The sequence below is a fragment of the Pan paniscus genome, chromosome 1 (assembly GCF_029289425.2).
Source record: "Pan paniscus chromosome 1, NHGRI_mPanPan1-v2.0_pri, whole genome shotgun sequence".
Lineage (NCBI taxonomy): Eukaryota > Metazoa > Chordata > Mammalia > Primates > Hominidae > Pan > Pan paniscus.
The window spans coordinates 36,725,961-36,870,139 of record NC_073249.2 but is presented as its reverse complement, the minus strand read 5'-3'; the positions used below and the strand labels follow the sequence as shown (position 1 = coordinate 36,870,139).

The 144,179-nt window shown below is 44.1% G+C and overlaps 2 protein-coding genes, 1 long non-coding RNA gene and 1 pseudogene across 4 annotated transcripts; 3 read left to right on the top strand and 1 right to left on the bottom strand.

Annotated features, from left to right (window-relative positions):
• Positions 1-75,815: 75,815 nt before the first annotated feature.
• Positions 75,816-87,986, top strand: ATF3 (activating transcription factor 3). Of its 2 annotated transcripts, none has more exons than XM_003814177.6 (4): positions 75,816-76,165; positions 82,233-82,476; positions 85,335-85,442; positions 86,566-87,986. In XM_003814177.6, the coding sequence occupies exons 2-4, from the start codon at positions 82,237-82,239 to the stop codon at positions 86,761-86,763; spliced, it is 546 nt and encodes a 181-aa protein (XP_003814225.1). In that variant the 5' UTR covers positions 75,816-76,165; positions 82,233-82,236; the 3' UTR covers positions 86,764-87,986. The 2 variants fall into 2 exon arrangements, with proteins under 2 accessions (XP_003814225.1, XP_008965047.1); XM_008966799.6 differs by having other exon boundaries at positions 75,887-76,506.
• Positions 87,987-90,802: 2,816 nt separating this feature from the next.
• GARIN4 (golgi associated RAB2 interactor family member 4) lies at positions 90,803-95,708 on the top strand. Its single transcript, XM_003814176.5, has one exon. The coding sequence runs from the start codon at positions 92,118-92,120 to the stop codon at positions 93,900-93,902; it is 1,785 nt and encodes a 594-aa protein (XP_003814224.4). The 5' UTR covers positions 90,803-92,117; the 3' UTR covers positions 93,903-95,708.
• Positions 95,709-99,660: 3,952 nt separating this feature from the next.
• On the bottom strand, positions 99,661-136,383 carry LOC129397215 (uncharacterized). Its single transcript, XR_008624457.3, has 3 exons — positions 135,002-136,383; positions 133,385-133,485; positions 99,661-99,846 (listed from the first exon to the last, which is right to left on the bottom strand). It is a non-coding gene; the product is annotated as an uncharacterized LOC129397215 (long non-coding RNA).
• Positions 115,607-116,664, top strand: LOC134728993 (riboflavin kinase-like; annotated as a pseudogene).
• Positions 136,384-144,179: the final 7,796 nt, after the last annotated feature.

Sequence of the window (144,179 nt, the reverse complement as noted above, 5' to 3'; positions counted from 1 at the left end):
AATCTTGTCCCACCAACCACCTCCTCCTCCTAACTTCCCTATTAATATTTGTAAAAGAACATAAGCCACTAACATTGAAATAAGATTTAAAACGGAACCATCTTTCACTCCTCCATCTCTCTTAAGCCCATATCTAATGAGTTGACTAATTACAGAGTCAACATGCATTCACTGATTGCCTACCATATGCCTGACTCAGGGGATGTAGTGTGGAAAAATTAAAGCAGAGAGAGAAAAAGAGCAAGAGTGAGAGTGAGAGAAAGAGAGGAGAGAGAGAGAGAGATAAGGTCTTACCCCTGGTAAGCTTATGGTCTAACGGGAGAAAAAGACATTCAGCAAACAATCTCACAAAAAAGTTGATGATCACATGTAAATAGTGCTTGAAAGAAAGCTAGACGCTGCTCTGAGAACTTATTTTAAAGGGACGACAGGAAAATTATTCATTCACTTGATGAATATTTATTGACTATCTACTAAAGGCCAAGCACTGTCTGGGTGCCAAAGTGTCAAGCCCACCTCTGCAGTGCCTCTCAAGGCTTCTCCAGCACAGGGCAGGTCCCTATTCCCTGTTCTTCAAGCTTCCTAACAGCCCCTCCTAACGGTCTCTCCACGTTTCAACTCAGCCCAAATGCCACTATCAGACGAATATTCCTGTAAGGCTGCTTTCTTATATTAGTTGCAGTAAAGAATTCAAGGCCAGGCGCGGTGGCTCATGCCTGTAATCCCAGCACTTTGGGAGGCCGGGATGGGCGGATCACGAGGTCAAGAGATTGAGACCATCCTGGCCAACATGGTGAAACCCCGTCTCTACTAAAAATACAAAAACTAGCTGGGCATGGTGTTGCACCTGTAGTCCCAGCTACAGTCCCAGCTACTTGGGAGGCTGAGGCAGGAGAATTGCTTGAATCCGGGAGGTGGTTGCAGTAAGTCAAGATCACGCCACTGCATTCTAGCCTGGCAAGTGGCAACAGAGGGAGACTCCGTCTCAAAAAAAAAAAAAAAAATTCAAGACCCCATCTGAGGCCTGACCTCCCATCTTTCTTTCTGGTCTTACCTCCTAATCCCCTTTCATGTTTACCTGTCTTCCAGCCAAACAGAATTACTCTGTGTTCACAAACACGTCCCATGCTTTTTTACCCAAAGTTATGCTTTCCACTTGGAATCCCATGTGGTCTGTTCATTGAAAGCCTTCTTTCCTCTTTCAAAGTTCAGCTTAATGGCTTTATAACTTAAAGATTTGTGCCTTATTTCCCCTAATATCTTGCACCAATGGCAAGGACTGGGTTCTATTTATATTTATAGTAAGTCCACTCACCAATCTGCATACAACTTGCAAAGGAACCTTCTCATTACAGATGCTTAATAGGTATTTTCTTATTTTTGTCAGTAATAAGTAAATGCTTATTGCTGACAAATAATTGTTGTCAGAAATGTTTTTCTAGTCATTTGCATGTATACATTACAATATCTCTTTCCAACACGATTATACTTTTTTTTTTTTTTTTGAGGTTGAGTCTCGCTCTGTTGACCAGGATGGAGTGCAGTGGTGCGATCTTGGCTGACTGCAACCTCCACTTCCTGGGCTTAAGCAATTCTCCTGCCTCAGCCTGCCAAGTAACTGGGATTACAGGTGTCTGCCACCAGGCCTGGTTAATTTTTGTATTTTTAGTAGAGATGGGATTTAGCCATGTTGCCCAAGCTGGTCTCAAACTCATGAGCTCAAGCGATCTGCCCGCCTCGACCTCCCAGAGTGTTGGGTTTACAGGCATGAGCCACCATGCCTGGCCTGGATTATAAAATCTTTAAAAGCAGAGGAAATGTTTTCTTCTTTTCACTTTGTTTTCTCCATAGTTCTTAGCATAGAACTATAAATAGAGGAGGAATATAAATATTAGCCAAATGAACAAGTGATAAGATATGCTTTTTCACAGGAAAATATATATTAAATCAAAATCCGTGGCTATATTCCTCAGTTTAAGATAATGCCATGTTTGGATCTTAGGAAAAGAAAAACCTATAGCTGGTATATAGCTGGTATATTAACATCCATAAATTTCTTTTCTTTTTTTTTAATGGAGTCTTGCTGTGCTGCCCAGGCTGGAGTGCAGTGGTACAATTTCGGCTCACTGTAATCTCTGCCTCCCAGGTTCAGGAGGTTCTCCTGCCTCAGCCTCCCGAGTAGCTGGGATTACAGGCACATGCCACCACACTCGGCTAATTTTTGTATTTTTAGTAGAGACAGGGTTTCACCATATTGACCAGACTGGTCTCGAACTCCTGACCTCAAGTGATCCACCTGCCTCAGCCTCCCAAAGTGTTGGGATTACAGGCATGAGCCACTGCGCCCAGGCTTCATAAAATTCTTTAGCTGTGTTTTGGCCTTTGTAGTTTCCTAAGCAACCATTGCTGCTCTACAAGCTATCACTTTTTAACTCTACCTTGTTAAATTCCATTCTTGGTCCATTAAAAAAGTTATCTTGAGTTTTCCTGATAGATTATCATTATCTATAAAGATAATTTTGTCTGTACTTTAAAATAATTATATCCTTTCTTTTTCTTATCTTATTGCATTGGTTAGAACTTCCAGATCAATATTTTAAAAATGGGAAGAATAAGCTTTTTGCCTTAGTGGTTTTTTTTTTTAATTTTCCTACTAGCAATTATTATGTTAGCTGTTGGTTTGAAATACATACTTTTGAAAAACATTTGTCTATTCTAAATCATGAAATTGCACCTAATCATTTCTTTTTATAATAAACATTATTTGTACACTTATTAAATTGCTCTGTCAAACTGAGCTACATAACTTAAGTGAAGGGGAGATTTGGCTACTATTTGGTGATAGGATCAGTTATAGAGTGCCAAGCCAGATAACATAAATCATGAGTCATTTGACCTATCTTTACTGATAAAATCATCAAGAGAATTGGTGAACCTACATTAGCCTTTGTGCCATTTAGACATAAAATCTCTGGGAAAAGGTGACAAAATATGAAAATGCTCATGAATTCGTCTATCCTTTCATTCATCATCTATTCATTCATTTGACAAATATTTATTTAGTATTGCTATGTGCCAAACACTGTTCCAGCTTTGAGCTGTAAGAATAAACAAGACGGCCGGGTGCAGCGGCTCACACCTGTAATCCCAGCACTTTGGGAGGCGGAGGAGGGCAGATCACGAGGTCAGGAGATTGAGACCACCCTGGCTAACACAGTGAAACCCCATCTCTACTAAAAATACAAAAAATTAGCCAGGTGTGGTGGCAGGCACCTGTAGTCCCAGCTACTCGGGAAGCTGAGTTAGGAGAATCGCGTGAACTCGGGAGGTGGAGGTTGCAGAGACTCTGTCTCAAAAAAAAAAAAAAAAAAAAAAAAGAATAAGATGCCAGCCATGGTGGCTCATGCCTGTAATCCCAGCACTTTGGGAGGCTGAGGTGGGTGGATCATGAGGTCAGGAGTTCAGGACCAGCCTGCCCAACATGATGAAACCCCGTCTCTACTAAAAATACAAAAATTAGCTGGGGATGGTGGCATGTGCCTGTAATCCCAGCTACTCTGGAGGCTGAGGCAGGAAAATTACTTGAACTGTGACCTGGGAGGCGGAGGTTACAGTGAGCCGAGATTGCGCCACTGCACTCCAGCCTGGGCTACAGAGCAAGACTTCATCTCAAAAAAAAAAAAAAAAAAAAAAAAAAGAGAATACACAAGACAGAGTCCCTATTCTTGCGGAGCTTTCTGTCTAGAGAGGGCAAACAAATAACAAGCTGACAAATAAGTGAACAAGATTTTTAAAAATAGATATTCATGGCCGGGCGTGGTGGCTCACACCTGTAATCCTAGCACTTTGGGAAGCCGAGGCAGGAGGATCACCTGAGGTCAGGAGTTCGAGACCAGACTGGCCAACATGGTGAAACCCCATCTCAAAAATTAGTCTGGCGTGGTGGCAGGCCCCTGTAATCCCAGCTACTCGGGAGGCTGAGTCAGGAGAATGGCTTGAACCCAGGAGGCGGAGGTTGCAGGGAGCCAAGATTGTGCCACTGCACTCCAGCCTGGGCAACAAGAACGCAATTCCATCTCAAAAAAAAGAAAAAAGATATTCATAAATGCTACAAAGATAACAAAATGAAATGATATGTTAGAGAGTGACTTATGGAGATGGGATATTTCAGTGAAAGTGGTCAGAGAAGGCTTCTCCAAGGAATGATATTTGAACAGAGACCTAAGTGACAAGAAGAAACCAGCTATGTAAAGATCACAGAGGCATTGCAGGCAGAGGAAATAGCAAATGCAAAGACACTAAGGTGAAAATGATCTTGGCATTTTACAAGAGCAAAGAGAATGATGAGGAGCAGTGAATGGAAGGAGAACAATAAAATATAAGGTTGGAGTGGTAGGAGGACCAGATGATGGTGAATAATTTGGATTACATGTATGCATGAAAATCATTTTTAAGGATGATAGTAACACATTTGATAAGATGAAATACATTTAGAAGATTTGCAGTGCAAATTATAAACACATAAAATTAACTGAATATCTTAAATAGAAAGGAAAAATGCCCAAATAAGGCAAATAAGCTCTTTATTCCATTCTATTCCAGACCCACCTCTCATATACTTGTGTTTTGTCACTTTGAATGGCAACAAAGACCTTGAAATGATAACATGCATGCATTCCTGGGGGCAAAATTGCTTGTGCAACAGATTGTGAGCCAAGATCTTTTTGGCAGTTTAGTATGTTAGAGAGACATACCATCCCAAACAATTAGCGTGGGCTTTCCAAAGCTGAGGAATCACATTATCCATACTAGTTGCAGCCTTCATGGTAAGTCAAACAGAACCACATGACTTAGTTCCTTTCTTTGTACTTTTATTGGAGAGAACCAGCAAATGAAACACTTTTGGTGCCCACTAAAGCTATCCAAAAATAAAATGTGTAACAATTGAACTTGGGTGACTCAGGGTGGTCATTCTCCGCCTGTCTTGATTTAGAAGTTGGGGCTATTTTTGGTTTGTCCTCACTGGTTGGTTGTTGCGGTCTCAGACCAGGCCCAGCACAATGGTCAAAGGAGTGCTTTGTCACATGGCACAGAAGCTTGTGCCCAAAAACCTGGTAACTTTCTGTCCCTTTGTGAAAGAAGAACATCGAATCCCAGTGTGGTTAGATTCTGCTGCGGCAGCCTCCAAAAGGCTGCTCATGGCTTTGTTATATTGGAGTTTTAAAATTTCACATAGTGGTCATGTTTTTGAAAAAAGCAAGTCACCAGTGAGCTTTCCTGGGTTGTGGTGGTTGTCGTGGTGATCAGCATCAGACAAAGGCAGGAGTAGGCTCCTCTACTCGCACACGACGGGGAGCTCATCCCTCCTCAGGCAAGCAAAGCACTGGGCACAGGGCCTGGAATTAGAGTCACCCCTCAATGAAGGTCATCTGCTTGATTTTGGATTTCACATTTACCTAGCCCCCAAATGGATTAGTTAGCAGTCTGTAGAGCAGCTCCCAAACAGCAGTCCACAGAACTAGGCCAGTCCATTTTTAGTGGTCTCCAGCAAAATGAGAAGAAACTATTTTTTGAAATAATTGAGTAAACACCCATGCATACATGTGAGATGGTTTAAAGTGATCACTGGCCACTTCTTGCGAACTGCCTTGACTCTGATATTTTTGTCTTGCCTACCAGGTTTTTCTTAAAGTTGACACACTCTGTCTTTTAATAAAGAATGTTGTCAGTATATGGCAGCAATTGTTGGTTTAAATATCCTTACGTGGCAAAAGTAAGAGCAAAACATGGAAGGAAGTTTTTCTAATTATCTCTATGCCAATCCCACCCCACCCAATTTTTTGAAATTTTACTGAGCCCAGCACTCTGAATCTGGAAACCCCTAATCTGGATGGCTTCAGTCTCTAGTTTTCTGGCCTTTCTGGTCCCTACTGAAGTATATGGGATGGTTAAATGCTTACTCTGTAGTCTCTTTACCAATTTACACCCTTTTTTGATGTAGTATCTTACAACTGAAAGCTGGAGACCTGAAAGAGAGAGAAGGGGCATGATAAGGAAGCAGGAATAAATAATGGCTATTATTTATTTTATTTATTTTATTTTATTAATTTTTTTTTTTGAGATGGAGTCTCGCTTTGTCGCCAGGCTGGAGTGCAGTGGTGCAAGCTCTGCTCACTGCAACCTCCCCTTCCTGGGTTCAAGAGATTCTCCTGCCTAAGCCTCCCAAGTAGCTGGGATTACAGGCATGTGCCACCATGCCCGGCTAATTTTTGTATTTTTAGTAGAAACGGGGTTTCGCCATGTTGGCCAGGCTGGTCTCAAACTCCTGACCTCAGATGATCTGCCCACCTCAGCCTCCCAAAATGCTGGGATTACAGGTGTGAGCCACCTGTGCCCTGCTGGCTATTTATATTAATATCACTGGTATTTATATTGGTATTGCAGAGGGGCAGAAAATAAGGCCAAATAAAACATACAGTTTTTTAGAATGATAAATATAGAACAAGTTTTTCTAATGAGTATATCACTTGTGAGTGATTTGTTTTGTGATAATATGAAAAAATTTTTAAAATTGCATGCTTCTGTCCCTTCAACTTTTGCTGCCATTAGTTTGCAAACATAAGTGGTGCTTTAGACATTTCTTTTAAAAAATATTTAATGCCATAGGGCAAATGTAGATTTTCTATAATTAAATCAGTCTAAATTACTGCTTACATGGTAGAGATGGTAAGTAAGAATGTAAAATAACAAAATGGCTATTTTTGTCTTAGCAGGACTTCCTGGCCACAGTACAGGACTCTGAGATGCAGGTCTTGTATTCAGCTAAGCCACTGCTTTGCTGTATCTCATTGAGAAATGGCTTAAGCCACCTCTGTTCCCTGTTTATGAATTTGAGATAGTAAAATTTGTCACTAATGGTCCATCATCAGGGTGTTGATTAAAACAGATTATTAGAAACGATGGCCTTATATACTGGGAAGGCAGTTACCTGTGTCTTTATACCATACTATGTCTATAATAAATAATAGCATAAGGAAGGCTGGGCCCAGTGGCTTACACCTGTGAGGCTGAGGCGGGAGGACTGCTTGAGCTCATAAGTTCGAGACCAGCATAAGCAACATAGTGAAACCCTGTCTTTACAAAAAATATAAAAATTACCCTGGTATGGTGGCACGCATCTGTAGTCCCAGCTACCTGGAAGGCTGGATCACTTGAGCCGGGGAATTGGAGGTTGCAGCGAGCCATGATCGTGCTACTGCACTCCAGCCTGTGCGACACAGAGAGGCCCTGTCTCAAAAAAAAAAAAAAAAAAGTAAAAATAAAAATAAATAAATAAAAACATAAAGGAAAACTAAAAATGTGGATTAACAAGTTTATAATGCTATTAATAACAGTTTTTATTTACCCTGCATTTATTATGTGCCAGGCATCACGCTAAGTGCTTTATAAACAACATATGATTGACCCTTTAGAATAATCTTGCAGGAAGGCACCATTACTACCTTCAACTTAAAGTTCAGGAAACTGGGGCTTTTTGAAATAATTCCCCAAGAGTAACAAATGGCAGGCTGGAAGCCCTCTTGGGAGACAGGCAGCCCACCTGTTCCCGTAGAGCAGTGTGACTGCCTCTGAATCTGTGTTGACCAGGCTGGTGAGTATGTACGTCCTCCTCCAACACCTAATAAGGCAATATTTTCCTTTTTCTTCCTCTAGTTCCTTATGTAAAGAATGTTTAATTTCCCTTTGTCTTTTGTCATTTGACTTTCATTTCCCATTTTGGGTTTTCTGCTTCTCTGACACGGAGCCTTCTGTTCTGCCCTGCTTCATTTCTCTTCTTGGTGGATTTGACCTAAGTTCCAGTTTTTGTGCCTTTTCCTTTGTGTTTCGGTTCCTTATATAGTCTGCACGAAGCCAAGTGAAGTTACCTTCTATGGTTGACATCCCTTTTTTGTTCACTGGAAGTTTTCTAGTTTTCCTGTGTTCTTTTGATACATACATACTTATCTGAAAGGGGTTTCCGTTGGAGTCCTCTAGGTTAGACTTCACAAAGAATTTTCTGATTTAAGTGCTGTAGTGCATTAGAATATTTTACTGAGAAGGATTATAAAGTGCTTACAGGTTTTTTGTTTTTATAAAGAAAGAATAAACGATGACAGAAGGAAGAGGGATGGAGGGGTTAGAATATTATCTTGCTGAGATGCAGAGGAAGGGAGAGAGAGAAAAATTGGTGGCTTCCACTGATGGCGTTCTAGTTAAATTCTGGACTATTTGTACTATTTCAGTACATAGAATAATAGAACTCATAAACAGAAATTATCATCATCACCACAACATTGGATATTTTGTTAGGTTTTGTTTTGTTTGGAAGTAAGGATGTTCCTCTACCCAGTGTCGTTTTGGTCCTGATCAGGAATTCAGGTTCTAAATGGTTCAATAAAGTGGCCATGGCAGCAGAGCACCTGGAAACAAATACTGGATTCAGGGCCAGAGACCTAGACCAAGTCCTGGTTTTCCTAGTAACTAGCTGTGTGATCTCTAGCAAGTTATCTATCTTCTCTGAGTCTGTTTTCTTACTAGTATAATGAGTGGAAAGGATTAGATAACCTACTGCTAAACTTTTCATACATTATAGTTCTCAGTGTAAACACATTTTCCCTCTTTCTTGTAAAAACTTGGAAAATCTCATTACTAAAAGAAAGTTATCTGTGGTGAGGAAGACCATCAGTAACTCCAGCCTTGCCCTAGTTAGATCTTGGCAACTAATACTTCCAAGTTCCCTGTATACGTGCATATCAGCTATTTTCTAGAGAATAGTAAAATTCTGTTGTAATGTCCCCTCACAATTGTGATTATATCTGAATCAGATACCTTGTTTAGAGGTTATCTAAACTCCTTTTCAGAAGAAATACAGTAACATGCCATGCAGGTTTGTAGACTAGAAGCAATAAGCTATACCACATAGCCTAGGTGTGTAGTAAGCTATACCATCTAGGTTTGTGTAAACACACTCTAGGATACTTCATGACAAAGTTGTCTAATAATGCATTTCTCAGAACATAACCCTGTCATTAAGCGAAGTATGATTGTAATTGCATCACATTGCACACACAAGTCTTTATTTCACCCACTTTCATTTATGTTTGAGCTACATTAACCAAAAAATTGAAAGTTACATTCCAAAGGCAGAGCAAAGACAACTTAGTATCTCCCCACTTATTCCTGTAAAAGAAAACGTTATGAGTTTATCTATAGTTAGGCAAATGTCTTTTCTTATACTTTAATATCATTCTCATCACAGATGAAGAAAACAATACAATAAGTTACACTACAAATACAGATTTTCTTAGATCTTCAAAGCCTCCTCGTTTCTTTTCTCCTAAAGCAGATATAAGAACAAGGTTAGTGCCTGCTCTGGGTTTTTCTAAATAGTGCAAAAGAATATAAAATGAAAAAGTAAAAATCTTCTCTTTATTCCTAACCTCCAATAATATTTATCAGAGTTAACTACTATTAATAGTTTCTTGTGTAGTTTTCCAGAATTTTCTAGGCATATGCAAGACCTACTTTTTTTTTCATTAATGAGATTATGCCATGGATGCTCACATGTATCTTACCACTTGTAAAAACAATTCATCTTGAAGATATTTCTATGACATCACGCAGGAAACAGGCTTATCTGCTAAAGTTCTTAAAAAACTAATGAGGCCGGGTGCAGTGGCTCACACCTGTAATCCCAGCACTTTGGGAGACCAAGGAGAGCAGATCACTTGAGGTGAGGAGTTCAAGACCAGCCTGATCAACACGGCGAAACCCCACCTCCATTAAAAATACAAAAATTAGCCGGGCGTGGTGGCATGTACCTGTAATTCCAGCTACATGGGAGGCTGAGGCAGGAGAATCGCTTGAATCCAGGAGGCAGGGGTTGCAGTGAGCCAAGATCGTGCCACTGCACTGCAGCCTGTGGGACATCACAAAAAACAAGACAAAACAAACACATAAATGAGATAATTCTGTATCACGATCAACACCAGATATGGGGTGCATTCTGCTCTCAAAAATATTAGTTTCCTTCCTCCCTTTCTTTAACAGAAGAGTCACCTGGATTTGTATTGTGATTCTGGAGGATTCTATCATCCATGGGTAGACACAGATGTAGTAAGTCACAGAATCACAGACTTTCTGAGGGGATGGCTTTTAGAGATTGCTTGGTTCAAGTGGCAGAGTCTGTACCAAGACCAAATCTTTGCTTTCAATTTGGTACTCCTTTAATCCTTTTTGTTTCTAATATAATTCTGACTTATATTTATTGTTTATCTTAAAAATTAAAGTTTGCTATGTAATGGTGTTAGATGATAGTTATAAATCAGGTAGTATATACTGCTCAAAGAAGACAAGTTTTTAATTTTCCTTTAGAGAAGAAAGTTTTAAAAGTATCTATGTCATTTTGCAATGTTTGATGTCCTTGTGTTTTATCTAGGGGGTCTGTATCTCAAAGCCTTTAAAATGCTGATGGAAGGAGTGGAGATCCAGCGTTCAGGGTAGAAAAGAGGTGGGTAAACATCAAGAATCCAGGAGAATGCTCTAAGATTGGAAAGGGGACAAAAGTTGGGAGCTACCTGGGGAGGGTAAAAGGAATTATGGAAGGAGTTTGGAATACTAGGAAGCGTGAACAGTGATTTTTACATTGCATTTATTCCAAAAAATATTGGTTTGTTTGCGTATAAGACAGGCAGGAGGAAAATCTGAAGAGTGAAATTACTCAATTTGATCTAAAAATATTAGTGAATAACAGATTGAGCCAGCATCGCAGTGATGTAGAATAAGCTCTTTTGTCCTGAGGAGTCTAGCTTGTTTTCCTCCTCCAAAGGAGCTAGCTGCCTAAGATGAGGTTAGGCAATCTATCACATGACTCAAAGTCAGGCGGCTCAGACTCCCATCTGAAAAATGGAAATTCTGAAAAACTCACGTTTGCATCATAATGATTTAGTGAAGGCACAATAGAGCAAAGAAAAAAAAGGCTTAAGGCCTAAATTTTGGCAATTCAAGTATTCTGTTATTTAGAAGTTATTCAAAGCATAGAATTAGAAAGAATCTTAAAGGTCATGAAGCATCTTCATTTTACAGATGAAGAAAAAAACAGGCACCCAGAAGCTAGTCTAGCTCTCACAGCAAGTCAGAGGAGCGTGGGACTAGAATCCAGATCTCCCCAGTCAGTGCCTGGGTTGTACTACTGAACCTCCCCCCAATAGAGCATTTATTTCCAGTCATCTGATGTTTACTCCATCCCATGGCAACACTCTCTTTAAAAAAATGACAATATGTTCATCTTTTCTCTCTTCTAATTGTATGAAATTGCACATCTAACACAAAGGAATCGGAATCATGTATCGTTACCAGGGAAAGTGTTTAATGGACATCTAAATTATGTGAAAACACTTCTTTTGGAAGTGGGAAAATCATGGCTGTCCCTTAAATCTTTCTGATCCAAGACTATAAGGGTGGCATTGAAACATTCACATCACACACACACACACACACACACACACACACACACACACACACCATATAGACAAAAACAGACCATGCCTATTGGTTATATGATAGAGATTGTAGGAGAAAGGATAAGAGTAGAGAGCCTTATTTGATTCATTTCAAAATACTGCTGATTATAATTCACCCTTTGTAGTGATTTGCTAGTCAAATTCACTCAACAAGAATTTACTGAGTGCTTTCTGCTTCTTAAGCACTAAGTATTTAAATATGAAAAGACATAATTTCCCACTCAGGGAGCTCACAGTCTAGAGGAAGATATAAGTAAGTCGGGCAACAAGAAGATTTGGTGTCATATGCTAAAAGCATAGCTAACCGGACAGTTGATTTTTAGAAAGCAAAACCTTTTTAAACATTGTACTTAGCAATTCTTCGAATTTCCAGTTTCTAAAAAGTTTAAGAATATTTTGTTTCTATTCCATCCATAAAATGAATTTAACACTGAGAAACTAAGTCAGTCAAACAAGGAGTAATATTGGTTCTCCCCATAATTGGATGACATAAATATATACAAGAGTCTTTAGCCAGTTAAATTGAAGCGTTAGTATATACTTTTGAATATTGATGGAATTGTGGAAGGCAATAGTCCGTTTTTCACTATTAATATCCTATGGCTATAGATTTACATACAAGTTAACTAGTTTCTCTATTAAGTGGTATTTTTTACATAGCACAGAATTTGAGAGCTTCTGGATGCAGAAAATACAAGTTTCAAACAAATGAAAATTATATTCTTATTGTATAGATTTTTCCAAAGTCAAAATAGTCTGTTAAATTTGGAAAAAAAAACTTCATGAAGAAAAAGCTTCAACATTTGTGATATATTCTCACTTATAAAAATTATTTCTAAATTTATGATGGTTCTATTTACAGGAACACATCAGTTAGTACTTCATGGATCATTGTTTATAAATCTTATCAAGTTTGAGAAAAATATTTTTCTGTTTTTAAAGAGAGCTAAAAATTAATAGTAGTTATGATAAATAAAAGAACTGATCACATTTATTTTTATAACAATGCTAAATGTAGATTTAACTGTGAAGAAATATTTTTCCTGAGTCTTCGTTTCATTTAATACCTGGTAATTTATTTCAGGTCAGAATAAAAATGTTACCATGAACGCTATTGGACTACCATAGCATTTTCTAGTCTTTGATATCAAGCATTTATTAAAGACAATATAAATTCTAACACAGTAATATAAGTGGACTGTTATTGGCAGGCAGGTAGTTTGTTACGCTGAAAGATAATAAGCTTCCTGGCAAAGAGAAATCTGTACAAAAATCTGTTTGTACAGCATACTGTACAAACAGAAATCTTTTAAGGTTTTTAATTTTAGGATGTGAGAGAGACTTAGCTATCTTTCTGTGACTAAACATAACATACTAAGCATAAAAGCGCTAATGGTACACAATTTTATCTTCCTAGAGATTAGTTCTGAAGCTATTTTAAAAGTATTAAGTTGATGCAAAGGTAATTGCAGTTTTTGCCATTACTTTCAATGGCAAAGAAATAATATAATCATATTTTCTTTTTTTTTTTTTTTTTGAGATGGAGTTTCGCTCTTGTTGCCCAGGCTGGAGTGCAATGGCTCGATCTCGGCTCAAAGCAACCTCCACCTCCCAGGTTCAAGCGATTCTCCTGCCTCAGCCTCTTCAGTAGCTGGTATTACAGGCATGAACCACCACACCTGGCTAATTTTGTATTTTTAGTAGAGACGGGGTTTCTCCATGTTGGTCAGGCTGGTCTCGAACTCCTGAGCTCAGGTGATCCACCCACCTTGGCCTCCCAAAGTGCAGGGATTACAGGAGTGAGCCACCGCACCTGGCCAATAATATTTTCAATGGCAAAGAAAGAATATATTTATTTCCAACGCTTATTTAATAACTAGTGAACTATAGGTTAAACAATGTCCAACACTGAATGGATCAGAAAAATTATACTTGGTTTTTCAAAAACTATTAATGGAAAGTATATCAAATGAAAAGATAAGGGGTTGACTTTTTCAAAGCTGTACAGTGAATGCTCATCATTTTTTAGGGAGATGATATGCGATCAGTAACTGAAAATTCTGATTAGTTGTCCAAACTTTATTGCGTTTAACTAAATGCAATGTCACTTATTAATAGAAGCCTGGTTGCAGGAAATAAATGCTATGGCAGATTGCTTGAGGGCATGATAGGCTGAGTGTTACCTGTGGAAGAAGGATAATCAGAAAGCGTTCCCTTTAGATTGTGTTCAGAATTGGATTAATGGGAGGGCCAGGTAATCTAGTCTAAAAGTAGTAAAACATTATTGGAACTGTAACACATTAGTAAATTTTATTTACCAAAATTTCTCTTAGAAAGTAAAGTAGGCTGTGTGGTAGATAGAGCTCCCTCTCCCCTCTCCCCTCTCCCCTCCCCCCTCTCCCCTCTCCCCTCTCCCCTCTTTCCACGGTCTCCCTCTGATGCCGAGCCGAAGCTGGACGGTACTGCTGCCATCTCAGCTCACTGCAACCTCCCTGCGCGATTCTCCTGCCTCAGCCTGCCGAGTGCCTGCGATTGCAGGCGTGCGCCGCCACGCCTGACTGGTTTTCGTATTTTTTTGGTGGAGACGGGGTTTCGATGCGTCGGCCGGGCTGGTCTCCAGCTCCTAACCGCGAGTGATCTGCCAGCCTCGGCCTCCCGAGGTGCCGGGATTGCAGACGGAGTCTCGTTAACTCAGTGCTCAATGGCGCCCAGGCTGGAGTGCAGTGGCGTGATCTTGGCTCGCTACAACCACCTCCCAGCCGCCTGCCTTGGCCTCCCTAAGTGCCGAGATTGCAGCCTCTGCCTGGCAGCCACCCCGTCTGGGAAGTGAGGAGCGTCTCCGCCTGACCGCCCATCGTCTGGGATGTGAGGAGCCCCTCTGCCTGGCTGCCCAGTCTGGAAAGTGAGGAGCGTCTCTGCCCGGCCGCCATCCCATCTAGGAAGTGAGGAGCGCCTCTTCCCGGCCGCCATCACATCTGGGAAGTGAGGAGCGTCTCTGCCCGGCCGCCCATCGTCTGAGATGTGGGGAGCACCTCTGCCCTGCCGCCCCGTCCGGGATGTGAGGAGTGTCTCTGCCCGGCCGCCCTGTCTGAGAAGTGAGGAGACCCTCTGCCTGGCAACCGCCCCGTCTGAGAAGTGAGGAGCCCCTCCGCCCGGCAGCCACCCCGTCTGAGAAGTGAGGAGCGTCCTCCCTCCTCGTCCGGGAGGGAGGTGGGGGGGTCAGCCCCCCGCCCGGCCAGCCGCCCCGTCCGGGAGGTGAGGGGCGCCTCTGCCCGGCCGCCCCTACCGGGAAGTGAGGAGCCCCTCTGCCTGGCCAGCCGCCTCGTCCGGGAGGGAGGTGGGGGGGTCAGCCCCCCACCTGGCCAGCCGCCCCGTCCGGGAGGCGAGGGGTGCCTCTGCCCGGCCGCCCCTTCTGGGAAGTGAGGAGCCCCTCTGCCCAGCCAGCCGCTCTGTCCGGGAGGGAGGTGGGGGGGTCAGCCCCCCGCCCGGCCAGCCGCCCCGTCCGGGAGGGAGGTGGGGGGGTCAGCCCCCCGCCCGGCCAGCCGCCCCGTCCGGGAGGGAGGTGGGGGGGATCAGCCCCCCGCCCGGCCAGCCGCCCTGTCCAGGAGGTGGGGGGGCGCCTCTGCCCGGCCGCCCCTACTGGGAAGTGAGGAGCCCCTCTGCCTGGCCAGCCGCTCTGTCTGGGAGGGAGGTGGGGGGGTCAGCCCCCGGCCCGGCCAGCCGCCCCGTCCGGGAGGGAGGTGGGGGTGTCAGCCCCCCACCCGGCCAGCCGCCCCGTCCGGGAGGGAGGTGGGGGGGTCAGCCCCCTGCCCGGCCAGCCGCCCTGTCCGGGAGGTGAGGGGCGCCTCTGCCCGGCCGCCCCTACCGGGAAGTGAGGAGCCCCTCTGCCCGGCCAGCCGCCCCGTCCGGGAGGGAGGTGGGGGGGTTAGCCCCCCGCCTGGCCAGCCGCCCCGTCCGGGAAGTGAGGGGCGCCTCTGCCCGGCCGCCCCTACTGGGAAGTGAGGAGCCCCTCTGCCCGGCCAGCCGCCCTGTCCGGGAGGGAGGTGGGGGGTCAGCCCCCCGCCCGGCCAGCCGCCCCATCCGGGAGGTGAGGGGCGCTTCTGCCCGGCCGCCCCTACTGGGAAGTGAGGAGCTCCTCTGCCCAGCCACCACCCCATCTGGGAGGTGTACTCAACAGCTCATTGAGAACGGGCCATGAAGACAACGGCGGTTTTGTGGAATAGAAAGGGGGGAAGATGGGGAAAAGATTGAGAAATCGGATGGTTGCCGTGTCTGTGTAGAAAGAGGTAGACATGGGAGACTTTTCATTTTGTTCTGTACTAAGAAAAATTCTTCTGCCTTGGGATCCTGTTGATCTGTGACCTTACCCCCAACCCTGTGCTCTCTGAAACATGTGCTGTATCCACTCAGGGTTGAATGGATTAAGGGCGGTGCAAGATGTGCTTTGTTAAACAGATGCTTGAAGGCAGCATGTTCGTTAAGAGTCATCACCACTCCCTAATCTCAAGTACCCAGGGACACAAACACTGCGGAAGGCCGCAGGGTCCTCTGCCTAGGAAAACCAGAGAACTTTGTTCACTTGTTTATCTGCTGACCTTCCCTCCACTATTGTCCTGTGACCCTGCCAAATCCCCCTCTGCGAGAAACACCCAAGAATGATCAATAAAAAAGAAAAAAAAAAAAAAAAAAAGAAAGTAAAGTAGGAAGGTGGCTGGGAGTGGTGGTTCACACCTGTAATCACAGCACTTTGGGAGGCCGAGGTGGGAGGATCACTTGAGGTCAGGAGCTCGAGACCGGCCTGGCCTACATGGTGAAATCCCATCTCTACTAAAAATACAAAAATTAGCCAGGTGTGATGGTGCACACCTATAATCCCAGCTGCTTGGGAGGCTGAGGCAGGAGAGTCTCTTGAACCCGGGAGGCAGAGGTGGCAGTGAGCCACAATCACGCCACTGCACTCCAGCCTGGGTGACAGAGTGATACTCCATCAGAAAGAAAGAAAGTGAGACAGAGAGAGAGAGAGAGAGAGGGAGAGAGGGAGGGAGGGAGGAAGGGAGGGAGGGAGGGAGGGAGGAAGGGAGGGAGGGAGGGAGGGAGGGAGGGAAGGAGGAAGGAAGGAAGGAAGGAAGGAAGCAGAAAAGAAAGTAGGAAGGTATACTCTGGTGAGCCATTTGGGGTGGGATAGGGTGGGGCGGGGTGAGGCATGAGAACCCATACGAACATGCTCCAGTAACCAGACAGCTGCTAAACTGTGCCCTGAGGATAAGTGCAGTTAAGAGCGCTTTGTTTTGCTTAGAGGGTGCTAGTTTGGGGCAAGAGTGAAATTGTTCAGGATACTAGAGAGCCTAACCTGCCACAGCCATCCTCCTCCTAGCCTCCCGTGAACTCTATGGGATGCCAATTCAAAATACCTGACCAGCTATTCACGTGCCCTTGGTCCACCTCTGAGGCTCTGAGATCCCTATTGAGTCCTTATAGAATTGCCTTTACTTAACAATGCTTTGGGGGCCATAAGGTATGCTACAAGAAACAGTAAAATGAAACACAATAGTTGACTGTAGGGATGAGGTTAAGAGCAAAGGATCTTTTTCATAAGATCCAGAGGAGGTCTTTTGGGAATCAACTGTAAAGGATATTATGCAACTTGCAACTGGGCGTATTTTCTCCTTGGCTTTCGATGTTAGGAAACCTGAGAGACAGATTTGCCATCCAGTTTTTGAAACTGTATAGGCTCAGAGTATGCATTTCTTTTCCTCTTATCTCTAGCTTCCATTCTCTTACCTACTTTTTTTCTTTCCCCTATCTCCAAATTTTTATTTCAATCTTCCATGTGATGAGTATTTTTGATTATTCTCTGTTCTTTGGTAGCACTAGTTGAAGCCCCTGGTTCCAGCATCCCTTGCCTTCCTCTTTCTTAATTTATTCCTTCATTTGATAGAATACCCCCTCCATAGCTTCCTGAGAAAGGGCAAAAAAGAAGCGATTTTTTTGACACCTGGCTTATTTAATATTTTATTTATTCTACCCTCACTCTTGACAGTTTGGCTGGGCATACATAGAAAATTCTCTTTTCTGTGTGCATTGGGCAAGAAAAAGTGGCACTCTTTGTTTCATTATGTTCATAATTTAGGGGCTCTAATACCATAGTACTGGTCAAATTACTCAGCAACTTTAGAAAATCAGAGCAGGTATATGACTTTGAGCCACTGTTTACTGAGATTTATTACTATGTAATATATCCAATTAACACTCTATAAAAGTAAACGTTTGCATTCTCACTTACTTTTTTCAAACATTTAGACATGGATTTTCTCTGTGTTGTTTGTATAACTTCCTTAATCTTTTCCTTTTTTTATTTTTACTTTTTATTTTTGCAGAGAGGGTCTCACTCTGTTGCCCAGGCTGGAGTGCAATTTTGCCACCATAGCTCACTGTAGCTTGAATTGGGCTCAAATGATCCTCCTGCCTCAGCCTTCCAAGTGGCTAGTACTATAGTCGCATGCCCACCATACAAGCTAATTTTTTTTTTGAGATGAAATCTCTCTCCCTTGCCCAGGCTGGATTGTAGTGGCACCATCTTGGCTCACTGCAACCTCTGCCTCCCAGGTTCAAGGGATCCTCCCACCTTGGCCTCCCAAGTAGCTGGGATTACAAGCATACATCACCATGCCTAGCTAATTTTTGTATTTTTAGTAGAGACAGGGCTTTGCCATGTTGCCCAGGCTGGTTTTGAACTCTTGACCTCAAGTGATCTGCCTGCCTCAGCCTCCCAAAGTGCTGGGATTACAGGCATGAGCCATCTCGCCCGGACTTTTTTTTTTTTTTTGTAGAGCCAGGGTCTCCCTATTTTGCCCAGGCTGGCCTTGAACTCCTAGCCTTAAGAGAGTCTCCCACCTCAGCCTCCCAAAATGCTGGGATTACAGGTGTGAGCCACCACACCCGTTCCTTTTCTCTTTTTATTATGAGTGACATATGACAAAACAGCATATATTGTAGGTTGTAGGATGATGTTACTATTTTTTGGTGTTTTGCCCTCACAATTTACTCATTCATTCATCATTGGTTCAATAAACAATTATCGTCCTCAATTTCTCCATCTTGTTTCATTTTTCTTCATTCCATTGTCACTCTTTCTTTTCTCACTCTGAGAAAATCCAATATATGAAAACCTGTATTTACCCAAAAGAAAAATCAGAGAGTAATTATTCCCCTTGAGCCCACAGGCCAGTTCCAGCCGCCTGCATCTGCATTCTAAAAGGCAATTCTTCTCTACCAGCGACAGGTGTGGTATCCTATTTAAGGTAATTTCTGAAGATTTTGAGGGTAAAAAGCAGATAAAGAACTGGCATTTCAAAGAGTGATGAGAGCAGAGTACAGTTAAATCATTTAATTAACACTCCAAAGCCTCAGTGCTTCTGTCTCTGGGTTGTTGTTGTCCCCTTTCCTCTCTCTTTACCTTTATGGACGTGTCACTTTCCCCTTCATATTTGCTTTGCCTCCTTTCTCTCTTCCCCACTTACATGGCCACAGTAAAGACTTGAAGTATTCTCTATTTTCACATTTGCTACATTTTATACTTTTTACTTTTAGTTTTCTCGAATTTGCCTGTCATCCTTCTCTGTATCGTTCCAATTTTACTATATGTGCTGCCAAAGCAAGCACTACTCCAATTTTACTATATGTGCTGCCAAAGCAAGCACTACTTTTAGCTTCCCAACTAGTGAATTGAGACATTTATTATTAGGTTGGTGCAAAAGTAATTGCGGTTTTTGCCATTACTCTCAATGGCAAAATTACTTTGGCAATTACTTTTGCACCAACCTAATCGTTTCAAAATCAAACCAAACCAAACATGAAAGTGCTTTTTATTGCTCCATGGTCCCTAATGAAACTTTTTCTGTGGAATGATAGACATGGACGGGAAAGGATTGCTTTAGGCCCTGCTTACAAGAGTAAGCACACTCCTCAAGTGTGATTTAAATGATTCAATTAAGTGACTGTTTACAAAAGTGAGGCTAGGGTTAAGGAAAACTGACTATAAATGGTGGAACAGCCAGGGAATCCTTAGAGCAAGAAGCCTTTCTGCCCCCAGGTCTGAAAAGGCCAGGGGAAAGAGCTCTTCTTAGAAGCCAGAGAGAGCTATAGTTGTGTGGGTAGGGTGGCCTTAGGTAGAGGAGGACAGCCACTCCCAAACCAAGGTTGGCAGAGAGGGAGCCCCAAACTCAGTCTGCTCTGTTTGCCACAGTGTAGAGAAATTTTATTATAAAAGCGAAAAGACGGAGATTACAATGAGCAGCCTAGCTAATAATCATATAGGGCAATAATCAGGCAGGCCAATCAAGAAAAGGGCCAATCGAGGACCAGGCCCCAGTGGCTCATGCCTATAATCCCAGCACTCTGGGAGGCGGAGATAGGTGGATGACTTGAGTTCAGGAGTTCGAGACCAGCCTGGCCAAATGGTGAAACCCTGTCTATACTAAAAATACAAAAGTTAGCCAGGCATGGTGGCAGGTGCCTGTAATCCCAGCTGTTTGGAAGGCTGAGGCAGGTGCCTGTAATCCCAGCTGTTTGGAAGGCTGAGGCAGGAGAATCCCTTGAACCTGGGAGGCGGAGGTTGCAGTGAGCCGAGATCATGCCATTGCACTCCAGCCTGGGTGACAAGAGCAAAACAGTTTCAAAAGAAAGAAAGAAAGAAAAGGGCAAGGGTCCCTTGACTCAAGTCCACTACCGGAATGGGTAAAATGACCAGCGGGTAAAGAAAAGAAAGATCTTCAGAGTCAATGGTTTTGGGGAAAGATGAATGAGTCCTTAGATGAATAGATGATGGTTTGTGACAAGGTCTGGGTGTGGTGGACTTCTGGCCTCCTCTCCTGTGATAAGAGTTAATCATCAGAGGTTTGGTAACAATTGACTTCATCTTGCAGGATGTGTCTTTAGGCATATGGAGGGAAACTCAGAGAACCTCTCCATTTTGAAATTTTTCAAGTGCCTTTAGCTCAAAGTAATCAATACACAAAAAATATATATACCAATATACATATTTTGGGGTGGCATTTCCTGAACTCCTTCAATGGTGCTGGGGTTCAGAAACCAACACCCTAAAGTATGGCACTTTAACATGCTGAACTTCAGATGAAGCCTCTCAAGGTCTCTCTGGCATGCCCCACCCCTCTCCGCACTCTCTCCCAGAGCACAAGGCGAATCTGTTCTCTGAAGTTCCCTGATCGGCCTAAAGTTTGGATCCACCAAAGAAGAAAACAATTACCTGTGGTCCCTTCCCTGAGTTTTCAGTAACTGAACTCATATCACAGGAAGAAAAACTGAAGTTTGTCAACAAATTTGGACAGACTTTTGTCACAAACCATTGTCTGCTCTGCGGGCCCAACAGACTTTGTCTCAGGCCATTGTATGTTCCTCACGCCTACTGAATTCCCCAAAATTCATTTACTACTACCCTAAAATCATCCACACTTCCCCATCTCCCTTTCTCCTAAGAAGAAGGGTATATACAAGCATCTGTGTCCCATTGCATGGTGGTGTAATCACTCTGTGATAGTTCCCCTATGCATGCTAATAAGTTTGTATGCTTTTTCTCCCATTAATCTGCCTTTTGTAAGTTGATTTTCTCCTTATGAAAAGAGAAATATTAAGCTAGTTGGGCTTACTTGGTATATTAAATTATACGGGAAGCATTGCCAAATAAGAAGTAAGGCTAAACCTTCTTTGGATTATATTTGTATGAACATGTTACTAACATGTTTCAGAAATTGTGTGAAATTCATAGAAATTTGATAGTTCTGGAATAACATTATCAGTCATAATTCTGGTTACTATCTTAAAATGTTGCATGCAACAGAAATAACCAAATTTCCTTCTCAATTGTGTTATCATCGTAATGAACTCTCATCAGATCTTTAACTACGAACATTTGAAGTCTTGTTATTCTCAGCTGGCAATTGTTTACTGTGGTCTATCTTTTTTCTTTCTCCCCTGTTTCCTTATGTCCTAATTACTTCCTTTTCCTTGCAGGAAAATCCATGGAACCATAATCTATGGATGGCTTTAGGTAAGGCTCATGCTCTAGCAAAAAACCAGAGCAACTGTTAGGCTTATGAAGATAAGCTAGTTTCCACTGAGGAATGATTCCAATAGGGTTCTTGAGGGCTCACTCTTGGCAGTAGTAGTGTATCAGTCATATGGAATTTGAAACCAATCCATAAATTGGGGAAAAATCCTGGACTTTGTGGCTAACCAGAACTCCCAGAGGTTCAAACGGGCAGAAGTCATCCTTTGAAAGGTGGATGATGGCATATATACTTTTTTTTTTTTCTGAGATGGAGTCACCCAGGCTGGAGTACAGTGGGGCAATCTCGGCTCACTGCAACCTCTGCCTCCTGGGTTTAAGCAATTCTCTGCCTCAGCCTCCCGACTAGCTGGAATTACGGGCGCGTGCCATCACGCCCGGCTAATTTTTGTATTTTTAGTAGAGATGGGGTTTCATCATCTCGGCCAGGCTGGTCTTGAAGTCCTGACCTCGTGATCCACCTGCCTTGGCCTCCCAAAGTGCTGGGATTACAGGCATGAGCCACTGTGCCCAGACAGCATATGTTTTAAGAAAAAACATTTACTGGAACATCATGTGGACTTAGAGCTTCTTTTCGCCCAAATTGGAGGCTTGTATATAGTATTGACAAAACTGAATATTGTGCCTGTCTGTCCCCTAATTTTGTTACTAGAGGAAGCTTAACTAAAAACAAAGGTGAAACTGCTGTTTCTTTAGACACTGCCATCAAATACATGACGGAAATTTCTTAAGGGAAAGGAACACATGCTGTGTCCATGGCAGCAGCTAACAGTTGGTTTGCAGGAATCCTGAGTGGTGGATGGCAAGCTTGGCTTTTCCAGGGTTTTCTAATCTATGTTCTTCTAGTGGGTCTCCAGGTTACTAAGGCTTGTGTTATCAAGTTAATGACAAAATTGGATACTTATTTAAATCAGATCATTCTATAGCAAGCTGTGGTCCTTAATTTCCATCACACTTTGAATAAGGATTATGGCCAAATGGACTCAAATACTGTTAAGCTGCCTATATTACTTACCTAAGCTTTGACTTGTTTGATTTGGATCAATTTGGTCCCTCAGGGCTCCTGTTAAGGAATACGCTTCAGTTTTTTGGTATTATCCTAAATACCAAATCCTATCTAACAGTCATCATGATAGTCCCCTGCTGTGCTGTATCCTCTCAAGTCTTAAATGTTAGTATGCAGCCATCCATTGAGCACTGAATGATCTCACTTTGACTAAATCAGCAAGAACATAATTATTCGACTGATGTGATAACTTGTGAATTCCATATTGAGACCAAGTAAGTCCATTTATGATGGTGACAGACAGTGGCATGAATCAGACATGTTTTTAGAAAGTTTTATTAATTTTATTTAAAATTTTATTTTCAGGAATGGGATTGACTGCAAAGGAGCACAAGGGAACTTCCTAGGGTGATGGAAATGTTTTGTCTTGATTGTGGTAATGATTACATGACTATGTTTGTCAAAATTCCAGAACTTTATACCTAAAAGGGTGAATTTTACTGCATGTAAATTATACCTGACTAAACACATGACTTTTTAAAAAGGCCTGAAATCTTAACTACTCAGCTAAAAATAAAATAAAATAAAATAAACAATTTAGGTGCAAAATAAGTTTTGTTTTTGGGATTGACAGAGGTCCAGTGATTGTATTTATTTATAAAGCTAATAATCCAATCCAATATATCAATATCAATAGTTTTAAATAGGATATAAAAAGTTATGAGATTTTTTAAAATAAGGATTTAGACTGCAAAATATTATGACTACAATGTTGCTGAAGCAACTCTATCTTAAAAAATACCTCAAACAGAAAATAACACTCTAATGCTCTCAATCATTGCAATAATTGAAACTTCCAGAATATTACCATAATGCTGCTTATATTACATACCCAGAGCCCTGTATTTAATAGTTAAAAACAAAGAATTATTTAATACCAGCTAGCTTCATTACTTGATAGATTAACTTGCTTGACAGATCAACATTACTTGATAGATTACTGGATAGATCAACTAGCTTCCTAAAACATAACTGTAGCTCAGCTTCTAAAAAAGGTGAAAGAAATTATTATATTCAACCGAACTAGATTTTAAAAATAAAGACTATCAAGAACATAGGAAGAGGTAATTAAATGACGGGTCCTCTCTACTAAGGTTTCAATAGAAGCAAATACATCCGAGAAACCATTTACAAAGAACTCACCCTCATAATTGCCTTAGAGACCAAAGTCACAATTTTAAGGCCAAGATCTTTAGAAATCAGATAGGTCAGTGTGACGGTTAATTCTGTGTCAAACTTGACTGGATTATGGGGTGCCCAGATATTTTGGCCAAACATTATTCTGGGGTTATCTTTGTAAGGGTGTTTTGGGATGAGACTAACATTTAAATTGACAGACGAAAGCAGAGTGCCTTCTATAATGTAGGTGGGCTTTATCCAATCATTTAAAGGCCTGAATAGAATGAAAAGTTTGACCCTCCCCAAAGTGAGTGAATTCTTCCTACTTTTGAACTGTGACACGGGCTTTTTCCTGCCTTTGGACTTGGACTAGAACTACACCATCAGCTCTCCTAGGTCTCAAGCTTGCTTACTCACCTTGCAGATCTTGGGACTTGCCAGCCTCCATCACTGCATAAGTCAATTCCTTATAATAAATCATATATGTGCACACACAGGCATGCCTCAGAGATATTGCAGGTTTGGTTCAAGACCACTGCAGTAAAGTAAATATCACAGTAAAGGGACCCACACAAATTTGTTGGTTTCTCAGTGCATATATGTTATGTTTACACTACACTGTAGTCTTAAGTGTGCAACAGCATTATGACTTTAAAAAAAGTACACACCTTCATTTAAACATATTTTCTTGCTAAAAAAATGCTGACAGACAGAAAGTGAGCACATGCTGTTGGAAAAAACGGTACCAACGGTACCAATCTGTAAATAACACATTATCTGCAAAGTGCAATAAAGTGAGACACAATAAAATGAGGTATGCCTGTATATCCTATTGGTACTGTTTCTCTGGAGAATCCTAATACAACCTGCTTTCAAATCAATTTAAGACCCTCCCCCCATAAGCATTACATTGAGGAAAATGTGATTGCAACTTTGTCCTACAAATTTGGACAAAGAGACCTTTGTTGCTATATAACAATATTAAAAAACCAGTATGCCTACCTCTGGATGTATTTGCTACAAATACCAGTATTAGATTGTAATTGCCAATCCTTTAAAACCAGTTTTAAGATGGATACAAAGCCCTAAAAATCTTGCAGCTTCCACATTCACATCTGAAAAACTTCCAATTTACAAAGGACATTGTGGTATTTTTGGAAAACAAAGGAAAATGACACATACTAATTTCTGTCATTTATTCACGTCATAATCCCCAAAGCTACCTTTATTCCACGACTCTTTCCACCATTTTCCTACAGTCAGCTTTTTTTAAGGCTATAGCCTTTAAAAACTTGAAATAGAAAATTTAAAGGATGCAACCATTAGAAAATGTTCCCATACTACCACTTAACATTCCCCATTTATCATTATGTTTACCATCGTGTAATTTCCAACATAATATTATGAGGTCAAAGGCTCTACGAACGCCGTTTTACAGTCCACCTAGGGAGGCAATGGCTGTGAAACACACCACACCAATGACAGGAATGCGGGTCACTGTGACACAGCGGATCCCTCTGCAAAGTCAAAACTAGAGTTCACTTTACGCTGACGGAGCTTCTTTCCAGGACCCCCACCCCCACCCGAGGACAGGACAGTGTCGATTTCCCAAGGTGTCTGGCACTGCTTCTTGAAAACGCAGCTCTCATCTGGTTCCTGGAAGGTCATACTGGTTCGCGCAGGGCTCGGGACGGGGCGCTTGGCTTCTGAGGCACCCGCGCTGGCTCCTCACCCGGTGACCTTCAGGCCTCTGCGCTTGGCCTGACCCTAGAAGGGCCACCGCCCTTCACAGCGGGCGGGCACCGTCCCTCCCACGGCCCCGCCGACTGCTGACGCGGTGGCCCCAAGGGTCCAGGCCCGCACTTGCCCCACTCCCGCGGCGCCGTCCCCCACAGTCGGTCCCCGAGGGCCGCGCCCAGCTCCTGCTCGGATTTCAGCCCGCACCGCACCCCAGCCGCCAGGGAACCTTCCAGAACCCTGCCCCTCTGGCTTTCTCCCGAAAGCCCAGGGTCGCCGTCCAGGAAGAAACTTCGATTCATTTATTGAGCGCCGACTGTGTCCAGGGCCGAGGGAGGGGCGGGGTTTCCACGCGGGGAGACCCCCTAGGTTCTCGCCTCGGTAAGCGCCCGTGTTCCAGCACCTCGAGTCGCCCGCGGGCCCCCACCCCTCGGGCCGGGCCCGGTCCTCGAGGAAAACCCACGGCGGGGCAGGAAGGAACGAGGAGAGCCGCGCTCCTTGCCCGCCTCGTCCCCTCCACTCGCCTTCACCTCACGGGACCCCAGGGAAGCCGCCGGAGCTAAAATTAGCAACCCGCGCAGCGCGCGCTCACGTGCGCGCGGCCCGGCGGGGGCGGGGAGCAAGGGGCGCGGTCCGGGTGAGTCACCGGCCCCGCCCCACTCGCCAAGAACGCGCTGACGTCAGCCGCTTCCCCGAAGGGTGACGTAAGCGCGCCACGGGGAGGCCGAGGCAGCTGATAGAATGTTCTGAGTTTCGATGCCTTAAAGGGACCAGGCCTGGGATCGTGAAACATCTGGGGAAACGACTCCACTCACTCACCTGCAGACTGAGAGCCCATCTTGTACCGTGTTATACTTTAAGAGAGTTGACTGTTGAGATGATGATGAAAACGGAAGAACAACTGAGCCTAGTTGGAGGCTCTTTGAAGTCCCAGAACCTCCTCCTGGAAGCCCTCCTTGGTTAACCAGATGGACATCTCAGTTGCCCTCTGAGCCTGAACCAAGTGTCAGGAAGAGTTTTCTATGGCCCTTGACTCCTTAACTCTTTGCTTATAGCGTCTCTGCTCTCTGATGCCTCTGCTGTCAGAGAAAGGCTGTGGTTTAAATATTTATTTATGAATCCATCAACTTGGGCCAACTAGGTCCATTTATCACTGTTTTGACTGTGTCTAAACTGTCATTAGTGGTGTGACTAGAAACCAGTTAATTTCGCTGGGTGGTAAATTCGTGGACTGATCTCCAAACCCTCCTACTGTGCTAATGTTGCCAATGGAAGTTTCCAGAGGCCAGGATCCCTGGCCAACACGTGATCGTAAACAACATCAGGGCCTCACAGGGAACTCACAATTTACTGAGGTTTGCTCTGTGCCAGGTGTTTTCATGATCCTCCATCCCCTTGTCGTTTAGTCCTCTTCTCTGAGTCCTCCCCATTTTACTGATGAGGACGGAAATCAAGGCACACGATTAAGCGTTTCCCTGGGTCACACAGCTAATGAATGGCGAGCTGGAAGTCAGTCCCAGGTCATCAGACTCGGAAGTCCATGGTTTTGGTGATGAAGGTGGGCTGTGAAATGTGTGTCTTATTCTATGCATGTGAGTCCCCTAGAACCAGCTTTTCCACTTGGAACACAATCTCAGTGCCTTTCAGCAGGTAACCGGCGCCAGACCAGATCTCCAGAGATGGAGGTGGTCGGCCTCAGGGCCCAGCCATGAGAAGGTGTATGAGGAGGCATCGCATCAGGCGCCCACCCTGTGCTTGCAGGGCCTGACCATGAGCGCCGCCTTCAGTTTTACACCTTAGGCACCCCACTTGGCTCCCCTTCGTCCCAGCCCTGCCAGACCCACCCTTGACTCTGTGTTTCCTTTCTGGAAACTCGAGAGGCCATTTCTACTTAAAGAGTCCTCACCTGGCCTACCAGCGACCAGATCTGCCCAAGTGCAGAAGAAACACTTGGTTATCTCCTCTTTCATCGTCCCCGCTCGAGCATAAAACAACAGAAAGTTTCCTATCGGAACAGCATGCTTGTGCCAAAAACAAATTAGAAACAACAGCTTCTCAAAATTTTGAGCAAAATGATGGTGACCGTGTCCTGGAAATGGAGCAAAGTGAGTGAGCCACTGTCACTGTTACATCTGACAATCACTACTGGTACTTGGCTAAATATTGCAGCCACCTCTTCAGGCTACACATGCCAGGTGTACCAGAAGCACCTTCCGCCTCCAGCTCACTCCTGGGAGATATTTAGAGCTGACTCCTCTCCCCTCCCCAGTCTCCAGCCACCAGCAAGCTCTCTCCTTGGTGTCCCCAGCTCCTGCCCCTCATGCTGATAGAAGCATTGCCCGCTGTTCTTCCTGTTCTTACAGGTTTCCTAGTGCCTGTAACCAAACACCTTGTGTGTGCTCCCCAGGAGAGAAAACCGCTAGCAGCCTCAGGTATTGTTGGGGGTGGGGAGGATGGGGGTTCTGTGGGGACAGGAACTTCTTCCTCTGTATTGGGGGTGGACACACACACGGAAACTTAGAGCGGTGTACTACCTCCAGGCCAACCAGGCAAGTCCCTGTTTTATAACTAAGGTCTAGGTGAGGTGGCCTGCCCGGGGTCCCATGGCCTGTGAGGGGTAGAGATTTCTAGTCACTTGACTTCCAGCCTGCTTCTTTTCCACGGATCACACACACACTACTGTTACAAGACACAGGTAGGACAAAGGGCATGAACATGCATGGCGAAATGAACATGCATGGCAAACGGGAACATGTCATATATACGATGGAAGGGAAGACAAATGACACGAAGTAAATATAGACATGAAATCATAGGGAAGAATTGGAGAACACGATTTCTGATGACCACCAGCTATTCCCACTTCCTCTTTCCTTCTCCCTCCCACCTTGTTTGAAGACAGGTGAGGAGTTGTTCCTCCTCAGACCCAGGAATCATTTCCCAGTGGAATGACACGGTGAAGTGGATCGCCATTTTTAAACCTTCAATAATAAAGATCTTGTGTGTCATTTCAGTTTTAATTTTTTATCTTCCAGTCTTTACTCTCCATCATTTCTTTATCCCAGAAGCCCCATTAAATGTCATTAAGAACCATAAATGTAACTGGCCACTAATGTGGAAGGATTGTGATCTCCGGCAAGCAAAAGAACAGGAATCCTGGGTCAGTTTCCAACTGTGCCTGTGACTCACTGTGTGACACAAAGCAAAGCTCCACTTTTGCGGAGGGAGAGCTGTGGGGCAGCGAGACACACATAGCCTGGGCCCTGACAGAGGTGGAGGGGTTTCCCTGCATGCAGGAAGCTCAGGGGTCCCTGTTGGAATCCAGTTCCATAGTAACTCCTTAGTAATGGCCATGAGCTGTGCCTCCAATGGAGACACTACCATGGCTTGGACTGGATTGTGGCACTTGCCCTTCGTGACATCATTCTCATAGGTTAGGAATGCACCCTGATTATTTCTAACTCCACTTTAATAACTTGTTCTGGATCTGCCCTCCAGGAATTTATTTGAAACTTTCTTTATTCTATTTATATTTCAGCCTGTACAGCCTTTTCAGGCAACAAGTAGATTTACCATTTATGTAAAAACACTTAATTCTAAAACACAGGAAGTGCTGCATAATGGTTTGTTATAATAATCACAATAATTTGTTATCTATATTGTTATACATAATAAATATTATATTACAGTTTGATGATAATTATTCATGCAGATGGCCTCACAGCCTTCATATTTTCAGTCACTCACTATCTTTGTGTTTATCCCCCCACCCACCTCTCCCCAATCCCAATCAAAAAGTATCTCTTGGCTGGGTACAGTGGCTCATGCCTTTAATCTCAGCACTTTGGGAGGCTGAGGCAGGAGGATTGCTTGAGCTCAGGAGTTTGAGACCAGCCTGGGCAACATAGTGAGACCTCATCTCAATTTTTAAAGATTTTTTTTTTTGAGATGGAGTTTTGCTCTTATTGCCCAGGCTGGAGTGCAGTGGCACGATCTCAGCTCACCACAACCTCTGCCACCCGAGTTCAAGCTATTCTTATGCCTCAGCCTCCCGAGTAACTGGGATTACAGGCGTGTGCCACCACGCCTGGCTAATGTTGTATTTTTAGTGGAGACGAGATTTCTCCATGTTGTTTAGGCTGGTCTCGAACTCCAGACCTCAGGTGATCTGCCCGCCTTGGCCTCCCAAAGTGCTGGGATTACAGGCGTGAGCCACCACACCTGGCCAGAAATTTTTTTTAAGTGTCATAGTGAAGATGAGGGGCTGGGGAAGCATTTATTAATGGAATTAGGTGCTGTAATGGGTGCAACTCTGTGCAGAAACTTACCTAAACAGATTCAATGTCCTCTAAGGACTTGTTATCTAAGATCAACATATGGTAGGTGCTTGTCTTAGTCAATTTGGGCTGCTATAACAAAATACCAAAGACTGGGTGGTGTAAACAACAGATATTTATTTCTTACAGTTATGGAGCCTGGGGAATTCAAAATCAAGGTGCTAGCAGATTAGTGTCTGGTGAGGACCGGCTCCCTGGGTTGCAGACCTGCCTTCTTGCTGTGTCCTCACGTGGCCTTTCCTTGGTGTTGTGCCTGTGAAGAGAGAGAGAGCTCTCCTGTCTTTTCCTCTTCTTCTAAGGGCACTAATTCCATCATGAGGGCACCATCCTCATGACCTAATCTAAACCTAATGATCTCTCAAAGGCTGCACCTCCAAATACCATTACACTTCGGGTTAGGGCTTCAACATACAATTTTGGAGGAGACACAAACATTCATCCCATTTATTTGGTGCTCAATAAATATTGGATGTATGAATGGATGGAATAAAAAAAGATAAACCTGTGTGGTAATTGGATAGAAAACGCATGGACATACAGTCATATGCCACATGGCGTTTCAGTCAATAATGAACCGCAGATACGAGAGGAGTCCCAAAAGATATAATGGGCCAGGAGCTGTGGCTCACACCTGTAATCCCAGCACTTTGGGAGGCCAAGGCAGGCAGATTACTTGCGGTCAGGAGTTCAAGACCAGCCTGGCCAACATGGTGAAACCTTGTCTCTACTAAAAATACAAAAATTAGCTGGTCACAGTGGCACATGCCTGTAATCTCTGCTACTTGGGAGGCTGAGGCAGGAGAATAGCTTGAACCAGGGAGGCAGAGGTTGCGGTGAGCTGAGATCACACCACTGCACTCCAGCCTCGGTGACAGAGTGAGACTCTGTATCCAAACAGCAACAAAAATCAAAAAAACAAACAAAAAGATATAATGGAGCTCAAATAATCCTGTCATCTAGTGATATAGTTGTCATAACATAGTAGTAAAACATACTAAATTTTTTTTTTTTTTTTTGAGACAGGGTCTCACTCTGTCACCCAGGCTGGAGTGCAATGGCACAATCTCAGCTCACTGCAACCTCCATCTCCTGGGTTCAAACGATTCTCCTGCCTCAGCCTCCCGAGTAGTTGGGATTACAGACGCCTGCCAACACGCCAAGCTATTTTTTGTATTTTTAGGAGAGATGGGGTTTCACCATGTTGGCCAGGCCAGTCTCGAACTCCTGACCTCGTGATCCGCCCGCCTCAGCCTCCCAAAGTGCTGGGATTACAGGCGTGAACCACCGCACCCAGCCAACCTATTAACTGTTTTATGTTTAGATACGTTTAGATACATAAATACTTACCATTGTGTTACAGTCGCCTACAGTATTGAATACAGTAACATGCCATACAGGTTTGTAGCCTAGGAGGCTGTACTACCTAGGTTTGTGTAAGTACACTCTATGATGTTGGCACAACAATGAAATCACCTAACGATACATTTCTGAGAACATATTCTTGCTGTTAAGTGACGAATGACTGTATATGACATTCTGGAAAAGGCAAAACTATGGAGACTAAAAAGATCAGTGGTTACCAGGGGTTGAGGAGTGGGGGTGATGAACAGGTGGAGCACAGAGGGTTTTTGGGACAGTGAAACTATTCTGTATGATACGATAATGGTAGATACTTGTATTTAAAAATCTGCCCGAACCCATAGAATGTACAACAGCAAGAGTGAACCCCAGTGTAAACTATGGATTTCAGGTATTAATAATTTGTTAATTAGGTTAATTGATTGTAACAAACGTGCCAGTCTGGTGGGGGCTATTGATAAAGGAGGTGGCTATACAAGTGTGGGAAGAGGAAGTATATGGGAAATTGAGTACTTTCCACTCAATTTTGCTGTCAATCTAAAACTGTTCTACACAATAAAGTTGATGTTTAAAAAAGCCAAGTGATGTGGTAACAACACTCTGTAGAGTTCATTCCGCTGTAGTGTCACACAGATTTGGGCTGGAATCTGAGCCAAGCCCTGTAACCTGGGAAAAGTTACTTACCCCTCTAATCTTAGTTTCTCTAACTTTATAGAGATTGTAATGCCTTCCTCAGAGTGTTTTGAGAACTAAATGCAAAACTGTATGTAAAGAATCTAATCCAGCACCTGGATATACAGCATGGTAAATATATACAGGCCTCCCCGTTCCTCCCTATGACTGTGATTCTTACCTATTCTGATGGCTACTATTTTCAAAGTCAGCCAGGGGAAGAAAGCTGTCTTGGGTGAAAGTGTCTTCTACTAGGAAAGGAATCTGTGCATGGGGCCATGTGTGTCCTCAATTGCTCATGTGTGTCCCCAGAGGTGCTGGCTACAGAAGGCCAGACATGCACTGGAGCCCCAGATCAGTGTCAAGCCCCTCACTCAGCTTTCTCCCGTGAAAAGGTCAGGATGATGGAAGGCTGTCATATTTAGATGATGGCTCGTAGGGAAGCCTCGGTGGGTTAGTCACATATGATATGACATCATATGGCCACTCAATATAGTAACAGCTGTTGGTTGCTTTGTGGGGCGGAGGTGGGGTTAGCTTTAGTTGACCAACCATGCCTTGAGGATAAATTGGATGGGATCAGATGGGAAGATGTGACAAGAAGAGAAATCCTCCTCTATATAGGATGCTCTGCTGTTTCCTAAGGATTTTCAGCACCTTGCCCCAAAACGTGAGTCTTGACTTTTTCTCTGGCTTTGGGGCTAAGTGGGAAAAATGTTACAGGAGAAAGGTGTTTGGTCAGGAAACCTCCAGCTGGGGGAGTACCCACTGTGGCCCTGCTGGGTGGGTGCCACCCAGAAGAGGGGTGGGAAAGTGAGCAGTGTGGTGCATATGGTACCCAATGAAGTGATCTGAGGGATAGGGATCGAAAAGTCCTGGAGTTAGGGTGCTGCAGAATCTCTAGGTTGGATTAAGTTTTTTACTGACCCCTCTGCAGGTTACATAACACCTGTGGGACGACCTGTGGCATCCCAGTGAGGCAGCGATGCCGTCTCGGTCTCATCCAGGATGAAACCGTGGTTTGGGGATACCACTAGTCAGTGCTGTAGTCAATGTAGGGCATTGATTACTCATAATGGGAAGCCATTGGAGTTGGTTAACCCCTTCCTTCTAGTGTGTTCTCCTCCTTGACATTCCTGCCTGTTCTGGGGCCCTTGTGTTTTGGGAATAGAATGCTTTGTATCAGCAGTGTAACATGGATAGATTAACTGGATATGGGCTGGATATGGGGAGAGCTGGTTCTTCCTGTGTTTAAACTGGAATAAGTCCAGAGTGAGGAAGTAAAGAGGTTAGAGAGGAAAAGCCCTGGAGTGAGGGTCAGGAGATCTTGTTTGGCAGCTGGTTCTGCCAAGTAAAAGCTGTGTGACCTTGGGCAAGTCATTGTTTCTCTTTAGGTTTTGGTTACTCCTCTCATCTGTAAAAACATGTGCACTTGGGGTTCTTCCAGCCCCACTAGTCCTCTTCTGTCCTTTAAGTGTGGATCTGTGGTTCTGTTGTTGGCAGACCAGAAAGGGCACAAGTTTGAGTGTCTGGCTCTGCCATTTGCTGTGCGACCTTGGACAAGGACACCCCTTCTCTGAAACTCAATTTTCCCATTTATAAAATATGGGTTATTACGAGACATCAGTGAGGATGAAGCTGAGAGCCTTTTCAGAGGCACGATGTGGATGTAAAGCAACACCCTGAGTTTGGACAGGGCAGGTGGGGTAAGGCAGGCTGAGGGGTGATGTTTGGGGTTACTGGCAGGTTGAACTGTGACCAGGGCATAGAGGGGTGGAGGTCACGGTCAGCTGTGCCATAGAAACCTCCGGCCCTGTCCTGCTCAGTTCCTGTTCCTTTCCCAGCAGCCGAGGAAGGGGAAACAGTTGAGAGGTTATAAATGACGCTGAAAACAGCTCACAAAAGTGTCTGAGGGGGTCATGCTGCTGGAGCAAAGCACGCGCTGGGAAACCCATCCAGGGTCTGGGGACCCCTGAAAATTGAGCAGCCTCCTGGTTCCTATTGGTGCCCAAGAGGATGCACCTCCTGCACTGCTTGGCATCACTTCCTGGGAAAGTAAAAACTCGTACGGCGACTAATGGATCACGACTGAACAGTGACCAGAGTGACCTGTCTCGAGCCATCTCTGAGGGAAAGTCACAGATTCCCTAGAGAAAGTCTCCAAATTCCTGTTTATTCTTCACATAAACAGATTAACCTAGGGGTAGCGATTTTACTTAACTCTTCCTTTCATGTTGCAGTGAAAGTGAAATTGGCCACTTCTTTGAAGCTGTTCTTTGAGCCATAAATATAATTTCTCTTCCCGCCCACAGAAAGGGGTTTTCTTTTTCTTTCTTTCTCTCTTTTTTCTTTTTTTTTTGAAGCCCCAGGCACTGAGACGTTCAGAGGTTGGCAGGAGGTGCAGCTGCCGTAGGAGCAGCATGCTGTCCCCCTGCTGACTCATCTGACATTAACATAATTATGTTTCAGAAGTCAAAGTGATTTTCAAACTATGAGTAATGCAGGGTGTTAGAGAGAGTGTTTACACGGCAGTGGGCATTTCAGCACACTCAAGAAACCAGCTGCTGTTAACAGCTGCAATGAGTGAAGAAATAAGAAAATGCTCTCAGGAAAAACAGCCCTTCTCTCTCGTCTCTGTTTCTGTGCAAAGGATTCAGATGTCATGAAAGGCAGGTGAACTTAAGAGTTCCCTGAGGACCAATCCAGATCTAGCATTGTTATCTGCATGCCTTGATGTCTGATCCTTTTATAGGGAAAAAAATGTCTTTATAGCTTATTTTCCATTTACTCAACTCTAGGGAAAGGTGGATTTAAAGAGCTTAGCAAATTATTTATTTTTTATAATGCTACCGGTGTTAATAATTATAATAATAGTCTAAGGTTGTGCTGCTGCTTCTAAAATAGGAACAAGGACAAAAATCATTTCCCCCAGTTTTAAAGATGGGGGCAGAAGCCCATGGGGAGGGGGACTGGGAAATGTCTTCTTAAAGCTCCTTTGTCTCATTATTATGGGGAAAGTTCTGAGAGCCGTGGAGTGCAGTGTGCCAAGTATTTAGACCTCAGGAGAGAAAAACTGGGCTCCAGTCCTGTTCCAGAACTGAATATTGGAATGGGAATGCCTCAATTTCCTCATCTCATAATGAGAATATTAATAACACTTTCTTTGCCTATGTCAGAAGAAGAGCCTTGAACTTTTGTAGGGTAGGGACAGGGTCTGCCGACTATTATAGCCCCAGTTTCTAACTTAGAGCCTGCACATAGAAGGTGCTCAGTAAGTATTTGCAGAATTAACGAATGAGATAAAAGCTATAAATGCCAGAGCTCTGCTCTTGTGGTTTGTTACTGCATCTAGCAAGGTGTCATTCACATGGAGAGTGGTCAATAATTTTTTTAATGTGTTAAGAAAAAAATCATGAACTAATTATACATTCACTTACACATAAGTTATTCATAAACAAATTGGTTATTATTTTGGGGCTACCAAGCTGAATTACACACAAAAATATTTCTGTTTACTTAAGAATGTCTTTAATGACCAACACAATTTTATTAAGCCTCGTCTCTTGAGTATATATCCTTTGCATGCTCCACATTTGCATCATGGAAAAAGGAGCCCCAGAGAAAGAGCACACCAAAAACATCGACCTACCCTGAACTAAGGGGCTCAGGCGTGTTTTTGTGGACTACTTGTATTGAGTGATCTCTTCCTCGTGGACCCATTAATAATTATTGTTAGGCTTACTTCGAGTAGTAAATTTAAGCCAGTCCATTCATGGCAAATCAATCCAAAATGGCCATTAAGGAGAGTCAGGATCTGTGGTCCCATCCCAAATATTTGAAGATGATGCCAGAAGGCAAATTTAGTGTGTCCTCCTGGTGACTGTCATTTGGTATTTCTGTCCTAGGCCGATTCTCCGATCGGGGTAAATACAGGCTAGGGCATTTCTAATGTCTAAACCTCCACTGCTCTCTTTCTCTCAAAATTGCCTGTCCAACACAGTCATAATTTCACCTCCCCAACTCCGTCGTTACTGTAGGTTTATTAATGTTTGTTGGACCGGCATCCTAATTTGGGTGTGGATGACTATTCCTTAAGGCATCTCAAGTAAAAAGGCTCCTTACTTCTGATCCTGGTTTATTTATTTTAAAAATACTTGTAAATTTAATATTAATTTAATAGGGTTTTTAAGTTAGTAGCAGGTTGCTGAAGGATCTAAATGTTTAACATATATTCTAAAATAAACATTGGCTGTTTAGAGCCCTTACAGAATAAACTTATTTGAATTTTTCCCCTGGCACCCTTTTCTTTATTTCTTCTACTCTTTCTTCCTTTCCTCTTTTCCCATCTCTCCCTCCGTCTTTTTCCTCCCTGCCTTCTTTTCTTTTTATTATCTTGTGTTTCATTTGTTTGTTTGTTGCTTTTGGTAAACGTCTTTCTAAAAAGTATGTCTGGAAAGAGATAAGAGAAACTGATTAAAGAGCCTAGGACGAGGTAGAGAGACTTTTCATCATATACACTTTCTGACTTCGAATTTTTAATCGTGGCAATACTTTTTCCCCAATAAAAAAGTTAACCAGAACAGAGTCTTGTACACCCTTCTTGTTTTCATTTTTCCACTTTTCTAATGCGAGCCTATTTCCTCCTTACTAGGATGAAAGACAGGAATGGCTTCCAAAGGGAAATGGGGAGAAGAGAAAGGAGACAGTAGACAGAAGCTCAATGCCTGTGTATCCACAGTGGAGACGCAGGGGAAAGAGCTAGTGTAATAGAACCAGTAAATTTTTTTTTGGCTTTTTTTTTCACTCGAAATGTAAACATCTTCCCACTTCATTCTTTCCACCTCATAATAATTCTTCTTCTTCTACAACATAATTTTTAATGATTGTACAGGAGTTCCAATTAATGTAATTTTTTTTACTGTAGTTTACCTTACTAATACTCTATGTTAAACATTTGGGTAATATCTGATTCATCAATATTGTAAATAGTACTGTAATAAACATTATTGTAGCTAAATCTATGTTCATGGCAATTCTCATTTACTTTAAATATATTTCCTCAAAAAGAATCAACATATTTCTCAAAAATAAATAAACCAAATAATATATGAATCATAGTCTTTGATATATGTTGCTCTTGATGTAATTTTAATTTCTATAGACACAAAGAAATTTTCCACATGTTTGTTAACAAGTTTATTTTCTGTTTATGAATCTTCTGTTCAGAGCCCTTGCCTGTACATCTGTTGGAATCTTAATATCTGCAGTGATTTAAAATGTTTTATAATATATAAAATATATCAACAAAGACCTCCCTATCTATTATTTTTTTAAAGTAATAATAATTCCCTGGCTTGACATTTACATTTGAATGTAAGTTATATTTATATATTTTTGGCACAGAGAGATTTTAAGATTTAAAGTAATCGAATCTGTCAATTTTTTTTTCTGGAGAATTACTTTTTCCACATAGAACTTTTAAAATTATTTCATATTTTCTTCTAATAGAAAACAGCCTTTTAAAGGTAAAATTTCCATATTTTATGTAATTACAGGGAAATGCACAAATCTTAAATGGATCATTCAGTAAGTTTTGACAAATGACAGATGCATATGCCTAGCAAGATGTAAAAATCAAAGGGTATGACTTTTTCAGGTGATGGTTGCACATATCTATGAGGATACGAAAAAACAATGAATTGTACACTTTAAATAAGTGTGTTATATAAATCATATCTATAGACTTTTTTAAAAAATGGAAATTACCGTCATCCCGGAAAGCTCCCTCGTGTTCTCTCCCAGCTGGTCCTCACTCCTACTCTACCCATATAGGCAACCACAGATTTTAGTTTTTTCATCATTAGTTTGGTCTGTTTTTGACCTTTATATGGAATGGAGTCACACAGCATGAACTCTTTTGCATAAGGTTTCTTTGACAGCATAATGTTTTTGAAATTCATCTGTGTTGGTGAGCTTCAGGAATTTGTGTCTTTGTTACTAAAAGTAAGCTTTCATTATAGTATGTCTATATGACAGTTTATTTATTCCTCTATTGATAGACACCTAGGCTGTCCCCAGTTTGGTGCCATTATGAATAATGAAACTATGAACATTGTTGTAAATGTCCTTTTATAGACATATGCGTTCATTTTTCTTGGATAAATACCTATGGGTGGAATTGCTGGGCATAGGATAGATGTATATTTCATTTTATAAGAAACTACCAGCCTTTTCTCCAAAGGTGTTATACCATTGTACACTCCCACCAACAATGCATGAGAATTCAGTTGCTCCAAATTTTTGTCCACATTTGGTGTTGTCAGACTTTTCTATTTTAGCCATTCTGTTGGGTGTTCAGTGGTAGCTTATTGTAGTTTAAATTTGCATTCCCTTGATAAAGTTATTGAACATTTTTTCATGTGCTTCTGGTTTTTCTTTATTTTATTTTAATGTGTATGTATTTTACATCTAACTATATCTCTTTATCCATCAAAAGTTATTTTGATTAAGATTTGAGGTAAATCTCTAAATTAATTTTTTTCTAAATAATCAGTTAACCCAGAACAATGCATTAAATAATACTTTTATTATTATTATTATTATTATTTTTGAGATGGGAGTCTCACTGTGTTGCCCAGGCTGGAGTGCAGTGGTGCGATCTCAGCTTACTGCAACCTCCGCCTCCCAGGTTCAAGCAATGCTCCTGCTTCAGCCTCCTGAGTAGCTGGGATTACAGGCTCCCACCACCACGCCTGGCTAGTTTTTGTATTTTTTAGTTGAGATGAGGTTTCATCATTTTGGCCATTTTCATCTGGTCTTGAACTCCTGACCTCAGTTGATCCACCCACCTTGGCCTCCCAAAGTGCTGGGATTACAGGCGTGAACCACCGCGCCCAGCCAATACTTTTTTTTTTTTTTGAGACGGAGTCTGGCTCTGTCGCCCAGGCTGGAGTGCAGTGGTGCAATCTCGGCCCACTGCAAGCTCCGCCTCCCGGGTTCACGCCATTCTCCTGCCTCAGCCTCCTGAGTAGCTGGGACTGCAGGAGCCCGCCACCAGGCCCGGCTAATTTTTTCGTATTTTTAGTAGAGACTGGGTTTCACCATGTTATCGAGGATGGTCTTGATTTCCTGACCTCGTGATCCGCCCGGCTCGGCCTTCCAAAGTGTTGGGATTACAGGCGTGAGCCACCGCGCCCGGCCGCCAATACTTTTATTCTCTGCTAATTTGTGATGCTTTATTTACCATAAAGTTCTCATATGTACAGTGGTCTCAGAATATCTATTCTATGTCTTGATATGTACATTTTTACACTTGTTCTTTTGCAAGTTCCATACTCTTATCGATACTTGCTTTTAAAAATGATTTAAGAGCTGGCAAGGCCCCTGTCTCATCATTCCTTTTCATGTTCAACATTTTCTTTGTTGCCGGGCATGGTGGTTCACGTCTGTAATCTCAGCACTTTGGGAAGCCGAGGCGGGCGGATCCCCTGAGGTCGGGAGTTCGAGATCAGCCTGACCAAGATGGAGAAACCCCTATCTCTACTAAAAATATAAAATTAGCTGGGCATAGTGGCGCATGCCTGTAATCCCAGCTACTCAGGAGGCTGAGGCAGAAGGATGGCTTGAACCCGGGAGGCGGAGGTTGCAAGTGAGCTGAGATTGCGCCATTGAGCTACAGCCTGAGCAACAAGAGTGAAATTCAGTCTCAAAAACCAAACAAAACAAAAAACATTTTATTTGCTGTTCATACTTAATTATTATTTTGGTTGAACATTAGAATGATTTTGTGAAATTCTGAAAAGAATACTATTGAGATTTTTATTGAAATTATATTGACCATTCAAATTAATTTGCAAAGCACTGACTTCGTTGCCATAAAGCTTAGTATTCAAATCTGCATTTCCCAATAGCATTTTATAATTTTTTCATACGGGTCCTTCGCATTCTCATTATAGCTTTTCCAAGGCATTCCATAGAAGTTTCCAATGTCATCATTGTTGATTTTTGCTATTGTCATTTTATCTTTTCTAAAAGTTGTATTTTCTAATTGGATAATAGTTCTATATAGAAAAGCAATGTAGCAAATTTCTATATACAAATTTTTATACAGACAATTTGTATATACAAAAGGTACTTGGCTTTTGTGTCTTTTTTATATTTAGCAGTTTTCTTGGGCTCTCATATCGATTCTAATAATTCTTAGTTGAATTGTTCTTTTGAATTTCCGGGAATGTAATTATATCATGTACAAGTAATTGCAAATCTATTTTCTCCCTTCCAGTGTTTGTGCATCTTATTTTTATAAGTGCCCTATTTCATTGGTTAGAACTTTCAGGTCAAAATTTAGTAAAAATGGCCACAAACTATATCTTTGTTTTGGTCCTGATTTTAATAATATTGCCTTAGTATTTCATCCTTAAAGATGACTTTGACTGTTTGAAATAAACACTTTTTGTTATGTTAATAAAAGTTCTTAAATTTGTAATTATTTTTTAATAGGGACCAGCTGTTGAATTCTAATGTATTTCCTGCATTAATTGAGAATCTTATTTGGATTTTCTTTTTTAGCCTGTGGATGTAATATATTATAGTATTGGATTTTAAAGATCTTAAAACATAAAATCTTTTTATTTTAGATTAAACCCTCCTTGGGTTATTTTGATACTGTTATCTGAATTTGGATTTTCTTTTCTATGTTCATAATTTAGATAGGTTTATTATCTTCTTTTTTTGAGCTGTCTTTTTCAGGGTTTTATATCAGGGTCATCTCTGTTAAGTAAATTAGATAGATTTTCCATATTTGTCAGTGTTTGAAATTACTGAAACATAGTGATTACGTATTCCTTAAGAATTGAAAGATTTTTTTCCTATAAAGTTTTCTAGGCCTAGACACATTTTTTTTCCTGGAGGGAAATCTTTCCTTTTTTTCTAAGTTCTTCAGCCGTGATTGGCATATGTAGGTTTTATACTTCTAATTTTGATAATGTATATATTTTCAGACTATTCATTTCATCTAGGTTTTCAGATTTATAATTTATAATTTTGCAAAGTATTGTCTTATATTTAAAATATCTCCTTCTTATCTGGTGCTGAACCTCCCCTTTTTATTTCTAATTTTATTATTCATAGGGTTTTTTTTTTCTTCTTTAGTTTCTCTAATATTTGTCTACTTTATTACTTTTTTAAAAAAGTGCTCTTGAATTAATTCCATAAGTTTTCCTATATCCTAATTCAGTTAGTTTTGGTTTTGCCTTTAGTCTTTTCTGTCTACTGATTTCTTAGGGATTTTGTTGTCATTGTTGTTTTTATAAACCCTTGGGTTGAATGCTTTTATTTTTCCTTTCCTTGAAAATAAAAACAAATAAGATTGTAACTTCAACTTTTAGTACAACTTTCATATTTTCATATTTTCATAGTACAATATTTCATACCTTTTGATATATTGTGCTCTTATTTTAATTATCTTCTAACTGCTATGTTCTTATACTTTAATTTCTGTTTTAATTTTCTGTCCTTATATTTAATGATTTTTTGTTTTAATTTCTATTATTAATAGCTAGTTATACTGCACTGTGATCAAATAATCAAGCTTATATAATTTTTGTTTCTTAAAATATCTCTCATTTTGGTATATTCATCACAAATGCTTTCTCCTGTTCTATAATATCTTTTCATTTTGTTTGTATTGTCTTTTTTAACACATAGTTTTTTTCTCTTAATGTAATCAAATATATCCCTCTTATTGTTTGTATGTTTGTATCTTATATAAAATATTTCTGTACTTGATGATAATGAGTGTATCTTCCTATATATTGTTTTTTCTCAAGGTTGCAAAGTTTTGCCTTTCACATCTGTGTCTTTAATCTTTATGGCTGATGTGAGTGAGAATCTAATTTAACTTACTCCCATATGGATAACCAGTTGTCCCAGTCTCACGAGTTCCTCCCATTGCTTTGTGAGGCTATTTCAGTCAGGTACAGAGCTTCCTCATGTATATAGGTTATTTATGGGCTTTTGTTCGGTTCCATTAATCTATTTCTATTCCCTATGCCAGTACTACCACAATCTTTTCAATAAGTCTAAATATCTAACAAGACAAGTCCTGCTACCCTCTTTTCTTCTTCTTCCAAATTTTCTTGGCTCTTCCTGGCCCATTCACATGAATTTTAGAATTAGCTTCTTAAGAATTGTGCACACACACACACATTTTGAAGATTTTTAATATGAAAATTTCATCAAATCTACAAATAAATATGGAGATGGCTAATATTTTTATGGGAATCTTGCATGATACCACGACACCAGAGGTGCCACCAAGATGACTAACATTTTTATATTACCGAGTACTGTAATCAATAAACATAGTAATTCTCTCCATTTATTTAGGTCTTCTTGTATTTTATTCAATAATACTTTCATAGTTTTCTTCCTTGAGGTCTTTCATACCTTTTAACAAATTTATTTCTAGGTGCCATGTAATTTCTGTTACTATTATAAATGGGATTTTTTCAATTATATTTTCTAATTAGTTATTACTATTAAGAATGCTATTGATTTTTGCATGTTTTTTGTATCTAGCAACCTTTGCTGGACAGTTTTTAGTTCTAAGAGTATGTGAATGTTCTTGAGTTCTTTATGTAGACAATCACATTTTCAGCAAACAAAAACAGTCTCTAATCTTTTTCTTTTTCCATTGTTTTATATTACATCAGTTAAGAACTTCAGTATAATGCTGAATAGAGGCTTATAACTTATATCCTTCTGTGGTTTCTGACTTTAATGAAAATGTCTCTAAAATAGTACCAGTTAATATAATATTTGCTTGTAGAGTTTTGATGTATAGCCTTTGTCAGGTAAGGAAAGTTGCCTTCTATACCTAGTTTGCTAAGATTTTTAAAACCATGAATGAATGCTGTATTCTGTCAATACCTTTTCTGCATTTCTTGAGATACTAAAAAGATAAAAGATAAAGGAAAAAGGCCTTTCTTTTTAATTTGTTAATTTAATAAGTTTTCAAATCTTGAATTATTCTTTCATTCTTGAGATGAAATTCCACTTGGTCAAGATATTTTCTTTAAGATTTTGTATCTACATGAAAAATGAGATTAAGTTATAATTTTCCTTATTTGGATTGTCCCTGTCTGGCTTTAATATCTCAAAAAATAAGTTAGGAAATTCTCTTCCTTTTTCCTCCTACCCTCTGAAAGAATTTTTGTCGTTTAAAACAGGGCTTATCTATTTCTTTAAAATCTGGTAAATGTTTGGGCCTGATGTCTTTGGAGATGGAAGAACTTTTGATTAATAATTTAATTTCTTTAGTAGCTAAGGCTTAGTTCTGGTTTTATCTGAATAAATTACCAAATTTTATTTTTTTCTTGAAAATTATTTGTTTTTCCTAAGTTTCCATATTTATTCAGATGCAGTTAATAGTATTCTTTATGTATTTTAAAATCTCCACTGTATCTATTTCTATCCCTTTTTATTGCCACTTTCTGTTTGTGTTTTTCTCATTTTTATTGATTGGTTGAGCTCAGGGTTGATCTTTTTCTGTAAGTTGTTTCAAAAAACTAACTTTGTGTTTTATTCATCTTCCCTAAATATAATTTCTTTCATTCTTCTCTTATATTATTTTCTTATTTCTAGTTTAGATTTCTCTATTGTGCTTACCTAGTTTCTTAAGTTGAACACTTTACTTATTTATTGTGCTGTTTTTATTTGTTTATTCATTATGCTTTTACTGATTTTTTTTCATAAGTAGAACTCTACTTGTCCTTTTGACCACAGCAAGGACCTCAGCACTTTTTGATTACATGTGGACCCTGTTCCCCATCTTATTTTTATTCCAGAGTTAAAGTTTTTAAAGATAAAAAAGTTATTAAAAAATATTCTTTTCTTTTCTTTTCTTTTTTTTTTTTTTTTTTATTTTTTTTTTTATTTTTTTTATTTTTTGAGGCAGAGTCTCGCTCTGTCGCCCAGGCTGGAGTGCAATGGTGTGATCTCGGCTCACTGCAACCTCCGCCTCCCGGGTTCAAGTGATTCTCCTACCTCAGCCTCCTGAGTAGATGGGATTACAGGCACGTGCCATCACACCCGGCTGATTTTTTTTTGTATTTTTAGTAGAGACGGGGTTTCACCACGTTGGCCAGGATGGTCTCCATCTCTTGACCTCGTAATCCACCCGCCTTGGCCTCCCAAAGTACCGGGATTACAGGCGTGAGCCACCGAGCCTGGCCCAAAATAAAATATTCTTTAGTAGTTCTTTAAGTGACAGTCTGTGGTTGGTAAACTCTCTTCATCGTTGGATGCCTGAAATTCTTTATTTTTCAGGGTATAGAATTCGAGACTGATATTTATTTTCCCTCTGCACTTTGAACATATTACCCTTATTATCTCCTAGAATCTATTGATGTCTATGAGAAGGCTGCTGTCAGACTAATTTTTATTCCTTTGTAGGTAAATTCATTTATCTCTTTAACCTTTTTTTAACTGACAGATAAAATGATATATATTTATAGTGTACAATGTGATTTTTAAAGTAAAATTATAACATGGAATGACTAAATCTAGCTAATTAACATGTACATTACCTCACATAGTTATCATTTTTGTGCTGGAAACACTTAGCATTCACTCTGTTAAGCATTTTTCAAGAATACAATATATTGTTATTAACTATAGTCACTATGTGGTACAGTAGATCTCAAACTTATTCCTTCTAACTGAAATCTTATATCCTTTGACCAACATCGCTTCAACTCACCAGCCCTACCCCCACCCTACCCCCACCACGGCCTCAGCTCTTGGTAACCACCATTCTGCTCTCTGCTTCTGTAAGATCAACTTTTTTCAATTCCCACATATGAGTGAGATCACGTAGTATTTGTTTTTCCTTGCCTGGCATATGTCATGTAACGTAATGTCCTCCAGATTCATCCATGTTGTGGCAAATGACAGGATTTGTTTCTTTTTTCACAGCTGAATAATATTTCATTGTGTACATATACCACATTTTCTCTATTCATTCATCTGTTAATGGCCACTTAGGTTGATTCCATATCTTGGATATTCTGAATAATGCTGCAATGAACCTGAAGTGCAGATATCTCTTTGACATACTGTTTTCATTTCCTTTGAATATATTACTCAGTAGTTGGATTGCTGGATCATATGGTAATTCTATTTTTAATTTTTTGAGGAACCTCCATACTGTTTTTCATAATGGCTGTTCCAATTTATATTCACACCAACAGTGTGAAAGGGTTTCCTTTTCTCCACATCCTCACCAACATTTTCTATCTTTTCTGGATAATAGTCACTCTGACGTGTGAGGTGATACCTGTTAACTTACGATTATCTCTTTATTCATAGTGTTCTGCAATTCAGCTGCAATGTATCTTCACTTCTAGAAAATTCTCAGCCATTATGTCTTTAAATATTGCATCACTGTCATTTCCTCCTTTCTCTTCTTTCAGAATTTTTGTTACATTAGAGTTGGTATCTATGAGAAGGCTGCTTGCTGTCAGACTAATTTTTATTCCTTTGTAGATAAATTCATTTAACTCTTTAATCTTTTTTAACTGACAGATGAAATGATATGTATTTATAGTGTACAATATGATCAATCAATCTTCCATGTCTCTTAATACTTTCTCTTCTTTGCCTGTATTCTGGATGTGTTCCTCCGCACCATTTTCCACTTCACTAATGCCTTCTTCAACTTTATCCAGGCAGAAATTTTCTATCTGGTGCATTTTAAATTTCAATGTTTATACTAATCATTTCTGAGGTTTTTTTCAGTTCGCTCTTTTTTCTACCTTTAACCGGGAGTAGAATCTTGTCCTGACTATTCACTTTGTTGGCTGTCTTCCTTAGCATTAGATTTCTTCATGTATTTTGAAAGCTGAGTTTGCAGGCTCATTTCAGGGGAAAGTGATGTTTGTTTTGTTTGGTTTTGTGTCTTTTTCTCCCTCACTCGGTGCTCATCCCTCCCTCTTCTCCACTATTGCAGTGGTCCACTCAGCCCTCCAGCTCCCTGTCCCAGAACCAGAGTCTCTGGGGGCATTTCAGGGTTACTGTTGCTCAGTGACGATAGGGACAGAGCAGACCCAGGCATGGACTCCTTCCCAACCACCAGGCTGTGTCTGTGTCCTTCCACATCCCTAGACAAGCAACTTCTAGGAGCTAGAGCCCCAGGCAGCTCTCTGGAGACTTTTTTTTTTTTTTTTTTTTTTTTGAGACGGAGTCTCACTCTGTTGCCCAGGCTGGAGTGCAGCGGCACAATCTCAGCTCACTGCAACCTTCACCTCCCAGGTTCGAGTGATTCTCCTGCCTCAGCCTCCCGAGTAGCTGGGATTACGGGCATGCACCACCATGCCTGGTTAATTTTTGTATTTTTAGTAGAGACGGGGTTTCACCATGTAGGCCAGGCTGGTCTCGAACTCCTGACCTCAGGCAATCCACCTGCCTCAGCCTCCCAAAGTGCTGGGATTACAGGCATGGCTCCCAGCCTTCTGGAGCCATTTTATTTAGCCTTCCTTTCCAAGCTTGGGAAACTCAGTTCCATGTACCTTCCCCATCATAAAACTCTAAGCACCACAAAGAGCAGGGCAGTATATATTTTTTTATTACCAGCATATCCCCAGTGCATAAAATAGTGCCAACACATGGTAAACATGAGTGAATGAATGATGGCTAACATGTCAAAAACTGAAGGACTGAACCTTTGGAGTTTAATCTGGAGCTTTGTTTACTCCCAGTCCCTCTGGGGGAACGGTCAGCCTAGTACACAGCACAACTTTTATCTGTAGAAGAGAAGAAGCATTGGTGTAAGAGTTAAAAGACCTTGGTTTTAGGGCTGGCTCTGCCCTTGCCTAGTTAAGTCACCTAATCACCCTAAATTCAGGATTCCTCTTCTGTAAAATGAGTATCTCATGGTAGAATAACAATGCTGTATCCAGATGTGATGGCTGCTTCATTCGCCTGGGCTCTGAGAAAAACAGCAGAACCCAGCCGATGTGGAGTAGGGTGAATGAGAAATAAACTATCTTGGTTAAGAAACAGATTTGTAGACTGGGCACAGTGGCTCACGCCTGTAATTCCAGCACTTTGGGAGGCCGAGGCAGGTGGATCATGAGGTCAGGAGATCGAGACCATCCTGGCTAACATGGTGAAACCCCGTCTCTACTAAGAAAAAAAAAAAACTTAGCTGGGCCTGGTGCTGTGTGCCTGTAATCCCAGCTACTCTGGAGGCTGAGGCAGGAGAATCGCTTGAACCTGGGAGGTGGAGCTTGCAGTGAGCCGAGATCGAGCCATTGCACTCCAGCCTGGTGACAAAGCTAGACTCCGTCTCAAAAAAAAAAAAAAAAAAGAAAGAAAGAAAGAAACAGTTGTAGAGTTGTTTGTTACTACAGCATAATTTAAGCTATACTGATGGATACAATTACTTACTTGTATCCTTCTTCTCTACAGAGTGTGAGCTCTATTGGGAGGAAGAATGCTTTCATTTTCACTACTGTTTTCTTTCAAATTTCCACTTTTTTTTTTTGAGATGGAGTCTTGCTCTGTTGCCCGTGCAGTGGCACGATCTCTGCTCACTGCAACCTCCGCCTCCCAGGCCCAAGTGACCCTCACACCTCAGCCTCCTGAGTAGGTGGCACTACAGGTGCATACCACCACACCAGGCTAATTTTTATATTTTTAGTAGAGACTGTTGGCCAGGCTGGTCTCGAACTCCTGAGTTCAAGTGATGATCCACCTGTTTTCACCTCCCAAAGCACTGGGATTACAGGCGTGAGCCACCATACCCAGCCTTCACTTTCTTATGTAATATATGATAGTCATTCTTCACTCTGTGTTCACTACTGAGGACAAACATTAAAATCCAGTAATTATCCCACATTTGCAGCACTCTAATTTTCTGAGAAAATTGTGACATTGTCTAGGATTTCCAAAACTGTAGTAATATATTTTGTTTGTTTATTTATTTATTTTGAGACAGAGTCTCGCTCTGTCACCCAGGCTGGAGTGCAGTGGCACAATCTCAGCTTACTGCAACCTTCACCTCCCGGGTTCAAGTGATTCTCCCACCTCAGTCTCCCGAATAGCTGGGATTACAGGTGCCCCCCACCATGCCCGGCTAATTTTTGTATTTTTAGTAGAGACAGGGTTTCACCACGTTGGGCAGGCTGGTCTCGGACTCCTGGCCTCAAGTGATCTGCCCAACTTGGCCTCCCAAAGTGATGGGATGACAGGCGTGCGCCACTGCACCTGGCCATATAATAGTATATTTTACAGTGCTGTGGTACTTTTTCCAGAGAGGGATGGGAAGACAAAACTTTTGACTTGGATATAATTTAAAGTTTTCATGAGGACATGCAACATGGTTATGTGACTCAGTAACACAGTGCTGCCTAAGGGCTGGCGCGTGCGCAGGTCTGCCGGCCCCTGCAGGGCTCTTGGAGTTCTTGGTCTTGTGTCTCAGTGGGGTTTCTGCTCGTATGCTCTCAGTGTACCTGACTTTAGTGGAAGTCCTAGCCACATTCCTAGTTTGTTCCCCTGCACCTGCTTGAGACGGAAAGTCAAAAAACCAAGATCTTTTTGAGTAGATATGTAAGAAAAGCTCAGCAGTGCCCTGAGTGAACTGCATGAACCCATGGCATTTCTTATGGGTGTCATAGGAGTTTTATTTTGTTGTTGATGACTTTGTTTGTGTCAGTGGAAGAATGTTTTATGGAATTTGAAATACAAAAACTGTTTGTGGTTCCTTAGACACTTGCACTGCAATAGAAAATTATACTTTATCGTATAATTAATGGTTTGAAGAGAAATAGACAGCATAAACAAAATATGGCCCATACTGTGAAAATGCAAACCATACAATGGTGATTTTGATTTTCATAAAATGAAAATCCTAAAATAATTACTCAGTACCCGGAGACATACTTAATATATACATGTGAAATATCTTACACACAGATATAATAAAAGCTTGCCAGCATTTTGATATTTGAAGTTTTCAGATACATGGCTTCTAGATAAAGGATATAATTGCATATTCTTAAGGAAATATAGTTTTATTATTTTCGAGGAATAGACATCAGAACTCAGTTAAGAGGATGCTATTTGGAGTCTTCTTTTAATGAATATAAAAAAGCAATTCATAACAAGCACATTGGTTTCTGAGTAAAATGAAGCTTCTGAAATTTGTGAAGAATGCTTGAAAACAATGTTTTGTAAGCCAGTGAAACATCTCCCTTCCCCTCACTTACAGGATTGCAAAATTTAGCAAATGAAAATACGTCAGGCCCAGGTAAGCATGAATTTCAAATAGAAACAAAGAATTTTTAGTGTACTATATCCCAAACATTGAAGGGGACAGACTTATATTTGCGATTTATCTGGAATTCACACTTAACTGGGTGCCCCGTACTTTATCTGGCAACCCTTCCCACCTCAGAAGTTAACCTTCATTGTGCACCACCTTTTAGGAAGGAACCAGGCCAGCCTCTGTAAATTCTGTAATGGTGAGCTCGTATTAATGCATTTTCTTTTGCACATCTTGAGGCTTATAAGGAGACTGAAGTCACCAACCAATGGCTCTCAAACCCAATGCACCCTGGCAAAGCAAAGCAGGGCAGCCTTCAGAACTTCTCCAAGGGGAGGGCTGTGTGGGTTCTCCCCCACAAAGCTCTATTTTAGTCACAGTCATTAGTGCTGGAGAAAACACACACTGGTCATGGGATTCACCTTTTGCCATGTCGCAAGAAAGTCAGTAAAATAATGCCTGAAAGAAGGCTTGGGCTTCCGTCCCCTGCACTGAGCACTCTGGTAGTAACCTTCTGAAACATGCCTGTGCGTTTTTTCCAACAGTCAAAGCTCCTGACATCTCTCCCTGCAGAGGGATTGAGCAGCACTTTTAAACCAGAGACTGAGTGATTTCAGGCAAGTATTCCGGCCTTTCCATGAGACCTGCACTTAGGAGAAAGGACGGGAAAGGCCAACTTGACTGAGCTCTTGATAGAAATACATTTGCTTACTTAATCTTCATTAGCTCCCGCTGAAGTATAATTCTCAGTTTACACACCGAGAAACAGAGGCTCAGAGAAGTCAAGCTGTTGCCGAGTCACAGAGCCAGTAGCAGAGCTTGGATTCCAATCCATGTCTCTTGGGTTGCAAAAGGCTGACCCCTATTTCCATGGTACCACCCTTCATCTCTCCAGGGAAAGGGAAAGCGCTAAAGAATGCCAGGGTTATGGAATGTTCTAGGGGAGAGCATAGGCTGTCATGGGGCAGGCTCATTCCTAACTGGTTTCTGAGAGAAGAATATGAGGTATAACAAAATGAAAATGGGCTTTATAGCTAGACACTTCAGTGTCTGAAGCCTGCCTCCACTGCTTTTTAGCTGTGTGACTTTGTTACCTAATTTCTCTCTCTGTTTTTTTTTAAGTGATGGGATCTCGCTATGTTGCCCAGGCTGGTGCAGTGGCTGTTCACAGGCATGCTCATAGTGCACTACACTCTGGAACCCCTGGGCTCAAATGATCCTCCTGTTTCAGCCTCCCGAGTTTCATTTCTCTTTATCAGTCAAGATGCCAGCAGGAAACTGATGGCACACACAGCAGGTTTAACTGAGGAGAGTTTAGCAAAGGGACTATTAACTGAGGCTTGGGCAGGATTACAGGAACCCACAGGGGATGGTGAAGCACTGAGGAACTAGTAATTGCAGAAAGCTGTCACCACCCAGGCCTACAGGGCAAGAGGAGGGAATATTTTATTGGATCCTGTTGAAAGCTGGCATCATGGACAAGGGCCAACTGACAGGGGCTGTGGCCCTGAAGAAACACGACCACTGTCGGAACAAAACCCTGAAACAGAGGTCCTAACCTTGACCTCTCTCCTTCCCTAGCCAGCAGTGCAGGTTATAAGTCTGTAGAGTTTAGCCCCTCAGGGCACAGAGGAGGGCAGGAAGTGGATGGAAGGGGTGGGGCATAGTAATCGGAGAATAACAACACTCCCGCTGGGCATCAGTTTCCTTTTTTTAAAATGGGAATCATAGTATCTACCATGTGGCATTGTTGTAAAGATTAGAAATACATAGACTGACGCATTCAACAGGTATTTACCAAGTATCTACCATATCCTGGGCTCTCTCCCACAGATACAGTGATGACCAAAACAGACCGTATCTCTGCCCTCATGGTAGGTGAAACGCAAGAAAGCCAGACGTTACATAAGTATTTACAACGGGGAGGAGATAAAATATCACCTCTCACACACAGGGTACTCATAGTACTTGTAAATAGTAGCAATAATTATTTCTTAAAGTCCCTCGAAGAGACCTATGCTGCATACCACTTCTTGATTTCTTATACCAATATGTATTTATGAACAACTTTTACCGTCCGGACAGATTTTCTCCCACTGGAATACAAAGTTCTGAGCATCCTGAAAGCAGAAAACAGCTGTTACTCCCTGTGTTAGTCAGGGTTCTCCAGGGAAACAAAACCAATAAGATGCATGTGTATAAGAGATTTATTGTAAGGGACTTGGCTCATGCAATTATGGAGGTTGGTGGGCCACTAGATCTGTAGTCAGCAAGCTTGAGGAGCCAATGGTGCAGTTCCAGTCTGAGGCTGGGAGGCTCAAGACCCAGGAGGAGCTGATGTTTCTGTTCAAGTCCAAAGGCAGGAAAAAACTGATGTCCCAGCTCAAAGGCAGTCAGGCAGGAGGAGTTACCTTTTACTCAGCCTTTTCGCTGTCTTCAGGACTTCAGACAACTGGATGAGGCCTACCTACAAGGGGGAGGACAATCTGCTTCACTTGATCCATCAGTTTAAATGCTAAGGTCACCCAAAACACCCTCACAGAAACACCCAGAATCATGCTTGACCAAATATCTGGGCACCCCATGGCCCAGTCAAGCTGACGCATAAAATTCATCATCATGCTATGCTGGAGTTAAAATTCTTTATAAAGTTGTCCCTCACTTTCCCCTTCCTGCCTAACATGGCCTCTCTCTTTCACCTGGAGTCTCTCCAAGTGCGGCTCCCGGGCCACCTGGATGGAACTTTTGTGGGAACTTTCTGGTCACTCAGATAGCAGGGCCCCAGGCAGGTTTTGCGTATGAGGATACCTGGGACAGAGACTCAGGAATCTGCATGGTAAACACAGCCCTGTGGCTGCCCATTCTCCAGCCCTGTGATCACCTTATGGTGTCCCCTCTCCAACCTGTCAGATACCAAAAGGAGGAGAAGAGAAACCCTGCAAGATAAGATGTGTTCTGAGTGTCGAGGGGGTGGGAGGGCCTCTAAGGGGACAGAGAGAAGTGCCTGAATAGTGAGGCCGATCCACAGGATGGTGAGAGGAAGGATTACTAACAGAGCTGGGGGGTGAAAGGTGAGCGGGGCTCCTGTGTGTGGCAGCTCTGGGGCTGCTGAGCCCTGGGGACGCGAAGGCGCTGCTGGAGCCTCCTGCCTGTCAACCTCTCCAGACTCAGCCTGGCTCCCTCTGCCTTGCCCCTGTGCCCAGTCCTGGCGAACTTCCTTCAGTTCCTCAAATAGCTGAATCCCTTCCTGCCTCAGGACCTTGGCTGGTGCTGTTGCCTCTGCCTAGAGCCCTCTTCTTAGGATTCTCTGCATGGCTGGCACCTTCTCCTTCAAGCTTCACCATCAGGGGAGCTCTCCGTGGAGGGGCCACCTCAAACCACCCCATCCGATGTAGGAGCTTGCCTCTGTTTCACCACCTGTTTGCTTTCCCAGAGAATTTATGCAGACATGTGGTTTTAAAGATTTATTTGTGTGTGAAGCAGGAGCAAGTTTCATAGGCCACATATTCATGTGTGCAAAACTGTAATCGATTATATTTTGTAATTCTTAGTTTCTGAACCCTCCCTCTGTCACAGAAAACAGTCTTCTTCAGATAAACTCAGCCAAATGAAGGGTTACAGGATCATTTCTGGTTATCAACCTAGGCAGATTTTCTCCCATCTTCCTGGAGGGGTCTCAGTTCTAGGTGTGTGTGTGTGTATGTGTGTGTATGCGTGTAACGAGGGTTACTTTTGCCCTGGTGCCAAGAGAGAGAGGCACCTGCTCCATGGTTGTTGCTCTTTGTCCACAGTGGCTTTGTTGAGGTGTGAGGTTCCCCGGGCCTTTAGTCATTGGCACCCATCCTCCTGACTTCCTCCCAAATGACCCAGGATATGTGGTGGTCTCCAGTGGCCTTGGCATTCTCCTTTTCCCAAAATTGTTGGGTCCTCCAGCCCCTCTCAACCCTCTGGGGTCCTGCCTGTGGGCAGGGGAGGTCCTGGCTCCTTTTTTTGCACCAGACTGTGAGTCTGTCCTCAGCCCATCCGCCTGGATGCCTCACTCAGCCATGCCTCTTCTACCTTCACACACAGGATTCTGGGGGAAATTACCTGTGGAAGGGGGCTCAGGGCACCTCCATCCTGGGGTTCCCTAATTTGTCATGAAGTTTCTATTATCTCTTGACCCAGAGCTTGACTGGGGAAGGAGGACACACACAGGCAGCTCCCCTATGTCTCCCTCTCCCCTTTCTCCCTTTCTGCTAAGCTGGTGAATTTTTATTTGGGGCAAGCCAGTGGGAGGGCATACTCTTCTTAGGACATGGCACTTTCTTCCTCTTTGCTGCTCAAAGTGCAGAGTTAATGACGTAGCAGTGACTCCACGGGGCATCTTCAGCACCAAGAGCAATGCCTGGCATGCAGTGAGCACTAAAGGAGTATTCGGTGAATGAATGAATGACTACATCGGTATGAGTTTGCCATCTTGAATAATATTCCTGCCCTGAATAACTTTGGAGAAAGTGCCAAAGAACTTCATTTGGTGAGAATTTCCAATCTCCACCACAAAGTAGCTGTCATCCATGCCTCAAGAGTGACAGCATGAGCCCTCTGGAAGCCAGACATGAATTGACGTGGGAGAAAATAAACATGTGAAGCGCTGAGCTGGCAACATGCCCCAGTTACCTTTGAATTTTATGGGAAGGCAAAAAATAACCAACAGTTATCACGCTAAGCCTTAAAAAGTGACTTTTTGTTCAGGTCAGTGCTGCAACCTTAGGAATCCCAAAGATAATTGATGGGGAGCCAATTCTCAGTTTCACCCAAGTCCCTGCAGGGCCCTGGGGAAAGTACAATGAGCAGCTTCTTACTGTGAAAGTAACGCTGGGCTGGGCCCTCCGCAGGGCAGAGGAGCCCTCCAGGTGCAGAGAAGCTCTGGGGACTTTCTGTCTTTGACGAATGGACATTTTCACCGACTCTGACACAAGGTTTGCTTTTTTCTCTTAAAGTGGAATAGGTGAGTTAGAGGGAAGGCGGGAGAAGAAGATTACGTTTTGGAGAAGAGCTTCCAAGTTGAAAACAATGGAAGCTAAAAAATAGAGGAAAGTGATATATTTAAAAGACCGTGTTTGATAGAATCCTACAATAATAATATCGTGCTTAAATTATACATAATTGGCGTTCAATAAATGCTTGGGATGAATACATTAATAAATGAAGAATATTTGTACCTATGAGTTTTTATCTGCATTAGACAGACTTTTTGGAAAGCTGACCTGAGAACTAAAATACTCCTTTATGATATTGTTTCTATGGGAAATTATGTTTTGCATTCCAAACAACTGACTTGTGAGTGGGCTTTTGCAGAAGTCAGGATTGCTGCCATGGGGGTGGGTTATGTGACGCAAACCACAATCTCTAGTCTGTACCTCTTGTGACCAACCCACATGCTTAGAAGCCCACAGGCTGGACTCAGGGAAGCTGCCATTGGTCAAGGAACAAAGTTTTGCTAAGACGGAAATACCCCAGAATATGAACTTAAAACAGAGGGCAGAAAACAGTAAATAAAATCCAGCCTTTCCATTTTATTTCCATTGAAATAAAATCCAGCCTTTCAAATGGAACTTCAGTTGTAACTCCAGTTAAAATGAAGCATTAACCATTCATTCACTCACTCATACATATGTGTGTATCTCCTGTCTTTCGTCCCAAGTCCCCTGCAAATAACACTGCAGGGATTTAAAAAATGAATTATCTTAAAGGACAGACAGGACAGGAAGACAGATAACAGCAGACAAGAGATGTCAACAGAATTGTGGGAAATAGGGAGTGTGGGATACGGTGCCTGTACTTAGTTTAGCAATGCAGCAGTCCAAGCAAGGCACCTGCTGGGGCGGCGGGGGCGGGGGCGGGTTTCATTCCCTCTGTAGACCCCTGTGAGACTCAGCATGTGGGGTGACAGCGATTATGGGAGGTGAGTGAGAGGGAGAATGTTGAGACCAGGGAAAATTAGCCATTAAGTCTGACTCAATTTTGCTTTCCTCGGTAGCTTCTTCTACCCCTGCAGCCAGGTGTCTATCCCTCTCTCCTTGAGAAGCTTGTTTTAAGGAGACATTGAAACCCAACAGAAGAGGCTTAGGACTAGGAGACTCCCAGCAGGGTGTGGATTGGTTGAAAACAAGGGGATTAATTGAAACTGCACGTTCTCCACTCCCCACCCTGCTCAGAAACAGCCCTAACCCGGCATGTTTCCACCAGCTCCCACCAAGGAAAAGGTAGAACCAGTTGGCTCAAGAGTGAAGACAGGTTTGCTGACATTGTGTCCACCAATAAAGAATCACATCTCGTCACCCTAGGGTGTCACCACCGGGACACAAAATTCATTTCACACAAAGAGCCTTGGAGTCTCTTTTTAGCGCCTCATGCCTATCAGATTGGGGCAGCAGTAATTACCTTGTGGGTAGGATGAGAAGGACAGTTACTCTCTTTTTAAATTTAAATTTACTTTTTATCAAAGTAATACATGTACAAAGTTTAAAAACTCTAACAATACTATAAGGCTTATAATGAAAAAACAACAACAACAACAACAAAAAAAAAAACAGTCTCCCAGCTCATGCAACCCCACACCTGATTCCCACTCCCTGAAGGCAATTGCTTTCAATTCTTTTCACTGTATCTTCTCCATATTTATAAATCATGTGTGTATACTGCTCATTTCCTGATTTTTTCCATTTGGACATTATCTATTTATTTCTTATTTTGGACATTTTGAATTTTGCTTTCTTCCTCCACCATCCATATAATCACTCCTTCAAATGCTCAAAATGATGCCATATTTTAGTCGCCTTCATACTTGGCAATAACTTCCTTTTCAAAAATATAAGTAATACATGTATATAGTTTTTTCTGTGAATATGAAGACATATTTATATTTTTAAAACAAAATTATTCTTCTAATCTGAAGCCATCTAAAATATAGCATCGCTTTGAACATTTGAACCCAGGTCATGAGAGAGAGTCTGTTTTTCTGCTTTCACTAGGCACATTCTCCTTGAAGTGGCCATGAGTGGTGACTGTGGCCGGGTGGAGAAATGTGATCCTAGCACACTCCTCGGCATCACAGCACTCCCGGGTTGACATAGTCATAATAATGCAAACCTTGTCTATTAGCTCTCCGCTCTTAAAATCAACCTACCCACAAAGCAAGGAAGACATGAGAATGGAAACAGAGCTCATTGTAAATGTTTTCATTCTTGATGCAAAATTAAAGGTACAAATAGCTGATAATGGGAGCAAGGGAGAGACAGAAGGGAACTGTGCTGATATCCTCAGCTAATGTACTAGGGAGTCAAAAGTTACTTTCTAGATGGAGGAAGAAATAGAAGGTTAAGTATATCATATAAGTGTACAGAGGGAACCCATAGAAGAACTAAATTATAAATAAAAAAGTTGGGGGAAAGGAATAAGAGATTATGTTCAATTTTATAGAGGTGAGTCCAAAGAGCACCTGTAATCCCAGCCATTTGGGAGGCTGAGGCAGGAGAATCGCTTGACCCCAGGAAGGTGGAGGTGGCAGTGAGCCAAGATTGCACCACTGCACTCCAGCTTGCATAACAAGAGTGAGACACCGTCTCAAAAAAAAAAAAAAAAAGAAAGAAAAAGAAGAAGAAAAAAAGAATGTCTTAAATTGACCAAGAAACTGTTTTTAAAAAGTCACATAAGCTAATTGATCGGTCCTGATCACTGACTCTTGGTCAACTTTTTTTTTTTTTTAAGGAAAAAACAAAACTTCAGTTTAACGTTTCTGCAATGCAAGCTTGTGATTTATGATTACTCTCTAAGTGGATATCAGGATTGTTATGAAGACTTAAGGCCCAGTATTTTTTAATACAATACTCATCTAGGATGTAACAGTGAAGCTGAGTAAACTATAACTGTTAAACTTAAGTTCCAGCTTTTCTCAAGTTAGTTATAGGATGTACTTAACCAGTAAGTGTATTTAGGTAAAAGCAGTGGAATTATGTTAAATGTTGCCCTTTGCCACGTTACATTGAACACTGTTTGGATGCATGTTGAAAGACTTGCTTTTATTTTTTTGTAAAACAATATAGGAACTGTGTCTACAATTAAAAGTGAAACATTTTGGCATGTTTGTTAATTCTAGTTTCATTTAATAATCTGTAAGGCACGTAAGTTTAAGTTTTTTTTTTTTTAAGTTAATGGGAAAAATTTGAGACACAATACCAATACTTAGGATTTTGGTCTTGGTGTTTGTATGAAATTCTGAGGCCCTGATTTAAATCTTTCATTGTATTGTGATTTCCTTTTAGGTATATTGCGCTAAGTGAAACTTGTCAAATAAATCCTTTTAAAAACTGCAAAAAAAAAAAGTCACATAAGCATACTTTTTGGAGTTAGGAAGTTCACCATCGAAATAATTTTTAAAAGAGGCCGTTAAAGGTAGTAGTCTCTGGTTGGTGGCATGTGTGTGGGGTGAGCCCTGCTAGTTTTCAGTATAAACACTTCCTTATTATCTGATTTCTTTTATCTTGTGCATATATTACTTCAATTTTTAAAATGTAACAGGTAGAAATACTCAAAAATTGAATTCAGTGTGAACACAGAGCCATAAACGTGGATACTCATTTTGCAATGGCCATCTGTATTATTGTGCCATCAGAAATTGCACATTTCCCAGGCACCACTTTGAATGGTAATATAAGCTTAATGTGTCTCCTGTTGAAAGACTTACCGAGTTAGCATTGGATATGGGCAGCATTAGGGAAGCAGGATAATGTACTTTCATGGCTCTTACTATAAGGTAAGTGCGCCAACCACTTAGATGAGGAGGAAAGACCTCACAGAAGTGAAAAATATTCCTTTATCATGTGCCTGGTTTCTTGTGCATCTTTGCAAAGAACATGGCTCTTGGTAGCCTCTCAGTTTGTGGAAAGAATACAATTCATAGCAATACACATAAGACCGTCCATCATCTGATCCCAACGTTTCCAGCCGCCTCTTCCCCTGTATCCTGTACCAGGGACGTGTGGCTGCTCTCCCTTTCTGGAGAGATACATACTCCTTTATGCTTCCATATCTTTGCATATTCTGATCCTCTACTTGGAATGCTTTTCCCCACCTTCTTAAGGGCATGTGTTAAGACCCATCTTCCTAACGGAGCCTCCTGCACCGCAGTCTCCCCAGGCTCCTTAGACAGAGAGGTCCTCTCCTGACTGTTCTCGCCAGCCTGTGACATTCTGTTCCTCAACTATATTCAACAACTGCCACCAGGCTCCTCTTGCAAGGGAGAAAATCTAAAGTGATATCTTGGCTTATGTCTATGGGAAAAATATAATCCAGAAGCTCAGGAAACCAGTTGAGAAGGTCATTGAGATGTTCTGGCAAGAGCAGAGGTCAGGATGTAGTTTTGAAAACGTAAGTGCTCTTTAGACACTCGATGGCCAAGGATTGGCCATGGGGAATGCTCTCCATCCCCCCCGCCCCAGTCCATTGTGTGTACTCTTCCAATCAGCTGGGCTCAGCTACGTTTGTGGGCAGATTTGTACTGTATTCATTTATCCTTGATAGTAAGGCATTCTGCAGTCATTTTTAAACTTTTTAATCATGGGAATTTGCAAACATACACATATAAATCCTCATATACCTGAAATCCAGCTTTAATGATTATCAATACTTTGCCAATCTTATCTCATCTCCCCTTCCGCACACTTTTCTTTTATGGGGTGGTAGGGTAGGATGGGCATTTTTAAAATTTTTATTTATTTATTTATTTTTTGAGAAAGGGTTTCATTCTGCTGCCCAGGGTGGAGTGCAAAGGAGCGATCTCGGATCACTGCAAACTCCGCCGGGTGGGAGTATTTTAAAGCAAATCATAGGCATCTCAGAGTATGTTTCTAACAGATAAGGACTTCTTTTAAAATTGCGGTACAAAGTACATAACATAAAATGTTCTATTTTAACCATTTGTAAGTGTACAATTCAGTGGCATTAAGTACCTTCACACTGTGTGCAACCATCATCACCATCTGTCTCCAGAACATTTGCATCATAAACTGAAACTCTGTACCCATTAAACAATAACTCCTCATTTCTCCCTCAACCTAGCCCCTAGTAACCACTATTCTACTTTCTGTCTCTGAATTTGACCATTCCGGACACTTCATCTAAGTGAAATCATACAGCATTTTAAAAAATCTGGTTTATTTCACTCATGTTTTCAACGTTCATCTAAGTATTTTATTCCTTTTAAAGACTGATAAGGGCTTTTAAGATAATAATCACAACATATCTAAAAAACTTAATAATAATTTTCTAATATCATCGAATTAGCTAATCTATGTTCACGTTTCCAAAAGTATGTCTTTAAATGTCATTTTACAGTTAGTTAGACAGAATCAGGATCCTAACAAGGTCCACACATTATATTTGGTTGATATGTCTCTTAAGTCTATTTTAACCTACCATATTCTTTCTCCTTATTTTTCATGCTATTTATTTGTTGAAGAAATGAGTTAATTTGTCCTGTAGAATTTCCGTCATTCTGGATTTGGCTGATTACATCCTCAGCATTGTTTAACCATTTCCTCTATCCTCTGAATTTCACAAAAACAAACGGTCAGATCTAGGGGCCGGATTGCATTCAGGTTCAACTACTTTGGTGGGCTGTGTGCTTTCTATTACATCACAGCAAGAGGCCCTTGTATCTGATGGTCTCACTTCTTGAGATAGTAAAACAGATCTGTGGGTTTGGGTGCTGCCAGCCCGATACATCCATTGATAACATGGCATTTAAAAATAAGTGTTCTTGGTAAGTGTGGCGATTCCTCAGGGTTCTAGAACTAGAAATACCATTTGACCCAGCCATCCCATTACTGGGTATATACCCAAAGGAATATAAATCATGCTGCTATAAAGACACATGCACACATATGTTTATTGCGGCACTATTCACAATAGCAAAGATTTGGAACCAACCCAAATGTCCAACAGTGATAGACTGGATTAAGAAAATGTGGCCCATATACACCATGGAATACTATGCAGCCATAAAAAATGAAGAGTTCATGTCCTTTGTAGGGACATGGATGAAACTGAAAACCATCATTCTCAGCAAACTATCACAAGGATGAAAAACCAAACACCGCATGTTCTCACTCATAGGTGGGAATTGAACAGTGAGAACACATGGACACAGTAAGGGGAACATCACACACCGGGGACTGTTGTGGGGTGGGGGGAGGGGGAAGGGATAGCATTAGGAGATATACCTAATGCTAAATGACGAGTTAATGGGTGCAGCACACCAACACGGCACATGTATACATATGTAGCAAACCTGCACATTGTGCACATGTACCCTAAAACTTAAAGTATAAAAAAAAAAGTATTCTTTGGTGTGGTGGCTCATACCTGTAACCATAGCACTTTGAGAGGCTGAAGTGGGAGGGTGGCTTGAGCCCAGGCATTCAAGACCAGCCTGGGCACCAAAGTGAGATCATCTGTACCAAAAAAAAAGAAAATTAAAAAATTAGCCAGGCATGGTGGCATGTGCCTGTAGTCCCAGCTATTTGGGAGGCTGAGGCTAGAGGATCACTTGAGCCCAGGGGATCAAGGCTGCAGTGAGCTATGATTGCCCTAATGCACTCCAGCCTGGATGATAGAGAGAGACCCTGTCTCTTTAAAAAAAAAAAAAAAAAAAAGTGTTCTTAAGACTTTGTAAATGATTGTAAGCATACCTATGTGTCTGTGTCTCTATTTATATCAGTCACCATTCTCAGCCCTAGGGCTGTCTTTATTTTTCTGTAGATCTTTAAAACTCCCCAAAGTCCCTGTTCAATCTGTGATGTTGAGTAGCCACTCCTGGAATTCTTGAGCTCTCAGATTTCACGTAAGATAGCACCCTATTTCCAATTAGTCCTTGAGTTGCCTGCACATGGGTGCTCACTCAGAGGCACACACATCCACCTGGAAGGAATCATCACCCACCCGCCTTGGTAGCCTGTTCCAATGTCTAAGCACTCCCAGAGCATAAGTCTTCCCTCTGTCTGGTCTAGCCCTCCCTGTGAAGTTAAATTCCATTTCCTCCAGTTCGGGGCTTGGTGGAGCTGACGAGCAGCTGGCCAGCAGCCCCTGCAGATGAGGCCTGGGGAAATGATGCATGAGGCTAAGACACATTCCAGGTAGTCTACATGCTTCATGAATTTAATGGAAGACTGACAAGGACTAGAATATGTTTTATTGCAACTTTCTAGCTGGGAATCATTATTTTTCTTTTAAAATTAAATACAAATAACTTATTTCTAAAAAGTAAATATTCAGAGGCTATGAATGAAACAAACAAAAAAGAAAACAAAAAACCTAACAATTTTCCAGAGTTGGCATTGTGCTTATTTTGTGCCTTTATAGATGAACAGAGTCCTACTGGTGTCAGATTTAAAAAGTCACTCTACCTCTTAAACATTTTGCCTTATTAGGGTGGAAGGGTCAAAGAGCAAGGAGGGAGAAGACAGAGCAGAGACACAGGGCAGAAGAGTCTCAGATGAGGGTGGCAGGGGTACAAGAGAGCCTGGGTCTATAGACAGAAACAGAGCATGTTGCTGAAACTGCCCAGACTCTTTATTTCAATCTCCAGTCTGTAAAATGGAGATGAAGCGCCCCGCCTGATCCCTTTTTAGGGTTGTGGGAGATGCAGAGGAGCTAATGGGTGTGAATGTGCTTTGTGGGCTGAAGCTACTGGGCCCCTTACAGGCCTACAGGTCAGGGGAAAGAAGAGAGTGTTGCCAGCACCTGTGAGCAGAATTAACCCATTGGCTGATTGCCTGGCCACCTGGACTTAGCATGTATTGAACTGAATACATGTGCAGGGGCTCACAGCCATTCCGATTCTAAAGACTGGTTAAGTTTCACAACAAAAACTGAGGATAATTGCAGGGTTGTCAATTATTGTTTTGCCATCTACTATTACAGTTATATTTATTTAAAAAGTAAAAGGATATTTTAATAATATCTCAACCACTGAGGATGGTAAGATGAGCAAAATAGGATACCCACTCCCAAGGAGTTCATAAAACTGTAGGGAAACACATGTATAAAAATATGTATATAAAGACCAAATAGATGTGTAGCCCCTAGGACTCTTTGGCTCGTTAGAAAAAACAGTACAAAATGGCTTAACAAAAAGTGGGGATTTGCCGGTTCATATAGCTGAAAACTCTGCAGAAAGTGTGGCTGCCACCCAGCTTGATATAGAGCCTCTTGGCTCTATCCTTTTTCTCCAGTTGCCCATGGCAACCTCAGCAGCCCCAGGCTACAGCCCCCTGCCTTCAAGTCCAGCTAGTGAGCTGCCTCCAGCAGCCCCAGCCCGGTGCTCCCGCAGCTCAGTGGCTCTACATGGATCCTGAGCCCCTTCCTGGACCAACCACAGTGGTCCCTGGCCTGGTTTGCTCTGACTGGTCACCCAATGCACAGGGACCGGAAATGTGCGGGGAGTGGCTTTCTCGGACGAAAACTGGGAAACCATTACTCGAATTGGGATGGATAGATGCTGAATGGCCAAGAAACAAAAATATCCTCTAAGAACTATGGGAACACAGAAAAGGTGTGTCCACGGCTAGCCTCATAAGCCGGATGACCTGTTCAGTCCCACCCTTAACAAGTTTCACATTGGCTTAATGCTCTGCTGTCACTGACTCAACATTCTTAATAATTTCTGAACAAGGGGCTCCACATTTGCGTTTTGTAATAGGCACCACTAATTACATGGCTAGTCCTAGAGGTGACTAACATTATATTACCTACACAAGGAAGTGACTTTGAAACTGGATTTTGAAAGATAAAATGAAACAGCAGTTTTGCAAATGGAAAGGTTTGGGTGGCAGGAGGAGGAGGAAATTCCATCATAGGCAAGAATGTTAGATGTGAGAGGCTTGATGAGAAAATGAAACCACTAGCGCCTCAAGTGCTTGGGGCTTAAAGTGACTGTGGGGTGTGGCCCCAGTGGAGTGGGAACAAAATATTCCTTCGATGAATTAATATTCCTTCAATGAATTAATAAACACAAGTGAAGTGGAATTTAACATGAGAAAAAATAGTTTATATTTTTTAAACCTCCATGATTCCAAATGGCCATTACAAGATAACTCCTATTTTCCACCTCACTTTTCTACTGCACACTAAGGCTAACTTTCCCCTGTGTAACGTAAGTGCCTACTGATCTTTATCACTAGCGTGTTAGCAAGGTTAGCATTCCACTTCTGTGATTTCACCACCCAAATATTTATGAATCAGAGAGATGTTTCTAAGAACATGTTTTCCAATTGTTTACTTTATAACAATAATAGTGTGCTTTAATTACAAAGATGACGTTTTACAACCTAAATAGAACAAGCCTCAGTTGTGTGGGAGTTCATTGCTTTGGTGATAAAAGAGAAACACAGACAGTGACTCAGGTGGAACATTCGTTTCATTTTCACTTTGTGTTTCCTTTGGTTCTACATGTCAGGACATGCAACAGAGCCAAGGCAGAAGAGTGCTGTGGGGAGTGTGAAAGTTAAAGCTAAGGCTCTATATGCCAGAAAGAAAGGACAATGTCCCCTCTCACCCACTGGCTCCCCTTTCAAGGCCAATGCCAAGGGGGAAAAAGAAGGTGGCTTCCCTCTGGCACATGAATGGTGAGCTAGTTAACAGTCAGTGTTTTGTTCCCAAATTCTTTAAAGGAATGCTGAAGAGATAACACTGGTTCTTCTGAATTGAGAATCTCTTTGAATTCCCACTGCTGTCTTATTTCCATTTAAATTAAGCTTAAGAGGAGAGATTAATGTTGGGGTATCTGCTAAGTGCCCAGTGTGGAGCCTCTTTCTGTCTTGTTCATTCTTGGATTTCCAGCTCTTGAACAATGCCAGGCATACAGTAGGCACTCAATACATACATGAGGAATGAGTGTATGAATTTATTCTTCACAGCACTTTTATGTGAGGAAGTTGCGGGGCAATCTTCAGATAAGAAAACAGACACTAAGTGTTGGAAATTGAGAGAAAGGGTGGTTTGTCCAGCAAGACATGTCCAACACAGACAGAGACAATATGGGGCCTCCTCGGTGACTCACTTTTATGTGACTAGGTATGTGTCTCTTCTGTAGAAACTTGGTCAATAGGGAATGACGACAAGAAAAAAGGGGCCCTTAGAAAATAATATCACCATCATGATCATCATCTTCATCATCATTGACTGTAGACACAGCGCTTATAATCACAAAATTGAAGAACTGTAAGGAATTTCAGAATTTATAATAATAGAAGCTCCCATTTACTAATGTGTTGTTATATTCTGGGTACTGAGTTATATCTGTTTATCTATCTATCTATCTATCATCTATCTATCTATCTATCTATCTATCTATCTATCATCTATCTCTCTATCTCTCTAGCTAGCTAGCTAGCTATCCATCCATTCATCTATCTAGTAATCATCTATCTTTTCACCCCCTGCCCCATATCAACCCTGCAAGGTGGGTCGTATTAGCTTTATGTTCAACGTTCCAGGCCAGTAAGTGGCAGAGGTTGAGACCCTTGCTGCCTTCTGGAGCCCTTCCCTTAGCACAGCCTCCTTGACTAACACAGGAGGAATTTGACCCTCAGAGAGGGACCTCAGGTTTCTCAGCTAGTGCAGAACCAGAACTTGAACCTTGGCCCGAGTGTCGTTTCCACTTACCACAGTGTTCTCAGTGTAGATGAGTACACTTTGGATTTCTTTCCGTTTCGCTTATATAAGTCACTATGAGGTTTAGCAGGACAAAAACTGAGCTTATTGAAGATTAATTCATCATTCCATCTCCTACCTTAGAAACAATTTTATTCTTTCCTGGATTCCATCTCAGCCCCTGGCACATGGTAGGCATTCAAGGAGTGCTTGATACATAATTAAGCCAGGATTTGATTTGGATGGAATCTCAGTCTTAGGTACCCCTTAATGGCAGGACTGGAAAAAAGTAGGCAAATACACTCTTCGAAAGACACACAGTAATATTAGTTTTTGCCTTCATGAAAGTTTATACTTTCATCTTTTAAGAATTAACACATCCGCACTATAGAACAATGTGAAAATTCAGAAATATATAAGTAGAAGAGAAAAAAAGTTACCCACCCATACTTCCAACAACTAAATACTTTTAATATTTTATGGAAATTTCTTTATTTCCCTTATTCTACGTATTTTGTTGTTTATTTATAGCTTTTATTGAGTTATGATTGTTCTGTGTTGATATATATCTTACTTTTTGAAATTTATTTATTTTTAACTTTTATGGGTACATAGTAAGTGTGTATGTTTATGGGGTACATGAGATACTTTGATACAGGCATGCAAGATGGAATAATTACATCTTGGGAAATGGGGTATCCATCCCCTTAAGCATTTATCCTTTGTATCACAATCCAATTATACTCTTCTAGTTATTTCTAAATGTACAAGCAAATTATTTTGACTACAGTCACCTTGCAGTGCTATCAATAGTAGGTCTTATTCATTCTAACTATTTTTTTGTAACCCATTAACCATCCTCACCTTCCCCCACCCCCATTACCCTTCCCAGCCTCTGGTAACCATCCTTCTACTCTTTGTGTCCATGGGTTCAATTGTTTTATTTGTAGATCCTGCAAATACGTGAGAACATATGATGTTTGTCTTTCTGTGCCTGGCTTATTTCACCTAACATAAAGACCTTCAGTTTCATCCATATTGTTGCAAATGACAGTATCTCATTCTTTTTTACAACTGAATAGTACTCCACTGTGTATAAGTACCACATTTTCTCTATGCATTCATCTGTTGATGGACACTTAGGTTGCCTCCAAATCTTGGCTACTGTGAACAGAGCTGCAACAAACATGGGAGTGCAGATATCTCTTTGATATACTCATTTCCTTTCTTTTGGGTATATACTCAGCAGTAGGATTGCTGGATCATATGGTAGGTCTACTTTTGGTTTTTTGAGGAGCCTCCAAACTGTTTTCCATAATGGCTGTACTAATTTACATTCTCACCAACAGTGTACGAGGGTTAACTTTTCTTCACATCCTCACCAGCATTTGTTATTGTCTGTCTTCTAGATAAAACCATTTTAACTGGGGTGAGATGATATGTATCTTGCATTTAAAACCCACATTATCTCTACAGCATTCCCTAAGTTGTAATCTCTTTTTGAATATCTTTTAAAATAGTGGCATAGCACTGAAAAAAGACTTGTTTAAGTAAGTGTCTAGTTTGTCAGTTCTCAATTATGTCAGGCTAAGGATCACTGGCTTTTCCTGGTTCTTGAGGGACCATTTCTGGTCTTCATTAATCACTTTATCAGAAAGCTAGCTGGGATAAATATTGTTATCCAAAGCCTGAGGGAAAGCATAGATTACAGCTGTGAACCAGTGAGGTAAATTTTCATGGTACTTGGTAATTGTCCGTAAATTTCCAATAATCCACACTGACTTCTACATTATGCCTTAGGCCCCAACCTGGCTCTTCTTCCTCCCTCTCTCTCCTCTCTCCTCTGAGTCTTGCCATTACTTTGATATCCCCAACATGCTGATGGCCAGGGGCCATTCCCTTTTTTGACATCCCACTGCTAAGCATTTTGTCCCGAAATGCCCTTATTAGTCTTTTCCCACTTCTACTGCCTACAATACCCAATCAGTTCCTTCCCACCCCAGTGCTATGCTCTATAACATCTGAGATAGGGGCATTCCTCCCCTCTCCATCTATCCTAACACCAAGCTTCTACCAAAATCCAAAGATGTCTGCCTAGAAGTTTCCCAAAATCATCCCCTTCTGTTCTCCTTACCAGCCCTGCCTCAGGTGAGGCAACGCTGCTGTACTCCCAAGACTGATCAGATGCCTGCTTAGGGTACCTGTAATGGGGAGGGCCCCCGAAAGTGAGGGAAGCTCAGTTTTAATAAAGCAATCCTGAATTTTGCAATGAAAAGATCCAGAGGAAAAAGGCTATTTTAATTTCAGTACACATAAGAGCATTGTGTTTTGTGAATAATTTTTATTTTGAGTGAACAACATATGAGAGTGGGGATACCACGATCTTCACAGTTCATCTGGCCTCCGACGGCCTCACCTGACCAGTGTTGCAGCCTCCTGATGGCCCTCCCTGGGCATCTTCCTCTCCCATCCAGCCCACCCTCAGCCCTCTACCAGCAGTCTTCCTGAAAAACATCTGTTTGTGTCCATCTGCCACTGACAGACCCCCTCCCTTTGTCCCTGGGGACAGAGTCCAAACTGATTATTACATCTTCAAAGGCTATCACAGTCTGTTCTTCCCAGACTTGCTTCCCTAACGTCTCCTCCCTTCCACAAATACTCCTGCTCAGCAATTGCCTCACTGTTCTCCAAACACTCTGCATGTTCTCTCCATTCCGTATTTTCATCCACTGAATGCGTATTCACTGTGGGTCTGGCATGTGCCTGGAACTGTGCAAAGAGCTGGAAATAAGGACAGAGATGAGCAGGGCACAGCCCCTTCCTGGCACTCACAGCCTCTTCATATGACTTTCTCTATGCCTGGAATGCCCGTCCACTTCCCTTGCCTAGAAAATGGTCGGCTCAACATCCAGCTTGACAGTCACCTCAGCCATCAGCTCTTGCCAGCTTTCCTGGGCAGAGCCGTCCTGCCCCACTTTAGCCCTTGCTGCATCAAGCTGTAACTATTTGTTATCAAGTCTGTCTCCCCATGGGCTGTGAGCACCTGGAAGGCAGATACGCATCACTGTGTACCTGCAGCTTCTGACACGGTATCCAGCATATAGTCGGTGCTCGTTAAAATGTTGGAGGACTAAACATACATACATATATATAGCATATATATAAAATACCTACTATATTGCTGGACTTCTGCTTCATGTATATTAATTTGCCACCTAAACAAGATTTTTAACTCTTCAGGTCAAGAAATGCTCTTATATTGTCCTTGTAACCCCAAGGTGTCTAAGTAGACTGCTGAGAGCAGTGTCTGGTAATAGGACACAATTTGATGCATTGATTGATAGGCATAAACTCACTGGAGTGACTCACTTTGCCCTCAGCCACTCTAGTTTCAAGTACAAGTTCATCATCTGATGATTCAAGTTCATCGTATTTTGGGAAAAGAATAAAAGTCCAAAAAGCCCTACTCAGTTTACTCAGTCAATAACAGGGCTTATGTTTGTGGTTAAAGCAAATTATGAAATAATTGCAAATTTGGCAGGGGGGAAAGTATCCCTGAGGGCACAGGGATCTGGAATTTATTAAGCATGAATCCTCTGGGACATCAGGAGTAAGAATTTTCTGGTAAGGTCAACTCTAGAAGCATCTGTGCATTCAGCAAGACTTTGGTAAAGCGAGGGTGCTCATTTTCAACAAGGTAGGGAAGGCTAAAGAAAAGTAAACACACATCATGCTCTCTAAGATTTTGAGGACAGTATCGCTTAATGTAAGTTTTGAAATAAGTTAGATTTGTGTTTAAATCAAGTGCCTATGAGCAATTTTCTTAACCTTTCTGTGCTTCGGTTTCCTCATCTGTAAAACCGAGATAAAAAACCTACCTCACAGGTTATTATAAGGATGAAATAAGATACTGGGTATTTTTAAAAGTGCTTACTATTGTGCCTGGCATGTAGTATGTGCTCAGTAAATAGTAATTACTAAATAGGACCTGGCCACACATCAAGTTTTTTAAAATTTGTTTTAAAATCAGTCAGTAAGCCAGCCTGAGAGATGGAACTTTCCATGAGGGTCTAGACACTTTGGTGTCTCAGGTTTCCACATGACTTGGTAGCTTCAAGGGTAAGGCGTGAAGAGGGAAAAAAGCAATATTTATTGAATGTCACTTTTGAGGGTGAATTGTTTTTTAATTTTGGGGGGTATATAGTAGGTGTATATATTTATTGGGTATGTGAGATATTTTGATACAGGCATACAATGTATAATAAAGGTGTATTGTTCCTTAATCCCATGATTAAGGAAACAGATATAAATGAGGAAGCAGACATTATCCTCATTTTACAGGAGAAACTGAGGTTATAAGACCTTCTTAAAACTAAATAAGCAGTGGCAGAAAGAGGATTTGAACTCAGTTCTATCTGACCACAGGTTCTTTCTGCCATCCCTGGCTTCTACCCTACACCATCCCCTTTTCAGCCCCAAGGATAGTATGCCTTGCCAGCCACTAGCTAAGGTGCCCCTAAAATGTTTTAGGGTGCTCTTCTTACAATCAGCTTTTTTCACCTTGGCCCTATTCTTAGCAAAAGCAGCATCTCCCCAGGTGGAGGGCAAAAAAGGGGTTCACAAGTCTCAATGGCTGCTAAGGTTCCTTTTGGTATGAGAATTTATGATTCTGACACGATGTAGAGCCACATTTTCTCTGTAAGCTCAGTTTCCTCATCCATCAAAGGAGGGCCCTGAACTGCATCAGAGCATCCCAAGTTTCCCGTGAGCACTTGCCAGGAGGTGGTAGGTATCGTGGTTGCGCACTCAGACTTGGGAGTCAGACTGCCTGGGTTGAGTCCTGCTCTACTGCTCACTAGCTAGGTAACTTCTGGCAAGTTATTTACCCTGTCTGTGCCTCAGTTTCCTCATCTATAAAATGGAGATGTTTACGGTCCATCAAAGGGTGGTTACAATAATTAAAAGCATTAACTGTACGTAAAGGGCTTAGTACATAGCACGGAACACCCAGAATGCTACATAGTAACATTTTACACTTAGAAAGAAGGGAGGGAACTAATCCTCTCAAGGTCCCAGGAATAAAACTTTTGGCAGCCCATGCTAGACCCAGAATGTATTTGATATCTTCTCTCTTTCCTTAGAAATCCTTGCATGACTTACATTCAAATTCCACATATCTATATATGTTTAATACAACACAATATTTTAAGGATTTTTTATTTAAGGCAGACACTCAAGTAAGATCTCCTTTGTTTATCTCATGGCCCTGGTACACCTGTGTGTGCTCATGTCCAGTTTGAGAAAATGGAAGTGAATGACTTCTAGGGTCCTTTTGGCTATGGTGTCTTTTAGTTCTGAGAATCACTGCCAAACATCTGCACCTGCTCAGGTGCAGACTGAAGTGACCAGCTACCTGGTAGCCACTCATGTCACCAAACTGGCATAGAGATGCTAGAGCTGCCCGAGCTACAGTGAGAATTTTGCCTGAAGGCACAGGGAGAAGCACAGCCTGGCTGCTCTAATTCTGTATTACTAGCCCATGCTGCAGACTACATTTTCTGCTTCAAGGTAGATGAAGAGGAAATAAAGGAGGATGGGAAGCAGAGAGGGGCAGGGATTTAAAAAAAGGAAAAAGCGCCTGCAGGATTTTTTGTTTGGATGTTAGGAAACAAGGAAAATGCACAAGTAGTCACAATCTTTGGGGGTCCTTCCATCTTCCACCATATATATGCCGTGTGTAGCATTTGAAGGTAGACATCAAGACTCATTCTTTAACCCCATTTAAGCATCCTGAGCAATGATGGTATTTGATATCCTTTCTCTTATACAAAGATTTCAATTTGTATAGCATTCAAGCAAAATATTAGCAACACTCTAAATTCTAAAAGTAGGGAAATGATTAAGTAAATCATAGAACATCCATTGGCAAGTTATGGTAATAAGAATCAGGATAGTGGTTACCTCTGGGAAGCAAAGAGGTCTACTTCTTGAGTGGTGAGTTCCTAATGTGTTTGATTATTAAAATGTGTGTGTATATATATGTGTATGTGTGTGTGTGTGTTCTATATAATCTTTTGTATATATGCTATACTTTATAATAAGACATATTTTTAAGAAGAAAGACCATATGCCATTCGAGGTAATAAGCAAAAGAGCAAATTTCAAAGGTGCATGCAATCTAAAATCATAACTGTATTTTAAAATCATGTACATGAGAAAAAAGATTAGAGGGAAACACACTACAGTGTTAATAGTGTTGAGATTGTGGGTAATATTTTTCCCTTGTCTGTTTCCCAAATTTTCATAATGACAAAAAAATTATAGTAAAACTTTCCCCAAAGAAATCTTTAAAACTATGAATCTTTTATCTTCAAATCACTTTCACATCTACTATCTCATTTGACTCTTACAACAACCTAGGGGGAGTCAATGCTAAGCGGTTCCGTTTTATAGACTGGGAAACTGAGACATCGTGTTTATGACTTGTATACTCACTCAGTTGACTGGAGGTAAACCTGTGGATGAATCCCCGGTCTCCTGAGTCCTGCTAATCCACTGACTTCCAGGACTTCATCTTGGATTCTGGGGTCTCCGGATTCAATCTCTCAAATGGGAATATCTGCTACCTGGGTTTTGGCCCTGTAGACCAAGGTAGATGTCTATGGTTGTTGATGATGGGCTACACGCAAGAAGTCACCAGAGATGTAATCCATGCCTGGGGTGTTCTGCCACGTCCCTCTCTCACAAGGCACCTAGTCCATGGGGGTGCCTTGGAAGTATTGGAGGTGGGAGAAGGACAGGCTGTGTTTAAGTTGGACAACATTTCTTAACTCTAGTTTTTGGAGGGGAAGAAAGGTTGCAGAAATGGGTCTGTCCTTGTTCTATTCAGTGCCTTACCTATGATGTCTTCTCTCTCCCCATCTCTCTTAGGGAAAGTTGCCAGAAGCTCATAGGGTGGCTTTGGCAGAGGGTCCCCATTCAGGACCGTCAGAGCTCAGCCCAAGGCTCCTCACTTCAGAAAAGTTGGGAGCCTTAGAAACGGGGAGTGCGTTGCTCAAGAATACCAAAGACAGAACCAGACCCCAAACCCAAATCCCCTGCTCCTAGCCCAGGATACTTGGCAGGGCCACCCAGCATTGAGGAGAGCCCCAGGTGTGTGGTTGAGTTGCTGTGATGGGGAACGAGGATGGCTTTCATTGGTGTCTGCCTGGGCTCTCGCTCCCGCCCCCTCTTGATTGTCATTCCTGGAGATCGCTTGACTTCATCCACTATTTTCCACTGACAAGTGATACTGAATGAGTTCCTGGAGAGATTCAAGGGTACCTCAGAAAGCTTCTCTTGATTCATAATTAATTAATGATACCACTACTGAGGGCTGACTGGGTGCCACATCCTCAGAGAAATGTCACAACAATCTTATGCATTAGGTGCTATTGTTAGTGCCATTTTTCATTTGAGGAAATAACTTACTTAAGGTGACACAGCATCTAAGTGCTGAATCCAGAATCCAAGTGCCTTCCACACTTTGGTGCCTACTGTGTGATGCTGCCCCTGTTTCCTGACAATGCCCATTTTGGACACTATTAAACTAGCAATCCCCACATTCAAACTGACTTTGTAGAAAGAGTGAGCTTCGGAAACAGAATAAAGTATAAGAAAATGGACTCCACTCCCATTCCAAAGTGAAGAAGTAGGTTGAGCCAGGCAGACAGAGCTGCTAGTACTCTGCCGCTTCTCTGGCAGATCTTATCTTGTGTTTCTAGCATTCTGGGCACGAATACAGTCTTAGGGTTTAGAGAACAGAGTAATGGGGCGGAGGAATGTGGGAAGGGACTGTGCACTGAACTAAGAAACTGCTAGAAACTTTAAATATCTCAAACTTTTTTGTTTTTTCTTTTGCGTTTGGCTCCCTGCAATGTTTTTCTGTTTAGATTTGGTTGCCACGAGTGGGCTGTTTTTAGTTGCCTAGTTCCTTCCCCTCCCCTTTTAATTTTTTCCCTTCCTTTTGCACATGTCCCAGCATGAAGTCTCCAACTCTTATCTCGCTCAGCAAAACATACCGAGGCTGATCTGAATGTGGATTCCCCAGGCAGTTCACCATCATAAAACCTCAGCAATCTTCAAGTCTCTGCTTAACCCTCTTTCATTGAGGATTAACCCCTGAAATCACCCTAGCCAGGGCTTCCTTCTAAGGCGAGACAGCCATTCTTTGGTTTGCATAGAGAAGAGTTTTGGTGTGGAAAGCTTTTCTGTCCCCTCCACTTCATGGCACTGCCTGTGTGTGTGCTGAGAGTGTGCACACTGGACATTGGTGGCATTAACTTAAGTCAGGGTAAAATAAGGATGCAAAGGACTCAGATGTTGATCACTCTCCTGTGGCAAAGACCTCAGGGGCTCTGCCTTGCTCTGTTCTTTTCCAGTCTCTCAATTCAGCAGGCATTTCACGGTTCTCCTGGGGGCTGAGGGGAGGGAGGCAGGCAGGAGTTTTTGTTTTCCCTGGGTAAGAGTTTCATTCAAGTGGGAGTGGACTTAGTTCTCTGTCAAGATTCTTATCACTTTTCGGGTTTAGAATATGAGGATCAGACTTCCGTGAACAGCTGACAGCATTTCTATCCAGGTGTAACTTGGAGATTCCAAACTAAGAGTAATTAGAATGAAGCAAGATTGATAAAAAGAACTGGAGGCACAATGGTAATAAGAATAAACCTACCGGGGTGTTGGGGGATTCTCCCCCCACCCCAATTATCCTTCCCTTGCATTGTTTTGTGGAGGACGGTCTGGCTGTTTGTTTACTTGACGCCCTAAGTTGAATCTCCCCTTAAGGACAGGAGGAGATCTCCACAGATCTGGCTTGGGTGTATTAATGGAATCATAGTTCAACCTGTAAACTGGTCAAAATTTCTGTTTCACAGCAGAAAGAGTAAAAAGCTTCACGTGTTCTCCCTCCTCTCCTTGCTTCACTTTATAATGGTGCTATTTATTCCAGAACAATCTATAAGTAGATAAAATAGCTAAGTAGAGATAACAAATAACTTCATTCAAATGCACAAACACTCCTCCACCTAATCCCGCCCGGTGTTCGCGGGGCTGCTCCGACACGCCCGGGGTTTACCTGCGCGCACTCCAGCGGGAGGGCGGGTTGTGGAGGTGTGCTGAGCGGCGCGCGGGGGTGAGGGCGTGGAAGCGGAGGGTGGGGCCCGGAGAGCCGTTACCGGGGCGAAAAGTAAAGCGAAAACACCCGCCCTGCACTTCCCGCGCGACGCCGCTGGAAATCGGTTCAGGTTCAGAGCAGGATCTCGGAGGATCCCGCGTGGAACCCCAGGGCTCCCGGGTCCGCCGGGGCGCAAAGACTTCCGAGGCCGCCCTCTGCGTGTTCCCAGGCCCGTGGGGAGGTGGGTGGTCTGAGTGAGGTCGGGCTTGGCGGCGAGGAACCCCGGTGGGGGGAACTGGGGACTTCAAGTGAGACCTAGGCTCCAGACACCTCTAGTTTCTACCCCAAATTACCAAACTGTGACCTTCGGCCGCCTCTCTCCCAGAGGCAGGTGGAAAGGAGCAGGTGTTTCTGCCCTTCACCGTGCCCCCACACCCTGCGGCCGCGCAGGTCTCCCTCCCAGGCAGGTGCGAAAGTCCCAGGCCACACTTGTGTCTACAAATAGTCATCCACGGGCAGTCAAGAAGGTTCCTTGGTTCTGCCGCTCTCTGAGCAGAAATTGTTGGGGTCGGGGAATAAGAACCAGGAAATCGTTTTTAAGGTTCAAACCCAGTTCTGCTGAGGTCTCAGCTCGAATCTCGGACCACGGGGCCCCGCCTTTCCCGCCACCCTGGCTTGAGGGCAGAGGGGATTTCTGCTGCGGGTTCCGCCTGTGGTCAGTGCGTCCCCATTCCGGGCCGTCCGGTCCCAGTCCAATCGGCTCTGGGAGCAGAAGAACACGTGAAAGCTGAAGATGGGTTTTCCCTAAATATTGCCTGAGAGCGGGGCGACCCCCAGGCCTGGGCAGGTTCGCGGATCCCAAAGCACCTTCTCTTTCCCCCTCCTCCTGGCCGCTGGCTTCCGCCCCCTCCTACCCTCCCACCGGGTTGCCTCTGATTCCTCCTGGACTCCGATCTTTTCACGCTCTTGTTGGTTTCACTGACATGTTCTTGTCAATTTCAAACGCTTTGTGATTGTAAAAAAAAAAAAAAAAAAAATCGAACCGATACGGTCCTACCACTCGCCCTAGTTTCGGAGCCCGGAGCTGTCCTGCGTGTGCGTCCATGTGGAGTGTCCGGGGCTGCGGGCTCGGGCGCACGGTGCCAGCCGAGGGCTGCCCTCCGCTTTTGTGTTAACCGGCGGGCTTCTCGCGGTCCCCGCCGCAGAGGTCACACCCGGCGGGTAACGGCGTGGATACACCGAAGGGTGACTTTGGACACCTTCCCCACACCACAGACTAACGCTTCTGCCCCTACTCCGCCCCTGCTAGAGAAGTAGGAGGCCAGTGGGGGAGGGGGTATTTTCCTGAAGCTCCAGAAAATGACCACGCATTTTAGAGAAAGGTCGTGCCCGCTTCCCAGCCTCACCTAGTCTGGGCTGGGGCCGGGACCCGCCTCCCCACCTTCCCCGCCCCCCCGCTCCTCAACCTAGCGGAGGGAGAGATGCCAGCGCGGTGGAGTCATGCCGCTGGCTTGGGCACCATTGGTCATGCCTGGAACACGCAGCAGCGAGTACGCACATCTGGCGGCTATCCCGGGCGGCTCCGGTCCTGATATGGAGAGAGAGGGCGGGCTGGTGTGTGTCTCAGTGAGCGAGGCTGGGGGAACGCGCCTGGGCTGGCTCCTCCCCGAACTTGCATCACCAGTGCCCCCCCTCTCCACCCGCCTTCGGCCCCGCCTTGGCCCCTCCTCCACCCCCCTTCCTCCGCTCCGTTCGGCCGGTTCTCCCGGGAAGCTATTAATAGCATTACGTCAGCCTGGGACTGGCAACACGGAGTAAACGACCGCGCCGCCAGCCTGAGGGCTATAAAAGGGGTGATGCAACGCTCTCCAAGCCACAGTCGCACGCAGCCAGGCGCGCACTGCACAGCTCTCTTCTCTCGCCGCCGCCCGAGCGCACCCTTCAGCCCGCGCGCCGGCCGTGAGTCCTCGGTGCTCGCCCGCCGGCCAGACAAACAGCCCGCCCGACCCCGTCCCGACCCTGCCCGTCCTCCGGACCCTGGCCGCCCCGAGCGGAGCCTGGAGGTGAGCGCTGGAAGCCGAGGGAGTGAGCGCGACGAGGGCTGCTCGCCTTCATTCCCTTCGCGCCCCTCTAAGTAACCAGTCCGCCGACCCCTGACCCACCCCGGATCCGCGCCCCCAGCCTCCGGCTTGGAAATAACTCTGGCTTAAACTTCTTCTAAGCCACCGCTGCTCCTCGGCGCTTCGAAAAGTTTCCCTCAAAGCGAAAGAACTAACTTTCTCTTTTGACTTGGGGCGCGAAAGGTTCCTGGTGACGGAGGTCGGGCGTCCACTCTGCCGCCAGCCTCGAGCGCCGCTTCTCTCCGCCGACGGCGCTGGCTTGCCCGGCTGGGAGAGGGCGTAAGGTGGGTGGGCGGGTGCGCTGGGGTGTCCGAGGCTGCCTCGCTCGCCGTCCCGCTCCATCCCTCGCTTCGAGACACGGCACTGTGGGAGCCGATCCTTCCCGGGGGGGCGCGCAGAGAGGCACGAAGGCCGGAGGCTTGCGGGAGGGCTGCCCCACGCGCTGAGAGGAATGAATGGGGAAGGGGCGAGAGGGCGGGAGGCGTCGCGGGCGCGGCCGCTGGGGGTCGCCCTGGGTACCCCGCAGCACTGGCGGCAGGACCGTGAAGGCAACCCCGAGAAAAAGTTAGCTGGGATAAGCTTGGAAGTGGCGAGCGCTGGTGTCGCGCTGTCCCGGGGCGGAAGACGGGGAGGGCTCCCGGCAACGGCTGGTGTCCGAACCCCGAGCCCGGGACTCCCACACACCTGGGACTCTCACTCTGGCTTTTCCTTCGGCGGGTCCGCGGGAGACCCACCGTGGCGGGGAAGCGAGGGTGTGGAGCCACTTGTGCAGATATTTGAGAGAATGGCTTTGTGGTCTAGTGCCAGGACTCTGAGCGCTTACACTGCAATCGATGTCGTTGGGCCTCAGTATGCGGAGCCGGGAAATAAGGGCACATGGGCAGTACCGGCCCCCTCTGCGTGTTGGAGGGCAAAATGCAGTGGTTGGACCAGATAACTACTAAGGTCCTTTCTGTCTGGAGATTTTCAGATTTTGGAGTGGTGTAGTGGGGAGAAAAGGAGCCAGTGAGGGGACTTGAATGGGGTGGGTCTCTATCTAATGTCATTCACCAGTGTCCAGACAGTGGGGGAAAGGGGACTTTTCTGCAGGGCATCTTTTCCCTCACCAGCTTTCTTTCCACTGGATTCGTTCTCCTTCTCTGCTCCCCCCACTCCCATTTTCATCTCTCATCTACTTCCTTTCCTCCTAAACATTTTCTTTTCCCTAATTTCATTGCATAGGTCACATATGCTTTCTTACAAATAAAATAGTTACTAAATCCTTGATGAACCCAGAAAGAAAAGGAGAGCCAGAAAATCTGGATGTTCTCTCAGTGTACCCCTTTCGTTGTAGGTGACAGTCATATCTTCTATTCGAAGTTTCTGTCTCTGTAACTTAAAGTGAAGGCAAAAAATTGGTATTACTGTCCCCATTGTTTTGCAGTTAGCATTGGTTGTAGAATAATGCTACAACATACAGGCTCCTGCTTTAAGGATATCCTGGGCAAAGATGGGATGGGGTGAGGATTGCAGTTACTGTCGGAATGGCTTCAGAGACAGCAAAGAAGGCAGCACCCCACGCCCGCAGAGGGGATAAGATACAGCACCCAGCATCTGTGGCAGTGATGGGAGCCTTCTTTTTCTCTCTCTCTTCCTCCTTGCCCTTTAGCCATTATAGAATTCCTTTTTCTCCATGGCCGTTTTCTTCGATAGCCCCTCCCTATCTCAGTCCTGTCAAAGTCTCCTCTGTGATTGGTACCAGGTGCCAGGACTCTTGACCCCTTATCTACCTGGCTAATGGCTCTGTTCTCTGGTTGCCTTGTTGGTTGATCCCTTGAGGCGGTCGATACCTATTGGTGATGGAGCAAAATGAGCAGTCGGTGGGTGTTCAGCAGCTTGGCATGGGCTGGGCCACTCACCAGCTTTATGACCTCAGGCAAGTCATTTTTACCTCCCTGGACCAATGTACTCATTATAAAATGAGAATCTGACCTAGATGATTCTAATATTGAGAGGGCGTGATTTCCATTAGATAGAGTCCATGATTCCTTCCTTTTTAAAATTGGCTGGGCATGGGACAGGGCCAGTGGCTTCGAGTGTTACCCAGCCAGGGGAGGAGGAAGGACATAGCCAAGATGCCTCAGAAGCTTTCCAAGGGAGAAATGGTTTATATGTGAGAATTGGTTCTCTTTCAAATATGTAATGCAGAAATGCTGGCATCAGCAAATAGTGGGGTGAAACCTACCTGGTCTGTGAAGAACTTGGGGTCAATGAGAGTACAAAAGAGGCTCTGACTGACCTGAATGTCTTGAAGGTTCCAGTTAATTCCTCACTAACAGGGCTTTATTGAATTGATAACAACAGAATGAGTTTTTCCTCAAATGGAGAAGATGGAGTCACAGTAGTAATGACTACCCGGTGTGTATGTAAATCTCATATGTCCTTCTCAACAGCCCTTTGGGGAAGGCAGTTTTGATCTCAAATTACAGAGGAAGAGAATGAGAGGCCCAGAAAGCCTAAGTGATTTGTTGGTGGGTGCTCAGCTTATGAGTGGCACTGATAGGCTTAGAAACATTGTCTCTGGCCCTTGATGCCCAGCTTTGCACCTCTTCAAGAGGTCTGGGAGGAAGACCAAGATATGAAGAGTTAGTGAAAGGCCAGTACTGGCTTCCTAGTAACATAAGATGGTTAGCAAGCAATGCTTAGTGGAAAGAGGATGAAAATTAAAAGTGAAAATTCAATGTAGCTGTAGCTACTAGGAAATAAAAATCTGGGAGCTGAATTTCCAGTTAAAGGAATACATGAGTAAACTTTCACTTTCTTGAAAATGATGAAACTGCCAATGATACAACATGATTTCTGATTGGAAATAATCAAGCAGAAACAAAATGCAAGTTCTTGGTAGCAAGTCTGAACAATTTTATGATCAGCATAGAAAGTCAACTCTGATCTGAGGTCCCCAAACAATTTTTTTCAATGACCGGGATGTTTGAGGATCTCAACTTTCTGAAAAATTGTGTGAAGATTTAACTTCATTTCCTTGTGGGGACACAGCCGTAGTCTAGGCTGAATCATACCTCAAGAGACTGAGTAAAGGAATAACTAGAAAGTATCCCAAGAAGTTAAGCTTTAGCCTAGTGCCGAGAAAACCCAAATCTCGACAGATACATCTGTTTTATTTTCTGAAAGGCTTTTAACATTTTTACAACCATTTATGTCCCCAAGGAAGCCCACCCAATGCTTTTCATAAAAGCATTCCATACCACTGACATTCTTCAGCTTCTTTCATTGGGACTGCTGACTTTACATAAGAAGAAGGGTAGGGGGCGGGAGTCATAAACAGCAGACCCCAAGCCCTGAGAGCTCATTAATAAACCTAGTTGGGTGGCAAAATGGAACTACACTCTACTGCAGTGGAATTCAAAGTACCCGTGTAGAAGGGAGCCATCCAGGCCTCCAAACAAAGACCAGCCCAGTGGTAGCTCTGAATGTCATCCCTGAATCACTGAGTTTTTAATAAACTTGGAAAGGGAAGGGAAACATGAATGCATGGGAGAATCTTAAGCCTCTGGCTTTAGAAGGCTAGTTTCTCAGAGTTTATTGCCTGACAGTGACAAGTATCCTCCCAGCATCCTAAGATTATAGGATTAAATTGAGAGAAGAACTTCAGTTCTGACTCATGACACAGGGCTTTGGGAAAAGAATTACATACATAGCCTGGGTTTCTTTGACTAGTCAAGGGCAGATTTCATTGGCCTGGAAGTCTTGCCTCCATTGGTGTATGTTAGATCTCCAGGGGGAGTTTGAAGTCAGGGTATTCTATTCAGAAGCCTTTGAGATCAAAGCGGGTGACCAGCTGCCCTCCTTCCTGGACTCCACAGAGCCTCTGTCAGAGAGCCAGCCCTGGGCTGGAGAGATCTCTGGGAGGCCTAGTAATCATGGGGCTCCTGGCCAAAGAATGTTTTCCAGGGCATATTCATGTATTCGTTCCTCAATTCCTCATAGGATATTATGGGAAAATAGGGCGATTATTACAAGCCCTCTTTAACAGAGGAGAAAAAGCCACGGGGAGGTACAATGATAACACATAATGGAGTAAGTGGGCTTCAAATCTTCATCTTCTGACCTCAGTCTGGGAATTTTGTGGATAAGAGACCCACTTGCTCACACTCCCAGAAGGCAGGTAGCAAGCAGCCTGGGTATGCACCGTGACATAAAGATTAGCAGTTCATTAAACAGAGTTCAATTTATCCCGAGGAATCTTTACTTAGCCTCCCCTCTATCACTTCATTTCCAGGCCTCCCACCTACCTTAAGGCCTGCCCCCAGAAAATTTGCTCTGGTTTTTTGTTTGTTTGTGCAATATAACATAATGCTTGTTTGTTTTTGTAATGTAGAATAATATTTGTTTGTTTTTTGCAATGTACAAATTAAGGGCATGAATCCTGGAGCCAAACTAACTTAATTCCAAATCCTGATGCTGCCCCATATTAATTCTGTGAATTCGGGCAAATGACTTAGTTTGTCTAAACCTCAATTATCTCATCTATAAAAGGCAGCTAGATCCTAACTCACTGGGTTCTCGTGAGGATTAAACGAGATAGTGCCCCTAAGGTTTCTGGTATGAAGGAGGCACTCCTTAAATGTTCGAGACTTGCCAGAGGGCTTCTTCTCTGTCTGGACTGTGCTAATGACCACAGATCCCCGGTTGAGAGGAATGCCCAGACCACACTCATCCTACACTCATCCCTATACTCATTGTCCCTTGGGAACCAACTGCAGGGAGGAGGGGGAATGGCCATCGCTGGAGGGAGTACACAGCAGGCCAAGACTTATGGGGGACTCTTCCAAATTGGGGCCATGGAACTGTCACTATTTCTACTCTTTATTTTCCTTTTGTCATCCTTTTGGGTTCACCGAGCTATAGAATAACAGAGGGAGATGAATTTAGCAAATACATCACAGAAGCTTCTCCCTCGGAAGTTGGGCCCAAGCAATGGGAATGAGAAAGGTAACCTTGGACCGTGGGGGCCATTTGATTTGATGACCCCATCCCCACTTCATTTATCAGTTGGCCAATGAGGCATGGCGAGTCAGGCATTGGGCCAGGCTCTGGGTAAAGCAGTGGTGGAGACTCAATGCTTGCATTGGAGGAGCTGTCAGTCATTTACCAGACACAGACTGGGTCCTAGAGAGCTGAAATGACTAGCTCAAGTCACTGCTGTTTAGTGCCAGAGCCAGCCCCAGGGTTCCCTGCCCCCACACCCAGCCTAAGTCTATCCCTATACCACAGGCCTGAACAACTCCCCCACAATACAGTGCCTCACTTTTCTTTAAGACCTTTTGCTTTGCCAACCTTAACCTTAAGAATCCACCTCCCCATCCCCTGCCAAAGACTGGGGTGAAGAAACGCACCTGGCTACAGTTACCTTTCTCATTCCCATTGCTTGGGCCCAACTTCGGGGGAGAAGCTTCAGAGATGTATTTGCTAAATTCAAGGATTCCCCACTTTTTGCTTTTACTTCCACTCACTGATAGTTTCAGCTTGACGTCAAGCCTCTTTGAAAAAGAGGCTTTTTTTTTTAAGTGAAAGAAACTTTATTTTGAGTAATATACAAAAAAAAAAGAGAGAAAGAAAAAGAAGCTGAAAATGAGATTACTCATGATTTTTAAAATGGCCTCACTGATTTTTAAAAAATGTTCTTCCTCTTTCAGGACTGTTTGTGGCCACATTTGCACATAGGCACACCAGCCAAAACTCATAGATCTTGTGAATTCAGAGTAGCCTGAAACATCATCCCTTATAAATTTCAAATAGGCATTTTGTTCATGTCACTGAGCTATGTGTATTTTAAGAACCTGTTTTACTTAAGATGAGGATGGCATGAAATGAAAACAAAACAGAAACCCAAGGGCTTATGGGACTTTTCTCTGAGGGTGGGGCTCTGGTGTTGGAGGTCTGGTGGGGGAGGGGGACTTGATCCCATGCCCCAGAGCCCCTGAAACAGTTTGGGTTTCAATGTGTCTTTCAGCAAAATGATGCTTCAACACCCAGGCCAGGTCTCTGCCTCGGAAGTGAGTGCTTCTGCCGTCGTCCCCTGCCTGTCCCCTCCTGGGTCACTGGTGTTTGAGGATTTTGCTAACCTGACACCCTTTGTCAAGGAAGAGCTGAGGTTTGCCATCCAGAACAAGCACCTCTGCCACCGGATGTCCTCTGCGCTGGAATCAGTCACTGTCAGTGACAGACCCCTCGGGGTGTCCATCACAAAAGCGGAGGTGGGTTCTATCACAGGTATTCATTCTTTCGGCACATGTTTCGCTCGCAGCCACTGTGTGTTGGGCATGTTCTAGGCAGGGGGCTGTTGTTGAGAGTGAAACAAACAAAACCACTGCCCTCAGGGAGCTTACCTTCTCCTGGGAGGAGACAGACAGTACATAACATACGTAAGTACACGTTAAGAGATGAGTGCAAAGGAGAAAAAAGCAGGGAGCGGGGCAGAGAGAACGGGTAGGGATGGGGTTGCTGGGTTTAAAAACTTTTCAGGCCAGGCATGGTGGCCCACGCTTATAATCCCAGCACTTTGAGAGGCCAAGATGGGATTATCGCTTGAGTCCGGGAGTTTGAGACCAGCCTGGGCAACACAATGAAACCCAATCTCTATGAAAATATTAGCTGGGCAAGGTGGTATATGGCCTATAGTCTCATCTACTTGCGAGGCTGAGGTGGGAGGACCGCTTGAACCCAGGAGGTTGAGGCTGCAATGAGCCGTGATCACCTCACTGCACTCCAGCCTGGGTGATGGAGCAAGACTCATTTTGCTTTTAGAGACAGTGTTGCTCTATCACCCAGGCTGAGGTGCAGTGGGGTGATCACGGCTCATTGTAGCCTCAATCTCCTGGGCTCAAGTGATCCTCCTGCTTCAGCCTCCCAAAACACTGGGATCACAGGGATGAGCCATTGCACCCAGCCGGGGTTGCTGTTTTAAATTAGGAAGTCAGGTAAGGATTCACTGATAGTGACTTTCGAGCAGAGGTCAAAAGGAAAGGAAGAAGGAAAGAGGAGAGGGAAGAAGCCACGTGGGTATCTGGTAAAAGAAATTAAGGGCACTGAGGTGGAAGTATTGGTGCCTGGTGGGCTGTGCAGTGGGGCAGAGTATAGGGGTGGGAGATAAATAGGGGCTGGTCATATTGGGTCTTACAGACTATTATTGTATAGATGCAGCCGTGGGCTCAGAGTGAGGTAGGAAACCACAGAAGGCTTTTGAGCAGAGAAGCAACAAGATTCGACACACACACACACACAGATACACACACACACTTTTTTTTTGAGACAGAGTCTTGCTCTGTCACCCAGACTGGAGTGCAGTGGCATGATCTTGGCTCACTGCAACCTCTGCCTCCCAGGTTCAAGGGATTCTCATGCCTCAGTCTTCCAAATAGCTGGGATTACAGGTGCCCGCCACACGTCTGGCTAATTTTTGAATTTTTTTAGTAGAGACGGGGTTTCTCCATGTTGGCCAGGCTGGTCTCGAACTCCTGACCTCAGGTAATCCGCCCGCCTCGGCCTCCCAAAGTGCTGGGATTACAAGTGTGAGCCACCATGCCCAGCCTTGATTTATATTTTTAAATGATCACCCTGGCTGTTATGTTGAGAATGGGCAGTAGGGGTAAGACAGAAGCTGAGTGCACAGAAAGGAGGCCGTGGCAGGAATCCACGTGAGTCAGGGGGCCTGCAGCAGGAGGGAGCAGTGCAGGTGCTGAGAAGTGGTTGGCTTTGGATCTGACTTGAAGGTAAAGCTGATTTGCTGATAGATTGGATGTGGGGTGTAAGAGAAAGGGAAGACTCAAGGGTGACTGAGTTTTCTGGCCAGCATAGCTGTAAGAATGGAGCGTCCATTTGCTGCTGAGATTTGGGATTATAGGGGTTAGGGTGGTGGCAAGAGCAGGAGGTCTGTCCTATTTGCAGACCCCTGTGGAGATGTCAAGCAGGCAGTTGGATATGTGAGTCTGGAGTTCAGAGGAGAGTCTGGGCTAGAGATAATAGAGTTGGAAATTATCGGCATATAGATGGCACTTAAAGCCATGAGTCAGGATGAGGCCACCTTCTGTGTCCAGTTGTTCTGAAGAAGCTTGGAGCGTGGTGGTCCCTGTTTTTATCACTGCTAGGACCCAAGCACCCAGACAGTAGAGCAAGGACCAGGCAGCCTGCCCCACCCTTCCCTGTAGCAATGTTCACAGCCTTGGGACCAGGTGTTGCTCCAGGTTCACTTCTGTCTGACACACTTGCACTGTTCCACACTTGGCAACCTTGGGTAAGACCCCTGGAATAATAAACATGGTGAGAAGTCTGGGAGGCGGCTTCTGGCGATGCCATAGTGGCTTAAGGATGTCAGAGCTGAGGTTCCACCATTTTGTTGGCCTTTTCCTCGTGGTGGCAAGTGGAAGTGTTTCACGCTTACTCAACTGGCATGATTGCAGCCTTTGGGCAAGGAGTAGTGGGACTGACCTAAAAGACTGTCCTAGTTCACCACTTGCAGGTGGCACCCCAGCATGGGCCGATTAATGCCGCTTTGGTTGGGAATGGGCTTAGGTGCCTTTTCTACAGGAGCATCATGGGCTTCTCCCAAATTTGGGAAGCTGGTGCTCTGATGCTCCAGGTGAAGTCAGAGGTGAATGGGGTTGCCCTTGGGTCTTGAATTGAAGAAGAGGCCGGGAGAGGGTGGCTAGGTAATGATCCTGAGATCATTCCTGGTTCTCAAAGAAAGAAGATGTTTACCAGACAGAATCTGTTTCGGCTTTAAATGATTATAGTTAATACCAATAGTTATCAATTTGCATATTATCCTCATCTCAAAATCCAAATGCATTTTTAAAATTGGCTAACTTTTAATTTACTAATATATTGCCGGTATAATTTTAACTTTGATTTTTGTTGTTCACTCACGTGTGTGTGTGCGTGTGTGTGTGTGTGTGTAGGGGTTTTCACACAAAAATCTAGAGCTTTAGTTTTTCGGGGTCTTTTAGCGCTAGCATTGCCCTTGTCTGCCAGCTTTTGCTGGCAGTAAAAGGCAGTGTATTTGAGGTAGGTGGCATTTCTTACTACCCTTTAAATGTGTTTCTTTTGGATTTTACAGGTAGCCCCTGAAGAAGATGAAAGGAAAAAGAGGCGACGAGAAAGAAATAAGATTGCAGCTGCAAAGTGCCGAAACAAGAAGAAGGAGAAGACGGAGTGCCTGCAGAAAGTGAGTGCCTTCTAGCCTTACACTTCCTCTCGCTCACGCCTGTCCTCACCAGCTTCATGTGGCTATCAGAAGAAGAGTTAGAAAACCCCCTACTTGGTTATAGTTTCCCAAGAAGGGCCTTGTAGCTGGTAGCAGAAATGCCAGTTGCAGAATGAGGAGGTGGCAAAGCAGTTAACACAATGGATGTGACTGTGGATGTATAAAAACAGGTGTGTGAATTCGTCTGATGCCTGACTCCCAGCAGCCTCGGCCGGTTCATACATGTCCATCAGCTTCCAGGCTGCAGGACATGCCAGCCCAGTTAAAGAGGCTTCACTTGACTGTTTTCCTGAGAAGAGGAAGCTGCCAGCTCTCATTTGGCTCACTATGAAAAGCCTTTAATTAATCTCTTCAAACAAGTTATTTCCTTAATCCACAAGCAGTGGTTACACTTGCTTTGCATTCTTGTCTGGTTCCTAACTCTAGAGTCCTTCTCCCTGGCTTAGCCAGTAAGCTGAGCCCCTGGCTGCGTTCAGCCGGCCCGCCTGAGAGACACTAGGGGAAATAGCTTTTGTGGGCCAGCAGGGTGGCCGGTGGTGCTCAGCAGTCTTTCCAGTGGCTGTGTCCCTCCTCCAAATGTGGACAGGCCATGACAGAGTCTTAGCCCAAGTCCCACAGATCCCCAAAAGTTCTGTTGATTGCTTCAGGGGATCAGTGAAAATTAGGGAATTTTGTGTGTTGCCATATACATTTTTTCTGGGGAGATGAGCTTCTCATTGAGATCTGTGACTCAGAATCGACTAAGCCACCATAAGTCTGGATTTCTCCCCAGCTCCTAAGGCCCTTTTGGGTCCAGAAGACCTGCATATGGGCTGTTGACTCATGCAAATGAGGTATCTGAACTGCAGCTTCAGTATTAGCAGAGTCACAGGCCGCCTCTGTGGCATCACCAGGGTTTCTCTGAAGAAGAGGGTCTGCATTTTCCTAAACCCAGTGCTGCTCTCCCATCTCCCATCTTCCTCTCGCAGCTTCATGAGCCCCAGTGTGTCCCAGGTACACCCCTGCATCCAGGCAGCAGCCCAGGCCACCCCCTCCTCACTGGCCCTTGGCTCCTTTCTTGATGCCTCTGTTGCTTGTCCCCCAGGAGTCGGAGAAGCTGGAAAGTGTGAATGCTGAACTGAAGGCTCAGATTGAGGAGCTCAAGAACGAGAAGCAGCATTTGATATACATGCTCAACCTTCATCGGCCCACGTGTATTGTCCGGGCTCAGAATGGGAGGACTCCAGAAGATGAGAGAAACCTCTTTATCCAACAGATAAAAGAAGGAACATTGCAGAGCTAAGCAGTCATGGTATGGGGGCGATTGGGGAGTCCTCATTGAATCCTCATTTTATACCCAAAACCCTGAAGCCATTGGAGAGCTGTCTTCCTGTGTACCTCTAGAATCCCAGCAGCAGAGAACCATCAAGGCGGGAGGGCCTGCAGTGATTCAGCGGGCCCTTCCCATTCTGCCCCAGAGTGGGTCTTGGACCAGGGCAAGTGCATCTTTGCCTCAACTCCAGGATTTAGGCCTTAACACACTGGCCATTCTTATGTTCCAGATGGCCCCCAGCTGGTGTCCTGCCCGCCTTTCATCTGGATTCTACAAAAAACCAGGATGCCCACCGTTAGGATTCAGGCAGCAGTGTCTGTACCTCGGGTGGGAGGGATGGGGCCATCTCCTTCACCGTGGCAACCGTTGTCACTCGTAGGGGATGTGGAGTGAGAACAGCATTTAGTGAAGTTGTGCAACGGCCAGGTTTGTGCTTTCTAGCAAATATGCTGTTATGTCCAGAAATTGTGTGTGCAAGAAAACTAGGCAATGTACTCTTCCGATGTTTGTGTCACACAACACTGATGTGACTTTTATATGCTTTTTCTCAGATCTGGTTTCTAAGAGTTTTGGGGGGCGGGGCTGTCACCACGTGCAGTATCTCAAGATATTCAGGTGGCCAGAAGAGCTTGTCAGCAAGAGGAGGACAGAATTCTCCCAGCGTTAACACAAAATCCATGGGCAGCATGATGGCAGGTCCTCTGTTGCAAACTCAGTTCCAAAGTCACAGGAAGAAAGCAGAAAGTTCAACTTCCAAAGGGTTAGGACTCTCCACTCAATGTCTTAGGTCAGGAGTTGTGTCTAGGCTGGAAGAGCCAAAGAATATTCCATTTTCCTTTCCTTGTGGTTGAAAACCACAGTCAGTGGAGACATGTTTGGAAACCACAGTCAGTGGAGCCTAGGTGGTACCCAGGCTTTAGCATTATTGGATGTCAATAGCATTGTTTTTGTCATGTAGCTGTTTTAAGAAATCTGGCCCCGGGTGTTTGCAGCTGTGAGAAGTCACTCACACTGGCCACAAGGACGCTGGCTACTGTCTGTTAAAATTCTGATGTTTCTGTGAAATTCTCAGAGTGTTTAATTGTACTCAATAGTATCATTACAATTTTCTGTAAGAGAAAATATTACTTATTTATCCTAGTATCCTAACCTGTCAGAATAATAAATATTGGAACCAAGACATGGTAAACATGTGTTGTGCTGGTTTCTGTTCATTTAAATCTGTCGGTTGCTGAGATCTAGCGATTCCCTGCCTTTCCCTCCCCATTATGGGGGGTGCCTAGCTTTAAACTTCTCCAGATGTCATCCTTTGCTCTTTGGGGCATCACTAGATGGGATAGTTGGCTTTCAGTCCTGTTCCTCAGTCTCGGGCACCTTATGCTCAATTTTTCATTGACAAACCCTGAAACATGGCACCAAATATATCCTTTAGATCAACAGTTTGGTGTTTAGAATTTTGATATACAACTGAATTACTAGATACCTTAAGTATTTTCTCTGAATGTACAAACACCTAAAACATACACCTGTTGTTCAGCTTGAACCTTTGACCCCTAACATTCTGCCACAGAACTCGTCTCAGAGAGTTACTCACTTGAGTTACATCTGTTTCATGTCTAAACGTGTGTCTCATTGTTGCAAATACATATCAGAAAAGAATGGGAAGGGGTACCGGAGGAAGAAAGAACCATTTTAGACAGCATGGGTGTGATAATTCAAAGAAAGACATTCCACTGAATTTCCTGGAATTTCCAGGGCGTATGATTCCTTAGGCCTGCAAGAGAGCCAGGCCCCCTTGCTTTTTGTGCTTCTCTATAACATTCACAGGCTAGACATAAAAACTGGCCACTCGCCGCTGGTGCCGTTCTTCAGAGAAGAATGTCTTCGTTAAATGTCAGATTCGTACACATGAATTCTGTGCCTACTTCTTTGACCTCATGTATGGTTCCTTTAAATGATCTCTTAAGACACAGGTGTCTTCATTTTACTCTCTTAATTGCACATCAGGGGTCTTTCCTAATCCATCAAGAGCCATCTGATGTTAATACCATTCAGCACTTCTTTCAGGAGATAATTTATGTTCCTTTTCTTGGTGGAGGGGAAAACATCCCTTGCATTTACCTTCTAGTTATGGGTAGAGGCACCAGCCACCAGCCATTATGAAACGCAAGACAATTTGTAAGCTGCCAGGGACAACAATGGATTAGAGAGGAAGGAAGCTGGGGGCGGATGGTGGCTATGGCAAGAAAACTTGATGTGTATGGTAAGTGTAAATGAAGGTCTATCACAAATGCATTAAAAATTGTTTTATGTAGCCAAGTTTATGTTTTGATACTTTAATTTTAAAAAGGATGATGACTATGCATTTACCATCAAGGCATTTAGTTTCTTTTGTTTCACATTTAGAGGAAAGGGAAGGTGGGGGGATCTGAGAGAATAAACTTAGATGGGGCCACCACCAATATCAAGCACCCGGTTTGGCAGTGTCTGCACTGAGCTGTCTCCTGTTGGTAGTGGTGATGTCACACTGCCAGGGTGTGGAAAGCCACCCTCCCTCCTCTCTCTTGCCTTCCACCTGCCCCCTTGGCTTTCCCTGAGAGCTGGCCTGACACCTGTTTCAGAGTCAAGAGCTTTTAAAGGGTTCTGGCCCAGGACAGGAGTTCTGGAATGGAATCTTTCCACTTTCTGTTAACTAAAATACTATTTTCCGTCTGTATCCTAATTTCTCCCCATGGGCTTTGAATAAACCCTCAACACTCCAACCCATATCAAGCTTTCTCCTCTCTTCCCTGTCCCGTAACCTCTGGTTGGGTTCATGTACTGTTTCTTTGTGGCGTGAACAGCGTTTCCAATTAGAATCTGCCTGAAAGGAGGTCCCATTTGCCCACTGAGCATCCTGTGTTCTCATGGTGGCTCTAACTCCAGAAGATTTTAACACGGTCTCATCAAACACTGCTTTCAGGGAGGAATTTACACTGAGGTTAAAAGGACTGTTGAGGACTAATGCTAACAGAAGCTAACATTTATTGCGTAGGACAATACACTAAACACTTCACATGTATTATCCCATTTAATCCTCACAACAACTGCTACCCCCATTTTACAGATGAGGGAGTGGAGAGCTCAGTAACCTGCTCGAGGTCTCACAGTGGATCTTTCCAAAGCTGAAGCCTATGCTTGTTTTCAACAGCAATGATTTCAAACAAGAGTATATACATTTGTGTGTGTGTGCGTGGTAAGATATACAAAAAATTTGCCATTGTAACTATTTTGAAGTGTACAATTCAGTGCCATTAAGTACATTCACAATGCAGTGTAACCATTACTATCTAGTTCCAGAACTTTTTCACTGTCCCCAAAGGAAATCCTGTACCCATTAAGGAGTCACTCTTCATTCCCCTTCCTTCCAGTCTCTGGCAACCACTAATCTGTCTTCTGTTTCTATGGACTTGCCTGCGCTGGATATTTTATGTAAATAGAATCATACAATATGTGGCCTTTCGCACAATACGCCTGGCTTCTTTCACTTAGCATAATGTTTTCAAGTGTCAGCCTAGCGTATTATGTAATAGTACCTTATTTCTCTTTATGGCTGAATAGTATTCTGTTGTATGGATACTATAGCTTTTGTTTATCCATTCATCAGTTGATAGACAGGTGTGTGTATGTTAAGAAAGAGCTAGCCTTTATCTTCAAGAACTGAATCTCTAAGGTGGGATTTCAGGCCTGATGTCAAGCTGGGAGAAAAGAGAGTTGGAAGCAGGGGCTCCTTCTCAGAACTTCCAGGTAACAGCTTGGAAATTACTTATTCCTGGGCTCGCTCTGTGGGCATGGCAAGGCAGGAGGTATAGTGGCACCTGTTCCACATGGATGTAAATGGCTTCCAAAGTACTTCTGCATAGTAGAGAGGTTAGTAGAGGAGGGCCTTTGATAGGCTCCTGGAATGTAAGTTCACACTTTCCATCCTACCCTCTTCTCCTGGCATTTCACAGGGTAGGGGGTAAGAAGAGGCACGGGGCAAACACTGGGGGCCTTGAGAAAATATCTGGGCTCCCTGACACAGGATGTTGGTATAAACATGATGGAGGAGAAGAATAGAGGTGGCCCCCTGGATAATTTAATCCCCAACTCAGCCCAGCCCCTTTCTGAAGTGGTTGTCCTGGATTCTCCATAACATGCATGCATACACACAGACACACAGACACACACACACACACACACACACACACACACACAGACACACACACACACACAGAATTAATTATGCAACTTATTTGGCTTGCCCAAGCATTTTTTGTAAGTTCTGTAGTGGTTCAGAAGGAAGACTTTAAAAGCAGCAAGACCTGTATTCAAATAATACCTCCACTGCCTACGAGTTCTACGAATGTAGGTAAGTTACACAACTTCAGTTTTTTTTTTTTACCTGTAAGATGAGAAGAGTTGCAATAGTATCAAACTGGAATGGAGTTTGATAGTATGGCGCCTAGAAGAAGCAATCTCTCATGTTATTATTAAAGGTTGAGGTTATTACTAAAGATTTCCATTGTCAGCATGAACTGAGATTTTATGGAAGAGTGGGCTAAGAACCAAGACTGCGAATTCTAGGTTAAAAAAAAATTTAAACCGTGTACTCAAATGGTTCAAATTTATCCCATCATCTTGCGTTCCTGTAGACTCTGCCTAGTTGCTGAACTTTTGAATTGGGGGTGAGGAAGGGGAAGCAACCACACATTTTCTCATTTGAAAAATTTTTATTTTAGCACCCACTTGAGTACCTGGAACGGTGGGGCTGTCCTCTATGGGGGCAATGGAGTATTAGTGAGGGCATTGTGGCCCTGGCCTGGGGGATGAGAACAAAGGGGTATGTGACAGCAACAGGTCACAAAGGGAAGCAGAAGATAAATATGGCTGCACAGGGGGTTTAGGCAGAGAGGGTCGTCACTTCCTGTCACTAGGACTACAGTTTGTAGTCTCTCTAGAGACTACAAACTGTAGTTAAAAAAATCAGAGGTGGAGGTCAGGGGGTTAGGTCCAGAAGAAAACCTCTCTGGAGCCCACCCTGCATCTCCACGTCTTGGAAGAGTCTGGAGTCCAGGCACCCTACAGCACCCCCCACAGCAATCATCCGTGCTCCCACCCCCACCCCGGCCTCTGGGAGGCTCTGAGGCAACAGCGGGGGCCTGTGGGGTGGGGTGGGATTGAGAGACGAGCTGCAGAGACATCTTTGTGACCCAGGAGCACCACTGGTCCCTCATCTGCCACCAAGGCCAAGGAAGACCCAGAGACCTGCCTCACCAGTGCTGCCGTTGTGCTGAAAGACAACCATGAATGCTGATTTTCTGCTGCCGTATTATACGGCCCAGAGTGGCTCCAGCATGAGCATGTTCAACACCACCATGGGGAAACTGCAGCGACAACTGTACAAGGGGGAGTATGATATATTCAAGTATGCACCGATATTTGAGAGCGACTTTATCCAGATCACCAAAAGGGGAGAAGTGATTGATGTGCACAACCGTGTCCGTATGGTGACCATGGGCATTGCACGTACCAGCCCCATCCTCCCACTCCCAGATGTCATGCTACTGGCACGACCGGCCACCGGCTGCGAAGAGTATGCTGGACATGGCCAGGCCACCAAGAGAAAAAAACGCAAGGCAGCAAAGAACTTAGAGCTCACCAGGCTTCTGCCCCTGAAGTTTGTACGGATCTCTGTTCAAGACCATGAGAAACAACAGCTGCGCCTGAAGTTTGCCACTGGCAGATCTTGCTATCTGCAATTGTGTCCCGCTCTCAACACACGGGATGACCTCTTTGCCTATTGGGAAAAACTAATTTACCTCTTGCGGCCACCCATGGAGAGTAACAGCAGTACCTGTGGCATTCCAGCTGAAGACATGATGTGGATGCCTGTGTTTCAGGAAGACAGGAGGAGTCTGGGAGCCTTGAACCTTCAAGGAAAGGGGGATCAGGACCATGTCAGCATTCAAAGCCTCCACATGGTCTCTGAGGTGTGTGGGGCCACCTCTGCTGCTTATGCTGGAGGGGAGGGACTCCAAAATGACTTTCACAAACCCACTAATGTGCTCAATGTATCCATCCCCAAAACATCTACAGAACTTGCTGAGGAGCCAGCAACAGGGGCGATTAAAGAGGCAGCAGCAGCAGGGGCAGCTGCAGGGACAGCAACAGGCACCGTAGCAGGTGCCTTGAGTGTGGCAGCAGCCAATTCTGCCCCTGGACAGGTGAGCACAGCCATAGCTGGGGCGGCCACCATCGGTGCAGGAGGAAACAAAAGCAACATGGCCCTTGCAGGCACTGCCAGCATGGCTCCAAACAGCACGAAGGTGGCTGTGGCAGGGGCTGCAGGCAAGTCCTCAGAGCATGTTTCCAGCGCATCCATGAGCCTTTCCCGAGAGGGCAGCGTGAGCCTGGCCATTGCAGGAGTAGTACTGACCAGCAGGACAGCTGCAGAAACAGACATGGATGCAGCAGCGGGACCTCCCGTCTCCACCCGGCAGAGCAAGAGCAGCCTGAGTGGACAGCATGGAAGGGAGCGAACCCAGGCCAGCGCTGAAGGCTGCAAGGAGGGGAGGGAAAGAAGGGAAAAGGACAGGGCTCTCGGAAGGAGTTCCCATCGCCGCAGGACAGGTGAAAGCCGCCACAAAACAAGGGGAGACAAGATTGCCCGAAAGTCCTCCAGCAGGTCTTCATTCAGCCACAGAGCCAATAGAGATGACAAAAATGAGAAAGGCTGTGGCAACCCGGGGAGCAGCAGGCACGGGGACTCGCATAAAGGTGTCAGCCACACGCCCATCTCAAAGGAGTCCAGGACCTCTCACAAATCTGGGAGGAGCTTATCGACCACCATTTCCGGTTCCAGCAAGGGACTTGGCAGGATCAGCTCTTTCCTGAGGAACGTCAGAGCCAACCTTACTACAAAAGCAGTGGGCACACCACATGGCGGAGATGTGGACATCATGGCTAAGATGGCGGAGAGGAGCACCAACGTGGCCATCGCCGAGACAGCAGAGGGTGGCCAGGGGCTGGAGATGGTTGGTTCTATGACACCGGACATCATGGAGACAGTGACCTTTGAAGCCCATTAAATAAGACCCAGAGCTGGAAGCTGCAAAGGAGCCCAGAGCTCATGGGAGTGTCCCTGGAAAGCCTATTCCGGCATTCTTTACCGCCGTTTAAATAAAGAATCATACATCTGAGAGTGGCTTGCTGGCTGAATTTTTGTGTCCCACAGCCCAGCAGTGACCTCACAGTGGATTCTGTGATGTCAACTGTGCTGCAGCCTGAGACCCCAGGATCCAGTCAAGGGTAGCCCCACCTCACACCCATGCTCAGCAGAGCCCAGATGAGTGCTCCAGCTTTCCTCAACCCCTTCCTGGCTTTGGTTCGCCAGGACTATGGCTGAAAGTCAGGCTGGGAGCTTGAAGCTCTACCTCCACCATCTCCCCATCCTTTTTATAAACTTGCCCCCTCCCAACCCTGGAAAATCCAAAGACGAAGCAAGAACAGAACTCTCACCCGCTTGCACTATTCATAGGAGGGAGTAAGGGAGCAGCAGCATGTGTTGGCAACCAGAACAGGGAGGAGCATTGTCTAGACTTAGCAATTCCACTCCTAAGTATACTCCCAAGAAACACACATGTTGCAGGAGACAGCCATGAGAATGTTTATAGCAAAATAATACTGGAAACTGCCTAAATTTCCATCAACAGAATTGAGAGGGGTATATGCAGTGACAAATAAATGGCAGCTACACACATTAGCGTATTAGCATAGATAAGTTTTGCTCTTTCAAAAACTTTAAAAAGCAAATTGCAGAATAAGATATAATTCTACCTACAGGACAATTCAAAAACAAGATCAAATACAAATAATATGTTACATATTGGATACATGTTTGGTAAAACAAAACCAAGGGAGTGGGAAAAAATTCAGGACAGTGGTTTTCTCTGGGGTGGAAAGGCAAGAGATTGGATCAAGGAGGTGAACACAGTCTTTCAGTGGTGTTGGGAATTGTTTTAGTTCTTAAGGGAGGAGGTAGGTACAAGGCTGTTTATTATTTTGTTGGGTTTTGCATTTCAATATTGTGTTTTGCATTTTAATACCTCTGGAATCAGAATGGTCCTACAATCACCGTGGCAGTTCTGATGAAGTTATTGCTCCAGACATATATTCACCAATTCCTTCTCCTCAATGCTTTCATTTTTATGCATGCACAAAAGCGATCTAAGTCTGAAAGGCCCATTTTGTTAAGAATCACATGAGAATGACATTATTACCAAAAGCCTTGGGAAAGAAAGAATGATATCCCTATTTTACAGAAGAGGACACTGAGGCTCAAGAGGGTAACTTGCTCCAGTCACACAGAGGGACCTTTGCAGATCTACCAGCCCACTTCTTTATGCAAAGCCCTGTCTGAGACATGGGAAGGAGGCAAACCCAGCAAATCAAAGGAGAATCGGGCAACGCAAGAACCTGAGACTTACCAGGTTCCTACCACCATGGTCTAAAACTTTATAGAGATGAGCACCAAAATTCCTGGATTGAGAGGAGGGAATGTGGGGGCAGGGGACATGTCTGGTGGTGAGCTGCTGTGAGTTGGCTTTGGAACTTCAATGAGCTCATAGTCCTTAGTTGGCCTTATCTCAAGAGTGTCCAGACCACCCTTAAGCCATGTCTGGCTCCCAGGCTTCGCTCCCCAGCCTCTGCCTCAGCTATAAACAGACCTCCCTCCTGGAATTCCAGGCCTTGCTCCCCACCAGGGATCGCTTCTGACGGGGGCTGCATCTCTTTGCAGCCCAGTACTTGCCCAGCTGCTAATAAAACATTTAAAAGCCAGGCCCAGAATGGTTTCTCTGTACCAGATCTTCAGGAAATTTTTTCTGCTGGGATTCCAAAAGCAATTAAACCACACGTGAGGGGGTAACGAGTTAGGTCACAGCATCCTTGCTACTTGGACCTCCACAGTTAATTCCTAAAGCTACTTTTGAGAAAAGTCACACATTTCATTATGCGGGTAAGGAGAGGTCTCTTCTGTCCACAGAGGGAATTTTAGGCATGAATCCATGAAAGGGGTTTGAGAAAGAAAGAAGGCCCAAGACATACACACAGCCACCATTTCCTTCTGCAAAACAAGGCTCCTGACCCCAGGATGAGGAATTAATGGAGTGAGTCAAGTTATTCTTAATAAAGGGGGGAACATGCCAAAGATTAGATATGAATTGGCTCTGTGAGGAAAACAACCTCAGAATCATTAACCCAGAATTCTAGGGAAGATTGGGGGGCCTGCAGGGGGATGAATTAATGGTTTACTCTTGACCAGCTTTTCCCTTGACCCAAGTGGGGAAATTACAAAAAGATCACATCGCATTCCTTTAATCTTCTGATTTCCACACAGGCAAGTGTAGGTAAACACTAGTCTGGAAGACAAAAATGCAATACAAACATTTGTACAGCCCTTAGCAGTTTATAACACCCTTTCATTACGTGTTCTCTTCTGATTCTCACATCTCTCCATTTTGCAGATCAACAAACTGGAGTTCGGGTCATCTAAAGGACTTGCTCAAGGTGGGAGGTGACGGGGCAGAAGGAACAACTCCAGTGCAACAGCTTTCGGGCACCACCAATGTGTGCTGGCCATGGGTCCCACATGGAGGTACAGAGCCAGTGGAGGACAAAGGACAGGCGTGTGTGTAATTATTGCAACCCTTGAGTGACAGATACAATGAGAGATGCATGTTTAGGGAACAGGATTTGTTCAGAGGAGGGATTCGGGGACACGGGTCAGGAAAGGCTTCGCAGAGGAAGTGGCAGTTTTGAAGGATAAGTAGGGCTGTGCCCGATGAAGAAAGAATGGGGAGAAAGGGTAAAGGTGGAGGAGGTGTGGAGTGAGGGGTGGAGAGAGGGAATTAGGCCATGGAGAAGAATGTGTGCAAAGTACAAAGGCTTGAAACATCACAGTGTTTTGGGGTGATTGCTGGGTAGAGGGCCAAGGAGAGGAGGGACACAGGGCAGGAAAATCAAGCAGCCAGTTCTTGGGGCCGTGGGGTGCTGTGTGGATGCCTGGCCTTTCGGAGCCACTGGAGGCTGATGTCTGATGGGAGTAAGGGCTGTCTGGCTCCAGGGTAGAGACTTGATGGGCAAGGGGCTCCCTGGAGCCTGGGACCCTTCAGAAAGCCATTGCACTAATCCTGGCCAGAGATGGGAGGCCCTGAACCTAGCTGGCTGTTAGGAAACCAGGGGGAGAGAGTCAAGAGGTGTTGAAAAGACGAAACAGGACAATAGTCTTTTCCATGCCCTGAAAGACAGAGCACACATGGGTTAGGCCTGACACTCTCCTAAAGGAGGCAGAACTGACAAAAGTGGAGACATCTTCCCTCTACCATGACTGTTGTTCTGTAAAGGGGGCTGCAAGCAGAGGGGCTCATGGCAAGCAAGGAGGAAGATGTTAAGGTGTAACACAACAGCTTCTAGACCCATGAGGGGCAAAACACAAGGATAAGGCAGCCAGGTGGGGCTGCGGGGTTTCAGTGCTGGAGACCTCTGAGAGTAGAGGCCTCCTGAACTCTTCTTCCTTTCTCATCTGCTGGGAACTGGGTCAGATGCTCTCCCACTGGGCCTTTCTCCGCAGGGCATGAGTCGCCCAATAGAGCCTCTGGTGGCCCTGTGCTGTTACTGCAGGTCAGGGCTGGAAGGAGGGGAGCCAGGATTGAGGCGGTCAGGGCTGGAAGGAGGGGAGCCAGGATTGAGGCTAAGACACAGTCACCCTTCCCCTTTTTCACACCACAATCAGCCTGGTGCTGATTCACCTATAATCAGCTCAATCCCTCAGCTGGCGGCCACCCCTGAGCAGGCAGCCGGCAGAGCTGCGAGCTGGTAAAGATGAGTGTCATCCAGGCAGTGTGGCTCTAGTCTCCTGGCAGTGGGGTGACAGAGCGTGGAATGGCTGCAAGACAGGTCCCCTGAGGGGCTGGGATCCCAACTCAAGGGGACAGTGAGTAACTGCCAAGAGTCGGGGTGGGGTGGAGTTCGTGTCAGGGTCCCTCTGCAGGCTGCTGGTCATTTGAGAAACAATTGTTGAGCACCTACGATGGGCCAAGACGGGAAATCAGGCACAGTGAAGATGCTGCCATACACAGCAGTAACACAAACCCAAGTGGGGGATGGCTCTCGGGCAGCACGCAGAAGGAGGCTTTGCAGAGGAGGGGAGGTCTGAGCAGAAACAGCAGGCTGAGCGCTCCTGGAAGAGGCTATGGCATGACAGGGAAAGAGAAGGGCTTGGGTGACATGGGCCTGTTCATAGATGGCAGACAAGCTCAGTGTGCCCAGGCGCAATGTGTGATGTGCTGGAGGAGAGTAGGGGGTGGGGGGCGAGCAGTGGGAAGGAGCATGACAGTGTGAGGAAAATTAGGCTGGAAGGAGGATGAGATCTGGAAGGGAGGTGGAACTGACTAAAGCAGAGTGTCTTCCCCCTGCAGGGACTGTTGGTTGTAAAGGGGACAGCAAGAAGAGAGGCTCACAGGAAAGCAAGGAGGAGTGTGTGGCTTTCCAGGTCTCCATTCCCGAATGCTGCATAACTCCCCTGAGTCCTGTGATTTTTCACTACCCAAATGGGAGCTATAGTGCAGGGGTGAGGGGTGTGCACAGCTGGGCTCTTCGAGAACAAAAGGGCAAAGGAAGCCCAGACTCTTCCCCTTTGCCAGTTTAGAGAACCTGAAATGTGTTGTGGAGGCCTGTGTCTTCCCCACACTCTCTAATGGGAGCTTTCCCACAGATGTGCCAAGGTACTGATCTCTCTCTTCCTGGGGGCGGCTGAAGGATGAGTCCAGTCAGCATTGACTGCAAGGATCCCCAACTGGTATGCCAGTGTGCCATTCCGATGTTGTCATTTTCTGCGTATGCCATGGTCTGCAAAAGGTTGGGAAGCATCTTCCTAGACATGCACACAACACCGTGAGTGTGAACTATGAGCACAGAAGCCAGGAGCAGATGAGAGGCACCTTCCTTAAAGAGCTGGCCTGTTCCTCACAGCATCAGTTGATGCCAGTCTTGTCACCCCTGTTTTCTTTTCCCACTGACATTGGCATAGCCCCAGAACCCTGTCTTAAAGCAATTTACACTGCTTCAAGGAGAGATGAGGAAAATGTGGACAAATATAGTACATTTTTCGTAAAACTGTTCATAAAGTTAAATTTAGTTTTTAAAGACTTGTTCTAGCTGGGCATGGTGGCTCACATCTGTAATCCCAGAACTTTGGGAGGCTGAGGCAGGCAGATCACCTGAGGTCAGGAGTTCAAGACCAGCCTGGCCAACATGGTGAAACCCTGTCTCTACTGAAAATACAAAAATTAGCCGGTCTGGTGGTGCACGCCTGTAATCCCAGCTACTCGGGAGGCTGAGGCAGGAGAATTGCTTGAATTTGGGAGGCAGAGGTTGCAGTGAGCCGAGATCCCACCACTGCACTCCAGCCTGGGCAACAGAGCAAGACTCTGTCTCAAAACAAAATAAAACAAACAAACAACCAACAACAAAAAAACTGTCCTTTGCTTTGAGACTATGTCCTTCCTCCTGTATCTTAATGTTTCATTTTGAAGTATATCACACATGCAGAGCAGTGCACAGGTCAAAAGCATACCACTCAATGGTATTTCATAAAGTGAGCAACCCCATGCAACTAGCACCCAGATGAAGAACCAAAACATCACGGCACCCCCAATACCCCTCTCATGTTCTCTTTCAGTTACTACCCCTAAGGGTAACCACTATCCTAACTTCTAACACCATAAATTAATGTTGCTTCCTTTTCCCACTATATATAAATGGAATCACATAATAATGTACTTTTTTGACTGTGGTTTCTTTCAGCATCATGTTTATGAGATTTGTCCATGTCTTCTCTGGTAATAGTTCATTCATTCTCTTTGCTATACAACATTCCATGGTGTGAATATAGTACAATTTCATTCTGCTGTTGATGGGCATTTGGGTTATTTCCACTTTCTGGATACTAAAACATCACTGCTTCTCCCTTGACTGGAGCAAAAAAAAAGAAAAGAAAAGATTACTGCTATGGACATTTGTACACAGATCTTTTGGTTAAAACGCTCATAAATTTTTGTAGGATATATACTTAAGAATAGAATTGAATATATGCATATTTTCAGCTTTAGTGGATACTACCAAGCTATTTCCTAAAGTGGCTATGCCATTTTACACTGCCACCAGGCATATATGAGAGTTCTGGTTGTTTCATATCTTTGTCAAAATTTGATAGTGTTTATCTCTTTCATTTTAGTCATTCTGGTTGGATGTAGTACCTTTTCTCCCTTTTTCATGATAAACTGTACTTTAAAAAACACAACATGGCTGGGCACAGTGGCTCATGCCTGTAATCCTAGCACTTTGGGAGGCTAAGGTAGGAGGATCACTTGAGCCCAGGAATTTGAGACCAGCCTGGGCAATATAGTAATGATACAGGAGTTAAGAAGAAATTACTTAGGCAGATAGTGAGGGTCTAGGAGTCCTTGGTAAGGTTTTTCTTTTCATGAAAAGCAGTCCCAAAATAGTTTTTTTTTTTTTCTACAAAGAGCAGCCTGTAAAATCGAGCTGCAGACATAGGTAAGCAAGCTGGAAGCTTGTACAGGTGAATGCCAGCAGTTGTGCCAATAGGAAAAGGCTACCTGGGACTAGGCATGTTCAAAATGGCAGCTTCATCTTCCCTTCCCTTTGTCAAGCCACATGTACAGTAAGGAGAAGACAATATGGCGCCAGCCAGGCAAAGACCCCATTTACATAATAAGATTAGGGTGGGGCGTGCAGCCTTCCGTGAATACTATGTAAACATCATACTGGTCAAACCAATCTGTGAACCCTACATAAATCAGACACTGCCTTCTCAAGCTTGCCTATAAAATCGGGCGTAGTCCACCGCAGGCTGGGTTTTCCCCTTTGGGAGCCCCTCTCTTTTGCAAGGGAGAGAGCTGTTCTCCTTTCTCTTTCTTTTGCCTATTAAACCTCTGCTCCTAAACTTACTCTTCATGTGTGTTCATGTCCTTAATCTTCTTGGCTCGAGATGATGAACCCGGGTATTTACCCCAGACAACAACACTGCTTCATTGAGACCTCATCTCTACTAAAAAAAAAATTAAAAATTAGTTGGGCATGGTAGTGCATACCTGTATTCCTGGCTACTTGGAAGGCTGAGGTGGGAGGACGATTTGAGCCTGGGACAGGGAGGGTGCAGTGAACCAAGACTGCGCCACTGCACTGCAATGTGTGTGGCAGAGTGAGACTCTGTCTCAAAAACAGAAACGATATAATGACCTATAGAAGATGGTAGTTTTGTACTAAAGTCCTTAATGGGCAAATTGAAAGTTGGCTTCCAGATTTCTTTTTTTTTTTTTTTTTGAGACGGAATCTTACTCTGTCACCCAGGCTGGAGTGCAGTGGCATGATCTTGGCTCACTGCAAGCTCCACCTCCCAGGTTCATGCCATTCTCCTGCCTCAGCCTCCTGAGTACCTGGGACTATAGGCGCCTGCCACCACGCCCAGTTAATTTTTTGTATTTTTTAGTAGAGACGGGGTTTCACTGTGTTAGCCAGGATGGTCTCGATCTCCTGACCTCGTGATCCACCTGCCTCAGCCTCCCAAAGTGCTGGGATTACAGGCGTGAGCCACCACGCCCAGCCTCCAGATTTCTTTTGAAATTTCACACCTCTAAAATCTTGAAGTCTTATTTATACATTTTTAAGGATTTTTCATTGCTGTTTGAAACAAGCGTTTAAAAAACAAAAACAAAAAAATCTCCTACCATCCTGTTCCAGTGTGTTTTGTTTTATAAAAAAAATCTAGGCACAAACACAGCAGGAATTTGGGTAGGGCTCAGCTAGGTGATTCTTCCGCTCCCTGTGGTATAAAGTGAAATTGATCAGTAATACTTAGCTGCAGCATGGGCTGGTCTGGAGAGTCCAAGATAGCTTCATTCACTTATTTGATAAGCCTTGAGGGAAATGATTAGAAGGCAGGGTTCAGCTAGGATTGTCAACAGGAATGCCAATGTGTGGCTTCTCCAGCACAATGGCCTCAGGTAGTCAGATTGGCTTCCCTCAGAACAAATGTCTCAAAGTAACTAAGGGAAAGCTGCTTCTGATCAAGCCTCAGAAGTCACTTGGAATAACTTCCACCACATTTTATTGTTCATGCAAGTCTTAAGGCCAGCTCAGATTTAAAGCGAGAGAAACTAGACTGCATTTATCTTGGTAGAGAAATGGCAAGATCACATTGTATAAGAGCATGTGAGATGGCAATACTATTGTGACTCTCTTTGAAAAAATACCATTTTCCACACCCTCACAATCTACCCTGCCCCTAAGAAAGTAAACCTGGCCAGGATGTATCTGAAGAGTACTGAGAAATTGCAGCAGACATCTCTATCTTTTGTACTTTCCTTATCTCCCTCTTTTACACTCTGCCTTCTTCCACCTTTTCACTTTATTTTCTTACTTCCCTTTCTTTCCCCCAGTCTTTTAGTTAACTAAACTCACAAGGACATATCTTAGTCCGTTCCTCCCCATCTCTCCTACACATCTGTAAATCTTTGATCCCTGGGTGACAGAGAGATTACTGGGACACTTAGACCATAGCATGTCAGGCTTGGAAGGGTCTTGACTAATCCCAGATGCACTTTTACGTATGAGGAAATTGAGGCCTAGAGAAGGGACTTTCCCAAGGTCCTACTTCAAGTAAGTAGCAGAGTTCTGGCTAGCACAGCATAAATCATAGCCTAGAGTGGGTCTCAAAGAATGTCAACAGCTTCCTTTCAGTTTCAAATGCCTGGAACTAAAGCCACTTGTTTCCGTTTCACATTAATTGCCTCATCATTCCAATGTCTTTAGGCCTCTTGGTGAAGGAATGAAACCAATGCTAACAGGCCCCTGTGCCCAGAGAGGCCTGCCCCAGCCCTGGCTTTGGTCCCAGTCTTCAGAGATGGATGAGGGGCTTGTGAATGGAGCAAGCTGGGATCAGTGCAACAGCCCCTGCATCCAGCCCCTGACACCCCCGACATAGCAGCTGCTCCTTTCTAGTGCTGAAGTCCAGGGATTCTCTGAACTCTAACACCAACTGGCAGCCTATAGTCCACTTTTGAAATCTTCTGGGCATCTAGAGATGGTGAATTTAGCTGATAATGACTGCGGTCAGGCCGAGGATAAATCTGAGGTGATATAGGCCAAGAAAACACAACTCTCTGGTCAGGCCCAAGAGACAGCAACTCCGTCATGTTCAAGTCTGTTTCCTCTGATAACAGCTCCAAACAGGCGGAAGCTAGGGGTCGAGGTGGGGGTTGGGGGAGCCCAAGTGGGGCCACCAGCCATCCCATAGCATTAGCGGCTGGATCTTGAGAGGAAGGGCAAGGCTGCAGTAAATGGAGGGGCTTGGCACCGTGCTCCGGAATCCGAATAGTTAGTGATGTGGAGAATGACCTTCTAAGAAGCCTCTCAGAACTTTTTAAAAATCCACCAGCACATTGCTTTTAGCTGCAAGACAGCAGCTCTGCAAATCAGTGATACGCTGAGAGTGCCACCTGGGTGTGCTGTCACCGTGGGGCCACAATGAAAGCCTCAAGGCTTCTGTGTGCCTGGGGCAGGGGGAGAAATAGTCTCCATGGACGACTCTGTTGATAAGAAGGGACTGAAGTAATTATTTTAATTGGTATAGCCTGCAACCTCCTTTAGGGGAGTGGCCGTGTTTCTGGGTATCCAGGTCTACCACAGTTTGGCACATATTAGGAGCTCCACAAATACTTGTTATAAAGACCTTCTGGTGCTCCATCCAGGCATGATGGCATCCGTACATCCCCTCCTCCCAGCCTCCTTCCAGCAGATCTCCGCTAGCTCTGACAGGAGGCCTAGGACAGGGAGAAACCCCACTAAGGATTTTTGGTTTCTCCTGGTCACAGATTCAAGACTAACCAACCTTCCCCAGGGGCCCTCAAAGGGGAGTGGTAGAAACAAGTTATGGAGGGGCCTGTGCCTTTCTTCGTGCCAGGGTCCCTCCTTCCAGCTCATGGATTCCTTCTCTCCAAAGAAAGGAAGGGACTATTTCTTTCCCTTATACTCTCCTAAAAAAGGAAAGGAAAACTTAAAACAGGAAGAAACATCATTAAACCAGATGATACATCGTCAGCTAACAGTGTCATTTCCCAACCTGTGGTTGGCCAGAGCCTGAACCTGGCCCTCATCCACACAGTGTGCTGCCGTGACTGCAGCAACTGAAGTTGAAATTGTAAGAGCAGCTGCCATATCGGGCACGGAGCCAAGCAACTGGGGGCCCATCCGGTGTTTCTCTCCAAGCTCTGCAATCTTTCTATTGCATCTTATCAGGGCTGCTGTGTGTCATCACAGCCTCTACTGAGTGCTTCCTCTCTGCCAGCCACTCTTCTAAGAGCTCTACAGGGATTATCGTGCTTAGTTCTTTCCCCACAACTCTATGAAGTAGGCATTATTGTTCCCATTTTACAGATGAGGAAACTGAGGCATAGAGGAGTTACAAGAACTTACCCAAGGCCCCCAGAGGTGCAGCCAGGATTAAATCCCAAGGGGGTGACACTGGAGCCCACACTCCTGGCCCCATCATGGGCTGACTCTGCAAAACGCATGGCCTTAGAAGGCTTCCAACCTACACTGTGGTGAGTGGCTGGTCTACAGTCAGCAGTCAATAAGCTCCATGCCTTAAAGCATTGGGTACCATACTAGGTGCCACTCTCTTCCCTGGCTGGGGGACCGCTCCGTTTCTGCCACAGGCATTGCCTTTCCCTCAGGCACAGGAGTGTCTTGGCCACAGGGAGAATGAGCTACATGTGTGGGTAGCGGAGCAGCTTGTAATTTCTAGAAAAAGAACTTGCAGTCCCATCTTGCTGTCATCTGCTGCGTCTGGAGTCACTTTCAAATTTCTCGTCTGTACCTGTGGGCTCTTTGTGACACCTCAGACAGTCCCAGGACAGACCTCAGCAAGAAACCCCAGTATAACATAACCTGCCTGGCAAAAGAAAATAGAAACAGGCCAGGCGCAGTGGCTTATGCCTGGAATCCCAGGACTTTGGGAAGCTGAGCTGGGCAGATCACCTGAGGTCAGGAGTTCTCCAGCCTGACCAACATGGAGAAATCCCATCTCTACTAAAAATACAAAATTAGCTGGGAGTGGTGGCGCATGCTTGTAATCCCAGCTACCCAAAAGAATGAGGCAGGAGAATTGCTTGAACCCGGGAGGCAGAGGTTGCAGTGAGTAGAGACTGCACCGTTGGGAAACTCTGTCTCAAAACAAACAAACAAACAACAGAATAAACAAACAAGAAAATAGATACAGCCCCTGCCTGACCATACACTCTCTGCCTTTAAACAGAAACTTCCTAGATCACCACGTCCCCTTTCCATTCTCAACTAGCCATGCAGTGCTTGCCTGCCGGCTTGCCTCTACTTAAACCCCGAGTCTTGCCCCCTCTTACCTCTCCTCTCTGGCTCTCTCCTGTTCCTACACTAGGGATCCACTTCCCACGGGCTGTCTCAATCCTGAGTCAGATTCTCTGTCCTCCTCCTTCTACATCTGCTCCCACCCCTGTACCCAGCTCACTCTCTTTCTCCCACACTCTGTCTTTATTCCAACTCCTTGCTTTTTCCTGGCTTCCTTGCCTTTTTGCCTTTACCCAAAACTGAGGATCCCTCCTCACCCAACTCCTAGCCCATCAAACACAACTCCCACACCTACCGCATAACTCTAATCCTCTCTCCTAGGCTCCAACACATTGAGGATGAAGCCTCAGGGTCCAGACAACAGAGGACCCCCTGGCAGGCTTCTTAGTGGGCCCAGGGTGAAAATCTGCTGGCCAAGGGGATGATGAGACCTGTTTCTTACAAATCAGTGCTGTGCGCTCTGAGGCTGAAGCTGTCTTCCTCTGCCATTTCCCAGGGGCACAGAAGCTTGAGCCTTTTTGCATTAATTCCCTGGCTTGCTTTGACTCAGAGTCCAGGACTTGGTAGCATGCTAATTTATGCAAACCAAATGCAAATGAATATAGAAAACTATGTGACCCTTGATTTACTGGAAATCAGAGGCTCCCCTTACAGGAAGACTTAGGGAAATTTTGGAATCTACTTCCCAAGAGAAATGTTAAAATAGAATGGCTTTCAGTTTGGGGTCAGGGAGGGATGTGGCTAGAAGTCATTCAGAGGAAAGAGCGCAGTCTGGGTTCCGTGTGCATCCTCTAAGCCACCCAACAGAAGGCAGAGGAAGAAAAACCATCTGGCTGCCAAGCCTGTGCCTCCTTTCTCCTTCTTGACTCTGAGCTCTGGTTTAGCTCCACAGCCTGTCAAAACCACCCAACAATGTGCACGCCCAAGAACAGAGCCTCTGGGCTGTACTGCCTCTTTGGAAACAGGGTCATTTTATTTATATCTTACTTCCCATGACAGCACTTCACTATTCTCCTCTTCCCTTACATCTCCCTACACTGACCCTCTTGAACTTGGCTCTCATTGGGTATGGCCAGTCAAGTGCACAGAATGTTCTGGGACATTGTTCTGGAACCCGATCAGAGGTTAGGCATTCTGGAGATTCCTATAAAGCAGCCCTCAGAGGATTGCTAAGGGGCAGGTCAACTCAGCCACAAAGGCTTAGGTGCCTCATTTCTTGAAGAAGGGAGAAAAGGACCACTCTGAGAAAGGACAGGAGGGATGCAGGTGGCCCCTGAAGCCTCAGCCCATTCTTCTGATCCTAAACAGAAATGTGCTGAACGACCCCAAAATATAGAAACTGACCTCTTCTGGCCAGGAGCAGTGGCTCATGCCTGTAATCCTAGCACTTGGCAGATCGCTTGAGCACAGGAGTTCGAGACCAGCCGGGGCAACATGGCAAAACCCAGTCTGTACAAAAACACAAACAAATTAGCTGGGCATGGTGGCACCTGTAGTCCTTGCTACTCGCTACTCAGGAGGCTAAGGCAAGAGGATCACTTCAGCCTGGGAGGCAGAGGTTGCAGTGAGCTGAGATGACACCAGTGCACTCCAGCCCGGGCAACAGAGCCAAACCCTGTCAAAAAAGAGAAAGAAAGAAAGAGAGAGAGAGAGACAGAGAGAGAGAGAGAGAGAGAGACAGAGAGAGAGAGACAGAGAGAGAGAGAGAGAGAAAGAAAGAAAAAGAAAAGAAAAGAAAGAGAGAAAGAGAGAAAGAAAAAGAGAGAGAGAAAGAAGAAAAGAAAGAAAAAGAAAAGAAAGAAGGAAGGAAGGAAGGAAGGGAGGGAGGTGAAAAGAAAAGAAAAGAAGAAAAAAGAAACTGACCTTTTCTTAAAGATCTCAAGAGAAGGAAAGAGTCTTCTTTCCAAAGTCTTTGTAATAGTCCAGTAGTTTCATCAGATTTTTTTCCTTCTATTGACATAAATGCTTGGTGCTGCCATGGAAGTCATTTTGTTCTGGTACTTTCCTCAAGGTAACTAAAGAACCACTGTTCCTGGTTATTCAGACAATAGCTCAGCAAAACCTTCACATATGTTGTGAAAAGACCTTAAGAAAAACTCCCTCAAGCTTCAGGGACCACCTTGCTGCCTCCCTGAAAGATCACTCAAACTCAACCCTCTACTCCCAGGGCATAGGAGCTGTGTGTGCTGATCCATATTCCCCTAATGAGATAAAAGTTTGCTGAAGGACAACTTTCAACTAGCCAATATTTGGGATTGCCCAGAGGAAGGAAAAAGTGCTCATCTGTATATTTAAAATGGGAAGGGCGCACTGGGTACCAAGCACTTCATGTATACTATTTCCTCTAAGTCTCACAACAGTCCCACGAGATTTGTATTACTCCCATTATACAGATGAGGGAACTAAGGCTAAGAAAGTTGAAGTCATTTGCTCAATGTCACAAAGCTGATGAATAGCTGTGGCAGAACCTCTTAATGCTCATTAGTATCCATTTTCTTCATTTTTAGACACATGCTCAACTACATTTCCTAGCTCTCTTGCAGCTAGGCAGGCCACATGACTGAGTTCTGGCCACTGAAATGGGGACAGAAGTGATTTTTTTCCACTTTCAGGCCTGGCCCATAAAGACTTTGCAGATGAACCTCCACTTCCCTTTTTCACATCACTATCTGGATGACCCAGGGTACCATGGAGCCATGTGATGAAGATGGGAGGAGCTTGGATCCCTGAATGACTACATGGAACAGAGCATCCTTCATCCTGCCCTCTGCCCCCTGCACTAGACTATGACTTATATGAGATAAAGTTTCACTGTGTTATGCCACTGAGAGTTTATCCTCAATAACAGCGTGTTGGGGTCAAGATCTGAAACCAAGCATGTCAAACTCCAAAGACCATCTTTTCTCATTAAGCCATATGGCCACACAATATAGCAGAAATGCAAAAGTTAAAACTATAAAATGTTATCTACTTCGTCTCTCCCCCTCTATGCGTCTCCCATAACCAAGAACTAGATTCCTAGAACCAAGAACTTTAGATTCCTAAAGATTTTAGAGAAATTGCCTATACAAAAACATAAAATCAAGCAAGTAACTGATAAATATTTGTTGACTGCATACAACAACATGGGAGAAAAAACTGCTTTTGTTGTTATTGGAGAGCTGGAGAAACCCTTTCAGCATTCATGCCAAAAAGAGTCCTCTCTACCACCTTCGTCCAAGAACGATGTCCACCTGTGGCTTCATCCCATGTATGTGGAGCTATGAATTTAGAGGACATGGAACATGGTTGTGGCCATTATGAAAGCCTACCAAAGCCATTATCAGTGATTGATAACTCACCATTGCATCCTGTCATCCCTGCCCCAAGCCAATGAGAGCTGAGTAAATATCATATAAGGACTACACTATGATCATGACAAAAGAAACAGACTTAATCAGCCTTTCCCCCATAGGCTGTCATTCTACAAAATATAAGCTAAGATTAACCAGTAGTTTTGGCATGATAGAATCAGACCAATCTGATTTTGAAATGAGGGGCAGGAAAAGGATTATTGGCAAGAAGGGAAAAATAAAGGGTAAAGGTTTTAAAATTTTTCCATTAAGATAGGAAATTGGCCGGGCGAGGTGGCTCACGCCTATAATCCCAGCACTTTGGGAGGCTGAGGCGGGCAGATCACCTGAGGTCAGGAGTTAGAGACCAGCCTGGCCAACATGGTGAAACCCCGTCTCTACTAAAAATACCAAAAAATTAGCCAGATGTGGTGGCAGGTGCCTGTAATCCCAGCTACTTGGGAGGCTGAGGCAGAAGAATTGCTTGAACCTAGGAAGTGGAGGTTGTAGTGAGCCGAGGTCGTGCCATTGCACTCTAGCCTGGGCAACAAGAACAAAACCCTGTCTCAAAAAAAAAAAAAAAAAAAAAAGATAAGAAATCCTTTAGGCATAATTTACAGGGGCTAGGAAGATCTCTCCTGTTCCCCTCAAACATTTCCACCAAGGTCTAGAGAATAATTAATTGTTTTTTTTTTCTTTTTTTTTTTTTTTGAGACAGCCTGTTGCCCAGGCTGGAGTGCAGTGATGTAAACACAGCTCACTGCAGCCCCACATGCTTGGATTATGAGTGTTGAGCCACTGTACCCAGTGAGAGAATTGATTCTTGGTCTTAACACTTTGTCCTTCCCCCTTTAAATGCTGGGCTGGTCTCTCTGGAAGAGTAACCCACAACTGTCTTATTAATCAATTATGCTTTATTGTGATTCAGGACTTGGGGGGAATTAATATTTATTGAGTCCTTATAATCTGCCAATTATGGTTTCAGGATCTTTAAATACATTGTTTTGGCTGAGTGTCGTGCCTCAGACCTGTAATCCCAACACTTTGGGAGGCTGAGGCGGGAGGACTGCTTGAGGCCAGAAGTTTGAGACTAGCCTCGGCAACATAGTGAGAATCTCTCTCTACAAAAATTTTAAAAATTATCTAGGCATGGCGGCACGTGCCTGTAGTCCTAGCTACTCACGGGAGGCTGAAGCGGGAAGATCACTTGACCCCAGGAGTTTAAGGTTGCAGTGAGCTGATGACACCATTGCACTCCAGGCCAGGCAACAGAGCAAAATGCTACCCTTCAAAACAACAACAACAACAACTACATATATATATTTTTTACTCAATTTTCACCTTTTACAGATGGGCAAACTGAGACTCAGAGAAATTTGTAATGGCCCATGACCACAGTGGCAGAAGCTGGATTTGAACTCAGCTTTGTCTGATTCCAAAGCCCTTGCTCATTGCACTATGCCAGTGTTTCTTTTTTTTTCTTTTCTTTTCTTTTTTTTTTTTGAGATGGAGTCTCGTTCTGTCAACCAGGCTGGAGTGCAGTCATGTGGTCTTGGCTCACTGCAACCTGCACCTCCCAGGCTCAAGTGATTCTCGTGCCTCAGCCTCCCAAGTAGCTGGGACTACAGATGCCCGCCACCACGGCTGGCTAATTTTTGTATTTTTAGTAGAGATGGGGTTTCACCATGTTGGCCAGACTGTTCTCGAACTGCTGACCTCAAATGATCCTCCCACTTCGGCCTCCCAAAGTGCTGGGATGACAGGCATGAGCTGCCGTGCCCGGCCCAGTGTTTCTTGATTTAGGGGGCTCTTCAGAATCACCAAGGGGACAGTTAAAAATTCAGATTCCTGGCCTTGGCCCCAGCCTCCTCAATCACTCTCCTAGGGGCAGGGCTCAGCAATCTGTGTTTTCAAACACCCCCAGATGCAAGTGAAGATGAGCCAAGTTTGGGAAATATCACACTGTGCTTTGCCGTGGGAAATTGGAAGAGGGTAAGTCGAGCGGGGATGGTGAAGGAATGCAGGGAGGAGGGAAAAGAAAGGGACCTTCTACAGTGCTGCTCAGGGCTGGCCCTGCTTAGACAGACACTGGTGCCTGTCCCAGGAGTTGAGGTCCTGACTGTGGAACCTGGAGGAAGAACCTCAAATCAAGAAACAGACTTCCCAGTCGGATGTTCCCCACATCTCTACTGTGGAAAGGGGGTATCATGAATGTAGAATTCAGCTGCAAAAAATCATCTCCAGGCCTATTTTTAAATTCACCATAAATAAAGAAAGAAAAGCCTGTCAACATTCAAAATGCGCTAGTCCTTTTCCTGCTTCAATAAAACAGCCTTGATTTAGTGCTCACTACTTCCAAGCCTGTGACCACTAAGAGGCAGCTGGGATGAAGCTGGCTGCCATGCTGTCTTGGAAGCCAATTCATAAAGAATGGAGCCAAAATGGGGATGAGGGTGCTGTTTAGGTGTGAGGAACTGAATGGCTAGCTTAAAAAATTTTAGTATATTCTTGTATATACATAGGCTCTATAAGAGCTTGACTTGGGAATGGTAATAACTGCTGCCGTTTATTGAGAGCTTAACTTTGTACAGATTCACAATCCTTTATCCACAGGTTGACTATATAATTTATCATTGCAAACCAGGCAATTTTGAAAGTGAAAAGGAGGGGTGGGGGAGCTATCAATAATTTCACCAGGACTACAGTTGTAAAACTGGGATGTATGATCACCTGATTTATCCAAAACCCTGCAAACGTGCTTCAAGTTCAGACTTTTTTTAGATTTTATAAAGGTAATACTGTGTACATGCATATGTGTGTATGTGTATATATACTGTATGTATGCAGAGGGATCCAGGACAGTACCTCATAATCAAACACATTATAGTTCTGCAGCAAATGTATGAATATTCACACCAAATGGAATAGACACATCAGGTCAGATTCTGCTAATGATTTACGAAAATACTTTTTCATAAAAGTTTTCAGAGAAACTTGGAAAATTCTTTTTTAAATTGTGGAAAGGGCTTATGGACCTGTACCAAGAGCTCTGCTAAGTGTCTTTTTTTTTTGAGATGGCGTCTTGCTCTGTCACCCAGGCCAGAGTGCAGAGGTGTGATCTCAGCTCACTGCAGGCTCCGTCCCCCGGATTCATGCCATTCTCCTGCCTCAGCCTCCCAAGTAGCTGGGACTACAGGTACCTGCCACCACGCCCGGCTAATTTTTTGTATTTTTAGTAGAGAGGGGGTTTCACCATGTTAGCCAGGATGGTCTCGATCTCCTGACCTTGTGATCCGCCCGCCTCGGCCTCCCAAAGTGCTGGGATTACAGGCATGAGCCACCACGCCCGGCCGCTAAGTGTCTTTAATTGCGTAGCAGAGACACTAGCTGTCCCACTGTAAATACTTTCTCCTTCTCCCTCGATACTACAACCTCCAACTTGTGTCTGGATCCAAGGCTGTCTGGAGTAAAGACTATGCTTCCCAGCCTTCCTTGCAGCTAGGTGTGGGCATGTGACTAAGATCTGCCAATGAGATCTATAAATGGAAAGATGTGATCAGGGCTGATAGTTACACCACATGCCCAGGTAGAGATGTACCTGTTGTTTATAGCTGGTATTCGTTCTGATTAACTGAAACCCATGCCTTACTGGTAGTTAAATATTTCCAAAATTACTCCCGGTGTAAAACTTTTAAGAAGTCTCCTTAAAGGGACAGGCACGTCCTTCTGCCATCCTTCAGTCTTCCTTCCTGCTGGCTAGAATGTGGACCCTGATCACTCACTCCACTTTGGATCATGAAGATGAGGGCCACAACCTGAAGAGGGTGAAACTGAAAGCTGGAAGGGTCCTGGGTCTCGGTGACTCCTTGGATGGCCTACCTTTGGACTTTTACATGAGAGAAGAAAACCTTTTTGTGTTAAGTCACTGGTCATTTGTGTTTTCAGTCTTTCTCAAAATAACTGTATTCTAGGGTTTGCTCTGACCATGCTGCTTAACAAACAACCCTGAAATCTCAGATGGCAATTGTATTTATTTCTCATTCAATAGCCTGCACATCGGATGTTGTGGCTCCGCTTCAGGCTGTGGGTCTTTGTCCTGGGACTAGCAGACACTCAGGACAAGCTCTAGCAGACACTCAGGACAAGCTCTCCTCATGACCAGTAAAGCTCAGGAGATGAAGCCAAAACACACAAACCCATTTAAAGCTCCTGCTAGTGTTTCTCTCATATTCCATTGGCCAAAACAAGTCACAAGACAGCCTGACATCAAGGGGAGAGAAAATAGGGGAAGAAAGGATAAACACCTGCTGTTGATACACAGAATTGATACATGTGCAACCCAGGCCTACAGCTCACAGGCACCAGGGGCTTCTGAGCATTCTGGGCTCCTTCCAGCCCTCCCAGCATCACTGAGGCGGGGTGGGGGGACCACTGCTCCCTCCCTGATCATGGCCTGAAATTCCAAGTGTTTGCCCCCCACCCCAACCCCGAGGACACTACCAAGTAGGTGGCAACAGGAAAGTCTCTCTTCCTTTGACTGCCCCTCTCTACAGTCACCCCAGACCACACACCAGGCTGTACAGGTGTCTCTGGCAGTCTTTCCCAAAGGGGTGAGGGGAAATGTTAAAGCTGGGAGCTCTGCTGCCTTACATTTGTGTGTCTCCCAAGGCTCCCCTTCTTCCAAACTTCCTTTGAGAATTTCTACCCAGTGGCTGTGTGCAGGTCCTTCCCAAACATCCAGGAGCATCTGGCACTTCTGGAAGTTTGCTCAGAAGAGGAAGGAAGTGCATTTCCTACAGTTCCCCAATAAACCTCTCCCAGGGCCTCATCATCCAACTGCCAGGACCCACCCCCAATTCATTAACCATAAGGTTTAGGGAGGGGACTTGGCAAATCAGCCTCAGCCATATCCAAATGCCTGAAAGAAAACACCAAGAGAAGTTGGGGGGCAGGGTGAACGCTGGGGATATTGCCAGTAGGTAAGTGGGTCTGGGGGAAGAATAGACCTGGAAGATTTTACCACTGACTATGTGATCTCTGGCAAACCAATCTCTTTTCTGGGCCTTTATTTGTTTTAGTGTTGTTTTATTTGTTGAAAGAAGGGGATTGCCCTTGATGGCATTTAAGGTTTCTTCTAATTCTAACAGCCTGTGATCTAAGGAGCAAGGGGTGAGAAGGAAAAGACCAGCATATGGGTGCCCAGAGGGACACAGCACGGTGGGGGCCCAGTCATCTGGGGATAGCATGAGGCTAAAGTTCAAGTTCTTCAGCCCTTATCAGATTGTAGTCCTTATCACCAAGCTCAGCTTTACCTCTCAGCCACATTCAGGGTCATGGACTAAGGCCACGAAAATTGTGCACAACAGGGGCTACCTATCATGACGACTGCAGTATGTATGGCATCCCCTGGAGTTAGAGCAGTTCTGTCCTCATCGGTCACCACTCTCTGCCTCAAACCTCAGTTCCAGCAACTCCAAACTACCTTCAGTTCTCAGCACACGTCATGGTGCCTTCCACAGTTCCCTCTCCCTGCTACACCACTATCCCTTGATCTCCCTTCCCCTGCCCCAACCTTCCTCTGACTATTGCCTACTCATCCTTCAACATTCAGCTGAGTGTCCTCCCCACCCAGGTTCGGAGCCCCTCTGCGTCACTCCCATAATGCCTTATTACTGCACTCACTACACTGTATTGTACCTATCTGCTGTGAACCCCAAACTACTGTCTTACTAGACTCCAAGTTTCCTTGGGGGCTGAGGGGAGAAATTGTATCTTATCTGTCTTATTTTATGCCCAATGTCTTTCACAATACCAGACAAATGATAAACGGGCAATGTTTGGTGCATGAACAAAGAAACGAACTGGGAAGGAAAACTAAAAGGAATGTCACATGCAGATGGTATAGGCCACCTTTGTTTCTCCCCCACACTCCAGCTGCCACACATACTACAACTATAGTTCAGTGAAATCATGTCAATAAACACCAAGGGTGAATGGTAACCTTTGAGCTAGGGAAAATAAATTGCCTGGGGAAGAAGCCTGTTGTCTGGTAGGCAAGAAAAGCCTTCCTTAGTGATGGTGGAGAGGAGAGTAAGGTTGGGGTGTAAGGTCGACTGGGGGCAGGATAGTCAGGAAAGAAGTCTCGAGGCGAGCAGGACTTGAGGGGCCAGTGGGGAGGAGGCTGGGTTTGGTGGGCAGATGGAGACCAAGCTGTCACACACCTGTGGCTCCACCAAGACAAGAAAGAGCCTGTGGCCTGGCCAGAGAGGGAGAAGAGGATTTGAGATGGAAATCTGAGTATGAGGTGTATGAGAGCAGTGGGAGAGCTCCAGCTGAAGGGGACTGAGACACAGAGGGACCCAGAGGGCAGAAGGAGGTGGCGCCCCTCCGCCCCCTTCTCCCACTCCCCTGGACTGTGCCCAAGGTGTCCAGAGCTGCCTCAAGCCCGGTGGTCTAAGCAGGAGACTTGGTGACGCTCCTTCAGGGACTGGCTTCAGGAAGTTAACTGGGCCTGATAATCTGGTGGAAATTTCTGTTTGTTTAGAGAAGATGATTAAAATTGCCTAGTCACTGGATTTGAATACTCAAGAATGAGTTTAATTGAGAAGAGAATGTTTCTTTTTAGATGAGGCAATAACCACCATTGCTGGGTTTGTTTGCACCAAGGGGAAGAACTTAAATATCTGAAATGTAACATGTCCTAAGATGATGGCCGGGGTGGGAGCCAGGGCTGACATGAAGTGTAAGGATTGAACCTTACCCTGAAACCGCCATTAAAGAGGTCACTTAGCACGGATTAAAATCCAGGCATTCACGTCAACATACCCTATGAATCTGCCCTCTCTGGAGCCAGGAGCAGCCAGTTCAGGACTTTCACTGGCCTGGCACCTGGCTCTGGTCTCACTTTACTTCCCATCACAGTCTGTCGGTCCAGAGACAGCACTGCGACTGCAAGTGTTTGGGCTGTGTGCGCATGTGCAGGTGCGGGAGTGCGCATGCACATCGCTGGCTGTGCGCGGTCTTGCAGCGTGCTTAGGCAAACCTCGCCCCCACCTGGGTCCGGGGCCGCAGCATGGTGAAACTGATGCTGTGCGAACACGTGTTTGATTCAGTTTAAATGGAGGTGGTGCGGACGAATCAAAGTTTTGCATCAATACGGTAGAACTTGCATAATCCAAGACCACCTGTTTCTTTTCTCTGCCTTCCCCATCCAAATCATCCCCAAATCATCCGTGAGAAGCCTCTGCTCCCATCAGTGTCATCCCTGGGGGACCCCATCAGAGAAGGGTGTGGGAGAAGCAGGTGCAGGTCACAGTCCTCCCTAGTCCGTCTGCCTCAGAAACTATTCCTGGGGTCGGCGGCGTGAGGGACCCACCACCACGTGTCGTGGGCATTTGCCCCAGCACAGAGTTCACACCCCGTCCCCCAGGACCCCTTTGTGCGGGGGTCTGGGCAATGCATGGACTGGGCCACAGCCCGTGCCCCAAGCGAGTGGACTGCATTCTGAGGCACCTGCTCTATTTCTGCCCAGGCCAGGTGCTGTGGATCCAAGCACTGGGCATGGCCACAGCGAACTTCCCTGAACAAGTAGTACTCTTCCAGCTGATGAGTGCACTGGCATTTATTATGGTCGGGCCAGTGCTGGAAGTGGAGATGTCTATAAGATGATTATGAGGATAGGATGGAACCCATACTCTAAGAAAACAAAGAAGTCCATGGAAACGCACATCATGGGTATCTTCAAAAAGGACTTGCGTGGCGAGATCTTCAATGTGGCCATCCTTGGCTACCTCAGACCCGAAAGAACTTTGCTTCTTTAGAGTCACTTATTTCGGCAATTCAAGGTGATATTAAGGAAGCTAAGAAACGCCTACATTTACCAGAACATTTGAAACTTAAAGAAGACCATTTCTTCCAGGTTCCTAAAAGCAAAATAATGAATGGCCACTGATTAAAAAAAAAAAATCTTATTTATTCATTCACTGTATTCTAGTATTTCACTGCTTACAACTGTCCAGTCTCACCTTGGTTATAGTTTTAAAAGCAAACATTTCCCCACAGCTGTGAACTAGTTTAAACAAAACAACATAGTTACTATATTGTGCTTCAATTGTTAAATTGTTAACAGGTTTTATTTATTTAAATACATAAAAAGCTTTATCTAAAAATAAAGATTTTCAAAATATGTTGATTAGAATGTACCACTAGAAGAGTATTAAGTGTCTTACAATGGAAATGAAATGTATATAAGTATGGGTTAAAAGGCAAGCCACTAATTTGAGATGAGAACTATAGTTCTCATGGCAAAAACCTTCATGTATGTACTTGCATAGCATATAGTCCTAAACAGAGAAGGCTTATAAAAGTAAATACATTAAATAGGAGTTGTATAGTTTATTATAAACCTAAGGGGAAAACTCCAGACTTTGTATTTGTGATATATGATGCATTAATATATTATTATAAGCATGAAGACATTTGTGAAACTTTTTTTGTCATTTTCTTTTTTCTTTTATTTATTTATTTATTTTTATTTTTATTTATTTATTTATTTTTTTGAGACAGGGTCTTGCCCTGTCACCCAGGTTGGAATACAATGGTGATCAAGGTCTATTGCAGCCTTGACCTCCTGGGCTCAAGCAATTCTCTCACCTCAGCCTCCTGAGTAGTTGGGACTACAGGGTGAGCCACCGTGCTCAGCTCAATTTTAAAATATTTTTGTAGAGACAAGGTCTCCCTACGTTGCCTAGGCTGGTCTCAAACTCTTGGCTGAAGCAATCCTCCTGCCTCAGCCTCTTAAAATGCTGGGATTACAGGCCTGAGCCACTGCACCTGGCCTTTAGTCATTATCTGGGCAGTCACATCATTGCACCATTTTCATTTTTGTATAGAGCTGCTTCGGTTCTAAGTGATCTAGACTCCCTCTGCATATCTTTATTGTTGTTAAGACAGTAAGATAGATGTTTTTTGAATCTATAGGTTCTCCTTTTTGTTGGATAACACTTCTTTCTTCTTCAGAGTAGATATTCTTGTAGATATCTATAAGACTTTAACATTTTTCTTGACTTTGATTTTTTTCCTTTTTTAGGAAAAACAAAGACACAACAGACTTCATCTTTAGATTTCCTCAAGATTTAAGTGAACACATAGCCGTTAGTTTATATGTACCAGTTTCTTAAAAAAAACACACATAAAATGCTTGTTTTCCCTCTAGCCTAACTATTTAAAGCCAATTAAACTATAAAATACTTAGAAAATTATTTATTCTTAATGTAACTATATGTTCCAGGACAAATCTAAACTGACGTAGTTGTATACACACAATGTAATTTAATGCTAGTCTAAGAATGCTTGTAGCTTGAGAGAAAGGCATAGATTTTGTTAAACAATCTTCATACTGTAGATTTTTTCCTCCTACTGACTGTGATTTTTGGCCACTTGAGTCTTTTTGTTGATATTAGCAGAATGTTGAAATCTTTGGATATTTAGGAAATTAAGATTACAGATTGTGTTGGGCCCTTTCAAACAGTATATTGCATTATAGTTCACTTTAGCAATAGATTTGGTGGTTGGTTTGGTGGAGGGATAGAAGTATATAGAAGGTAATTTTAAAAATAATTCACTATGGATCATTTTTTCCTAATCTGCATAAATGAATTTGAACTGACTTTAATAAAAATATTTTGAAAGTACATAGAAAAACATCTGAAGCAGTTGTTGGAGAAGAGGGAAACATGTATAAATTTAGTTGGATTGTGTTTTACTCTTTGGTAAACAGTGCAGCTTGTGGCTTTTCATTTCTTTATAGAGCTATGTAGAAAATACTATTTTTCATATTAGAAATCCTGTACTTGAAAGAAGCCTCAATTATAAGTGGCTTCATGAAGCAAAGTTAAAAACAAACATGGAAAATGTGAAAATATTTGTGTTTGTTTTGTCTGACTAGCTTGCTGTTAATTATGTTCTCTTTAAGTGTGTGAATGTTCTTTTATACTTTATAGCCACCTTACATTTTGTTAAATAGCCATTGCTTTTAAGATGGATGGTATGGTGCGTAGAGGTTAGTTAACTGTATCTACATTTTTCAAAGTTTTATATTAACTACCTATTATAAGAAGTTACAAGGCCGGGCGTGATGGCCCACGCCTGTAATCCCAGCATTTTGGGAGGCCGACGCAAGTGGATCACGAGGTCAGGACATCGAGACCATCCTGGCTAACACAGTGAAACCCCGTCTCTACTAAAAATACAAAAAATTAGCCAGGCGTGGTGGCGTGCGCCTATAATCCCAGCTACTCGGGAGGCTGAGGCAGGAGAATCACTTGAACCCAGGAGGCAGAGGTTGCAGTGAGCCGAGATCAAGCCACTGTACTCCAGCCTGGGCAACAGAGCGAGACTCTGTCTCAAAAAAAAAAAAAAAAAAGAAAAAAAAGTTACAGTAGTGCCATTTTGATTAGTCTGAATGTTTTCAGTCCTTGAAATAAATTTTGACTAAGTAATTTTTTTTTTCAGAGCAGGAGTGGAAGTTTATTTTAAAAGCTTTAGGCCAGTAAGGAAAAAAAGGAAAGGAAAGAAGGAAAATGCAACTTGGAAGAGGGCCAAGCAGGCGACTTGAGAAACCAAGTGCACAGCTTAACATCTTGACTTGGGGGGGGGTTTATTTGTTGGCATACTTCCAGGATCTTATTGGGAAGCTGCTGATCAGTTTCAGGTGTTTTCTATCTATTAGGAGCCTACCTTTCCCTGGCACCAGCTGTGACTAATTATTACTTTAAACAAACTGTTAACAACCGCCTGGCCATCACCTGATGGTTGCCCAACATTTCTGGTGTGTGTGTGGTGGGGAGCCCTCTCCTGCCGTGCTCATACCTGACTAGCTACCTACTGTAACATTTACCCCTGCCTTAAGAGTCCAAGACCCCAAATCTTTGATGGAAAGTGGATGAAGGTCAGTCTTCTGTAACTGTTTCCTGCTGACAGAGGGGCGGTGGTGGTTCTGTGAGTCTTAGCCTCTCACTGTCTAGGCTGAGTTGGCTCCATGAGTTGCTGAAAGTGGTATCGAACCAGGTCCAAAGAAGACAGAAGCAGGATTTTGCCTCAGTCATATCCCACAATGGGCAGTCTAGAGGCCCCTGTAGAAGGTGATTCTTGAATATTGAGAGGATGGTGTCCCTTACTGAGGATGATCTGGAGCTTAATGGCCTTACTTTGAGGTGAAAAGGCATTACTTATCTTTCTGCTTAAAAAGGAACCTCAGATCTTCCAGGGACTCGCAAGCATGTTCGGGAGCTGAGGGCATTGTTTCCAGCTCTGGTGTCTCGGAGCCTTTCCACAGCTTCACTCAGGTGTGATGTATCCAGCTGGCGATCTCTGAGACTAAGTAATTTTTTTAAATGTTCCTTCTAAGTCTTTTTTTTTCTTTAACAACTCTATTCTTACAATTTCTTAAAATTGTGAACAACTAACCACACTACAAAGTTGGTGGACACAGATATTCACATTATAATCAAAGTAAACTTACCCAGCTGTTAATAAAACTTGCAAAATCATATGAAGCATATAGTCGTGACTTGCTTCCTGGTAATTAATCATGGTGGCCATAAGTAAGTCCAGCCATTGCCTTCCCATTTCCCAGGCTACAGGCTTAATAAGGGCTTTTCAAATTCCTGGATATTAGCTGGGCCATCTGGCTTTGTTTTGGCCGAGTAGCATCCAACTCCTCTTTCCTATTGGAGGGAAATCTCCTATTATATAGTCTTGGTGGGTGGCCATTTTGGAGACTAAAAAGGCCAAGTCTTCCTTCTCTCTGCACTCAGCTATCCAGGTCATAGGCCTGAACCCCAGCCTGAGCCAATACTATATTGCTGCCAAGACTTCAATCTCGAACAAGTGACACATAGCCCAGAAGCAGTAGAATTCTTCTGCCGTGATGAGGAATCCACACCAGGCCACTCCGGCTAAAAGGCATGTTTTGTGATTCCTGGTTTTTTTCTGGGCTGTTTCCTCCAGACTCACACCACACATTTCTTCCAATAAATGTCCTTCCTGGTTACAACCACCAGATAGTCTTGGTTTCTTGCTCCTGAACGCGTTCCCCCTGATTGTGGCAGGCACTGTTGGTCACCCAGTGGCTGCTCCCCTTCCCTTTATTGCTAATAGAACCCCAAGTTTTTATTTCTTCATATCTCTACCTGGCCCAAGTATAGGGACCATGACTGGTCAGTCCTATCCCCTTGTTCAGCGACACGTCTAAGGTTAGGCCTGTGACCCAGCTCTAGCCAAAGAGACCTGAGGGGAAATGCTGGAAGCTTCTGGGAAAGGCTTTCCTCACTCATTGTGTCCCTGGCCCCTTTCTTCCTGCTTGAGAAGCCGCCACATGAGAAGAAAAGCTTGGAGCCACTGCAGCCATCTTGCCACCATGAGGGAAGGCAGCAGCAGCCCTAAAGAAAGCAGAGGGAGCCTGGGTCCTTGATCTCTCGGAGCCACCACAATGACCCTGGAATCACCTCCCTCTGAACTGCGGGTTTTCTCTGATGAATCAACCCTCGTCATTTAGTTCTCTTATACTAAGTGCTTTGTTATTTGCAGCCAAAACATTCTGATAAACTGATTCTCTGAATTTCACTGTCTTCTAAAATAATCATCTGTTGTTGGAGCTGGAAGAGATCTGGGAGAACTTTGAGTTTCTTTGTAATAGAAGAATCTGAGTTGGATATGGAGGCAGAAGCAGAGGGAGAACCCAGGCCTCCTGAGTCTTATCCTGTGATAAGCCTTTTCCTATGGTGGTCTCCCCAGCACCCTGAGGAGGTGCCCAGGACATTTCACAGGGAGCCATGGGGATAGAGCCTGGATTCTGGCATCTGAGAATCATGGGCAAAGGGGCAAATAAGAAGGGGCAGAGTGAGCCTCTGCTGGGCCTGGGCAAGGCTGTGGACTGAGACACATAAGATGCCAGAGCTGTGTTCCTAGCTCTTTCTGTCAGAGCTCCTGTTGTATCCATGAGTGTGTGCATGTGTGTGTGCACATGGGCGCACACAAACCTTTGCCCTGGGTTCCACTTTTCAGACTCCCTCAGTCTCTAGGATCTCCTGCTTCCCCACCAGCCTGGTAGCAAGGTCCTCTTCCTCTCATGGATGAGTACTTTTTGCAGTTTCTGGCTGGTTTCATGCCCTTTACTTTTTTCTTTTTTCTCTTTTTTTCCACCTTTTAGGGCTTTATTTAGAAAGTGTATATGTAAGGAAGTAAAGCCATTTCCATTTACAGTTTACAAACTAGAACCAGTTTGCCTTGGAAGCCCAGTCTGGGTAACCAGCCATGTCCAGGCTGGCACAGAGGAAATCAGCACTCTTCCTGTACACCTGTAGTCAGCAGGTGAGATGAACAGGGCTGAAACAGCTCTTTAGTGTCAATTTTCATCACTGTGAAATCACCACTGTATAAATTTCACCACTGTATAAATCTACATTTATAGAGGGTGAAATGGGAACTGCTTTGAAAACAGTAATTGTGAGTGTATTCAAAACCAACCATAATGGAAAAAAATACAAGTGCATCAAATAAAGCCACAGTATTGTTTCTGAATACCATTTGGATAGAATGCATAAGAATGTATTACCACATACACACACACGTGTGTGCACACGTGCAAAAACTGAAAACCATGTTGCCCAGCCCAGAGTATTTGCACTTTATATGCAGGTGTATAAAAAATATATTGGGCACCTACCAGATGCTCACATCCTATAGATTAGCAGTTGTTCCCCCAAATCCAATGTAATTCATGAATTCTCATTTTCAGGAGAAACATTAATTTGGGTAAACCAAGGATTTTTACGGTAAAGATCTATAACGACTTTCAACTGAATTATCCCTTAAGTACATTTGTGTACATGCATATGTAGAAATACATTTACCTTACAATAGGACATAGTATTTTTCTTTTTTAAAATGCAGGGTTTTTTTAAAGAAAATTTGCAGAATTTACTACACTAAACCCTTCACTTTTTTCATGCCACTGTACAATTTTTCCTACAGCTGTGCCTGGACCAAAGAGAGCTCAAAGAAAGGCTAAGAATTCACTTCTGGGACTTGCAAAGCTTCAAAAGAGTGAACCAGAACTAGGGGGAACATTGATCCTGGATGCAGCTGGCTGGCAGAGGTGCTGGTGTGCTGTTTCTTCAGAGGTTTCAGGAAGGCCCCCCCATCCCAAAATCACCCTGCCTTCACCTGGGAAGTCAATGCCTGAGACTCCACCATTAGAGATACAATGCAAACCTTCCTGGGAGACAAAACTCCTCATATACACCTTAAAGTGAGTTTTTATGATCTTTTCAAGAGGGTCAATGTTGAGAAGAATCCAAGTGGAGAAAGGATGAGGTTGGTTGAGGGTAGCACCAAAAGATTCTCTTTTTCACTCAGAATAGGTGCTGCAAGTCTGTCCTGCTGGTGATGCACATACTGGAGAACAAGAGGGTGGTGGAGAAAATTATGTAAACTTCCAGGGAGAAAATCTGGGCAAGGGGAAGGGCATGGAGGTGGGTGGTCAGGTATATCGGGGCATATTGTGGAGAGAAGTGTAAGAAGTATGTGGTTACTTTGGTAGTGGACACTAGAGAGACACTGAAGGTTCTTGAGGAGGAGAGTGACATAATCCAAAAGTCAAATCTGATGGCTATGTGGAGAGGATTGAATGGAGAGACTGGCATCAGGGACTCCAGGGAAGACATAATGAAGGGCTGAACATGGCCGTAAAGGAATAGGTAGAAAGGTCACAAGAAAGGCACAAAGTAGAATCCAGGTGAGCTTGTCCCCAAAGACGTGTAGGAAGAATGCTGATTTCTTTAAAGGGAACTAGAAAGGGAGGCCAGAAAGCTGGTTTATAGTGAAGAAATACCGAGTTTAAGGTACTTGTAGGTCATCCAAGTGGAGATATTATTATTGTCATTAGTATTGGCTGACAAACATTAAGAGATTACTCTCTACCAGGCACCATGCTAAGCCCTTCACATGCATTATCTCATTTAATTCTCATAACATCCCAAAGGGTAGATATTGTTATCCCCATCTTACAGATGAGGACACTACAGCTCTAAGAGGTTAGCTACTTGCCCAAGTTCCCACAGCAAGTAAGAACCCAGGCCCCTGGCTCCAAAGCTCCTAATCACCATGAGGCTCTGGTGCTTGGGGAAGAGGTCAGAAGCTGGTCTGTGGCCACAGAGATGACAAGGAAGATCTTAAGAATGGCTGGGACCTCCCTAATGAAATTCAAAAAGGAAGAGAAGAGAACGAATCTTTATGGCGTATCATTAGACAAGTCGCTGAACTGTCACCATCTGTCAGCTAACCTTGAATGAGACCTCTAAGAGCAATTTCCCTATTCCCCAGGATTTAAATGGGGTTTGGAGTTGGCATTGACAACCCACTAACAACAGCTCACAAGCTCACTAGCAGAGTAACCCGCAACTCAGCGTGAAGGAGGCTGTTTGCTCCTTCCACCCTCTAATGAAGACAACTTGTTTTTCTAAGTAGGACTTCTTTTCTGGTTGTAAGTCTTGGGACAGAACTTCGAAGCAAAATCTGGATGCAGAGGTGGAGTGGGATAGGAGGGAGCAGGTTTAGGGGTCACTGCACTTTTCAGCTATTCCTTGGGAGCTTCAGACATAGTCTGGAGGGTAGGGGAGACATTGATGAGATGAGAGAGTAGAGGATGGCCTGCAGATGGAGGGAGGTGGAGGAGACAGAGGCACAGGGCATGAGGGCTCGAGGGAGCAGGGCCTTGGAAGCATTCGCCCTCTCTCTGTGCTCACTTTTATCCACCAATTCCCCACTCTGTGCCTCTTCACTCTTTTTTCATCTTCTAAAAGAAAAGAAATTCAAGGGAACACTTACACTGAAGCCAAATTGGTTTCCTTCCCCTCCAAGCCAGGTGTCAGTGGTACCCCCCTCTCTTGGTCCCCCAGCATGATGGCTCCTCCTTCCTCATTCTGTATCCCTTCAGGAGCCACATCCAGCCCGATTAACTTCAGAAACTTCTCCTTCATCAGGCTTCCCTGGACCCCATGAGGTGAACCTTGAGAACTAGGAGAAAAGCTCCTACTCCCCTACCCCCAACCCCTCTTATGGCCTGGTGAGGAGAGGTGGGATGGGTGGGGTATAATCCCCTCTCAGCCTCCCCGTCAAGTCTGTGTTCCACACTCCAGGCCCCAGAGTCCAGCACACTTTGGGTTCCTGACACATGTTTGTGGAATGAATGAATAAATAAGTGAATGAGTGAATGAATGGGAGAATGGACATGCAACAAAGGATGCCAGAGCAGAGGCTGCTGAGTGGAGGAGGCTTCGGTGAGTCACAGGGCTCTCCATGCCTCCAGGGCAAAGCTGTGAAAACCATTAGCTGCAATTCAAGCCCAGCAGGCACAGAGCAAGCTTCAGTCACCCTGGCTGCGGAGTTCACACCCTGAGCGCCCATCCCCAGACCAGCAGCCTTGCCTCCTACACCCAACTACCCCAGTGAGATCTGGTCGCAGGCCGGCCTCATCGTCCACACAGGCCAAGGGTATGGGGTGGAAGCTCCCAGCAGGCAAGGGCTTTGGCTTACTCACCTGTGTACCCCCATGGACAGGCTCACAGTAGGTGCTTAGTAAATACCAAATTAAGGAAAATAGAGTTATTTGGTGTTTGTTCTGGTCTGAATGTTTGTGCCCCCCACCCCTCCCAAAAAACTCAGATGTTGAGATCCTAACCCCAACATGATGGTACTAGGAGATGGGGCTTTATCGAGGTGATTACCTCCCAATCATAGGCCATTGGGAGGTGATTATGGTGGAGCACTCTTGAATGGAATTAGTGTCCTTATAAAAGAGGCCCAAGAGGGACCTGTCACCCTTTCTACCATGCGAGGACACAGGCAGAAGGCAGGCCTCACCCAACACTGAATCTGTCAGCACCTTGACTGTGGGCTTCCCAGCCTCTAGAATAGTGAGGAATAAATTTCGATTGTGTGTAAGCCACCCACTCTATGGTACTTCATTATAGCAGCCTGCATGGACTAAGACACTGCTCATTAGGTGCCAGCAACTTTAACACGCAGATGTCACACAAACCAAACAGTAGTTTTGAAAGGCGAGTCCTCCTGTGCCTATTTTTGCTGATGAGGAAACCAAGACAAAGAAGTTAAGAGACTTCCTAATGACCACAAAGTATTCTGGTAGCAGAGACCTGGCATTGGTTCAAATCAGGTCGTTTTGCTCTTAAGGCCATGTTCGTTCCACCAAACATAAAAACCCAAACCATCTGGGTTCTGGAGGAGGAAACTGGAAGAGAAAATCCTGGCGTCCCAGAGCCCACCCAGGTTTAGTGCACTTCCCTTCCTTCACCCCACTTAGGAGAGGCAAAGGAGGCACTGAGTAGGGAAGGATGGCAGCTCCTCCCATGTCTCCAGGTGGCTTGCTACTGAGGCCTCTCAGGTGTCCAGGATGGGGGAGAAGGGGACTATTCCTGAGACCTAGAGGGCTTGGATAAGGACTATTCCTGAGACCTGGAGGGCCTGGATAGGGACTGATAAGACCTAGAGGGCCTGGATAAGGTGAGCCTCTATTCTACCCTAGGCCCTGATGGCCTCATCCTTCTGCTGGGAGCCATGTTCTGAAAGTACAGTGGATGAGAAGAGAGAGCGAGTGAGCCTGGCAAGGATAAACCAGTCCACACTTGACCCGAAAGCAGTGTGAGCTGGGAGTGAGCTTGGCCAGGAAAGTCAGTCAAGACGGAAACCCTTAGAAGACAGCTCCTGAGACAGATTGACATCAGCCCAGCCAGCCTCCACGAGCATGCCGAGGTGTCTGAGACGCACTCCAAAGGGCGCAGCCGGGTCAGCAAATTCCAACTGAGGCTGTGCTCTGCCTTCCAGAGCTTTGTGCCTGTAAGCAAGTCACTCACCTCTTAATGGAGATCATGATATACTTCACAAGATTGTTATGAGCATTGAAAGAGATGGGGCATTTGAGTGAATCCCTACCCAACAAAATATATGGAAGAAATAGAAAAAGGTATTCAACTAACATTTGTTAAATTGAACTGTTCTTATGTCTAGCTAGATGTGGGGTTTCATAGTTTTACTTGACTGGATTTGGGTTGTATTTCCCCATATATCCTCATTTTCCCTTTTGATTTGTAAGTGGGTGGGTGGGGAATGACAATAAAAATTCATTGGAGATGGAGCCAAGATGGCCGAATAGGAACAGCTCCAGTCTACAGCTCCCAGCGTGATTGAGGCGGAAGACGGGTGATTTCTGCATTTCCAACTGAGGTACTGGGTTCATCTCACTGGGGAGTGTCGGAAAGTGGGTGCAGGACAGTGGGTGCAGCACACCGAGTGTGAGCTGAAGCAGGGCGAGGCATTGCCTCACCTGGGAAGCGCAAGGGGTCAGGGAATTCCCTTTCCTAGTCAAGAAAAGGGGTGACAGATGGCACCTGGAAAATCGGGTCACTCCCACCCTAATACTGCACTTTTCCAACGGTCTTAGCAAATGGCACACCAGATTATATCCCTCACCTGGCTTGGAGTGTCCTATGCCCACGGAGCCTCGCTCACTGCTAGCACAGCAGTCTGAGATCAAACTGCAAGGCGGCAGTGAGGCTGGGGGAGGGGCTCCCGCCATTGCTGAGGCTTGAGTAGGTAAACAAAGCAGCTGGGAAGCTCGAACTGGGCGGAGCCCACTGCAGCTGAAGGAGGCATGCCTGCCTGCCTCTGTAGACTCCACCTCTGGGGGCAGGGCATTGCCAAACAAAAGGCAGCAGAATCCTCTGCAGACTTAAATGTCCCTGTCTGACAGCTTTGAAGAGAGTAGTGGTTCTCCCAGCACACAGCTGGAGGTTTGAGAACGGACAGACTGCCTCCTCAAGTGGGTCCCTGATCCCCGAACAGCCTAACTGGGAGGCACCCCCCAGTAGGGGCAGACTGACACCTCACACGGTCGGGTACTCCTCTGAGACAAAACTTCCAGAGGAACGATCAGGCAGCAACATTTGCTGTTCACCAATATCCACTGTTCTGCAGCCTCCGCTGCTGATACCCAGGCAAACAGGGTCTGGAGTGGACCTCCAGCAAACTCCAACAGACCTGAAGCTGAGGGTCTTGACTGTTAGAAGGAAAACTAACAAACAGAAAGGACATCGACACCAAAACCCCATCTGTACGTCACCATCATCAAAGACCAAAGGTAGATAAAACCACAAAGATGGGGAAAAAACAGAGCAGAAAAACTAGAAACTCTAAAAATCAGAGTGCCTTTCCTCCTCCAAAGGAATGCAGCTCCTCACCAGCAACGGAACAAAGCTGGACAGAGAATGACTTTGATGAGTTGAGAGAAGGCTTCAGACGATCAAACTACTCTGAGCTAAAGGAATAAGTTCGAACCCAATGCAAAGAAGTCAAAAACCTTGAAAAAAAATTAGACGAATGGCTAACTAGAATAACCAATGCAGAGAAGTCCTTAAAGGACCTGATGGAGCTGAAAACCATGGCACGAGAACTACATGATGAATGCACAAGCCTCAGTAGCCGATTCGATCAACTGGAAGAAAGGGTATCAGTGATGGAAGATCAAATGAATGAAATGAAGTGAGAAGAGAAGTTTAGAGAAAAAAGAATAAAAAGAAATAAACAAAGTGTCCAAGAAATATGGGACTATATGAAAAGACCAAATGTACGTCTGATTGGCATACCTGAAAGTGATGGGGAGAATGGAACCAAGTTGGAAAACACTCTGCAGGATATTATACAGGAGAACTTCCCCAATCTAGCAAGGCAGGCCAACATTCAAATTCAGGAAATACAGAGAACGCCACAAAGATACTCCTCAAGAAGAGCAACTCCAAGACACATAATTGTCAGATTCACCAAAGTTGAAATAGAGGAAAAAATGTTAAGGGCAGCCAGAGAGAAAGGTCGGGTTACCCACAAAGGGAAGCCCATCAGACTAATAGCTAATCTCTTGGCAGAAACTCTACAAGCCAGAAGAGAGTGGGGGCCACTATTCAACATCCTTAAAGAAAAGAATTTTCACCCCAGAATTTCATATCCAGCCAAATTAAGCTTCATAAGTGAAGGAGAAATAAAACACTTTACAGACAAGCAAATGCTGAGAGATTGTCACCGCCAGGCCTGCCCTAAAAGAGCTCCTGAAGGAAGCATTAAACATGGAAAGGAACAACCAGTACCAGCCACTGCAAAAACATGCCAAATTGTAAAGACCATCGAGGCTAGGAAGAAACTGCATCAACTAACGAGCAAAATAGCCAGCTACCATCATAATGACAGGATCAAATTCACACATACCAATATTAACCTTAAATGTAAATGGGCTAAATGCTCCAATTAAAAGACACAGACTGGCAAATTGGATAAAGAGTCAAGACCCATCAGTGTGCTGTATTCAGGAATGCTGTATTCAGATGCTGCACCCATCTCACGTGCAGAGACACACATAGGCTCAAAATAAGGGGATGGAGGAAGATCTACCAAGCAAATGGAAAACAAAAAAAGGCAGGTGTTGCAATCCTAGTCTCTGATAAAACAGACTTTAAACCAACAAAGATCAAAAGAGACAAAGAAGGCCATTACATAATGGTAAAGGGATCAATTCAACAAGAAGAGCTAACTATCCTAAATATATATGCACCCAATACAGGAGCACCCAGATTCATAAAGCAAGTCGTGAGTGACCTACAAAGAGACTTAGACTTAGACTCCCACACAATAATAATGGGAGACTTTAACACCCCACTGTCAACATTAGACAGATCAACGAGACAGAAAGTTAACAAGGATATCCAGGAATTGAACTCAGCTCTGCACCAAGCAGACCTAATAGACATCTACAGAACTCTCCACCCCAAATCAACAGAATATACATTCTTCTCAGCAACACACCACACTTATTCCAGAATTGACCACATAGTTGGAAGTAAAGCACTCCTCAGCAAATGTAAAAGAACAGAAATTATAACAAATTGTCTCTCAGACCACAGTGGAATCAAACTAGAACTCAGGATTAAGAAACTCACTCAAAACCGCTCAACTACATGGAAACTGAACAACCTGCTCCTGAATGACTACTGGGTACATAATGAAATGAAGGAAGAAATAAAGATGTTCTTTGAAACCAATGAGAACAAAGACACAGCATACCAGAATCTCTGGGACACATTCAAAGCAGTGTGTAGAGGGAAATTTATAGCACTAAATGCCCACAAGAGAAAGCAGGAAAGATCTAAAATTGACATCCTAACATCACAATTAAAATAACTAGAGAAGCAACAGCAAACACATTCAAAAGCTAGCAGAAGGCAAAAAATAACTAAGATCAGAGCAGAACTGAAGGAAATAGAGACACAAAAAAACCCTTCAAAAAATCAATGAATCCAGGAGCTGGTTTTTTGAAAAGATCAACAAAATTGATAGACTGCTAGCAAGATTAATGAAGAAGAAAAGAGAGAAGAATCAAATAGACTCAATAAAAAATGATGAAGGGGATATCACCACCGATCTCACAGAAATACAAACTACCATCAGAGAATACTATGAACACCTCTACGCAAATAAACTAGAAAATCTAGAAGAAATGGATAAATTCCTCAACACATACACCCTCCCAAGACTAAACCAGGAAGAACTTGAATCTCTGAATAGACCAATAACAGACTCTGAAATTGAGGCAATAATTAATAGCTTACCAACCAAAAAAAGTCCAGGACCAGATGGATTCACAGCCGAATTCTACCAGAGGTACAAGGAGGAGCTGGTACCATTCCTTCTGAAACTATTCCAATCAATAGAAAAAGAGGGAATCCTCCCTAACTCATTTTATGAGGCCAGCATCATCCTGATACCAAAGCCTGGCAGAGACACAACAACAAAAGAGAATTTTAGACCAATATCCCTGATGAACATCGATGCAAAAATCCTCAGTAAAACACTGGCAAACCGAATCCAGCAACACATCAAAAAGCTTATCCACCATGATCAAGTGGGCTTCATCCCTGGGATGCAAGGCTGCTTCAACATATGCAAATCAATAAACATAATCCAGCATATAAACAGAACCAATGACAAAAACCATATGAGTATCTCAATAGATGCAGAAAAGGCCTTTGACAAAATTCAACAACCCTTCATGCTAAAAACTCTCAATAAATTAGGTATTGATGGGACGTATCTCAAAACAATAAGAGCTATCTATGACAGACCCACAGCCAATATCATACTGAATGGGCAAAAACTGGAATGATTCCCTTTGAAAACTGGCACAAGACAGGGATGCCCTCTCTCACCACTCCTATTCAACATAGTGTTGGAAGTTCTGGCCAGGGCAATCAGGCAGGAGAAGGAAATAAAGGGTATTCAATGAGGAAAAGAGGAAGTCAAATTGTCCCTGTTTGCAGATGACATGATTGTATATCTGGAAAACCCCATTGTCTCAGCCCAAAATCTCCTTAATCTGATAGGCAACTTCAGCAAAGTCTCAGGATACAAAATCAATGTGCAAAAATCACAAGCATTCTTATACACCAAAAACAGACAAACAGAGAGCCAAATCATGAGTGAATTCCCATTCACAACTGCTTCAAAGAGAATAAAATACCTAGGAATCCAACTTACAAGGGATGTGAAGGACCTCTTTAAGGAGAACTACAAACCACTCCTCAATGAAATAAAAAAGGATACAAACAAATGGAAGAACATTCCATGCTCATCAGTAGGAAGAATCAATATCATGAAAATGGCCATACTGCCCAAGGTAATTTATAGATTCAATACCATCCCCATCAAGCTACCAATGACTTTCTTCGCAGAATTGGAAAAAACTACTTTAAAGTTCATATGGAAACAAAAAAAAGCCCGCATTGCCAAGTCAATCCTAAGCCAAAAGAACAAAGCTGGAGACATCATGCTACCTGACTTCAAACTATACTACCAGGCTACAGTAACCAAAACAGCATGGTACTGGTACCAAAACAGAGATATAGATCAATGGAACAGAACAGAGCCCTCAGAAATAATGCTGCATATCTACAACCATCTGATCTTTGACAAACCTGACAAAAACAAGAAACGGGGAAACGATTCCCTATTTAACAAATGATGCTGGCAAAACTGGCTAGCCATATATAGAAAGCTGAAACTGGATCCCTTCCTTACACCTTATACAAAAATTAATTCAAGATGGATTAAAGACTTAAATGTTAGACCTAAAACCGTAAAAACCCTAGAAGAAAACCTAGGCAATACCATTCAGGACATAGGCGTGGGCAAAGACTTCATGTCTAAAACACCAAAAGCAATAGCAACAAAAGCCAAAATTGACAAATGGGATCTAATTAAACTAAAGAGCTTCTGCACAGCAAAAGAAACGACCATCAGAGTGAACAGGCAACCTACAGAATGGGAGAAAATTTTTGCAATCTACTCATCTGACAAAGGGCGAATATCCAGAATCCACAACGAACTCACACAAATTTACAAGAAAAAAACAACCCCATCAAAAAGTGGGTGAAGGATATGAATAGACACTTCTCAAAAGAAGACATTTATGCAGCCAACAGACACATGAAAAAATGCTCATCATCACTGGCCATCAGAGAAATGCAAATCAAACCACAGTGAGATACCATCTCACACCAGTTAGAATGGCGATCATTAAAAAGTCAGGAAACAACAGGTGCTGGAGAGGATGTGGAGAAATAGGAACACTTACACTGTTGGTGGGACTGTAAACTAGTTCAACCATTGTGGAAGTCAGTGTGGCAATTCCTCAGGGATCTAGAACTAGAAATACCATTTGACCCAGCCATCCCATTACTGGGTATATACCCAAAGGATTATAAATCATGCTGCTATAAAGACACATGCACACGTATGTTTATTGCGGCACTATTCGCAGTAGCAAAGACTTGGAACCAACCCAAATGTCCAACAATAACAGACTGGATTAAGAAAATGTGGCACATATACACCATGGAATACTATGCAGCCATAAAAAAATGATGAGTTCATGTCCTTTGTAGGGACATGGATGAAGCTGGAAACCATCATTCTCAGCAAACTATCGCAAGGACAAAAAACCAAACACCACATGTTCTCACTCATAGGTGGGAATTGAACAATGAGAACACGTGGACACAGGAAGGGGAACATCACACACTGGGGCCTATTGTGGGGTGGGGGGAGGGGGGAGGGATAGCATTTGGAGATATACCTAATGTTAAATGATGAGTTACTGGGTGCAGCAAACCAACATGGCACATGTATACATATGTAACAAACCTGCACGTTGTGCACATGTACCCTAAAACTTAAAGTATAATAAAAAAAATTCATTGCAGATCTAGTATGTGCCAGATTAGTCCTTCTCAAAGCCTGGTTCCTGGACAGATTGCACCAACATCCCCCGAGATGCAAATTAGAAGTGCAAATAAATTATTGAGCCACACCATGGTCCTACTGCTTGAGAAACTTGAGGTGGGGCCCAGCAACTCATATTTTAATAAATCCTCAGGTGATGCTGATGCACACTAAAACCACCGTGCTAAGTGTTTTACATTAATAATCTCATTCAATTCCATACAAGCCTAAAGAGGTGGGAAGTATAATAACATCCCTGATTTACAGATGACAAACATGGGGTTTGGAGAGGTTAGTGGCCTGCTCCAGGTCCTCACCTGGTAAGGGAGCCCCAGGTCTGTGTAACCCACACCACTGCCCTCTCCCCTCACTACCTTGATGCCTCCCAGAAGTGAGACGCTTTTGTTCCAAGAGGGCTTCCTGTAGGCAGATGTGGGAGCAGGAGTCACTGGTGACACTGGAGCATTCTCCTGGGCTGATGGGTAGAATAGACAGCTATTCTTACTAGGTTTGCAAGACCAGCTGGATTGTTATCATCTATGAAACTAGGCAAACATCTAGCACTAGGACTGTCCCATTCTCGGGCTGGAGCTAAGAAGACATCGCTACTAGTTTGCAATATTCCCAGGGCACCTACCATCTGCTAAGCATGAGCTTCCGCAACATTGAGACCTGTTGTAACCACTGACAATCATGTCGCCTTCAAGGATGGATTAAGTTCCTACTACTTGAAGGCACTGTGCTAGAGGCTTTACAATATATTCTTCTCCTGGTGTTATTATGCCCTTTAACAGATAAGACCGTTGAGGCTCAGAGAGACGCGGGGACAACAGCTCTTACGCAACGGGGCAGGGTTCTGGCCTGCATACTCTAAGGATGATTTCTTCCATTATGCTATCGTTTGAGAAGACAGGAGGGAGTAGGGGAGAACGGTGGGGGCTCCCAGCAAAAGGACAAGGCCCTCAGGGCCTGGGGTAGAACTGGAAGCCCACTCTTGACAATCAGTCCTTACCCAGGAGCACAGAGCCAGGGAAATCTGGTCCCAGCACCCATGCCCCCTTCCCCTCCTGGCTCCCTGACGCAGGAGAAAGCCCCCTGGGACTCACTGCGGGCCTGCGGGCACCTGTCACTGATGGGAAGAGCTCCTGTTTCCTATGTGCGCCAAGAGGGCCCAAGGCAGACCTGCCAGCAGCCACGAGATGGCGCTGCGATCCAGGCGACTCCGGGCCCTGCAGCCACCCTCCCCGAGGCTGCCCCGCGGAGGACCCAAGCGGTCGCGGAGGACGCTCTCCCACTCCCCAACTTCCCTCTTTCCTCCCTCCTCCTTCCTCGCCCCCTGGCCCTGCGAAGAGTGAAGGCCGCATCAGGGAGCCCTAGGCCCAAGGGCGGGCTAGGACTCCCCAGTGACTCCCAGGCAGCCCGGGGACAGCTGCTTCTCCCCTCCCCTGCCCTCCCTTCCTCTTTCCCTGGGCTCCTCCCCAGCCGGGCCAGCCAGTCCTGGGCCACTGCGCTCCCACAGCACAACTGAAGCAGGATCGCAACTCGCAGACTTAACGACTGCACAACTAAACATCAAAAATGAACTCTTCGTTAGAAGACATCCCTCTGCTTGAAAACGTAGCCGTCGAAGTTCCCTCTATGTGTCAAAAATAAGTTATGCGTAGGAGCCAGAGTCCCGTGCCTGGTGTCACCTCTCTTTCCCAAAATCCTCTCCCATCAAGAAAACCATGCATGTGCGTGGGTCCGCGCGCGCGCACTTGGAGAGGTAGAATTTTGAGTTGAAAATCTGAATCTACCATGAAAAATTGTGTGACACCAAGCAAGTGTTTTAAGACTCTTTGAGCCTCAATTTTCTCATCCATAAAGTGGAAATAATACCTGTAATCCCTTCATGGGCTGTTGGAAAAATTAAATACATCTAAACCATTTACAGGTGCTTTAACACATAGTAAGTACTCAGTAAATATTATTTCTTTTCCTCTGACACTTACGGTGTGTGGCCATCATTTGGCATTCAATGCAGGCAGCCTTGCGTTTTTGGCTAACTTCTCCTATAGGACATCCCATCCCCAAGGGCCGTGTCTTGCACATCTGTATGTTCAGGAGCACCCAGCACAGACTCGCGCCTGGTGCATAGTAATTAGAGTGGGCCATAGTGACCACCAAAAACCACGGCCTCTGGCTTCAATTCTGCCTCCCTCCTGTCTTCTCTCAGGTGCTGGCTTCATGCACAACCCTGCTAGCGCAGCTACCTAGTGTCCTCTCCTCCACTTCTCTGCTTTGGGGCGGGTGGTGCCCAGCTTTCAGTGGTGAGACCTGTAGCCTTTTGCTCTCTGCTAGGCCAGGGAGCCCCTTCTGAGAGGGTAAGGGGGGCCAGGGTGGAAGGGGCATGGTTCTTGTTTTGTGTCCTGGAGAGAGTGTGCTCCATATAAAGCCTGCTTGAGCAGAGGAGAAGAAGCCGGCCCCGGCACCTTAGCCTTGACCCAGGTTCGTGTGGTGTGGAGCCCTTGCTTCTGCTGTGATCGGGCCCAAAAGGTTAACAAGTCAGTTTGTAGAGGTCTGTGTCTGGGAGTTCTTTGGGGTTTTTATTTGTGTCTTTCCTGACTTTTCTATCTCTGAGAGTCAAGTCTTTCTTCCACATCTCTGTCTTGCACTGCAGTTCCCCAGTGCGCAATCATTCCATGTGTGTTGACGGACTGCCGGGCACATTGGCTCTGAAGGCTTTACCAAGCTGGCTCTCAGTCATATATATATATTTTTAATTTTTGAGACAGGGTCTCACTCTGTTGCCCAGGCTGGAGTGCAGTGGCACAATCATGGCTCATAGCAGGCTCGAACTCTGGGGTTCAAGCGATCCTCCCACCTCAGTCTTCTGAGTAGTTGGGACTACAGGTGCCTGCCACCACACCTGGCTAATTTTTATTTTATATTTTAGAGATGGGGATCTCATCATGTTGCCTGGAGCTGATCTCAAACTCCTGTGCTCAATCAATCCTCCCTCCTAGGACTCCCAAAGCGCTGGGATTGCAGGAGTGAGCCAACAAACCTGGCCTCAATCAGGTCTTTAACCATCCAATTTATTCAATTCTGCCAGAGGGCCCCCTGCTGAAGCTGTTCACAGATTGCTCTGATATCATTAAAAAGCTAACCACATATGCAAATGAAGTGTTGGAGGTGTGAGGGTGGCTTGGGGTAGACAGTGCTTCTGGTTCATCTAGGAAGGCTTCCTGGTGGGGGAAGGGGAGGGGCTGAAGTTGTCATTGAAAAGGATGGAGTTTGATACAATGAGGGGGGTGGTGTGGTTTTAGGCCATAACCCTCCCTTTCCTGGGGCAGGTCCTCACATGAGTCATTCTAGAGTTCCCTTGCTGGTCAGTGGGAACATTCTAGTGTGTGACATCTCCCTGGCAACAAGCTGAGTTCCTGGAAAACAACAATCACAGAGAGACAGTCCACCACCTCTACCCTCTTAACTCTTCCTTAGAAATCCTACTGTCTGCAGCTGGGAATGAATGGAATGAAGGTCAAGGATGAAGTAATAACCAAATATTGGGTTTTGGGTGCCCTGGTAACTGTCCGGTTTCCAGTTAGGGTTCCTGGGTGACATCTTCCTTCTGGGGGAAGACAGAGTCAAATGAGAAACGTGAGTTGAGCCCAGGGGAAAGGATCATCCGGGAGATGCCTGAGGGGCTCCAGGGCATCGTAATCTCTTGCTCAGCTGGCAGAGTGGGGCTGACACGGCCAGCTGCTCTCTGGAGTCCTCGGCCTTCCTGTTTCCCCCTGAGGACTTTGAGTGGGGAATCTAAACCATATGTCTCTGATTCATTTACTGTGAACTCATCAAGTTGCTGTTTGGCAAGAGTCCTTGGATGTCTCGGAAGAGCTTTTGGTTTGGTTTCATTTGTTCTTTCTAGTGCTTTTCCTTTGAAATAGGAAGTTTATGTTTGCCAAAAATAAGTTGAAAAGCTAGATTTGATATTGGATCAGAGCATAAAAAGAAATCAAGAAGATATTATCCTTTGTGTTTCCCTATTTTTAACTTTGCAGTGCAGGCAAGTCATAGCTGACATTTAATTCTGCGAATTGGGTGCTATCATTATCCCCATTTTACAAATGAGAAAACTAAAGCCCAGAGTGGTTAAGTAAATTGCCCAAGTCCACATAGCTAGTAAAGTGGCAGCTTTATATACGTGCACAGTAGCATCACCAAGGGCCTATCTTGCTTTTAGGGGCCTATGTAAATATTTTAATTTCTTTTAAAATCAGAAAAAATGAACTTGATGTTGAAAGAGAATTTAATGTATTTGTCTTTCTACCAACACAGTCATATAAAGTTTAACCCTTTCAGAAGCAGCACCGTCTTGAGTACCAGGGAGAATGAGAGAGAGAATGGAAGGAGCAGTGGTTGGGTGTCCACTGTGCTCGGCGGGGCTGACCACTGTGTGAAAGTGGCCCAGATGCCACGTCAGCCCCCTCACTGAGGGGACTAAGCCCACACCCTAAGATAGAGAAGACTGTATTTAATAAAGTGCCACTGGGCTTTGACTAGGTAGATCACACGAGGCTTCACGAAGGAGCTGAGATTTGAGAAGAGGGTTAAACGTGAAAGGATGGGAAAGTAGAGACAATTTGAGGAATGGAGAATTCCCTGTATTGGGGGAGACTGGGGGTAGCTGATGTAGAGGTTGTGTTAATTATTAGTTAAAACTCGGTTTCTAAACTACTTTTGAATTGTATTTTGTTTGTATTTCACTTTGAAGATCTGCATCTAGCTGTTATTTGTTTTCATTCTGTCAGTGATAATTAAAGCTCAATTGTTACTTAAACTCACAAATGATTATCTTCTGTAATAGAAAGGTAAACAGGACTTTTGTTTTTGTTCATTTTGTTATTTCCTGTTAGAGGTTAACTAATATTCATTCTTTAGCAGTTTATGTCTATATAGCAGACATAGATGTAGCAGGTATAGATATTGCTGTTTAGCAGCAATAATTAGGAAATTGTCCAAAAGGTCATAGGAAACCATCTCACTTCCTTATTTTTGCACCAAAATGACATACCAAACATTGCAGTGTGATTTCCATGGAAAGGACTCATGGTTTACAAACAGTGCCCCTCAGAGACAGGACTTGGTACAGACACCTTGGGGGACAAGGGGGTAGGCAAGGCAGGCAGGGAGTGGCCGGGGGGTGAGCAGCAAGTGGGTGCTGAGGTCCTTTTCCCTGCTTTAACCTGATCAGGCTGTTTACATATGTTAGGGTTTCTAGAAAAGATTTTATTTTTTAAAAGGGGGATCCTCTGAAAAAAATGAATTTGAAAACCACTGCTATAAAAACTTTAAGAAAGTTAAAATCTCTAGGAACTAGGTGGTTTATTTCTTTCTTCTCTGCCTATTCCAGGAATAACCTAAGATGGCTTATCAAATATTAATACATATCATTCAGCAAGTTTTTTAAAGCAAAGCAGAAATGGAAGGAAGGAAAAATAATGATAGAGACGTCAGACATCCCCAGGGCAAGGTTCATGCACCAATGTACCCGAGGAGGAGCAGGCCAGCAGGGCTGGGCGGCACAGGCTGCAGCTGGCAGGCCTGGTTCACAGAAGGGTCACGCAGACGCAAGCCATCCTCCCTCTGCAGGATGAGGCGATGGTGGCCTGGGCAGAGCCCTGAGATCCTGTGGAAGCTCCTAGGATATTAGTGAGAGTCCTTGGGAGGTTTGTTTGACTTTGCACAAGCGCGTCGTTCTCCATCCCAGCCACCATCTTTGTCCTTTCCTTCCTTAAAGACGCATAAACCATGGCAAGTGGAGGTCTCTGCCTGCCCACCCTGCTGTCCTCAGTCCTCTGGCCACACACCCTTCACACCCTAGCCACCCCCCAATCAAAAATGATCAAAAGCCAAATTTGATCATTTGTCTTGGGTTTACTCTGGGCCAGGTACAGTTCCAAGTACTTCATACATTCAGTCCTCCATGTCTGTGGGTTCAACCAACAGTGGATAGAAAATATTTTTTAAAAACCAAACATCTGTACTGAATATCTACATTTTTTTCTTGTCATTATTCCCTAAACAATAAAGTATAACAACTATTTACATAGCATTTACATTGTATTAGGAATTATAAGTAATCCGGAGTTGATTTAAAGTATACAGGAGGATGTGCATAAGTTAATGTAAATACTAAGCCATTTTATGTCAGGGACTTGAGCGTCTTTGGATTTTGATGTCCATGAAGACTGCTAGGTAAATTACTGTGTGGTTTCTCCCTGAGTCATCAGCGCAGGGATGAGGTTGGAGGAGCGAGGTTTTCCTGCCAGTATTTGGGTTCTCTTTACCCGAAGAAACCAATCCCCTGAAGATACTGAGAGACAACTGTATGTGTTAACACTTTTGATTCACACAACATCCCTATGAGGTGGGTAATATTATCATCCCCATTTAACAGATCAAGAAACCGAGGCACAAAGAGGTTAAACAACTTGCTCAAAGTCATACATCTGGTGACAGAGCCGAGATTTGAAAGCAGTTTGGTTCTGCGCTCTTTCTACTCTACCGTGGAGCCCCAATTTCCCAACTCATTACAACCTGCTGGTTGCAGAGTGGGAAGTTATGCTGTCCCTGAGGCTGAAGTCCCAGGTTTTACCCTCAAGTGAGCTACTCAGTCACACCTTGGCCTGTCCTGTTTGGGGGCCACAGATGGCACCTTGCAGTCTGTCCAGCCATTTGTTGATATTGCAGATCCCAAAGAGAACCCAAGGTTGGAAGGAGTAAGGGAGCTCAAGGCAGGCTTTTCTCACAAAGGAAAAGACAGCAAAGAAGTAGGATATGCAAGACAGGATCTTGGTTGCTCCATGGTTTCATCTTATCAATAATAATTGATGTTATGACAGATACCACTTAGAGCCAGACACTGTTCTAGGCATTTTACATTCATGATCTTATTTAATCCTCAAAGCAACTGAGCAAGGCAGGTATTATTAGTCTCACTGTACCAGGAGGAAATTGAGACCTAGAGGCCACAGTGAATTCATCTCTGCTTTTCCCCAGGCCATAGCACCCAAGTTTTCTACGTGGTCACCACCCTTGTGCCCTCTACACCCATTTGCACAGAAGCTCCTTCATGAGGGTTCTCAGGATCTGTATTTGCTTCTGCTCCTGCCTGTCAGTTCCTCAAAAGCCAGGGCTGTGCTCACTAGTTCTCTTCACGTCCTTCCTCTCTAACTCCAAGAGCCCCACAGAAAGCTCTTCGTAAGGTAGGCTCTGGTTCGATGCTGCAACTTCACAGCTAGGATGACATCAGCAGCTGGCACCGCTGGTGGAAATGCAGAAATGAGGAAACAGCCAAAAACAGAGTTCCCCGATCCTTCTTCACCCCCAACAACTCCTTACTTGCATATATATGCATAAAGGATGAGTCTGCCTAAACACCTTAGAAAAATGCCTACCCTTGAGCGTCCAAGCCTCAGCCGTGTAAATCATCATGAAAATGAGGCAGCAGCTGTGGGCCTGGTTGCCAGAGCCATTTGTGGGCCTGGTTGCCAGAGCCATTTGTGTCCTCTCACACCTAAAGAAAACACAAATACTGGTAGGAAAACCCCGCTCCTCCAGCCTCATCCCTGCCCTGATGACTCAGGGAGAAACCACACAGTAATTTACCTAGCAGGCTCCAGAAGCAGCCTCTTCACTTCCCTGCCAACCCTCCTCACCCACCCGCACCCCCGCACAGGCAGGGGGAGGTGATAATAAGCAGGCTCTTACCAGCTGTCTTTGCAGGGGCAGCGAAAATGATTGCTCAGCCTTGTTCAGGAGAACACACTCCCCCAGCCCTGGCTAATTCTTGGGCATGTGGGGCATGGGAAGGAAACTGGTGCCAGGCTGGCTCAGGTCTTAGAAAAGTGTCATTCATCTGGACAGTGCACGGACTTTGTAACAACTTAGTGATGGAACCAAAGCTTACTTTTGTGCCATTTATGAGGGAACTAATTTATAAGCAAAGGAACTCAACTGTTTGCTCATTTATTCAATGTATACATGACAACACAATAAAGGAGAGCTTTAAAAAAAAAACACCCTAAAAATGGCTGTTATTAGCATGAAAAATCAGCACTTTAGCCTATGGGAGAGAATTAGGCATTTTCAAGTTGTTTCAAGGGTCTTGAGTTTAGTAAAAAAACAGACCTAGAAATTTCAAATAATGCTTTTCTCTTTATTGAGGTAGATTCACAGAACCCCCTTCTTGTCAACCTCTCTCACTCCATGCAATGAAAATACATAGCCTTCAAAAAAAAATAAAATAAAGGCACTGTGTTTTACAATTTTTAAATAATTTACTTCTTCAAATTTTCAGAATATCTTCCCTACCTCAATTATTCTGAATGAATGAGATAACTCAGAAGAATGTTTTTATAAAGTGACTTTGGCTTTGGAATGTATTATTTGGGGTGCATTTGTAAGTCCTCTACATTCCAAGTTTGCTCTGTAGACCAGCAGCATTGGCATCACCTGGAAGCTTGATTGAAATGCAGAATCTTCAGTTCCCGATTCTCCTGGTCCAGGAGCTGCAATTTAGCAAGATCTCCAGGTGCTTTCAATGCACATTGAAGTTCAAGAAGCACCTGTTGGATATTGTCCTCATGGGCAATGACCTGACTTTGAGAGTTTTTGCTTTGCTCCCAATGATGCTAGAAGGGCTGGTTCTCTCTGAGCAAGTGGCAGTGTTCTGAGGACAGCTGGTACTAGACCTTGTTGGGGTTTGGCCTCAAAAACAGATCAAGTGGGTGGGTTCACACACCATGACCTTGGCAGCTGGCCTCCAGATCAGGAGGAGCAACAAGGACATTTCTTGAGCTACCTGTTGGATTCCCCTTTCTTGACTTCAGGGAAAGGAGGAAGTCCTCACAAATCCTTTTGTAATCTTCTCCTGTCTCCACTCTTTTATATCTTCAGTGTAACTGAGAGGTTTCACCAGTCAGGTAACCGGTCTTAAATTTCTTTTGTAGTAAATTTTGTATACAGCCTCGCACTTCCTTTAGAAAGTAGCATCTATTGTAACTTGGTAGCTGATTCAAAACTTCAACATTACGTCTTGTGGCATGTATAATAGAAAAAGAACTGGGAAAACCCTAAGTGTTTACCAATTATTGGTTCAATAAATTATAGAACATCCATGCCATAGAGTATTAGGCAGTAGTTAAAAAGTATAGGGCCCGTCTCAATGTGTGAACATGAGACAGTGTCCAGGATGTATTACATGAGAAAGCAAATACTGTCGTCCCTCCCTATCCACATGAGATTGGTTCAGGAACAACGCAAAAATACCAAAATCTGAAAGTGCTCCAGTCCCTTATATAAAATGGTATATACTATTTGTATATAACCTATGCACATCCTCCGTATACTTTAAATCATCTCTAGATTACTTATAATACCCAATACAGTGTAAATGCTATGTAGTGGTTGTTATACTATGTTGTTTTTTATTTGTATTATTTATTATTATATTGGGTTTTAAAAATATTATCAATTCACAGTTGGTTGAATCCACAGATGTGGAATTCTCAGATACAGAGGGCCAACTGTATCTAGTATTACCTCATTTGTGCCTGAAAGAAGAGGAAACGGTCTTCATGTATAGTCTTTATGTGCACAGAATATTGCTGGTTGTATATCTTAGAACCTGGAATAGCCACTGCTTCTAAACAAAGGGTCTTTTTTTGTTTGTTTTGAGACAGGATCTCACTCTGTTACCCAGGGTGGAGTGCAGGGGCATGAACACGGATCACTGCAGCTTCGACTTCCTGGCTCAAGCAATCCTTCCACCTCAGCCTCCTAGGTACTGGGATTACAGGTACACGCCACCTCGCCCAGCTAGTTTTTGTATTTTTTTGTAGAGAAGAGGTTTCACCATGTTGGCCAGGCTGGTCTTGAACTCCCAGGCTCAAGCGATCCACCCACCTCAGCCTCCCAAAGTTCTGGGCTTACAGGCGTGAGCCAGCAAGTAAAGGGTCTTAAAGGCCGGAGCTGGGAGAAGAATTACTTTCGCTGTGTATTATTTGGTACTTTTGACTATTTTTTAACTGTCTGTATATATTACATTTTAAATTCCCAAAGGATTATATAGTCATTTAAAAATTATGGTTATGAAGATTAATATAGCAGCATGAAAAATTTTTATGATGTAAAGTGAGAAAAGCGAACATCCGTAGTCAGTACGTGCATTCCAATGTCATCTATGTAAAAATGAGCAAATAAAAAAAGACTCAAAGAAAAATGAACAAAATTTAAGAGTAGTTATGTTACAGCAGTGGGATTTTCCATAGTTATAGAAACCAACTTTATTGATGTATAGTTTATATGCAAAAATGCATCCATTTTAAGTATACTATTGGAGGAATTTTGACAAATTTATATACTCATATAACCATCACCACAATCAAAACACAGAACATTTCCATTATCCCAAAAAGTTTCCTTGTACTTTCTCATTCCATCCTGGTGTGCAATCAATGATGAGTTTTCTGTCACTATAAGTTATATCTTGTTTTCTGTCTCTATGAATTAGAATCATATACTATGTACCCTTTTTGTGTCCTGGCTCCTTTTGCTCAGCATAATACCACATCCATCCTCTCCTTCTTCCTTAGTAACTGCATCCTGGGCAATATCCCCAGCTGAAAGATTACGCTTCCCAGCCTTCCTTGCAGCTAGACGTAGCCATATGACAAAATGATGCCCAATGAAGCATACATAGAAAAGTCATGTGAGACTTCTGGAAAAGCTTCTGTAAAAGTGAGGAGCAGACACCCTTTTCTTTTTCTTCTCCTTTCTCTTGCTGTTGGCCTGGAATGTGGACCTGATGGATGGAGCTCTGGCAATCATCTTGGAGTATGAAGTGACCTTAAGGATGAACAGAAAAGAAAATGAGCCTGGGCCTTTAATGACACAGTGGAGCTGCTCCCAGCTTGGCTACCTTCCTCTTAGTCTGCTTTTATACAAAAATATATATATATCTTGTTTAAGCACAAATATTTTGAGTTTTTCTGCTGTTTGTTGCTAAAAGTAATTCTAATTGTTCCATAAGCCTTCTAGCACTATTGCATTTTTAAATTATGCATTTTTTGATCAAAAATTAAATTGTAATGTTAAAAAATAAAACTTTATACTAAGATC

Excerpts from the sequence above, each read along its gene's own strand:
- ATF3 (XM_003814177.6), top strand. The coding sequence starts at position 82,237 with ATGATGCTTCAACACCCAGGCCAGGTCTCTGCCTCGGAAGTGAGTGCT. Across the intron at positions 82,477-85,334 it reads TGTCCATCACAAAAGCGGAG|GTAGCCCCTGAAGAAGATGA; the intron begins GTGGGTTCTATC and ends TGGATTTTACAG. Across the intron at positions 85,443-86,565 it reads AGACGGAGTGCCTGCAGAAA|GAGTCGGAGAAGCTGGAAAG; the intron begins GTGAGTGCCTTC and ends CTTGTCCCCCAG.
- GARIN4 (XM_003814176.5), top strand. The coding sequence starts at position 92,118 with ATGAATGCTGATTTTCTGCTGCCGTATTATACGGCCCAGAGTGGCTCC.